This window comes from Notamacropus eugenii, chromosome X (genome assembly GCF_028372415.1).
Source record: "Notamacropus eugenii isolate mMacEug1 chromosome X, mMacEug1.pri_v2, whole genome shotgun sequence".
Lineage (NCBI taxonomy): Eukaryota > Metazoa > Chordata > Mammalia > Diprotodontia > Macropodidae > Notamacropus > Notamacropus eugenii.
This window is the reverse complement of record NC_092879.1, coordinates 71,273,789-71,417,967: the sequence shown is the minus strand read 5'-3', so window position 1 is coordinate 71,417,967 and position 144,179 is coordinate 71,273,789. Positions and strand designations below refer to the sequence as shown.

At 43.3% G+C, this 144,179-nt stretch overlaps 2 protein-coding genes across 2 annotated transcripts; both read right to left on the bottom strand.

The window, feature by feature from the left end:
• Positions 1–78,826: 78,826 nt before the first annotated feature.
• CNGA2 (cyclic nucleotide gated channel subunit alpha 2) lies at positions 78,827–97,721 on the bottom strand. Its single transcript, XM_072627205.1, has 7 exons — positions 95,456–97,721; positions 89,099–89,242; positions 88,166–88,258; positions 86,672–86,842; positions 84,361–84,468; positions 83,985–84,091; positions 78,827–82,715 (listed from the first exon to the last, which is right to left on the bottom strand). The coding sequence occupies exons 2-7, from the start codon at positions 89,209–89,211 to the stop codon at positions 81,289–81,291; spliced, it is 2,019 nt and encodes a 672-aa protein (XP_072483306.1). The 5' UTR covers positions 89,212–89,242; positions 95,456–97,721; the 3' UTR covers positions 78,827–81,288.
• An 83-nt stretch (positions 97,722–97,804) lies between these two features.
• On the bottom strand, positions 97,805–114,781 carry FATE1 (fetal and adult testis expressed 1). The gene is made up of 5 exons (XM_072627206.1): positions 114,378–114,781; positions 111,981–112,126; positions 109,597–109,685; positions 99,345–99,411; positions 97,805–98,088 (listed from the first exon to the last, which is right to left on the bottom strand). The coding sequence occupies exons 1-5, from the start codon at positions 114,634–114,636 to the stop codon at positions 97,957–97,959; spliced, it is 693 nt and encodes a 230-aa protein (XP_072483307.1). The 5' UTR covers positions 114,637–114,781; the 3' UTR covers positions 97,805–97,956.
• Between the last annotated feature and the right edge of the window lie 29,398 nt (positions 114,782–144,179).

Genomic DNA, 144,179 nt, shown 5'->3' with positions numbered 1-144,179 from the left:
GCTTATGGGAAGACAAAGGCTAGAGATGTACAGGATGAACAAGCATAGATGAGTCCCAATCTGCATTGTTGGAAGAAAAACACACAGAAATGAGATCAGAATGGGCAGAACCAAGGTGGCAGAGTAGAAAGACAGACATACTCTAGCTCTTCTCCCACAGCCCATAAAATACCCATAAAGAAAGACTCTCAACAAATTCTAGAGCAGCAGAAGCCACAGAACAAAGAAGTGGAGGAGATTTCCAGCCCAGGGTAACCTGGAAGGCCGACTGGAAAGGTCTGTTGCACCAGACGAGAAGCTGAGGGCAACCCAGCCTTGGCTGCATGGTGCTGGGAGGAGCAGGATCAGAGCAGGCCTCAGGGGCGGAATCCCCAGCAGCAGCAGCAGAGGTTTGCAAATCCCTCAAAGTACAAATGCCAGAGGCAGCTTCAAAGGTCAGTGAGAGGGCTTTTTCTCCTCCATGACAAGGGAGTAGGATCCTCCCCTATCTCCAGTCCCAGGCAGCAGCAGTGGCAGCTGCCATGGAGGTGGCCACTGCAGGCATTGTTGGAGCATCAGATTAAAGCCTCAGGGGGAATTGAGCAGCTGATCTGAATCCCAGCCACCAGCCTGGCTAAGGAGTAAATTCCTCTCCCTTGATTGTGCCACCTTGGATGAACTGGGAACTTACAGGTTCCCAGAGTATACCCTTCTCTTGACAAAGGAGCCAAAAGTCAAGTAACTGGTTGGGAAAATGCCCAAAAAAGGGGAAAAAATAAGACTATAGAAGGTTACTTGCTTGGTGATTCTCTCCCATCCTTTCAGATGATGAAGAACAATGTTTGCCATCAGGGGAAGACATAAAAGTCAAAGCTTCTGCATTCAGAACCTCGAAAATAAATATGCAATTGTCCCAGGCCGTAGAAGAGCTCAGAAAGGATTTTGAAGATCAAGGAAGAGAGGTGGAGGAAAATTTTGAGAAGACATATGAGAGAGATGCAAGAAAATAATAAAGAGTCAACAGCTTGCTAAAGGAGACCCAAAAAATGCTGAAGAAAATAACACCTTTAAAAATAGGCTGACTCAACTGGCAAAAGAGGTTCAAAAAGCCAATGAGGAGAAGAATGCTTTAAAAAGCAGAATTAGCCAAATGGAAAAGGAGGTTCAAAAGCTCACTGAAGAAAATAGTTCTTTAAAAATTAGAATGGAGTAGATGGAATCTAATGACTTTATGAGAAACAAAGAAATTACAAAAGAAAACCAAAAGAAGGAAAAGATGGAAGAAAATGTGAAATATCTCATTGGAAAAACAACTGACCTGGAAAATAGATCCAGGACAGACAACTTAAAAATTATGGGACTACCTGAAAGCCTTGATCAAAAAAAGAGCCTAGATATCATCTTTCATGAAATTATCAAGGAAAACTGCCCTGAGATTCTAGAACCAGAGGGCAAAATAAATATTGAAAGAATTCACTGATCACTTCCTGAAAGAGATCCAAAAAGAGAAACTTCTAGGAATATTGTAGCCAAATTCCAGAGTTCCCAGGTGAAGGAGAAAATATTGCAAGCAGCTAGAAAAAAACAATTCAAGTATTGTGGAAATACAATCAGGATAACACAAGATCTAGCAGCTTCTACATTAAGGGATCAAATGGCATGGAATATGATATTCCAGAAGTCAAAGGAACTAGGATTAAAACCAAGAATCCCCTACCAGCAAAACTGAGTATAACACTTTAAGGGAAAAAATGGTCATTCAGTGAAATAGAGGACTTTCAAGCATTCTTGATGAAAAGACCTGAACTGAAAAGAAAATTTGACTTTCAAACACAAGAATGAAGAGAATCATGAAAAGGTAAACAGGAAAGAGAAATCACAAGGGACTTATCGAAGTTGAAATGCTTACATTCCTACATGGAAAGACAATATTTGTAACTCTTGAAACTTTTCTCAGTATCTGGGTAGTTGGAGGGATTATACACAGGCACACACACACACACACACAGAGCACAGGGTGAGTTGAATAGGAAGGGATGATATCCAAAAAAATAAAATTAAGAGGTAAGAGAGAAATATATTGGGAGGAGAAAGGGAGAAATGGAATGGGACAAATTCTCTCTCATAGAAGAGGGAAGAAAAAGCTTTTCCAGTGGAGAGGAAAAGGGGGGAGGTGAGAGGAGAAAAAGTGAAGCTTACTCTCATCACATTTGGCTCAAGGAAGGAATAACATGCACACTCAATTTGGTATGGAAATCTATCTTACACTACAGGAAAGTAGGAGAAAAGGGGATAAGCGGAGTAGGGGGGATGATGGAAGGGAGGGCAAATGGGAGGGGGGAGCAATTAGAAGTAAACACTCTTGGGGAGGGACAAGATCAAAAGGGAGAATAGAAGAAATTGGGGACAGGATAAGATGGAGGGAAATATAGTTAGTCTTACACAACATGACTATTATGAAAGTCATTTGCAAAATACACATATATAACCTATATTGAATTGCATGCCCTCTCAGTGGGGATGTGTGGGGAGGGAGGAAGGAAGAGAAATTGGAACTCAAAATTTTAGGAACAAATGTTGATAACTGGTTTTGCATACTACTGAGAAATAAGAAATACAGGTAATGGGGTATAGAAATTTATCTTGCCCTACAGGACAAGAGAGAAGATGGGGAGAAGGGAAGGGAGGGGTGTTAGAAGGGAGAGCGCATTGGTGGAAGGGGCAATCAGAATACAAGGCGTTTTGGGATGAGGGGAGAGATGGGGAGAAAATTTGGAACTCAAAAAGTTTGTAGAAATGAATGTTGAAAACTTAAAATAAATAAATTGAAGGAAGAAAAAGAAATGAGATCGAAGATTCATTTGGCTATTTGTGGTCATAGGGAGTCACTGAGGATTTTTGAGCAGAGGAGTGATATAGCCAAAGCTACATACAGGAAAGATTATTCTAACAGGGGTTTGGGAAGAATGGAGGCTGAAAGACCTGTTAGACAGCAATCACAAAGATACCCTGCCCTGAATTGGACTGAAGAGGAGTTGAGGTCCTTTCCCCAAAAGCTCAGGTCTCCTTGCAACTGCCTTCAAGAGATCTGGCAACCTCAGACTGGCCCTGGAGATCCCCTTAGGTGTCCCCTAAGAGATCCTCTCAAGGTCCATCTCCTTCTCCTTCCTCATCTTGTCTATGACTGCCACCTTTGACAGTCCCAGGTGGCCTGCTGGATTGATTACTGTCCTCTGGGAATGGAAAAGGATGATGACAGCTCCTGGCACCCAAGCTTCCACACAAGAGAGTCAATAGAAGGAATATTAAATCAAATATCAAGAGATCTGAGTCCCAGCTCTGATTCCAGTATTTACCAGCTGTACAACTTTGGGCATAAGAAGCAACTTGGTATAGTGGATAGAGCACCACTTTGCATTAGGAAGATGTGTATTCAAATCTCACCTCCACAATTTACCAGCTGTATGACCCTGGGCAAGTCACTAAACTGCTCTGTGACTCAGTTTCCTCATCTGTAAAATGAAGGGATTGGCCTTGATGGCCTCTAAGCTCTAAATCTATGTTCTTATAAGTAATTTCCCATCTCTGAACTTTAGTTTCTTTCTATGTCAGATGAGAATATGGGGACACCACCACCTACCTTGTCTATGTTCACAGGTTGTTTTTATTCTTCTGCTGAAGTTTGGATGAGATAATGACCACTTCAAGTTTAACCTTCAAACAAGAAGAATTGAGCTCAATGAGGCATAGAAATAAGGTGAAAGGAAGCCATCACAGTCAAATCTCAGAGTTGGAAGGAACCCCAGGGGCCATCTTATTCAATCTCTACCTTGAAAAGGAATTTCCCTCTACAACAACCCCAGCAAGTAGCAATTCTGGCTTTTGAATGAAGACTTCCAGTGAAGGGGAAGCTGCTGGGTCATTCCACTTTGGGAATTCCTGATAATTAGGTGGCACTGCAGTACAGAGAACACCGGTCTGGAGTCAGGAATTCTTCATGAGTTCAAATCTGACCTGAGACACTGACTAGCTGCGTGACCCTGGGCAAGTCACTTCCCCCGTTTGCCTCAGTTTCCTCATCTGTAAAATGGTCTAGAGAGGGAAATGGCAAACCATTCCAGCATCTTTGCCAAGAAAACACCAAATGGGGTCACAGAGAGTTGGCCCTGACTGAAACAACTCAATAACAACAATCACTATACAACTTTTCCTGACATCAAGCCTGAATCTGCCTCTCTGCACCTTCTCCCTGCACCTCCTAGTGCTGCCCTGAGGTGCCAAACAGAGCAAGGTTAATTCTTCTTCCCAAATGAAGACAGCTTGTAGACATGCATTAAAGGTTTGCCATGTAGAATGCCCAGTTGAAACCCAATGCTGGTAATGCCATTGGGGGCATCACTCAGGAATATAGTAGACAAGAATAGGGGAATTGGGGAAACATACACACGCAGTAAACACAAAGTAAAAATTGATATGATTTTTTTAAATAGGAAAACTAGACTGTTTCATGAGTTCCTGTTGCAAAGTGGAAACAATTTCACTGAAATCCTAAGACTTTCTTTTGTCTCAGTAAAGGGACCAGATTTGGAAAGATCCAGATTGATCTGGGAAGAGTTGAAAGTTCAAAGTTCAGTATGTGAGCATTTGTACCTCATAAACCTAAATGCTAGGAACTGGGACTCCGTTTATTATTTTGTTGGTTTCTAGAAAGTGATGAAGAAAATGTTAATTATGTAGGCTACACTTAAAAGTGTACCTTGCATATAGTCCTCCCCACCCCAGCTCAGAAAGCTAGTTGTTCACCATTTACTAGCACAACTCTGGAAAGATCTCACCCCAAAGTAATTTATTTAAAAAAAAGATCTGGGGGTTTTAGTAGACAGCAAGTTCAATATGATCCAGCTGCATTGACATGGGAGCCAAACGAGCAAATACAATCTTAGGCTGCATTAAAACGTCCAGGGCCCTAAGACCAGTGTTCTTTCCACTGCCTCTTCTTTCAGGGAACCAGGAGGAGGGGAAGGGAGAGATCTATTATAGTGCCATTATCTCAGAGAATATAGCCACCAACCTGACTTTGTTCTGCAGGGTCAAACCACATCGGGGATTGTGTTCAGTTATGAATGCTACAGTTTAAGGAGAACATTAGTAAAGAGGAGAGTGCCCAGAGGAAGTCAGTCAATCACTAAGTATTTATTATGTGCCTACAATGTGTCAGGCACCGTGCTAAGTGCTGGGGATACAAAGAAAGGCCAAAGATACTCCCTGCTCTGAAGGAGGCCACACTCAAAAGGAGAAGGCAACAAGCAAATATGTACAAACAAGCTCCACAGGGGAGAAATTGGAAGTAGTCTCAGTAGGCAGGCACCAGGATCACGAGCGATTAAGAAAGGCTTCCTGTAAAAGATGGGATGCTAGCTAGAACTTAAAGGAAGCCAGTAAACCAGGAAGTGGAGATGAGGAGGGAGACCATTATACACATGAGGAATGGTGAGTGCAAACGCCCCAGAAGGAGAGATGGAGTATCTCCTTCAAAGAATAGCAAAAATACCAGTGTCACTGAATCTAAGATGACATGAGAGGGGTTATGTAAGGTGCAAGAAGACTGGAAAGGCGGAGGCAGGGGGGCTAGGTAATGAAGGACTTTGAATGCCAAATAGATGACTTTTGAATTTTATCCTGAAGATTATAGGGAGCCAATAGAGTTTAAGTATGAGTTTATTCAAGTAGTCAGACTTGTGCTTCAGGAAAAGTAATGTGATAGCCAAGTGGAGGATGGAGTGGAGTGGGGAGAGACTTATGGCAGTCAGAATAACCAACACTTCAATAGTCAAGGTGTGAGGTGATGAGGGCCTGCACCAGGGTGGCAACAGTGTCAGAGGAGAGAAATGGGCATATGCAAGAGATGTTACAAAGATAACATCAATAAGCTTTGGCAATAGACTAGATATGGTAAGGTATATAACAGAGAGGAAGGAGTTTCGGATGATACCTAGGTTTTGAGGCTGGGTGACTGGAAGAATGGTGGTGCCCTTGACAGTAATAGGGGGACTTGGAAGGGAAGAGGGTTTGGGGAAGAAAGATAAGTTAAGTTTTGGACATGATGAATTTAAAATTTGAGATGTCCAATAGGCAATTAGGAAGACAAGATGGCAAAGAGCCTCAAGATCCCACCAGGTAAAGATCAGCTAAATAAACTGATCATGTTTAACCTGGAGAAGATTCAAGAAAGACAAGTTAGTTGCCTTCAAGTCTTTGGAGGTCTGTCATGTGGAAAGAATAATTAAACTTGGTCATTTTAACCCCAGAGGGTAGAATCAGGAGCAATGGATGGAAAATATCAGAGAAAACTAGCTCATCACTAGAGTTATCCAAAAGTGAAATGAGCTGCCTCAGGAGGCAAGGGGCTCCCCTAACTGAAGGATTCTAAGCAATAGATAGACATGCTGGAAGAGGGACTTCTTGCTTATGTTTGGGTTGTACTCAATGGCCTTGGAGAGCCCATTCAATCCTGAGTCCAAGAGACAGATCTCAAGAGACAAAACTAAGATGTGTACATTAGCATGAAGCATGTTACAAAACCAGAGAGGAGAGAGACAGCGTATGGAATAAAGGCCACCCTTGTATGAGAAGGGGAGGAAGAGAGGGAAGGTCCAGCTGCTAGGTGAGTAGTCAGCCTCTGGTTCTAATGGAACCCTAGAAATTGTTATGGCCCACATGCCAATAGACCATAACTGGAAAATGGTACCTCCAATGGATCTCTGCCTTCAAGTATGCCTGACCTTCATATAAGTAATAAACTTAGAGGACCTAGATTTGATCCCTGCCTCTGTCAATCGCTCTCTATGTGACCTTGGCCAAGTCATTTCATCTTGCTGAGGCCTCAGCTTCTTTCTCTGTCAAGTGAGGTTGGACAGTAGCCTTTTAGGTCCCTCCCAGCTTTGCCTCTAAGCTCTTCAGATCCCTTTCTCCCCCTAGCTCCTTCAGGTTTGTAAAGTGTTTTCCTTATAGTCACACTACAAAGAAAGGAAGGCAAGGATTATCATTCCTATTTTACAGATGAGAATTGAGAGATGGAGTGACATACCTAAGATTACTCAGCAAGCTATGGGACATTTTGTCTTGCTTCCAGGACCAAGGTGCTTTCCACTATACCCAACTATGTCTCTAAGGCAAGAAACTGGAAGGGGATGGAAGGGGAGAGTCCTTTCTATTCTCTCTCTGGCTACTCCATGGCAACCTTCTGGTTAGCAACGCTCTAGTCTATGCCCTGAGGCCCTCTACAGTCTCCCAAGGCACTCCTCTAAGGGCACATCCCCGCTCTATTACTTCTGAGGTCACTTCTGCTTCTGAGATTGTCTGATTAGACCAAGCTTCTGGCCAGCAGGTTCATGTCTCTTGCCTTTCTGGCTCCCTCAAGGTACCCTCCCCAAAACAAGATGGATCCCAGAAGGGCTGGGGCCAGAGCCCAAGCTGTCATTTGTCCTTGTCCTATGGAATCAGGCACTTTCATGAGACTTGGTCATTTCAGGTCCTTTGCAGTTCATTAAGATAACTCTACTGGCCACAGAACAAGCACCATCAGGTCCCTGAAAATGATATGTTCTGGATCAGGATAACACTGATATCTGTCAAAGGGTGGGAGACCAGAAGGGCTTTGGAAATAAAAATTCCACTTTGGTTAGAAGCCTGCATTTTTCTTCCAAAGTCCCCTGTACTAAGACATGCATATGCTCCCTGCCCTCCCCCAAATCAGCTAAACGTCCACTAGGACACACAGTAATCTGTGCTTCCTTTAGGTCAGAATACCTATACCCTATGGTATGTATTCACAGAATACACAGATCTGGTTAGTATGGGGGACTCGTTCCGTCTGTGGAGGTCATTCTGGTGGGGAAAACAACAACTCTGACAGTGACTAATCTGCCAGGCGGCTGCTTCACTGTCCAAAGATTCATAGCTTTGTTCTCCAAAGGTCAGCCCCATCAGTTCTAGTCAATTAGAGGAGACCATATGCTGCTCGTCAGCAAGGGATCATCCTCCAAGGTAAAGTCAGACATGCCAAGACTCCCAAAGAATTCCAAAACATCAGCCAAAGGGGCTGAGGGGAGTTGTGTTGGGGTTTCCATGGCAAGAAACATTTGCTAAGTCACGTGACATGTATCTCAAGTCAATGCAACTATGGAAACCAGGCTCACCAGCCCTTCGTAGGTTGGTGTCTACAGCCAGAGTCCGTGAAGTATGTGCTATGTAATTAGGGTATTTTCCTGTCGGTGTCTAGGACCCGGTTTATGGCCTCCTCAGCCTAAATTCCAAGCTTGGAAGAGACCTTGGAGACCATTCAATCCAAGTATACATGCCCAATAAGTGACCAGCCAGGCTCTGCTTGGAGACATCCCATGAGAGGGAGCACTTTCCATTTGGGGGCTGCTTGAATTCTTGGATTCCTACCATTGAATTAAAATGTGCAACTACTGCTTAGAGTTTCTTGTTTTGTCTTCTAGGTTCAACCAGGAAAAGTCTAATCATTCTTCCCCACGGCATCCCTGAATGACCAAGCTAGTTAACAAGCATTTTCCACTCAATTATGTTTCTGTACACATACACATTCTCTCTCTCTCTCTCTCTCTCTCTCTCTCTCTCTCTCTCTCTCTCTCTCTCTCTCTCTCTCTCTCTTTCCCTCTCTCCCTCCCTCACTCTCTCTACTCCCCACCCAACCCCAGAATATCATTTTGTCAAGATTTGTTGAAAATTATGTATTTGTAGCAATAATAAAAGCTAAACATGAGCATTGACCAACATTACTAACATATTTACATAGAAAAATAATTAGGGCATGGTTTAAAGAAATACAAATGTTAAGATACATCAGGTAGCTGCTCATTCTTCCTCAACTATTTTCTGCTCCTTCAAAACATTAAAAAAAGCCTCCTCTTACCTACTCATGTCTATGTCCAGCTTGAAAATTGCTCCCCCTTTAAGTAGCAATAAAATGTCTTTCTGCAGTGATTTGAGACTTACAAAGCTATTAACATCTTTACAGGAAATTGGGAAGGAAAGCACCTTCCGACCAGTGTTTGAGCTAATCTTGGATTGGCGTTTTTGTTTGTTTGCTTTCTTTTTGAGTAGAGACTTTTATCATGGAGGTAGGAACAGTGATGAAAATTCCGAGGATAACGGCTACAGTTAACAGAGGCTTCATCAGTGCTGGGAAAAGGTGTAGATGTATGAGGACAGTCACTGGGAAGAAGAAAGAATTCTACTCTAATTACATTGCTAAAATCCTAAAGCAAGTTCATCAAGATTTCAGTGGGTATAGCTGGGCCCTGGATATCCTGTGGTCATCAGATAACTGGCTATTTGAGCAGGCTGTTCTGGAAGCGGTCAGGTTATCCTTCTTTAACCACAGGCAAGTGGTCACCATCAGAGAAGTGATCAAGGCATTGAGGCAGGTGCTCCCAGGAGGATGGACATGAGACTTCTGTTCTGACAGCTAGCTGAAAAAGGAATTGCATCACTTTGGGTACAGTTCTTAATAAAGTACATTTATAAAAACAAAAAAAAATGGGGAGGTAGAGGGTTCCATTTTACAGGAGAGGAAATTGAGACTGAGTAGTGAAGCCAGCCAGCAAATAACAGAGTCAGAATACAAGCTTATGTATCTGACTCCAAACCTAGTGACTTCTTGACTCTGCCACATTGCCCTTAGAGCCTCCTTAAGAGTTGTGACTGTTTGCTTCGTCAGTTTTTCCTTTGCTCAACTTACACAAGGACCATAATCACAAGAGCCCTAAGGCCAGGACTCTTGCCACCAATTCAATTCCACAATCATTTAGTAACTCTCAGAGACCAGCCAGGATTCTCATGACCTCATCCATGAACCAAGAGGCCAAGAGTGCATACACTTCACATGAAGAGCAAGGTGGGCATATTATCCCCCCACATGCCCTTTGGAGTTGAAGCAAGAAAGCTAGTGCTGATAGGACTTCAGTCTAGTCCTTGGGGATATAGTCAGTAGATACATACTGATTAGGTTGCCCAGGCCAATCTCTCTTAATGTTTATTTTTTAATTTGGGGAGGCAATTGGGCTTGAGTGACTTGCCCAGGGTCAGCTAATAAGTATTTGAGGGCAGATTTGAACTGAGGTCCTTCTGACTCTGGGCCCAGTGCTCTATCCACTGCAACAACTAGCTCCCCCTTCTTCCCTAGTGTTTAAAAGAGAACATGTTGATGCTACCCACCCTCCATCATCAAAGGACCATTAAAGGTAGAATTCCTTGGACCAAGTCATTCCCTTTGCCCTGCATCTCCTTTATTTCATATTTTTTCATCTTCTAGAACTCACAAACACACAACGCCTCCCTCCCCCATTGCTACTCATTCTTTTCAGGGCTAGGAATGCCTTCTCTTACACCTCCTGACACACCAAACCATCCTCCCTTCAAACTCCTCTATTTTTGCTGACATTACCATCATCCTTCCAGTCATGTTTGCAGTCTCAGAGTCATCCTCAACTCCTCCCTGTTCCTCACCTCTAATGGTCAATCAGGTGCCATGTTTTGTCAATTCTATTTTCACAACCTTCTCTCCACTCTCATGGCCACCATGATAGGACAGTATTTCATCATCTCTTCTTAAACTACTGAAAGAACTCACTAATTGATCCCCCTCCACACAGCTGATGAAATAGATTTCTTAAAACACAGCTTTCAGCACATCCCACTCAGGGGGCAGATGTAAGCAGAAGGGAGTTCAAACCAGGAGAGTGGGTCAGGAAAGCTCTAGTTCCCTGGGCTGGACAGCAGCTTAGTGTAGTGGACAGAGCACTGGATTTGGAGTCAGAGCATGTGGGTTGGAATCCTGGTTCTGCCAGTCACTACCTATATGACTTTTATAACAAATTCAGCTCCCTCAACCTTAGTTTCCTCAAATTGAAAATGAGTCAATTGGACTGGACAAGTTCTAAGGCCCCAACCAGCTCTAAATCTATAATCATCTATGGCTCTCTATTTCCTCTACCATAAATGACAGACTCCTCAGCCTGGCATTTATAGCCCTTCATAATTTTATCTCTGTTCTTTCTTTCCAGGATTATTTTACACTACTCATCTTTGCACATTTGATATTCCAACCAAAGTGGTCAAGGAGCTATTTTTACAAACATGCCATATCCTACTTCCCTACCTTTGTACAGATTGTCCAATATGTCCTCATCTGGTCTCTAATTATCCTATGCCTTTCCTTATCCCTGTAATTGTCAGATTACTGTAATTCTGAAATCATCTTGCATTTCTTCATCTATGTACATATTGTATTCTCCCACAGAACATAAGTTCCTTGAGGATAGGGACCACTTTACGCCTGCATCAGTATCCCCAGTGCCTGACACATAGCAGATCCTTCTTGAATTAATGCTTCCACAATCAGAAGAGACTTGCTTTCCCTTCTCTCACTCTTAGCTCTTTGTTCTTTGAAGCCAGAGTGAAGACTTTGTCTTTGGTAACCTTGAATGATCCCTTAGCAATGACCATATTCCCAAGAGGACTAGACTTGCTGTCCAAGGAAATGGACACCAATTCCTGCTCTGCCTCTTACCAGCTGTGTTTCCCTTTTGCCTGGCCCAGGTTAGGGAATCCCAAGGTAGCAGCTACTCAGAACACCCACCCTCCCCTCCCCAAACTGTACAAAAAGAGGATAGATACTGTTTCAGCCCAGACAGAGAACGAAAGAATTGAGGGGACTTTATCAGAGTTCCAAGCCTGTATGGCTGAAGAGGGCCTGAGAAAAAAGAGGAAACCAGTTGGAGTCAGTCCCATTTCCCCAGAAGCTGCTTGAGTCAGGGACCAAAGCTGATGCTCAGTATATTCCCCAATGTGGAAGGAGGCTGAGGTTTTGAGGTCCAGCCCTGGGAGACAGTGGCAAATCCATCAAAAAAGAAAGAGGCAATCAGAAAGTGAGCAATACCGGATATATAATGAATACAAATAAATAAGTGGATAATATAAACAGAAAAGGCTAAAACCACCAAAGATTTCAAGAGAAAGAAAATTCAATTAAAACCTAGAGCTCATGTAGATAAGCCAACAGAAAAGATACTAAAATTAGAAGGGAAGATGAATAGCAAAAGATTACAAACCTCCCTAAACAAATATTGCAAGTCAGGTACCTGATGCACCACAGAACATTATGGATTCTCAAGGGGACATGGAAGCAAAGCAGAGTGTTCCATAATGGTTCAAATATGAAATCGGTGTATTGAGAGACAATAAATGGCTGAGTTTATGGTCTGAATAGCAGAAATAATTAGTGAAATAGGAAAACTGAAATCTGCAGTGCTGAGTTTCCTCAGAAAAGCAAGACAAAGACAAAAAGGATGGAAGAACAATCTGGAAGAAACAATGAGATTAACAGACCACATAATCTCAATGCAAGCAAAACACATTGCTCTCCATGATAGGTTGACTAGAGATAACCTAGGGATCATAGACCTTCCATAAAAACATGACAAGTCCAAAAAACCTGAACATCATAATGCAAGAAATAGCACAAGAAAACTACCCATAATTTCTGAGTGCTGAAGCCTAAAGCACCAGTCTAAAAAAGACAAAGATTGCATCCAGGGGGAAACAATACCTCAAAAACAAACAAAAAAAACCATACTTCAAACTCTGAGACACAAAGTGGTTAAATTTAATGATTCCAGTGACAAACAACAAATTCTGCAAGCAACCAGCAGGAAGGCTTTCAAATATAAAGGAAAAGACAGTTGAAAAGCACAAGACTTCTGCACCCACCAGCAACTGCAGAAGGGAATGGAATAAATAATCTGGAAAGCAAAGAAGATCAAGATACAACCCAGAATGACATACCCTGAAAACCTGTGGCTAATCATCCATGAGCAAATGGACTTCAGTCAGAGAAGTATTTGAAGTATTTCCTGGAGAAGAAAAGAAGCAGACGTGAGCAGATTATTCAACTCACAGATAACCCAAACAACAAAAATAAAAGAAAGGTAAGTAAATACAACTACCAGGGAACTAATAAGTAACAAAATAAATTATCTCAGCTCTAGGGACCATTAAAAGAAAAACAAAACAGAATAACAAAGACATCTACTGGCTTAAAAACAACAACAGAGAGACCATGAATTTTCTTTTCAAAAGTACACAAGGGGAGAAAACCGAAGGCAGAATTTAAAAAAAGAGAAATAACTAAAACACTATGCACTGAACTCTGCAACCTCCTTACAGGTGAATCAATGCATTTTGTGGGACTAGATGGCATAATGGGAAAATACATAAAAGGGAAGACAGGAGATGGAGGATAGAAAAGAATGTGTGATATACTCTAATCAAATCCATGAGTAAATAGCAAAGAGAAGGTAACCCTACAGTCTCTCAGCAAGAGATGGGGATTCAGGACAGTGGGTGAGGTGGCAAAGATTGCTGAAACAGGGTGGGAGGGGAGGAGGAAGCGAAGAAGGAAATCTCAGGATGAAAGGAAATCTCACTTCAGGGGAGAGGGAGTCCCTTCAAAGAGTACTCCCATAAGGGAAGAAAAATACTCTGTAGTGGAAGATTACAGACTTTATGATGGCTCTGATCTGCAAGAAGGTGACACACAGGTAGACCATGTCCTCTGAGGAGTGCTTTCTCCATGGACAATCAGAATTTCTGGGGGCAGCCAGCATCCAGAAGGAAGGGAATTCATGTAGGAAATCACATGGCTACTAGGAAAGAAAATAATCACAGGGAGGTCAAGGGATAGAATTTAGACTACAAGATTTGAAACTCAGACATTTCTACCTTGAGGCAATCCTTCTATCCTCATTATTTCCCTCATAAATTGACACTTCTAAGCATGCACAACCAAAATAAAGGGTGAGGGGGCAAGATCTACAAACGTAATAGCATAGAAATTTGTTCAAAGAGGCAACTCAGATTTGGTACTTAGAAGTTTTAATTCCATGAGGAACGTACGTAGGCTAATTCAAGAAGAATAAAAGTTCAGAAGAGACAGAAAGAAAAGACAATAAATGAAGAGAACCAGGTAAAGAAATCTTTCTTAGAAAAATATATAGGAAGAAAAGAAAACAAACAAGAGAAACTGGAGGGGAGAAAAGGGGATGTTTTGAACTAGCCACTTAACTGAGAGGAGAGAAAAGAAAAGGGAAAATGGGGGGGAGAATGAGATAAATAAAAAGAGGAAAGATAAAAGAATCTATAAGTAAAGTAAAGCTCTAAACCTAGGGAAAGGGGTGACAAACAAAAGGAGGGATTGAAGGCTAAGGGAAGAGCCTATGGCAACTGGGTTGCCTTAAAGTAGATTAAGTAAAACTAACCATAGAGAAAAAGTAGTTACTTAAAAGAGAAAGCAGAACCAAAAAAAGAGAAAAAACATAATTCAGGAAAAACCATACTAGAAATACAAATCAAAGGAAGTATAAATACAACTCTTTTAATGTTAAATGGGAATGGATTAAGCAATCTAATAAGGTGAAAGATTGGCTAACAAAACCCTACAATCTGTTGTTTATAAGATGCACATTTAAAAGCAAAGGCGTAAATAGAATAAAAATAAAGGGCTAGAATAAAAAATACCATGTTATCTGGTGAACCCAAAAAAAGTGAGAGTTCCATTCATGCTATCAGACAAAGAAAAATTATAATTAGCAATGTAAACAGAGAAAAACAAGAAAATTACATTATACTGAAAGGTGCCATAAATAAATCAATATCAATATTAAACTCATGTACTACAAATTTCAGTAGTATCCAAATTCAGAAAGAAAAAATTAACTGACTTGCAAAAAGATATCAATAGTAACATAGTAATAGTAGGAGACGTTAATGTTCATCTTTCAGAGTTGGACAAATATAAAAGAAATATAAACAAGAAGGAAATACACAATTGAACAATCTGCTGAGAAAATTAAAGAAAAAAAGATTTTTGCTGCTTTTTCAATTGAACTACTAAAAAATATACATGTATCTCCATACCACATGGAACACATACAAAAACTGACCATGTGTAAGGGCACAGAGATGTTGCAAATAAATGTTTAAAAGTCATTTTTGGACATAGGTAATGCAGGAATTTATTTACTCGATTATGCATATTAGTTACAAAACCTTTGTTTTCTTTTTTCCCAATCTTGGGAGGGCAGGGTGGGGTGAAATAGCTGGGGTGGCTACAGACAGTGTAGCAAAAAAGTTATTGAAAACAAAAGGTCATTGTTTTTAATTCAGAGGAAAAAACACAAGAAAGGTCAAAAAAGAAACAGACAAGAAACATGTCTTTGAAAGCTACTGACTAAATTTATTGCTAGAAATGTTAAAACTTAAAAAGGAAAAAAGCTGTACATAGTAGAGATTTGAAATTTCATGTACAATCCTCTTACGGTCCACTATGGATATGGAAGTGCCCATTTTATTTAGTGTTTGCTAAGAATGAAAATGAAAAAATACCAAGGGAAGTAATGAAAAAAGGTACCAACGAAGGGGGATTAACACATTCAGACTTCAAACTCTATTAGAAAGCTACAATCATTGAAACCATTTTGCATTGGTTAAAAAACAGAGAAAGAGATCAGTGGAGCAGACTAGACAAGGGAAAAGCAGAAATAATGGAATTCAATAACCCAGTATTCAATCAACTCCAAACCATAAATTAATTTGGAAAGAACTTTCTGTTTGATAAGAGCTGCTGGGAAAACTGGAAAGAATTCTGACAGAATTAGGCTTAGTTCAACATTTTACATCATATTCTACAATAAATGCTCTGAATATTAAAGATTATACCATAAAAAATTAGGAGAAGCAATCTTTTCCCACCTATAGGTAGGAGATGAATTCTCATCCAAACAAGGACTAGAGGCAATTACCAAAGATAAGATAGATCATTTTGATTAAGTGAAATTGAAGGGCTTTTTGCACAAATGAAATGACTGTATCTAGGATAAAAAAGGAAACAGCCAACTGGGAAAAAAATCTTTTATGTCAAATATCTCTGCTAAGGATTTGGCATGCAAGATATATAAACAATGAGCAGAAATATATGAGGCCAAAAACCATTCCCCAATAGATAAGGGGTCAAAAATTTCTCAAAAAAATTACAAACTATTAACAACTATATGAAAGAATGCTCCAAAGCACTATTAAGGGAAATGTAAATCAGAATAACCCTGAGGCTTCACCTTATGCCCAGGAAACTGGCAAAGATGACAAAAAATGGCAATAGTCGATGTCAGAGGGGATGTAGGAAGACAAGAACATTAATGCACTGTTGGTAGAGTTGTAAATTGATTCCATTATTATCATCTGGCACATTGATTTGGAATTATGTATGCTAAGAAAGTGGCTAAAATATCCACTCTCTTTGACCCAGAGACTCATCTACTAGGCATAAACTCCAAGAAAGAAATTGACAAAAAGAAAGGTTCCATATACACCAGAATATTCATAACAATGTTTTTGTGGTAGCAAAGAGCTGGGGGCAAGCTAGATGTTCATCAATGGGGATGGCTAAAAGAATCTGGTACAATATTGTAGTGAAATATTGCTGTCTTCTAAGAAGCAGTGGATGTGAAAAATACAGAGAAGCATGGGGGTACCTACATACACTGAGGCCAAATGAAATGAGAAAATCTAGGGACAATAATATACAATGATGCAAATATACAAAATACCAACCACCATGTAAATGGTGGTGAATAACAACCACAAAACAATCGAGAATGAATGTTGCCAAATTTCAGAGAAGAGATATGAGAATGTACTCTCTCTCTCTCTCTCTCTCTCTCTCTCTCTCTCTCTCTCTCTCTCTCTCTCTCTCTCACACACACACACACACACACACACACACACACACACACACACACACTCCTTTGTTAAGAGGGGAGGTGTGGTTCCTGGATGTGGAATATTGTATACGATAGCAGTCTTTCAATGTTTTCATAGGCTTCGCTCATTTTTTCCTCTATTCTTTTAACAATTTCTTTGTATGGCTCTCTTGGAGGTAGTTAGTACACAGAGAAATCTAGGCAATGTCAAAACAAGAGATATCAATACAAATTTATTTTTTAAAAGAAAACAAAGAGAGGGTGATGTGCTCTCTGAGGACATCAAATGGACTTTCTGGAACATAAAGAGAAAAAATACACAATTGTCTGATAGGTAGAAGGCCCAACCTGCAATCTGGACAGAAGTTGGGGATGAATGGGGCCATGTAAAGGACACTTCATACTTTGAACTGTAGGCAGTTGGTGGCCACTGACTGCTTCCTCATTCCGTTAAGTCAAAAAGCACTTATTGAGCACCAACAAGACACTGGGCTAAGTGCTAAGCATACAAAGAAAGCTAAAAACAGTCCCTATGCTAGAGGAATTCAAAATTTAAGAAAGGATACAATGCAAACCACTGATATAAAGAAGATATATCCCAAGTAAATTGGCAATCATCTCAAAGGGAAAGCACTAGCATTGAGGGAGATCAGGAAAGGCTTCTGGCAGAAGGTGAGGTGTTAGCTGAGACTTGAAGGAAGCCAGTAGGCAGACACGAGGAGGCAAAGCATTCCAGGCATAGGAAACAGCTAGTGAAAAATGCAGTCTGGAGATGCAGTAAGTATCTTATGAGAAAGACCGCCAGGAGGTCAGTGTCACTGGGTCTAGAACAAGTGGACAGGAGGAAGATGTCAGAAGACTGCAAGGGTAAGAAGGGGCTGGATTATGAAGGGCTTTAAAAGACAAATAGAGGATTTTCTGTTTGATCCTGGAGGTAAAAGGGAGCCACTGGAGATTGTTGAATAGGGAAGTGGCATGGTAAGAACTCTTCTTTCAGAGCTAAGCAGAAGGTTGACTGGAGAAGCAGGGAGGTCAACCAGAAAGCTTTTGCAATAGTTCAGGTGTAAGGTAATGCGTGGTCTGAACCAGGCTGGTGGAAGTGTCAAAAGAGAGATTGTGAAGAAAGAAGTGGCCATGTAAAATCAGGAAGTCCTGGGTTTGAGGCCTACCTCCAATACTTACTCACTGTGTGACCTTGTGCAAGTGACTTGAGACTTTTGTGGCCTCAGCTTTCTCACCTGTAAAATGAGATGATAGGTTAGATCAGGGATGGGGAACTTGTGCCACACATGGCCTTCTAGATCCTTAAGTGTGACCTTTTGACTGACTCAGGACACACTTAAGTATCACATGTGGCAGCAGGCTCCCCACCCCTGGCTTAGATGGTCTCTTCCATCTCTAAACATATGACTTTATGGTCCTTTGCATACCTACAATACCTATCCCACAGGACTGTTGGGGGCCTCAGATGAGAAAATGGATGCCAGACACTTTGCAAAACTTAAAGCCTTTTTTTAAAATGTCAGTTACTGTGATTCTATGGGCTAAAGTGAAAGGCCAGCTCAGTTAGAGAGATAAGGACCATCCAAGATGGATGTGAGTGAGACTTTGCTGACTTCCACGCTAAGACTTACTGCCCAGGCTCCCTGAACCCAAGCTACTAGGCCTTGACCACCTGCCTCCTCAGGCTTCCCTGAGACAAGGAGGCCAGACTCTGGATTGCCTCTCACAAGGATGAAGTCTGTCCCAAAGCAGAATGAGTTGTCTCAGGAGGGCTTCCAGACAAAGTTGGGGCACCCTTGTCGGAGGTGTTGTCAGAAGAAAGTTCTGGCTCCGTTACTGTTATTGGTGAAGTAGTGTCTGAAGCCCTCACTAACCCCAGGATTCCACGAAGGATAGCCAAGCTGGTCCAAGGGCTACACCTCCTATCAAGGTCTTCCCTCTTCTGTTGGACCGCCTGACTCCTGGCTATTTCCTGTTGCAATCTGTCTCCAGTCTAGCTTTCTGGACTGATTAGCCCTTACTCTCCTTTACCCATGCCATGCTCTTATGGTTTCTGCTGCAAACATTCTATTTCCCACTTCCATGCCTTTACACTGCCTCTGCCCCATGCTTGGAATGCTCTCCTTCCTGACCTCCACTTTGTGGAATCCCTAGATCCCTTCAGAGTTCAGTTCAAAGACCACCTCTTTCAAGAAGCCTTTTCTGATTTCTTCTCACTTACCACCTTGAATAACTTTGGATATATTATGTAGTCATTGTTCCAAGAATAAGCTTCCTCATCTGTAAAACATTGGATGGAGAACTGAAATAAATTCTAAGGTTAATTCTAGTTCTCCATGCGAGGAGTCTATAAGGGTACTTGTCTGTTTGTGGCCTCAGTTTTCCCATATGTAAAAAGGTGTTGGATAAGATACCCCCAAACAAGCCAGAAATGTTGGGCTCTGTCAAAGCAATTACTGAGCAAGTGCCATGAGTTTCCCAGCCCCTGGCCCTGCAACTCACTCAGCTCTTCTGGCTTCACTTGCATGACCACAGACTAGAAATGGCCCCCAGGCACAGCCATCCTGGAGGTGAAACAGATAAATTCCTCCAGCTTCTCCATGCTTCAGTATCTCCTCCTCGCTGGGCCCCACATAATCAAGGAGATCTGGGCTCAAGTCCTATCTCTGACACATGGGCTACATGACCATGAATGTGTCATTTAACCTCTCAGTTTCCCCAGCACTTCTCTGAGATGTCACTTCTCTGCTCCAGAAACTTCAGTGGCTCCCTATGACCTCTCGAAATACAAGCTCCTTTGTTAGACACATAAAGGCATTCACCATCTGGTTCCCATCAATTTTTCCAGGATAATTATACATTACTCCCATTCACACATTCTATGTTCCAGCTAAACTGGCACACTTGGTGTTTTCTGTACTCACCATTTCCTGTGCTATTTCCATGCCTTGGCACAGGTGGGCTCTCCCCCATGCCTGGAATGCTCACTGTCTGACTTGGCTCAGGTAATGCTTCCTCCGAGAGAATTTTCCTGATTTCAGCTTTTAATGTTCCCCTCAATTACTTTTTAATTGTATATTATTTATCTGTGTATATGCTCCCCTCCCAAGTACAAATTCTGCCTCTATATCACTGGGCACAGTGCCTGGGAGCTACTTAATTAAAGCCTGTTGGGTCAAATTGAGTAAGCTGACATTTTGTTTTGGTGGAAGGAATTCACGCACTGAGAATTCCTTACAGTGATGGAGTCAGAGGTTTGGGCCAAAAGGAAATACCTCGAGGATAGAAATCCTGCAATCCTAAACTGCTATCCTGGGAACCCCCATGGTCTTCAGTCCTTATCTTTGGGTGAATAGCCAAGCAATGAAAAAACTCAAAGCTTCCCCAAAACAAACCCACCTGGTAGAGATGGCAATTTCAGAAAAAGCAGGCCATTTTTCCAACAGCTCCCCAGGACCCAGTCAGTTCGTTAGCAGTGAACAGCTTTAATGGAGTACCTATTCCCCAGTCTAATAAGCTCCCATTCTGGGAGACCTTATCCCCACCAAGGGGCAGGGAAAAGAACCCTAGTGTTAGCCTTCTTCATAGAGACAGGGACAGGAAAACTTCCCAGAATTATGCTCTTACAAAGGAAATAAGTAACTGTACTTGTTCTGCCTGAAGCAATAAAGGTAGAGTTTTAACAGCTCTTGCTGCCTCACTGCTCAGCAAACAACTTGTGGCCGAGGTCGTCGCCAAGAAAAGGTGTCTGACTGACCCCTGGCTCTAATCCCCTGGCACCTGCACCTGCTGCCATGGGGTCCTTGGTCTCCCCTTTCTGCACCAACCCCCTTGCTGTCGGGCCTATGCAGGCAGCAGAGCAAGTGGTTCTGAGAGGAACCATGATTCCCCATCAGCCAGGTCTGCTTCAGCAAAGGCGCATCAGGCCAGAACCAGATTTCACCTGGAGAAAAGGTTATGAGAAACTAGGTCAGTTTGGCTTACCTTGGACATTAGCACAACTTTTTTCAAAGTTTCTCGTGCTATTCTATCATTTTTCTTCATTTAAAAAAAATTTTCTTCCATGATCTTCATTTTTTCTTTACGAATCCCTACCTCTACTGGATCCCTCCTTTACAACAAAGTGCAGTCAAATAAAAGTCAACCCATAGTTATTTCTGCATACACTACTCTACACCCACACCCACACACCCATGAGCCTTGCCTAGTCACAAAGAAAAAGAGTTCAACAAAATCACACAGCAAAGGGCACACAACACTTTATGGGCATGGCCCTCCAAGGCCAGGGAGGAGGGATGTTTTCTTCATCTCCTTCCTGGATCCAAGATTTGCCATTATAATCACACAATGTCTAGCTTCGTTATTGTGGTCTTTCAGTGTTCTTTACATTGATGTCGTTGCTGCTTATATGGTTCTCCTGGTTCTGCTCCCCTCATTGTATATCAATTCATACATATCACTTCATGCCTAGACAATTGCAATAGCTGCTAATAGGTCACCCTGCCCCAATTCTCTCTTCACTCCAATCCACCCTCCATTCAGCCACTAAAGTCCTGGTCTGATCATGTCGCCAGCCTCCCTCCCTCAACAAGCTTCAGAGCCTTCCTATCACCTCTCAGAGCAAATAAAAAACTGCTCTGGCATACACAACCTTTCCTAACCTGATCCCTGGACTATCTTTCTGGGCTTCTTCTACCTTCCTCCCTAATACATAGTCCTCAATCCAGTGCCACCAGCCTCCAGGCTGTTCCACAAACAGGACCCTCCATCTTTTAGCTCTGGCCATTCTCTCTGACTGCCCCCCATGCCTGGAATGGTATCCCTTTCCACTCTGCCTCCTGAACTCCCTGGTTTCCTTTAAGTCCCAAATAAAATCCCACCTCCTACAGGAAGCCTTCCCCAACCCCTCTTAATTCTGGTGCCTTTCCTTTGTTAATTATTTCCTATTGATCGTGTCTATAGCTTCCTTTCTATATATTTGTTTATATGCTGTCTCCTCCATTAGATTGGAAGCCCCTTGAGGTCAGGGACTGTCTTTTGCTTCTTTTTGGATCCTCAGGGCTTAGCATAGTGCTTGGCACGCTGTAGGAGCTTAATAAATGTTTAGTGATTAAAGTCTTTCCACATTTCTCTGAATTTCTCATATTCATCATTTTTATGGCATAATAATATTTCATTACGTTCACACACCAATTTGTTGGTAATGGGCACTTGTTTTTTCCAATTTTTTACTACCATATAAAGCCATACTACCCTTTGTCCTTTTTTCCTTTGAGTCTACCCAAGTGACTCACTAGAGTTTAACTTCCCCAAAAGATGCATGATGAGGTGAAGGGGATTGTGAACAGATCCTGACACTCCCTACCCACTCTTATTCTATGCTTTATATTCCAAGTATGTCCAATAATCATTCTTCATTATGAAATCTAATTGCTCCCCTGCTTTCCCTCCCTGTCCCTTATGATTGGGGCTTTCGTCATGCCCAAGAGTTCTTGTTCCACTTTCCAGGGAGGGAGGGATTTCTAAGGTCTCCCAGGAATCACATACCAGAAGTCATGAAGTAAGAACAGGTAAGAGAAGGGAGTGCTCAGACTTCTCAGGAAGACTCGGTATCCAACATCACTCAATCTTTTGTCTAAATAGCACACCGATTCATGCTGATGGGACACACATTAAGCAGGCATAAACGTCCTGATTATTAAAGTTGTTGATTCACATGCCTACCTTGCATTTAGCTTCATTCTTAGACCCTGTGTCGCTTCTACAACCCTGACCTTGCATAACCTGAACACAGAGGGTCCCCAGTGTGCAGCTACATCCTCTGCTGCCAAAGTGTTTTTCCTTAAGTACCTCTTAAGTACTTAAGTACTTCCTTAAGTAACTCTGACCATGTGACTTCCCTAGTCAACCAACTGCAGTGGCTCTCTATTGCCTCTAGGAGAAAATATCAACTTCTTTGTTTAGCTTTTTTAAAGCCCTATCCACCTGGTCCCAACCTCTCTCTCCAGTCTCGTTGGACTTCATTTCTCCTCCTGAACTCTGCAATGCAGTCGAAGTGACCTTTTCTCTGTTCCTCGCTCACAACACTCCATCTCTCATTCCCTTGCCCTGACATTGCCTCTTGGCTTGAAATGCATGCCCTTCCTGCCTCAGCCTCATAGAGGCCCTGTCTTCCCTTGAGATACAGCTCAGGCCCATCTTCTGCATGAAGCCTTTCTGGATTCCTGCCCATCCACTTGCTAGTACCCTGTTCCCTCCCAAACAACATCGCGTTTAACTTCTTTGCTTATACTTGAATTTATTCTCTTTGTATCTATGATACATGTGTATATACATATAGGTATGTATGTATGTATCTGTTACTTGTAGTTATTGTCTCACCTTGAAAATAAGGATTATTTAATTCTTTGTACGTGTCCCTAGTGCCTAACACAATGCCTAGTAGGTGCTTAATAAATGCTTGTTGATTGATTGATGGCTCATTGATATCTTAAGCTATGCCAGGCAGCAGGTCAGAGATCAGGCTAACGGGGCCAGCCTGTCCAGCCTGCTCCTGCTCCATCCCCAGCCAGAACCCTTAGCCCAATCTGCCCATCCTCAAAACAGTCCTCCAGCTTTGGTTTCCAGGAGCTGCCTTGCTGGAAGAAACATGTGTGGTAAGGAGGCCTTCAGCACCTGTCCAATTCTTCTCTAGCCTAATTCACAGTTTGTCACAGAGAAGATGAAAATGCCTACTTCTGCTCACAGGATGGGCTTTAGAGACGATGCCTGGTCTCGCCACAGAGCTGCCAGACTGGTCACTGTCCCATGTTGCTGTGGATTGACTCTTCTGGGCCCTCATGGCTATCTCACTGTTTACCCCTCAGTAAATACAGGCCACTAATGTGGCAGTCAGCACCATATGGCAGGTGTCTTCCCAAACCCCCACCGTATTAGATGTTCAGCAAGGATCTTGGCCATGAAAGAAAGCAACAACTGTACCCCACCTCACCCCTAGCAACAAACCCAGAGGTGAATGCCAACCTACTGCAGAGTTAACCCTGCACAAGTTCACTTTCCATCCAGAGGCTCCTCATCAGTTCTAAGGAAAAAATAACTATGATGCTCAGGTCTGGAACACATTGTTCTACTTATTAGGTGGATGTTTTTGAAGAGCCTGGGAATTAAAAACAAAATTAAAACTGGCTTCTGGTCCCTACTATCTGTGTAATCATGCACCATTCCCTTCCTCTCTCTAGGTCTCAGTTTCCTCATCTATAGCAAGAAAGAATTGAATGAGACTCCTAGTAAGATAGAGCTTGATATCACCAGGCACCACACTGCCATATCCCCTAGGATTGGGGGCACAAGCTTCTCTGAAACTACTTAAGGGTGCTTGGTCCATACTGCCCATATAGAGTTGAATTATATCATCATAACAACTTGGAAAAAAGATGCCCATAGCTATGGAAAAGACCATATAGCTCAGAAAGCTCCATCTTATGCTTGATGTCCCCTCAGTATCCCTGTGGGAGGGGAGGAAAATTGAGTCATAGATTGTAGAGCCAATCACCATGGATTTATTATCTACTAGGTGCCAGAATTAAACACTGAAGAAACAAAAGTAAGGCTCCATGCAGGAGATGGGTCTGAGCTGTATCTCAAGGGAAGACAGGGCCTCTATGAGGCTGAGGCAGGAAGGGCGTGCATTTCAGGCCAAGAGGCAGTGCTAGGGCAAGGGGATGAGAGATGGTGTGTTGTGAGTGAGGAACAGAGAAAAGGTTGATTTGGTAGCATTGTAGAGTGCAAGAGAAGTAAAGTCCAATGAGGCTGGGGAAAGAGGTTGGGGCCAGGTGGGTAGGGCTTTAAAAAAGCTAAACAGAGAAGTTGATATTTTCTCCTAGAGACAATAGGGAGCCACTGCAGTTGACTGAGCAGGAGGGTCATATGCTCAAATTTTTATTTAAGGAAAAACACTTCAGTGGCAGTGTGTAAGACAAAGTAAAGTGTGAAAAGACCTGAGGAAGGAAGACCAATTAGAAGCCTGTCTCAATAACCTAGGTGAGAGGTGATGAGGGACTAAACTAAGGTGGTAGCTGTGTGAACCAAGTAAAAGCTGTCAAATGTGCCAGATGTGGTCCAAGTGGCCAGACGTGGCAATGACTGGAAATGTGAGGTGAGGGCAAACAAGGAGGCCTGGATAATTCTTAAGTTGCAAACCTGAGATACTGAAAAAATGATGGTGCTTTTGGTAGAAATAAGAAAGTTTGGAAGAGGGAATGGGTTTGGGGGAAAAGATGAGTTCAGTTTTGACACCTTGAGTTTGAAATGTTTCTGAGACACTCAGTTCCAAAAATTCTATAGGCAATTGGTGATGTGAGATACCTGTGAGTCATCTGCATGGAGATCATCATGGGAGCTGGTGAGGATGCCAAGAGACAGAGAGGATAGAGGGAGAAAACAAGAGGGTCTAGGACAGAGTCTAAAAAGACATCCACAGTTTTGACGGCAATCTGTGAACAGTGGCCAGAAAAGGAGACAGGTAGTAGGAGAATCAGTAAATAACAGTTTCAGAAAACCCAGAGAGGACAGGGTTGGTCAACAGAGGCTGAAAAAGAAGCAGATCAAGAAAAGGCCATTAGACGTGGCAGTTAAGAGATCACTGGGAACTTTGGAGAAAGCCCTTTCAGTTGAGTGATGAAGCCAGAAGTCAAATTACAGAGCTGCAGATCAAGTGAGAGGAAAGGAAGTAATGTAAATAGCTTTTTCCAAGTCTGTCTGAGAAAAAGAAGGGAGATGTAGGATGATAGCTTTGGGAAATGGCAGAGCCTAGTAAAAATCTTGTTTTAAGGATTGAGAGATGGGCATATTTGAAAACAGTAAAGAAGGAACCAGTTGATAAGAAGTTCGAGAATTGAGGGAAGGGGATGATTGAAAATGCAGTGGTGCTGGAGAAAACATTCAGACCAACCAATAACTTAAAAAAATAATCCCCATTATAACACACCTCACAAATAGGTTGACTTTGTTCTTCTATAGACAGCATTTCATTTTTGGGAAGCTCTGATTAGAAAGAAGTTTTGTTGTTGTTTTTCCTGACATCGAGACTCTATTTTCCTCTCTATAATTTCTTCCCATCCCTTGGTCCTTCCTTCTGGTGGCAAGCAGACCAAAGTTAATCCTCCACATACATGATGGCCCTTCAAATATATAAAGGCAGCTGTCATGATCCCTCTTAGGATGCTCTTCTTGAGGCTAAAGATCCTCAACTTCTTCCATCAATTTCCATATGATTTGGACTCAAAGTCATCCACCAACCTCGTTGTTATCCTCTGGACCCTCTCCAGCTTAGCAATGCCCTTCCTGAAAGATGGGGCCCAGAACTGAAACAGTGCTGTGGAATTCAGGTTTAAACTTTTTTCACTTGCCTCTTAAACTGTGGGTTGCAACCCCACATGAGCGACCCACAGTTTAAGAAGCGTTGCTGAGGTCTGAAGGCGTTTGAATGGAACTTCCTCCTCCCCTCCCTTTCAGAGGGAAAGAGACCACTAGTCATCAGGGCTTCAGTCCATAAGGGAGTATCCTGACCAAGTATGCTCATCTGCCTTTTGGGACCTGTTCAGAGTATGTTTCTAGACCCTCTTGGAGATGCTCAGTGACCTAACTTAAATTTCAACATGAGGTAGGAATCAATGTTCTATAAAAACAGACTTCCTTCCCTCCCCTCTCCCTTTTGTATCTTTTCCCTTAGTAGCCAATGAAATCCATCTGGCTCCAAAACTTGGGAGGTTAGCACTTCCAAACCCCATTTTCTAGATGAATCCCAACATTGGTCTCTCAAAGTTGGAAGGGACCTCCAAGGTTGACTGGTCCAAAACTCATGTCTCAGCAGGAAATAAAGGCAGCTTTATCAATGATTTGATTTTTAAATGGTTTTATTCTTGAAAGAAGTTTTCCTGCTCACAAGGAAAAAGAAAAATCACACACATGACTTGTGACCCAGAGAAATTCTCAGGCTGTCTGAGCATGCAGGGCATTTCTTGCCATATGAAGACATTTTTCATGCATGAGTTCAACTTTGAGCCACATGCTAATGAATGTGTATCATTCTGTCCTTCGATCAAATGCTTCTACTATTCACTGATTCCGTTGTTTCATTTATGTTCTCCAAAGGTGTTTCTGAGCTCTTGAGTTTTATCTTGGTCTCATGTAGAATCCCTTCTTTGCTGGTCAATCATCCCATCTTGTGATTTTAATGTTTGTTTGTTCATCTCTTTTTTCCCCTTTCATTCTTTTGGTACTGTTATGATAAACCAATAATCACATCTGGAGGAAATCCTACCTACGTTGCTGATGCTAGAGTTAATGTGGGTTCAGTTGTGAACCAATGTTGAGCTGTGTTTTATTAACTCCTCGTAGTCCAGAATATTTGTTTGAAGTGCTGAATTTCTCCATTGCTGCTGGATTTGGAGTTAGAGGAGACCTGGCTTAAGATCTGGGTCTGGTATATCCTAGCTATCTAACCCAGAGTAAGCCACTCAGATTTCCTGAGTCTCAGTTTCTTTATCTATAAACTGGAAACAACAATTCTCACTAGGTCAAAGAGAAACTGCAAGAGGAGGGCACCATATTGATGGGAGATACTGCCAATCTTCCTCATTTTTGTGAGTGATTTCAAGCTTTGCTTTGGAATATTTCTGGTAGTTTTATTTCTTTCTGATATTTACTTTTATAGCTGTTTTTTTTGAGGAAGATTTGGAAGAGTTTGACTTCTTGGTGACCCCTGCTTGTGCTGTGGAAGAGGCAACATAACACAGTGGAAAAAGACTCCAGACCTGGAGTCCGACACCCTGAGATCATTTCCTGGCTCTGCTACTGACTAATTACCTGTGAGACCTTGGCCAAGACCCTTCAATCAACGTAACAGAGTGAATTAAAATCCAAGCATGTTCAAGTCACTTGTGAATTCTTCCTTCTTCTGCTCAACTTTGCTTTCTGCACAACTGAGACCTGGAGAAACAAAGTGGTTTACCCATGGCCACACAAAGGCAGAGGTGGAATGGGGAACCTGGGCCCCCACCTGCCTCTGTCCACTCTCAGCAGCAGAGCCTTGCCACCTGACCAGGTCTCTGCTCTTCTCCCAGTTAAGAAGCTGGACTAATGAGACTTTGCAAAGCCTACCCCTAGAAGAGGAACCACAGCTATACAAGGGGTGGGTGGGTAAGGGGAAGCAGAGTCAGCGACTGTTTCTCTAGGAGGAAATATCATTTCTCTATCCTCCTCCCTGCCAAGCTAATATTCGCCTACAAGTTACTAATTTTCATCATCCTGCCATAGCAGCAGCAATGGTGAGTCTCAGATGATTGCCATCCTCCCAGTTCTCCCTCCTGGAGCTGGTGCCCATGTCCAGCAGGGTGGCTAAGTCCTATTTTTGCTATCATATCCTGCCCTAGCCCATGCAGAGACACACTAGGTGGGAGGGGGAGGTGTAAGGGAGGGCTTGGCCCAGCTGCCACAACAACATGCTAACAGAGGGGAGGTGGGGGCCAGTAATAGAAGAGGGAGCAAAGTGCTGTGCCACTCGGAGAGCTAGATTGAATGAGCCCATATGCAAGAGGATAGAGGAAGGATTTATGAGTGCAGCTGTAATGAAAGCCAGTTATCCGTGACCATCTTAAATCTTGTCAGCCCAGGGATAGGCGAGGCCATCTCTGATTTACAGATTGGAAGATTTAACGCCAGTGTTCCAGAGTGTAATCCTGAAATGAGATTCCCCCATGGAGGCTCCCACTGAAACCTCTCTTGCAGCAGAATTAACTGCTCATTACACGCAAACTGGGGCCTTCTCAGCTGACTGAGAGAGGCCAGCTCCCACTCTACCCAGGAAGTCCCTATGGCAAGCCAGGAAGGTGGCCACCTGCCAAGGGCTTCATGCCACCTTGCACAGTAACCAAGAGGCCCCCAAGACAGGCAGTGCTTCAGAGAGCATCTAGTCGAGTTCAGCAGAAGAGAAACTGAGGCCAAAGCAACACTGAACAGCTAAGAGGCATTGAGGAGTACATGCAGTAGGCAGAGTTCTATCACTGGGCAAACAGGGCACCAACATAAGGAGCCTTCCCCCTTTATACCATTCTCCCCAACACTCCTTTCCTGGAACACTATTTCAGGAAGCCTAGACTATTCGTTGCTCCCCTCCCATCTCCCTCTTTCCCTACTTACAGTTCTTGAACCCTGAACCATGATCAAATTAACTGTTGTTGTTCCTGAATGGATTGTGTCAGTCTATCACACCATAACCCCCCTCACTATCCCTGTAACTTTCTGGACCATATGGTCCTCCTTGGCCAGCACTCCCCTATGTGTGTTGTTTCCACTATGAGAATATAAACTCCTTGAGGGGCATGCAATGTCTTGGCTTTTGTATTTGCACCCTTGGTAGTTAGTACTTAATAAATGTTTCATTCACTCATTCATTCATCCATACAAGACAGTTGCTAAGTACTTTATTCCCATTTTACCCTCTGAGAATATAGGGATATAAGACTAAACAGTTGACCAAGAGGAGCTCCAGCACCACTAAGACCCCATAGGCAGCACCACCTTCTCAGACATTCATGGCCACAGTTAGACAGCATTGAATCAACAGATATTTATTGGAAGACCTACAGCCACAAGGGCCTGTGTTTGATGTTATGAGGGTTAAACTAGCATAGAAGTGTCTTAAGTCAATGATTATTTCCTTTCTGACTTTCTATATCCAGGGCTTCATTTGGGCTTGGAATGTACCTGGAATGTACCAGTAGGTACATAAGAAATGCTTGTTAAACTAAAGTAGGATGGAGAAAGCATGGTTCCTCCCTCAGTGGGGGAGGAAGGAGGGGCTGTAGTTTGGTCACCCAGTAATGCATCAGCTCTCAATACTTGCTGATCAAAATCAAATCAAAATGACCCATGGTCCATTGCTGGATTTGTACTCAAATCCTCTGCAGCTAGGGAGAATTTTCCAGGGTTTTCACTCTGCTAAAATAGCCTTCAAAGAAGCCTGGGTGACCTCCACATTTCAATGAGGCATCAGAGAAAGACATCAGTGGAGGAAAAAAACCTGTGGTGTCATGGGAAAGGCACGGAATTTGGAAATCAAACAGCTGGCTTTGCAGCCTGATTCTGTCACTCACTGTCTATGTGACCTTAGCTATGTCACTTTTCTTCTCTGTATCTCAAGTTCCTCTCCCATTAAATGAACATGGGATGAGCTAATTTCCAAAGTTACTCTTGGCTCTAAATACCTTGGCTCCTATATATATATATATATATATATATATATATATATATATATATATATATATATATATATATATATATATATATATATATATATATATATATATACGTATATATATATATATATATACGTATATATATATATATACGTATATATATATACATATGTATATATATACATATGTATATATATACATATATATACACACACATATATATATATACATATATATATACATATACATATATATACACACACACACATATATATATATATAAAGAAAATCCCAAATTAAGAGTGGGACAGACAAGGAGAACTGAGGTGCTCAGGAAAGCTCACAATGTCAGAGATTTAGGGTTAGAAGAAAATTTTGAGACCAGCGATTCTAACCCCCTCATTTTACAGATGAAGAAACTGAGGCCCACAGAGGGAAAACTGTGACCCAGGGTCACACAAGGAGTAAAGAGCAGAAGTGGAATTTAAACCTGCGTCATCTAACTACATTCTGCACCATGCTGACTCTCAGGTAGAACTTGAATTGGACCAATAAGTGACAGATGGGCAGGAGATAGAGAGGCAGAGGGAAGAGAAGAGTATCTCAGGTTCTGGGGAAATCTGTAGGAGCCAAGGTATGGAGATGGGACTACAGAAACAACATTTTCAAGGTCTGGGTCATGGAAGCAGAGGACACAATGGATGAACTGTCACTGAGTTACAGGATTGAGCAGTAAAAATAGCCCTGACAAGATGGAACCTGCTTGCCCCAAGAGAACATGACAAATACTGGAGGTTTAGGCCTGGGAGGAAGGGATGTGAGAGCATGGAAACCCAAATTGAGCCAGTGCTCCCTGGCAAATAGCCAGGGAAAGGAAATGTAATCATCTCATGTTCACTTTGGGGCAGTGGGGCTCAGGGTACCCCACTCTTACCATTGCCAACCCCCTGTCCAGACTGGCTGGTCTTTGCCATTGGCCTCCAAAGACGCTGTTGCCCTGTCCAACTAGGGGCAGCAGTGGGAAGCTGGACTGTGGAAGCTGCCCAGAGAAATGCCTGGGTCTCAGTTGCCCAGCCTTATTCTCTGTTAGTATGTCTCATTAGTCTCTAATGAACTCAAAGAAAGTTCCCTACACACAATCTAGCCCAATTGAAAGGCATATTTCCAGAGGCAGCAAGCATACACCCCCACCCTGGCTGGCCTCCAGCTTCACCCAGACTGAAGGCTGATGCTGCACACTGTAAATATTGTCTTTCCTCCCCTCCAGCTGATGAGACCATGTAACTCGGGTGGAACAATCAGAGTTCGTCATCTGTAGACAACAGTGGAGAATTCCAGCTAATAATCCTCATAAAAATGGGCTATTTAAAGGGCCTTACGCAGTAATGACTGCAGGTGGCAATGAGGGAAGCCCGGGTACCCATCAGGCACATCGCAGAGAAATACAAACTATGGATGGTCCAGCAGAAAGGCAGGGAGACTGTAGGCATCTTTAGGTGGAAGTCCCCTGGCTAAGGGGCCTGAGGGAGTAAGGCCTTGCAGCTGGGGAGAAAGTATACATGCTGTCTCTGGTCCCATCTTGGGGTCCTGGGAAGATGGTCAATGGCTCAAGCTACATATGGGCAGAGTGGCCTGGTCTGCCAGGACAGTCTGCATCTCAAGGAGGGAGGACCTAGAATCAAGAAGTGGATTGGTTATCAAGATACCAGAGGACCAATGAGGAAGTATGCTCCCCACCTCCTGACAGGTAATGGACTCAGGGTGTGGACGGAGACATATTTTGGGACATGGTCAGTGTGAGAATTTGTTTTGCTTAACTATGTATATTTGCAGAAATGGTTTTATTTTTTCAGTTTTTTAATCAATGGTAACAAGAAGAAAAAAATATTTTAATTGAAGACAAATTGTTTTTAAAAAAAGAAGTTGGTCATCTGGAAGACAAAAAGTCCAGAATATCAAGGGAATTAATGAAAAGAAATGCTAAGGAAGGTAGTCTAACACTACAAGATCTCAAATTGTATTATGAAGCAGCAATTATCAAACCACTTGGGACTGGCTAGGAAACAGAGGGGTAAACCAGTGGAATAGGTTAGGTACCCAAGACACACTAGTCAATGAATATAACAATCTACTGTTTGATAAACCCAAGGACCCCAGCTTTTCGGATAAAATCTCACTGTTTGACAAAAACTGCTGGCAAAACTGAAAAATAGTGTGGCAGAAACTGGCAGAGACCAATGCCGTACACAAGAATAAAGTCCAAATGGGTACAAGATCTAGGTATAAAGACGAATACTACAAACAAACTAAGGAAGCAAGGAATAGTTTATTTGTCATATTTATGGTAAATGGAGGAATTTATAGTCAAACAAGAGATATAGAACATTATGAAATGCAAAATGTATAACTTTGCTTACATTAAATTGAAAAGTTTCTGCACAAACAAACCCAATGCAACCAAGATTAGGAGGGAAACATAAAACTGGGAAAGAATTTTTACAACTAGTGTCTATGATAAAGGTCTCAGTTCTAAAATATATAGAGAACTGAGATAAATTTACAAGAATACAAATCATTCCTCAATTGATAAATGGTCAAAGGATATGAACAGGCAGTTTCCAGAGGAAAAAATTAAAGCTATCTATAGTCATATGATAACATGCTCTAAATCACTATTGATCAGAAAGACACAAATCAAAACAACTCTGAGATACCACATCACACCTATCAGATTGGGTAACATGACAAAACAGGAAAATGATAAATATTGGAGAAGATGTGGGAGAGTTGGAACACTAATTCATTGTTGGTGGAGCTGTGAGCTGATCTAACCATTCTGGAGAGCAATTTGGAAGTATGCCCAAAGGGCTACAAAAATGTGCATACCCTTTGACCCAGTACTATCACTTCGTATCCCAAAGAAATCATAAAAATGGGAAAGGGTCCCACGTGTACAAAAATATCTCTAGCAGCTCTCTTTGTGGTGGCCAAGAACTGGAAATCAAGGGGATACCCATCCATTGAGGAATGGCTGAACAAGTGGTGGTATATGAATGTAATGGAATAAGAAATGATGAACAGGGGAACTTCAGAAAAACCTTGTAAGACTTATATGAACTGATGCTGAGTGAAGTGAACAGAGCCAGGAGAACATTATACACAATAACAATCACAGTGTACGAGGACTATTTCTGATAGATTTAGCCCTTTATAGCAATGCAAGAACCTAAAACACTTTCAAAGGGCTCATGATGCAAAATGCCATTCACATCCAGAGAAAGAACTACAGTGTTGGAATTCAGAATGAAGCAGACTATTTTCTCTTTTGTTATATTTTGTTTTGTTTTTCTCATGGTTTCTCCAATTCATTTTAATTCTTCTATACAACATGACTAATGTGAAAATATATTTAATAGGAATGTTTTGTAGAGCCCATATAAGATTGCATGCTGTCTTGGAGAGGGAAGAGGGAGGGAGGGGGAGAAAATTTGGTACTTATGGAAGTGATTATTAAAAATTAAAAAGAAATAAATTAATAAATTTGGAGGGGGGAGAAAAAGAAGTTGGTTAGTTGTTTTAGCAATTCAATTCAACTAGGGGCAGCTAGGTGGTGCAGGGATTAGAGTGCCTAGCCTGAAATCAGGAAGACTTATCTTTGTGAATTCAAATCTAGCCTCAGAAACTTCCTAGCTGGGTGACCCTGGGCAAGTCACTTCACCCAACTTGCCTCAGTTTCTTCATCTGTAAAATGAGCTGGAGAAGAAAATGGCAAAGCACTCCAGTATCTCTGCCAAGAAAACTCCAAATAAAGAGCTGGACACAACTGAAAATGATGGAACAACAACAAAATTGTATGTAAGAGCTCTCTGTCCAGGATTAGGGAGGAAAAGGACAAAATAAATGTAACAGCCCCTCATTTCAAGGAGCTTATAGTCTATGGGGATGGGAGTGGAGCTACAGCCTTTATCCAGGAGCAGTGTCCAAGGTCTAGAAGTACAAACTGCCAATGAGGAGAATATATGATCCCTAGGGGTGGAGGAGGGGTAATAATTCAAGACACATAGTGGTCTGAACAGGAATGAGCTTATCCATAGGACTACATATTCAATGTGACTCAGTGTAGTGACTGGAAACAGTAACACGTGTTAATCCCAGCACCCTCCTTGTAATCAACCAACAAACATTTAGTAAGTTCTTACTGTGTTCTAGGCACTGCACTAAGCACTGGAGATGGAGAGAAAAACCCAAAGTCTCTGCCCTCAAGGAGCTTATGTTCTAATGAAGAAAATCTTTCTCTTCTTACCATTGATAAAAAAACTGAAAAACAAAACCATTTCCACAAATATGCACAGCCAAGCAAAACAAATTCCCACACTTACATTCTCAACACACTAGGTCTTTGTTATGGAAAGAGAACTGAAAATATTTATGCATATTTTTATGATTCCCATTCAGTAGTCACAAAAATGTTTATCTTATCTAAGTTTTCTAAAGTTCTATTCAGATTTTTAATTCATTTCTTGTTCCTTCAAAGTTTGAAAGGAGCACAATAAGATCCCTAATATTTCTTGTTTTGCTATATATTTCTCCCTATAGTTCAATTAGTTTTTCCTTTAGGTATTTAGATGCTGTGGCCTTTGGCATCTAAAACTATTGATATTATTTCATTGTCTAAAAGCATAATAGTTTTCCTGATTATCTCTTTTTACCATGCCTATTTATACTGTTGCTTTGTTCGAGATCATGACTGCCACCTATGATTTTTTTAAAAATTCGTCTGAAGCATAATAGAGTCTACTATAAGTCTTTCATATTAACTCTATGCCAATCTTTAAATTTCAAGTGTGTTTCTTTTAAACAACATATTGCTGGATTCTGCTTTCTAATCCATCCTGTCACCTTCCTCCATTTTATGGGTGAGTTTATCCCACTCACCTTTCAGTTAGGTTGTTAGTTGCGAGTTTTTTCTTCCATCATATTCTATTATAATGTTTCCTCTTTTTGTTCCCTCCTCCTTTTTACAAGGAAAAATGTGATAAAAAGAAGCAATTGAGATAAACATAAATTATCAATAACTGAAGTGGACTGTTCCTACTCCTTTGTGCTTCCTGCCTTCACCCTGCATAGACCTAAAGTGTGAGGTCTTACCCTTTCTTTCAATCCTTTTAAACCCTTTCCTCCATCCATCCTCTTTAAGTTGAAGTTTTGCTTATGACAATTCCCTTCTTACCATTACTTCTCCCCACTTAAACTGTCTCTTCAAAGATTTCCCTTCCTTTTTAGTAGTTGCTCCTAAGTCATGTATGATCCTGACTTGTTCCTTGGCACCCAACTTATTCCTTCTTAGCTACTTGCAGTATTTTTTCTTCGCTCAGAAAACTCTGCTTATTTGTCAAGACATTAATGGGTATATTCATCTTGGAGATTATTTTAAAAGGTGAATGGTAGATTCCGTCTTCACTTGTCCTTGGGGAACCTTATAACATATCTGACAATTGCTCACTCAGCCTGTGATTGAAGACCTCCAACAAGGGGAACCCATTACCCTCCTGAGGAAGTCCATTCCACACTTGTTTAGCTTAAACTGCTAGGCAGCTTTTTCTTACATCAACCTAACTTTACTTCTTTGCAACTTCTACCCAAGTCTACTCATTCTGCCCTCTGAGATCAAGTATGATAAGTCTCATTTATCTTCCACAAACACCAGAAAAGAAGTCTGACTATTCTCTTCTCTAGGCTAAACACACTCAATTCCTCCAACTAATCCCCATATGCCATGGTCTTAAGATCCATCAGCAGCCTGGCTGCCTTCCTCTGGACTCTTTCCAGCTTCTCTATGTCCTTCCTAAAATGTGGCACCCAGGCTCAAACACAATGCCCCTGATGTGTTCTTACCTCATCTGGGAAATGAGGAGGTTGCAGTAGGTGGACTCAAGGGTCCCTTCCAGCTCTCCTATGACATTATGACAGAGCACAAGGTACAGTACAGTAATGTGAGAATCAAATAAAGTAATATGTGTAAAACACTTTGCAAAACTTAAAGCATCCTATAATGTTCACTATTGTTAGGATCACCACCTTTTTTCTGGAAGCTTTACCTCTCAGAAGACAGCCCCACACTGCATTAGTCTTTTCGGTTGCCATTTCACTGTTGATTCATGGCGAGTTTCCATCTTCTGGTTAATATACAATAATGCAGGTCATTTCCAGACAAATTTCTCCCTACAGGATGACTCTCTCATCTTGCACTTGTGAAGTTGATTTTTTGAGCTCAAGGGTAAGATTTTACATTTATCCCTGGATTGGATTTTGATAGATTCAAATATCCTAGCTTACCAAGATATCTTTTGGGATTGTGACTGTCACTCTAAGCATTAATCATCCATCTGACCTTTACATCATTCTGGAAACTAGGAAACTAGCACACTATCTATGCTTGTATGCGAGTTACAGATGAAAATGTTAAATAGCACAGGGCATGCCACTGAAAAATTCCTACCAACATGACGTTGAACCATTAACCATTCCTCTTTGAGTCTGTCCATTCAACCAGTTCCTCCCAAGAGGCAGGGGCATAGTGGAGTGAGAGCTGGCCTCAGAGTCAGGAAGAACTGGGCTGAATTCTACTTCTGATACATGAGGCTGTGTGACCCTAGGCCAGTCACCTAACTTCTTAATGCTCTGAGAAACTCTCTAAGGCAAAGATCCTTGAACTGAGTTTCATGAACTTGTTTTTAAAAATAAAGTGATAATTATATGTCAACATAATTGGTTTCCTTCCTTATAGATAATATCATTGCCTTCTGAAATGGTCTGCATTTTATTTTATGCATTTAAAAACATGATTCTGAGAAGGGCTTCAGCAGACTGCCAAAGGAGCCCAGAACCTCAAAAAGGGGTCAAGAACCCCTGGACTATGAAAAGAAATTACATGTGTAGAGGATATCAATGAAATCACAGGTCCCATCTCCATTCCCATCTTTCCATCTTGTCCACAAGAATAGCATGAGAGAGAGAGACTTGACCAAATGCTTTGCTAAAATCTGACTAAACTCTGTACATACAGAATTCCCCTGATTTAGTACCCCAGCCTAGTCCTAGTCTAGAGGCAAAATGGAGACAGCAGAGATTCTCGAGTAGGGACCTATTGTGGCCTGTCTTGTGCTTTCGCAAGATGTCTTTGACCTACCAGTAAAAGACAAATTAGAGGATGGAGACAATGGAGACTGAGAAACATTCAGAAGGCAATTACAATCAGTCAGACAAGGGGAAACAAGGGTAGCAGACCTGGAGAGAAAGGGGTGTATATAAGCAATATTGTTGAAGCAGGATCAATAAGACAGAGTAAGTGACTGGAGGTGAGAGAGCAGAGAAAGGGAAGAGTATGACAAGTCTAAGGGGCTGGAGTCAGTGTGACAGGGGGGAGGGGTGGCTGGACCTTCAACAGAAAGAGGTCATTTGGGATGATAAAGGAAGGGAGAGGGAATAAGCATTTACATAGTGCCTACTATGTGTCAAGTATTGTGCTAAGCACTTTATAAATATTATCCATTTGATCCTCACAACAGCTCTGGAAGGTAGGTGCTATTATTATTGCCATTTTACAGTTGAGGAAAATGAGGCTAACAAAGTTTAAGTTACTTGCCCAGGGTCATACAGCTAATAAATCTCTGGGGCCAGATTTAAATTCAGACTCTCTTGATTCCAGGTCCAGTACTCTGCCCACTACATCATCAAGCTGGCAAGATCAGGAGTCAGGTTAAGAAGAAAGCAGAGAAGTTCTGTTTGGGCTATGTTCAGTTGGAGAGGCCTGTAGGCTATCCAGGAGGAAATGTCCAGAAAGTAGTGGTCTGTTGATGTGAGACTGGAACTCATGGGAAGAAAAAAAGGGGCTGGAATCAAGCTGCTAGATGGATGGATTGGTAGACATGGGGGTCACCTGCTTAGAGGGGGTTGTAGGTGGAGAAGAGAACCAGGAGAGAATGATAGAGACAGAGACAGACAGACAGAGTGAGAGAGAGAAAGAGAGGTGAGGGAAGGGGGAGAGGGGTGAGGGAGAGAGAGAGAACACAGATGATAATCCAGCAAGGTATACTAAGAAGAAGCAGTCATGCAGGTAGGAGGAGAATCAGAAAAGAAAAGTGTTCTACAGGCCCAAGAAGAGAGAGCATGCAGTAGAAGAAGGTGGTCAACAGTGTCCAAAGTTACAGAAAAATCATGGAGGATGAGGATGGACTAGAGGCCCTTGGATTTAGCAAGTAAGAAATTGTTAGTAAAGGTGGAAAGAATAATTTCAGCAGCTATATTACAGAAGATTTAGGAGTGAGTGAGAAGTGAGGCAGAGTGTAGGCAACTTTTTCAGGAGGTTTAGCAAAGAAAGTGGGGGAAAGCTTTTGGGCAATAGCTAAAGGTCTGAAGGAAAGGAGAAAAATGAGGGCCATTAAAGTGGAACTGAGAAAGAAAGGAAAGGTGTAAGGAGTTCTGAATAGCCTCCACCCACAGCCATGAGGTCAAGTTCAAATGTCTGATCTCCCTCAGGCAATTAGACTCAGCTATGTTCTATCCACATCAGATTTCCCTGCCCTACAACTCAGCTGTTTTACATGCCCAGCAGGGCTAGGGAGCTGTCCAAAACTAAGGCTGCTTCAGAAGGTAGAGTTCAGGTATTAACATAAGAAACTTGCGTTGGAAAAGCCTTTGTCTTAGGATCAAAAGCCCCAGAAGTTAGGAGCTGGAAGGGATCTTAGGGGGTCAACTTGCTTGAGTTGAAAACCAACTGGACACTACAGAAGTTGAAATCCTGTTTGGATTCTTGCCTTATCTTAGGTCAAATCTATCTATTTCACTCTCAACATCAGGGGTTATTAATATGGCATGAACTGGATTTTTAAAAATGTTTTATTTTTTCTAATTATATATAAAAATAATATAAAAACTATTTTATCCTTTTTTCTTTTACAATTTAGAAATCCAAATTCTCTCCTACCTTCCCTCCTCTCCCCCATCATTGAGAAGACAAATAATTTGATAAATTTTATACATATACAGTCATGTAAAACATATTTCCATATTACTCATGTTGTAAAAGAAAACAAAGACCAAAAAAACCCAAAATAGTTTGTCTCAATCTGTCTTCATATTCCATCAGTTCTTTCTCTGGAGGTGAATAGCATTTTTCAGCCTAAGTTCATCAGAATTATTTTAGATCACTGTATTGCTGAGACCAGCTAAGTCATTCACAGTTGATCATCATACAAGGTTGCTGCTAATTGTGTGTACTGTTCTCCTGGTTCTGCTCACTTCACCTCGCATCAGTTCCTGCAAGTATTTCCAGGTTTTTCTGAGAGGATCCTCTTTGTCATTTCTTACACTTAGAGTATAATAGTATCTCATCACAATCATATACCACAACCATGAAAAGAGCTTCTATAAATATTTTTATACATAAAGGCCCTTATCATTTGTTTTTGATCCTTTTGGGATAGAGACCTAGTGATGGTATTACTGTGTCAAAGGGTATGCAGTTTTTGTTTTTGTTTTTTAGGAGCAGGTAAGAGAACACAAATTTATTTAGAGCTTATGTGCCAAGTGTCATATTAAGAGTTTTACAAATATTATCTCAATTGATCCTCACATCAACCCTAGAAGGTAAGTAATATTGTCATCACCATTTTAGAGCTGAGGATATTGCAAAAGACAGAAGTTAAGTGAGTTGACCAAGGTCACACAACTAGTAAATGTCTGAAGTCAGTTTTGAACTCATGTCTATCTGACTTCAGGCCCATTGCTTAGTCACCAGCTGACTATGTGCAAGAAAGATTGAAGGGGCAGAGCCAAGATGGTGAAGTAGAAAGATACACATACTCTAGCTCTTCCCCCACAGTCCATAAAATACCTGTAAAGAAAGACTCTCAACAAATTCTAGAGCAGCACAAGCCACAGAACAATGGAGTGGAGGAGATTTCCAGCTCAGGGTGACCTGGAAAGCCAAGGGGAAAACTCTGTCACACCAAACCCAGAGCAGAACCTAGCCCAGCCTTGGCCACGCAGCTCTGGGAGGACCAGAGCAGGCCTCAGGGGTGGAATCCCTGGCAGAAGCAGCCCTGTTCACAGATTCCTCAATCCACAGACGCCAAAGGTCAGTGAAAAGGCTTTTTCACCTCCATGACAAGAGAGCACAGTCCTCCCTTAGCCCCAGCCCCAGGTGGCAGCAGCGACAGTGGTGTGGGTTTACATTCAATGTGGGAATGTAAACAGTTCAACTTTAGTAAGTCCCTTGTGATTTCTCTTTCATGTTTACCTTTTCATCCTTCTCTTGATTCTTGTGTTTGAAAGTCAAATTTTCTTTTCAGCTCAGGTCTTTTCATCAAGAATGCTTGAAAGTCTTCTATTTCACTGAATGACCATTTTCCCCCTGAAGTATTATACTCAGTTTTGCTGGGTAGGTGATTCTTGGTTTTAATCCTAGTCCTTTGACTTTTGGAATATCATATTCCAAATCCTTCAATCCCTTAATGTAGAAGCTGCTAGATCTTGTGTTATCCTGATTGTATTTCCACAATACTGGAATTGTTTCTTTCTAGCTGCTTACAATATTTTCTCCTTCACCTGGGAACTCTGGAATTTGGATACAATATTCCTAGGAGTTTCTCTTTTTAGATCTCTTTCAGGAGATGATCAGTAGATTCTGTCAATATTTATTTTGCCCTCTTGTTCTAGAATATCAAGGCAGTTTTCCTTGATAATTTCATGAAAGATGATGTCTAGGCTCTTTTTTTGATCATGGCTTTTAGGTAGTCCTATAATTTTTAAATTATCTCTCGTGGACCTATTTTCCAAGTAACTTGTTTTTCCAATGAGACATTTCACATTGTCTTCTATTTTTTCATTATTTTGGTTTTGTTTTGTGATTTCTTGGTTTCTCACAAAGTCATTAGCTTCCATCTGTTCCATTCTAATTTTTAAAGAACTATTTTCTTCAGTGAGCTTTTGAACCTCCTTTTCCATTTGACTAATTCTGCTTTTTAAATCATTCTTCTCCTCATTGGCTTTTTGGACCTCTTTTGCCAGTTGAGTTAGTCTATTTTTTAAAGGTGTTATTTTCTTCAGCATTTTTGGTTCTCCTTTAGCAAGCTGTTGACTCACTTTTCATGATTTTCTTGAATTGCTCTCATTTCTCTTCCCAATTTTTCATCCACCTCTCTTACTTGATTTTGAAAATCCTTTTTGAGCTCTTCCATGGCCTGAGACCATTGCATATTTATTTTGGTGATTGTGGATGCAGAAGCTTTCACTTTTAGGTGTTCTTCTGATGATATGCATTGCTCTTCCTCATCCAAAAGTATGAAAGAACATACCTGTTCATCAAGAAAGTAGCCTTCTATAGTCTTATTTTTTTCCCTTTTTTGGCCATTTTCCCAGTCAGTTACTTGACTTTTGAGTCATTTGTCAAGAGAAGGGTATACTCTGGGGACATGTAAGTTCTCAGTACCTCCAAGGTGGCACAATAAAGGGAGAGGACTTTACTTCTCTCCTGGCCTGTGCTCTGGTCTGAGAGCAACCACAAGTGCTCTTCTGCCCCAGATTTGTGAGTAGGTTTCCCTGTTCAGAGGCTCCACCAGCTCCACCAGCCATCGTTCCTCCTTATCCCAGGACCACCACTCAGGGCTGAGACCTAGATCAGCTGCTCAATTCCCTCAGGGTCTTTAAGCTCCAAAAATGGGCACTGCCACTGTAGTGGCTGCTGCTGTTGGGGCCAGACTGCATTCCCTTCTCACCTAGGTGAAAGAGCTTTCTCACTGACCTTTGAAACTGTCTTTGGCTTTTGTAGGTTGAGCAATCTGGGAACTGCTGCTGCCAGTGGCTCCCTGAAGCCTGCTCTGGTCCTGTCTCTGCCATGCTGCATGGCCAAGGCCAGGCTGTACTCTGCACCAAGCCTGGTGTGAGAGACCTTTCCTGTTGGCCTTCCAGGCTGTCTTGGGCTGGAAATCTCCTTCATTCTATAGTTTTGTGGCTGCTGCTTCTCTAGAATTTGTTTAGAGTCATTTTTTACAGGTATTTTATGGGCTGTGGCAGGGGGGAACTTCTACAGGTCAGTCTTTCTACTCCGCCATCTTGGCTCTGCCCCTGGATATGCAGGTTTATAGCCATTTAGGTATAGTTCCAAACTACTCTGCAGAAAGGTTGCATCAGTTCACAATTCCACCAACAATGCATTAGTGTCCCAGTTTTCCCACATCCTCTCCAACATTTGCATGAACTTGATTTTTAATAACATTTTGATAACTACATTTCAACTACAGATATCTGCAACTGATATCCTTTGTAGTCTGATTTTTTATGCATTAAGAAGATGATTCTGAGAAGGGATCCATAGGCATCACCTAATTGACTGCCAAAGGGTTCAAGATACACCAAAGGTGAGGAGCCCTCTGGCCAGATCCTGACACTTCAGCACCAGTACCATGGAAAGAACACTGAATTGAGGCAGGTAGGTAGCTCAGTGGGAAGGACTACCAGCCCTAGAGTCAGAGGACCCAATTCAAATCTGATCTCAGACACTTATTAGCTGTGTGACCCTAGACAAGTCACTTAACCTTGAATGCCTCAAAAACAAAAAACACTGAATTTAATCAGAAGATCCAGATTCAAATCCCAGTTCTGCTACTTACTGTCTTGCCTGGCCTTGGAGAAGTCACTTAACTTCTCTGGGCACTCATAGGATCATCAATTTAGATGTGAAAGGAATCCTAAAGGCTACATGGCTCAACTGCCTCATACAACAGATGAGAAAGCTAAAGCCCAGTGGATGTTTGTCTGGAATAACCCTCAGTTTCCTCATCCATAAAATGAGTAGGGTTGAACTGACTGCAAAGACCCCTACCAACTCCAAAAGCTATAAACTGTACTTGAAGATCATGTACATGCCACTTGCTTCTGTCCTCTCTCCCCCTTGGAAGCATCACCAAAGGATGTGTTCCCCCCAGACTGGGTTATACAGCCAGATCCTGGCCTGCCACACACAGGGCTCTCAGCCACAGCCCCCTCATTCCTGGCCCCACTTGCCCTCACTGTGACTCCCACCAGGACCAGGGGGCACAAGACACCTGAACTGCCCCATCCTTAGCATCACCAAATGTCATTTCCCCTTGCACACCAGAATGAGAGAACAAGATCTTTCTATCCAGATTCAAGAGAGAGGAATAAGACATTTTAACCCCAGCAGGACCTATTCTCAGACTACCGACCTTTCCTCCTAAATTGTATTCCTTGCTGCTCCAGCATGCTCCTGTTCTGACTCCCATGAGCCTGTTCCACCCACCTAAGGAAAGTTCTCTAGTCTCTGCTGCCCAGACAAGGCTGACACGGGCTCTGCATTTAGATGAGCGAGCAGCCAGGAGGAAGCAGAGAGAGAGGCAAATAGATCTTTCTTCTCCTTCTTTTTAATATAAGCTACAAATAAAGGCAGACTGTCTGAGCGGCCTCTCCCCATAATCAGAGGAGAAGACTCACAAATCTGTGCATCCAAAGGGAATGAAACGAGGGAGGAGGGCAGAATAAAAGAACCTGGTTTGATGGATCCAAGATGCTATGGAAGGGCCTTCCAAGGCTTTGGGAGCTCAGGGCAAAAGTTTCTTCACCTGCCCACCACAATCACTGCCATGACTCCACTGCTTCAGGTCTCACCAAACACCCCATCAGGTAGGCAGGGTGAGAATTATTATCCCCATTTTACAGAGGCTCAAGAGATGATTGATCCAGAGCTGAAAGGGACCTCAGAGGGACCATCTAGTACAACCCCTGTATTTTACAGGAGAGGAAACTGAGGCCAAGGCAGGTGAAATAACTTGCCAGAGATCACATAGGATCACAGACATAGAGCTAGAAGGGACCTCAAAAGCCATCAATTCCAGCACACTCATTTTACAAGAGAAGCAACTGAGGCTGAGGCAAGTGAATTGATTTGCCCAAGACCATACAGGTAGTAAGTTGAAGAGCCAGGATTCAAACTTGGGTCTCTCCTGACTATAAATCCATTGTTTCTTCTATTAAACCATGAATACCCCTCCCCAGGGCAAGACAGGGGAAGTACAATCCCCTCCTCTAAGGGAAACTGGATTTTCTTCTGCATTGAAGCTTACAGAGAGCCCGACCCTTCCTCTAGATGACAGATGGCACTTCCCACTCCAGGGTCTGGAAGCAGCCAGTGCTGCTTTTCAAGTTGGCAATCTAAGACTCTTGCTGATATGAGTTCATTCAACAACAATTACCTACTATGTGCAAGGCACTATTCTGGACACATGTTCATATATTCATTCAACAAACATGGTACCAAGTAAAGTGGAAAGAACACTGGCACTTTAATCTGAGGACCTGGTTTCAAATCCTGGCTTTGCCATTTACTACCTACATGATCTTGGGTAAGTTACTTCCTTTCTATGAACCTATTTCTTCATCTATAAAATGAGGGGGTTGAATTAAATGACCTCTAAGGCTCCTTCCAGCTCTGCATCTATATAGGATCCTGTGTAACCTTGGAGACTTTACCTGCCTGAGCCTCATCTGTAAAATGAGAGGGTTGGACCAGATGGTTTTTGATGTCCCTCCCAAATCAATATCCATAATCCTATTAAGTGCCTACAGCGTGCCAGGTGTTGAGGATACAACAACAAAAGTGAAGCAATTCCTCCTTTCCCTCCCGGAGCATAATTTTGAAGGCACACTGCCAGCATATGGATACAGGAACATCTGCAGCTCAAGCCTACCCCTATCCTCCCATGGTAGGATCGAACACTAATGAACCAGCAGGAGAGTCACAGTGGTAGATGGGCTTTTTAAAGAAACTTCTACTTAACCATTTGAGAAACCTAGCAAAATATTCATATGCCTGTCAGCCCCATATTTACCCTAACAACTAGAGTGTGGGTTTTGAAGTAAGGCAGATCTGGATTGGAATTCTGCCTTTCACTCTTACTGGCTGTGTGACCATCAGCAAATCACTTAACCATTCTAGACTTTGGCTTCTCCATTTGTAAAATGGTTATAAGTATACTAGTTGTACAGGCCTCACAAAGTTTTCTGTAGGATCTTAGCTCTAGAACTGGAAAGCACCTCAGAAGCCAGGTAGTCCACCCCCTTCACTGGACACAAGAGAAAACCGAGGCTCAGGGAGGGGAAGTCACACAGCTCATTAGCAGCAGAACCAAGATTTGAACTCTTAGCCTCTGATTTCCATCTATTCCATTGGCGACTTATTTGTTAGTAAGAACACAAACTTTTCTTTGTTCTAAGCCACACTGTGCTTTCCAAATATGTGATCCAATTGAAGTATGTACAGATCTGGATTGCATGGGGGGGAGCATAAGTGTGCATGTGTGCACATGAAAGCACAAACACACATGTTAAGTCTGTTGAAATTGTTGTTCAGTTATGTCATGCCCCTATGGACCATATCACACCAATACTGTCTATGGGATTTTCTTGGCAAAGGATACTGGAGTGGTTTGCCATTTCCTTCTTCACTAGATTAAGGCAAATAGGGTTACGTGAATTGCCCAAGGTCACACAGCTATTAAATGCCTGAGACGCATGTCTTCCTGTTGCCAGACCTACCATTCTCTCACTAAGCCACCTAGCTCTGCCTCTTTGTAAGTTTACACACATTGAAAGAGCCAAATGACTCAGTATTTTATTGCAGAATTTTGCATATGTTCCCCATTTAGCTTTTTATGGGACTCTGCAAGCTAGTGTGATACTATAGAAAGAACCCTAGATTTGGAATCAGAGGCCTCCATTTGGAAGGCTACTTCCTAGTGTGTGACCTTGGACAAGTCTCTTAACTTCTCTGGGAATCACTTTTCTGATCTGTAAAATGAGGAGTTGGCATCTAAATGTATGCTTTGATGACTTTCAAAATATTTTTTCCCTTTATAGTTATGAATTAAATCCATTCAAAAAGCAGGAATTGAGACATAAACACCATGTTGTTGTCAAAGGAGCACTGAACAGGAGTCAAAAGTTAAAAATCTCTAATAGAAAGAGAAATTCCATTTAAAGTTGCTGTAGACACTATGGAATATTTGGGAGTCTACCTGCCAAAACAAACCCAAGGACTATATGAACACAATTACAAAACATGAGGGAGAGTTGGAGCACTAATTCATTGTTGGTGGAACTGTGAGCTGATCCAACCATTCTGAAGAGCCATTTGGATCTAAGCCCAAAGGGCTATAAAAATGTACATATCCTTTGACCCAGCAATACTGCTTTTCTAGGGCTGTATCCCAAAGAGATGATAAAAATGGGAAAAGGACCCACATGTACAAAAATATTTATAGCAGCTCTTTTTGTGGTGGCCAAGAACTGGAAATCAAGGAGATACCCATCACCTGGGGAATGGCTGAACAAGTTGTGGTATATGAATGGAATGGAATACTATCGTGCTATAAGAAATTACAAACAGGCAGAGTTCAGAAGAACCTGGAAAGATTTTATATTAATTGAGGCTGAGTGAAATGAGCAGAACCAGGAGAACATTGTACACAGTAACAGTCACAGTATGCACCGACAGTTTTTGATAGACTTAACCTTTGGTAGCAATGTAAGGACTGAAAACATTTCCAAAGGACTCATAGTACAAAATGCCATCCACATCCAAAGAAAGAACTATGGAGTCAGAACACAGAATGAAGCGACTATTTTCTCCTTGGTTATGTTTTGTTTTGTTTTATTTTTCCCATGGTTTCTCCCATTCATTTTAATTCTTCTATGCAACATGACTAATGTGAAAATGTGTTTAATAGAAATGTATGTGTAGAACCCATATAAGATTGCATGTTGTCTTAGGGAAGGAGAGGAGAGGGAGGAGGAGAAAGTGATTGCTGAAAACGGAAAACAAATAAATTAATAAATTTTGGGGGGAAAGTTATAAGCTCTAGGTCCGGCTCTTCTACTACTAGCTTAATGACCATGGACAAGTTGCTCATCATCTATGTCCTTATCTTTAAAATGAAAACATTGGGCTAAAATACAACATGCTATTCCATCCAACTGCATTTGTTTTAGTGAAAATCATAACTTTGTTAAAAGAATTAAGCATAAACATTTCACTGTCACTGTTCAAAAAAGAATATACAGAGCAAGATTTAAAGAAATATAAATATCTAGTTACAGCTTAGTGCCTTATTACTTACTAATCTTTAACTGTTATTAATTACAGGTTAGGTTTAATGCTGGCTCTATCTGTGGATGTGAGTAAAGAAAACTTTTTTTAAAGCTCACCTTTTAAATTTTTAAATTAGATTAAATTAAATTAGATTTAAATTAAATTTAAAAAATTTTAAACTAGAAATAGAATCTTTCAAGGCCTGACTTGGCTCCAATCTGTTTTTTACTTCAGGAAAAAGAGAAAAATTATTCAATGGAATAAAAAGTTTTTTAAAAAGTGTTTTATATTTTTTTAATCAGCCTTCTACCTATCAAGTTTTAAGCCACCTTTTCTATTTAAGAAGTCCTCCTCAATCTCCTTCCCACCTCCAGCCCTATTCCCACTCTCTCCTTTCTGATCAATGCTTTCATCTACTTCATCTAGTTCATTTCCTTACTGAGTTGTGGATCCCCTGTAGTTTTTATGGCCTGACTTCTGACACAGTCTACTTTCTCCTGAAAAGGCCTAGAATTCTTAAAATTCCAGTCTATACCCAAACAGAATTTTTAAATGCATTTTAAGGGAAACAAGGTTTTAAAAAAAAACAGAAGGCATAAACTTCACAAGGGAAATATAAGAGGAGCTAAGGACTTGGCCCCTGTACTTGATGGGCCAGGGTAGGAGACAAGATCCTTCACCACTGATGTCTGTTGCTGAGAGGTTGTGTGATCACTGAAGCGAAAAGCAAGAAGGACTCAGAGTCAGGAAGATAGGGCTTCTTCCAATCCAGGCTCAATGTGTGACTTGGGTAAGTCATTTGACCTTCCCAGGCTTCAAGTTTTTCCTCTGTAAAATGAGGCTAATGCTACTTGCACTAGCTACTTCCCATCAGATAATGGAGAATTGCTTTGTGACATCAACTAGAAGATTATTTAAATTCTCAATTACTGGAAGGACAAGGTTTTGTTTTTACTATTATGAGGACTGAGCCCTCCTTGCCTTGACACTGTTCTCAGCCCAATCCAAGTAAGTCATTTTCCTCTTTATTTCATGCTGCTCAGAACATTGCAGAACAATTGGGAAACACCAGATTTTCATGGCGATAATAAATGCGCCTCTGTTATCGCCCTCCTGAATTATTTATTCAGCCATAATGAAGGCAGCGCCATTAATGTCGGCTGCAAATTTCCCCATTTAGCTGTCTACGGATTCATAGACAGACTCCCGCTTGCAGTCTCCAACTTCAAATTCAATACATAGCATCTCTGGTGAGTAGCCTAGGGCCCAGATCGGGGAGTTTCCTTAAAGCAACAAGCTAGTTGAGCTATGGTAGTCCTCAGATTCTGACAGGGACATCAGTGCTGGCTTGTAAAGTGTCAGTGACCTTGACCACCCAAATGAACCAAGTGCACCCCCAGGGCCCATCCAGAGTCCTCTAGAGACAACCAACCAAGCCATGCATTGAGGCTTGAGAAAATCTCAGGTCAACCATCCTGGAGGGAATCATGGGACCAGAAGCAAAACAAAATGGGACCTCTGTGACCATGGTGTCCAGTGTTTGGCAGATGAGGAAACTGAGGCCCAGGGAGATAAAGTGACTCCCCCAAGGTCATACAGGTAGAAGAACTATAATTTGAATCCAGATCCTCTAATTTCAAACTTTCCTCTCCCTCCATAAGGAGAATGAGAATACCCTGTACAGACACATGGTAATAACAATAACAATAATAATTTGCATAGCATTTTAAAGTCTGCAAAGTGCTTTCTAAATATTTATTTTGATCTTTACAAACAACCCTAGAAGGTAGGCACTATTGGTATTCCTATTTTACAGCTGAGGAAATCGAGACAGGCAGAATTTCAGTGATGTACCCAGTGTCACACAGTAAGTATCTGAAGTCAGATTTGAATGCAACTCTTCCTGACTCCGGGCCCAGAGTTCTATCCACCGCACCTTCACTGCCAAATAATAACTGTCCCAGATTCATGATTGGTGATTGATAGTTTACAGAGTACTTTTAGGTATGTTATCTCATTTGATCCTCACAACAATGCGGGGAAGTGGGTGCTAATATAATCTCCATTTTATAGCTGAGGAAATTGAGGTAAACAGGGTTAAGTGACTTGCCCAATGTCACAAAGCTAATCAGTATCTGAGGTCAGATTTGAACTTAGGAAGAAGAGTCTTCCTGACTCCAGGCCCTGCACTCTATCCACTAATATTGAGTCTGTGATTAATGGAAATCCTAGAGTCTTACTCACATGACCTATTACACCAAGCTTTCCCCAATCAATGCAATTGATTATTTGAGCCTGAGTAGAGCACTTCTTTTTCTTCCCATTCAATTCCATGGGCAATCTCTAAAGGCTTCTTCTAGTCCAAAAACTGTGCTATGAACTTTTTGGTTTGGAGCTCCAAACTGGTTTCAGTCAGTCAAGGCAGAGGACAGTTCTGAATTCTAGTTCTATCATGCACCAGATTCTTTCTTTCTCCCTCTCCCTCTCCCTCTCCCTCTCCCTCTCCCTCTCCCTCTCCCTCTCCTCTCTCTCTCTCTCTCTCTCTCTCTCTCTCTCTCTCATTTTTATATCACCTGAAAATAAATGTCCTTGCTACATTTGCCTCCAAGTCATTGATAAAACTATGGCTTAGACCAGGGACAAGGACAATGTGGCACACTACTAGTCCTGGCATCAGTCCACTTCATTTGGATAATCATTCGAACACTATATGTCATATTCACAGGGATATCATGGGAGATTTGGTTGGGTGATGATCTATCAGGGATACATTGAAATCATGTGATCATGAAGCCTTTAGGCTAGAAATGACCTCAGAGATTTATGTATTCCAAGCCACTCATTTCACAGAGGTAGAAACTGAAGCTCAGAGAAGGAAAATGACTTGGATATGGTCACATAGAGAGTCAGTTCCAGAATCAGAATTTCAACCCAGACCTCCTGATTTTCTAACCAATACTCCTTCTACTGTACTGTACTGGAGCAAAATTTCCTGGCTACATTCACTAAGGAGATGTCATGAAAGTGACCACAGATAGACAAGCTAGGGTCCCATACAGGTATCCACAAAATGTTAATATTTTCCATATTAATATTTCCATAGGTCTACTAGATAGATCTTCTGGAATATTTACAGAAAAACATGGACAAAAAAAATCACCCAAGATATAAGAGCTTTGTCAGTAGACAGTGTTTCCTTCTTTGTATTTGTACCTCCAGTGCCTAGCGTAATACACGTCATACAGCAGACACTTAATAAAAGTTCATTGGGGCGGAGTAGAAAGACGCACAGGGCGGAGTAGAAAGACGCACATACACATAGCTCTGAACCCACAACCCATAGAACGGCTACAGGGAAGTAACTCACGGCGAATTCCGCACCCAGAGGCCACGGAACATTGGAGCGAGGGAGATTTCTGTTCCAGAGAGACCTGCAAACCTCTCGCGGGGGGGTCCTTCGCGCTGCGGACTGGGCGCCGGGACTGGGAGCTGAGTGCAGCCCTGCCGCGGCCGCGGCACCGAGAGGAAAAGATCCGAGCAGGCTTCACAGACAGGATCTCCAGCGGCCACGTGGGTCCCTCCACCCACAGAGGGATCTGCAAACCTCTCGCAAAAGGTCCGTCGCGCTGCAGACACAAAGCCCAGCCCAGACCTGCTGCGGCCACGGCTGCGGCACCGAGAGAAACAGATCCGAGCAGGCTTCAGGGACGGGATCTCCAGCGGCCGCACAAGTCCCTCCACCCACAGGTGACAGGGGTGGGTGAGAGAGTCTCTTTGGCGGGTCGAGAGGGGAGTGGGGTGCCCCCATAATTCAGGCCCCCCCGGGAGGTAGAAGCTGAGAGGCGGCTGCAGACAGGGGCTCCCCAAGTGGGCGGGAGCCTGAATCCATTGCGGAAGGTCTGTGCATAAACCCCCTGAGGGAACTGAGCCTGAGAGGTGGCCCTGCCCCGACCTCAGCACCAGAACATAATCTCATACTGAATAGCAGCCCTGCCCCCGCCAAAAGCCCTGAGGCTGGAAGCAGCATTTGAATCTCAGACCACAAACACGGGCTGGGAGGATCAGGAGGTGAGGTGGGTGTGAGGAAAATATTCAGAGGTCAAGTCACTGGCTGGGAAAATGCCCAGAAAAGGGAAAAGAAATAAGAATATAGAAGGTTACTTTCTTGGCGAACAGGCATTTCCTCCCTTCCTTTCTGATGAGGAAGAACAATGCTTACCATCAGGCAAAGACACAGAAATCAAGGCTTCTGTGTCCCAGCCCACCCAATGGGCTCAGGCCATGGAAGAGCTCAAAAAGAATTTTGAAAATCAAGTTAGAGAGGTGGAGGAAAAGCTGGGAAGAGAAATGAGAGACATGAAGTCAAAGCATGAACAGCAGATCAGCTCCCTGCTAAGGGAGACCCAAAAAAATGTTGAAGAAATTAACACCTTGAAAACTAGCCTAACTCAATTGACAAAAGAGGTTCAAAAAGCCAATGAGGAGAAGAATGCTTTCAAAAGCAGAATTAGCCAAATGGAAAAGGAGATTCAAAAGCTCACTGAAGAAAATAGTTCTTTCAAAATTAGAATGGCACAGATGGAGGCTAATGACTTTATGCAAAACCAAGAAATCACAGAACAAAGAGAGAAGAATGGAAAAATGGAAGATAATGTGAAATATCTCATTGGAAAAACAACAGACCTGGAAAATAGATCCAGGAGAGACAATTTAAAAATTATGGGACTACCTGAAAGCCATGATCAAAAGAAGAGCCTAGACATCATCTTTCATGAAATTATCAAGGAAAACTGCCCTGAGATTCTAGAACCAGAGGGCAAAATAAATATTCAAGGAATCCACAGAACACCGCCTGAAAGAGATCCAAAAAGAGAAACTCCTAGGAACATTGTGGCCAAATTCCAGAGTTCCCAGGTCAAGGAGAAAATACTGCAGGCAGCTAGAAAAAAACAATTCAAGTACTGTGGAAATACAATCAGGATAACACAAGATCTAGCAGCCTCTACATTAAGGGATCGAAGGGCATGGAACAGTATATTCCAGAAGTCAAAGGAACTAGGACTAAAACCAAGAATCACCTACCCAGCAAAACTGACTATAATACTTCAGGGGAAAAAATGGTCTTTCAATGAAATAGAGGATTTTCAAGTATTCTTGATGAAAAGACCAGAGCTGAAAAGAAAATTTGACTTTCAAACACAAGAATGAAGAGAACCATGAAAAGGTGAACAGCAAAGTGAAGTCATAAGGGACTTACTAAAGCTGAACTGTTTACATTCCTACATGGAAAGACAATATTTGTAACTCTTGAAACATTTCAGTATCTGGGTACTGGGTGGGATTACACATGCACACACGCTCACTTACATAGAGACAGAGTGCACAGAGTGAATTGAATAGGATGGGATCATATCTTTAAAACAAAATGAAATCAAGCAGTGAGAGAGAAATATATTGGGAAGAGAAAGGGAGAAATTGAATGGGGCAAATTATCTCTCATAAAAGAGGCAATCAAAAGACTCATTAGTGGAGGGATAAAGAGGGGAGGTGAGAGAAAAACATGAAGTCTACTCTCATCACATTCCACTAAAGAAAAGAATAAAGTGCACACTCATTTTGGTAGGAAAACCTATCTCACAATACAGGAAAGTGGGGGATAAGGGGACAAGCAGGGTGGGGGGGATGACAGAAGGGAGGGCATGAGGAGGAGAGTGCAATTCGAGGTCGACACTCATGGGGAGGGATAGGATCAAAAGAGAATAGAAGTAATGGGGGACAGGATAGGATGGAGGGAAATATAGTTAGTCCTATACAACACAACTATTATGGAAGTTATTTGCAAAACTACACAGATATGGCCTATATTGAATTGCTTGCCTCCCAAAGGGAAGGGGTGGGGAGGGAGGGAGGAAGAGAAGTTGGAACTCAAAGTGTTAGGATCAACTGTCGAGTAATGTTCTTGCCACTAGGAAATAAGAAAAACAGGTAAAGGGGTATAGAAAGCTATCTGCCCCTACAGGACAAAAGAGAAGATGGAGACAAGGGCAGAGAGGGATGATAGAAGAGAGAGCAGATTGGTCATAGGGGCAATTAGAATGCTTGGTGTGTGGGGGGGGTGGGGATAAAAGGGGAGAAAATTTGTAACCCAAAATTTTGTGAAAATGAATGTTAAAAGTTAAATAAATAAATTTAATATAAAAAAAAATAAAAGTTCATTGATTTACCAACTTATTGCACAAGTTTGTTGAGATCATGAATTTAGCCCGAAGAGATTTTAATCTTCCTTTCAATAAAGCAAATCCAACAGCACACCAGCCCACAGTCATTTTTACCAGCCCAGGTAGGAAAAAACAAATAAGATGGAACAAGCTATGATTCTTTTCATCAAATATTTATTGCTCATCATGCAAGATTACTTGAAATTACTTTGAATAACTTTGGAGCTACTTTTATTTTATTTATAGTTTTATGTAAATTATATAATTTATTATAAAATTATTCTTTAGATAACATGTATACATTACAACACCCCATAAATGCTAAGCTCTTTGAAGGCAGGAATTGGCTCCTTTTTTTAATCTTTTTCTGGCCTGAGTACTTAGTACAACACTTGACATGCAAATGGGAGCTCGATTGTTATACTGCATGGCAAAGTAGCTGCATTGCCCCTTGCCAGGTTATTGGAAGCCATGAAAACCCGATAGTTTCCCTTCTCTGCTGCTCAGGGATCTCTCCAGAACAAAGTCTTTGACTTTGAGTAGAAACTGAGTGGTGACTAATGGGAAAGCATGGATGGGGCAATCAGGGGAGAATGGTCCCAACCAGTGACTGGAGGCCCAGAGGCCAAGGTGGGCCTGGGACTCAGAGCTGCCAAAGAAGTTATTCATTCCACCTCTCAGTATCTCCCAGAAAGTAGAACACTGGATGCCTTTGCCCACATGCATATCCCAGATTGGTCCTTGAAGAGACCAAAAAAATAAAAAAAAAGGAATTGATAAAAGAACTTTGTCGGCAACTTCCTTACTGTATGACAGGCTCATTTTTCACACCACTTTCTCTGGGTATTATGTTTGGGTCTTTTCTCACTTTTCTGGAGTGTCCTTTCTCTGGCTTCCAAACCCTGAGAACAATGCTCCTGTGCTACAGGCCTGGAGAAGTCATTAATCAGAAGAAGAGAAATTCATCGTTCTCTTTCTCTCTCTCTAGCAGCCTTGCCCATCCTGGACTTTAGCTCTGCCTTCCCTCCTCCCAGTTCTGTAGCTTTCCATCCCTCTGCCCTCCAGCTAGGCCAGGACACAGAAAGCAACCCACAGACTTCAACCTTCAGCCTAGCTCCAAAGCTCTCTCTTACTATAGTGATCAGTGATCACAACAGTGATTTGGGGATAAATGTGACTTGGTCATTTTTAGTCAGAGGAGCTGGCTTAGAATCTCAGCTGTGCCACTTCACTATCTGTATAACCTTAGACAAGTTGCTTAGGCTCTCTGGGCCTCAGTTTCCTCATCTGTAAGATGAGAAGGCTAGACTCAATGACCTTTAAGGTTCCTTACAGTTCTGAATCTATGATCCTTTCATGTAACCTATGAAGATTTCAAGGCATCATAGGTCAAGGTAGCTGAATCATGTCTCACTTTCTGAAATAATTTTCAAGCTAAAATAGAACTATAGAGCCCTTACTCAGTTGTAATATATTGCTCTACCCCTTCTCCTCAAACATAGTACAACTCTTTCTTTAGCTGGAGGCTCTTCCCCACCAGGGGCATGGAGCATGTGTGATGGTTGCCAACAAACTGGGAGTTTGTCCTTCAAGGCCCCAAGGGATCCTCCCAGCTAAGAAGAACAATCTATGCAAATATACTACCAAGTAGCCTGAAGACATTCACCTTCACCAAGATGACCAAGGGGGAAGTCTCATCCCCTCTACAAGTACCTCCAATGCCAGCCAAGTTACTTCCATCTCTGGGAAGGGAAATAGAGCCTGTCAAGACAGGTGCCAGGGCATAATAATCAGAGCAGTGTCAACAAGAGGAGAAGAGGAAGACTGCTCCATTCCCCAGAGAAGCCTCAACTCTAAATCCAGCCCCAAGATGGCCAGCCAGAAAGATCAGGAATGGGAATGAGTGAAAGGGGATGAACCAGCCCAAAGAAATGAGCCTTTTGGCTAAGAGATAGGAATCTATCCTGAACAGACTGACCTAGGATGGCCCAGGCTGGGAGAGGGGCTTCTAAGCTGACTGGCATGGTCCAACATGGTTTGTGGGTCTGAACATGGGAACTTCCCAAAATCTCACCAAGTCTCAGAAATTGTCATTCTGAGAAACTTGCCTCCCCCATTCCGCCACACCATGTGAAATTTTATGAGTCTGTCTGTCCTCTGGGCCTAGTGCCTGGAGCAACCAGAGACAGTGAAAGAGAAAATGACTTCCAGAGAGAATTTAGCAAGGCTTAAGGCCCTCCTCTTGAAATCTGGACTGGAGTTTCCTGCCTTAGGACTCAATTTGCCTCAAAGGGAAACCACTTTCTACTAGGATGACAGTTTTCTGGGCTATCCCATTTACAAGGTTTCTATCTTATCCTTCCATGAGTCTTCCCATGTCTCCCTGATTCACATGTGAACTTCTGAAGGGCAGAAACAGCATTTTCCCAACTCTTAACGACTCTCTGGCACACGGTGTTTAATAAATGCTTGTTGTTGACTGACTCTAAGGCCACAGAAAACTAAAGGGCACACTGACACAGGAATGAATGGGATATGATTTTGTTCCAAGAAACAACACACATGATGATAATGTAAACAAAATTAGCTATAACAGGAAACTGAATATTTTGTCATTGTAATGGCCAATCTTGTACTATAGAATTGTTGATTTAGAGTTGAGAAAGACCTTGGAAGTCATCAAATCCAATCTTCCTCATTTTACAGATAAGGAAACTAGAACCCAGAGAAGGTAAGGAGATTGCCCAGGGTCAGACAGCTAATAAGAGTCTGAGGAGGCACTCGAACCCAAGTCTTTCTGAAGCCAAAGCCAGCAGTCTAGATGCTAAACTTCCTACAAAGAGAAGAAATGCACCTACCTCTTTTCGCTACCTGGGGGTGGGGGGGAGGGCATGAGTGTGGGATGTTGCATGCCCCATCAGAGGTACTTGGTAGTTTTGTTTAAATTGTTTTACGTTATCACAAAGAAAGGCTCATTGATTTGAAAGGAAGGATGCTATCCAGAAATGACTATGATGCTTCAGGAAAAAAAAGGTATTAAAATTTTGAAATGGAGAAAAGAAAATAAGTCTGAAGGATGACCTGCCCTTCCCCCTCTGTTGGTCTAGTTCATAGAGGCTTTGCCCTGCCCAGATCCTGTTAAAGAGCAGCCCTCCCCTTCAGGAGCTCAGAGAAGGAAAGGCAATCACCACACCTCCAGCCAGAACTTCTGGGCATACAATCCTTCACGCCTGATAGTATCTCTCTGTCTTCCTAACTACAGCTACTATCTAGACCATTTCTCTACCTAGCTCTCCCTGCGGCACTGTGCTGAATAGTTGGACTTTTAAAATCTTTCCATCTCACTGCAATATCTATCTTCCTGTACTATCCGTCTCTGTGCTGCCAATGTCCATCCATCCCTGTGCATGCCCACGTCGCTACTGTTGGTGTCTTTATGTTAGGGTTTTTCGTCTCACTCTACAGGCCCCATCTTCCTATTTATACTGGATGGTTTTTATCGATAAAACTTGAGGATCCATGGCATTGGCCTAGCTCTGGCAATCCTTCCAAGTCTCTCTAGTCACCTCTCTGGTCTAGGTGAAGCCATATTTCTTTCTGGGAAAATGAGTTCACCTCCTTCTCCCCCAAGAAGGACCTGTTTAAATTTGGACTGAAGGAATTACTTGTCTGCATACCCAAGGTACCTGCATACCCAAAGCACTTGCCATACACATTGGCATCAGTTGGCTTTTCCACATCAAGAGTAAGAAATAGCTCTCAAATGACCAACTGAATAAACTGCTAAAACTAATACCCAAGTCCCAGCCCTTCCCTGCCTTATGCAATTTCACATCAACCTCTATTTGTAGACTCAGTGGAAAGAGCACTGGATCTGATGTCAGAGAACCTGGGTTCAAATTCCAGCTCTTCCACTTTACTACCTGTGTGACTTTAAGGAAATCACTTAACTTCTCTGGGTTCTCAGTTTCTTCATCTTGAAATTCAATGACCTTGGAGATCTTTTCACATCTAAATCCATGGTCCTATAATCAACTACACAAACCCTCCGTTAGAACCAAAATAGACAATCCTCCATTTTCCTTCTCTTTGATTCTTTTTTCTTTTTAAAATTAACTTATTTTAATTCATTTTTTATTTTATTTTCAGTTCTGAATTCATTCCCTCCCACCTCCCTGTCCCCCCACACTGAGAAAGCAAGAAAAACAAAACCCATTTAAAACATGAACAGTCAAGCAAACCAAATTCCCACATCAGCCATGTCCAAAAATTTATCTCAATATATACTCTGAGTCTATCACTTTACTATCTTGCAGATAGAAAACATGTTTCATCATGAGTCCCCTGGAACTGGGGTTGGTCACAGTTGAACAGTTTCTAAGCCTTTCAAATCTGTTTGTCTTCACAATATTATTATCATTATATAAGTTATTCTCCTGGTTTTGTTCATGTCTCTGAATCAGTTTGTATAAGTTTTCCAAGGTCTCTCTGAAAGCATCTCCTTCATCATTTCTTACAAAAGTATTCCATCGGGGCAGAGCCAAGATGGCGAAGTAGAAAGACGCACATACACACAGCTCCGAACCCACAAACCACAGAACGACTAGAGGGGACCAACCCAGGGCGAATTCTATACCCAGAGACCACAGAATATTGGAGCGAGGGAGATTTCTGTTCCGGAGAGACCTCCAAACCTCTTGCGGGGGGTCCTTCGTGCCGGGGGCTGGGCGCCGGGACGGGGAGCAGAGGGCAGCCCTGCCGCGGCAGCGACACCGAGAGGAAAAGATCCAAGCGGGCTTCGGGGACGGGATCTCCAGTGGCCACGCGGGTCCCTCCACCCACAGAGGGACCTGCAAACCTCTCACAAAAGGTCCGTCGCGCTGTAGACGCGGAGCCCAGCCTGGACCTGCGGCGGCAGCGGCCGCGGCCGCGGCTCCGAGAAGTACAGATCCGAGAAGGCTCCAGAGACGGGATCTCCAGCAGCGGCACAAACCCCCCCACCAACAGGTGACTGACGGGGGTAGGTGAGAGAGTGTCTTTGGCGGGTCGAGAGGGGAGTGGGGTGCCCCCATGGCTCGGGCCCCCCCAGGAGATAGAAGCTGAGAGGCGGCTGCAGACAGAGGCTCCCCAAACAGGCAGGAGCCTGGATCCGTTGTGGAAGGTCTGTGCATAAACCCCTAGAGGGAACTGATCCAGAGAGGCGGCCCTGCCCATGACCACCTGAACTTAATTCTCACACTGAATAGCAGCCCTGCCCCCGCCAAAAATCCTAAGGCGGGAAGCAGCATTTGAATCTCAGTCCCCAAACACTGGCTGGGAGGACCAGGAGGCGAGGAGGGTGTGAGGAGAACATTCAGAGGTCAGGTCACTGGCTGGGGAGAATGCCCAGAAAAGGGAAAAGAGATAAAACTATTGAAGGGTACTTTCTCGGAGAAAAGACACTTCCTCCCTTCCTTTCTGATGGGGAGGAACAATGCTTGCCATCAGGCAAAGACACAGAAATCGAGGATTCTGTGTCCCAGCCCACCCAATGGGCTCGGGCCATGGAAGAGCTCAAGAGGAATTTTGAAAATCAAGTTAGAGAGGTGGAGGAAAGACTGGGAAGAGAAATGAGAGGAATGAGGGAGAAGCATGAAAAGCAGATCAGCTCCCTGCTAAAGGAGAACCAAAAAAATCTTGAAGAAATTGGCACCTTGAGAACTAGCCTAACTCAGTTGGCAAGGGAGGTGCAAGGGGCCAATGAGGAGAAGAATGCTTTCAAAAGCAGAATTAACCAAATGGAAAAGGAGATTCAAAAGCTCACTGAAGAAAATAGATCTTTCAAAACTGGATTGGTACAGGTGGACGCTAAGGACTTTATGAGAAAGACAGATATCACAGAACATAGCATGCAGATTCGAAAAATGGAAGATAATGTGAAATATCTTATTGGAAAAACAACTGACCTGGAAAATAGAATCAGGAGAGACAATGTAAAAATTCTGGGACTACCTGAAAACCATGATCAGGAGAAGAGCCTAGACATCATCTTCCATGAAATTATCAAGGAAAACTGCCCTGAGATTCTAGAACCAGAGGGCAAAATTAATATTCAAGGAATCTGCAGAACACCGCATGAAAGAGATCCAAAAAGAGAAACTCCTAGGAACATTGTGGCCAAATTACAGAATTCCCAGGTGAAAGAGAAAATATTGCAAGCAGCTAGAAAGAAACAATTCAAGTATTGTGGAAATACAATCAGGATAACACAAGATCTAGCTCCCTCTACATTAAGGGATAGAAGGGAATGGAATAGGATATTCCAGAAGTCAAAGGAACTAGGACTAAAACCAAGAATCACCTACCCAGCAAAACTGAGTATAATACTTCAGGAGAAAAAATGGTCTTTCAATGAAATAGAGGATTTTCAAATTTTCCTGATGAAAAGACCAGAGCTGGAAAGAAAATTTGACTTTCTAACACAAGAATGAAGAGAACCATGAAAAGGTGAACAGCAAAGAGAAGTCATAAGGGACTTACTAAAGTTGAACTGTTTACATTCCTACATGGAAAGACAATATTTGTAACTCTTGAAACATTTCAGTATCTGGGTACTGGGTGGGAGTACACACACACACACATGCACACACGCACACATACATAGAGACAGAGTGCACAGAGTGAATTGAAGAGGATGGGATCATATCTTAAAAAAAATGAAATCAAGCAGTGAGAGAGAAATATTGGGAGGAGAAAGGGAGAAGTTATATGGGGCAAATTATCTCTCATAAAAGAGGCAAGCAAAAGACTTATTAGTGGTGGGATAAAGAGGGGAGGCAAGAGAAAAACATGAGGTCTACTCTCATCACATTCCACTAAAGGAAAGAATATAATGCACACTCATTTTGATAGGAAAACCTATCTCATAATACAGGAGAGTGGGGGACAGGGGTACAAGCAGGGTGGGGGGGAGGATGGAGGTGAGGGCATGGGGAGGAGAATGCAATCCGAGGTCGACACTCATGGGGAGGGAAAGGACCATAAGAAAATAGAAGTAATGGGGGACAGGATAGGATGGAGGGAAATATAGTTAGTCCTATACAACACAACTAGTATGGAAATCATTTGCAAAACTAAACAGATTTGGCCTATATTGAATTGCTTGTCTTCCAAGGGGAAGGGTTGGGGAGGGAGGGAGCTAAAGAAGATGGAACTCAAAGTGTTAGGACCAAATGTAATGTTCTTACCACTGGGTAACAAGAAATACAAGTTAAGGGGTCAAGAAAGCTATCTGGCCCTACAGGACAAAAGAGAAGACGGAGACATGGACAGGGAGAGAGGATAGAGGAGAGAGCAGATTGGTCACAGGGGCAATTAGAATGCTTGGGTTTGGGGGGGGAGGGGAGAAAAGGGGAGAAAATTTGTAACCCAAAATTTTGTGAAAATAAATGTTAAAAGTTAAATTTAAAAAAAAGTATTCCATCACATTTGTATACCATAAATTGTTCAACTATTCCCCAATTGATGGGTACACTTTCATTTTAGAGATGAGGTAACTGAGTCCCAGAGAAGTTAAGTCACTTACCCAGGGTCACACAGCTAGTGTCTGAGAAGACATTCAGAACCCAGGTCTTCCTTACTCCAAAGCCAGCACTCTATCCATTACACTTCCCCAAGGAAAGGAAATGTATCTCCTTTTTCATGGAAGAGGGTGAGAACTATTGGTGTGGAATGCTGTTTACTCTCTTAGAGGTACCTAGTGGTTTTGTTTAAATTGTTTCTCTTTCTTATAAAGGAAGGCTCAGTGGTTGGGGTCTAATTCTTTGCCACCACAAGAAGAACTGCTATAGATGTTTTTGTATATATGGATACTTTATTCTATCCTTGATCTTTTTGAGGCATAGACTTAAATAGATGTATGACTGAGTCAAAAGGTATGCAGTACAATAGCTTTTGGGGGCATAGCTCCAAACTGATTTCCAGAATGGCAGGATCATTTCACAGCTCCAACAACAGTGCCTTAATGTGCCTGTTTTCCCATAGTCTCTCCAGCATTTGTCGTTTTTCTTTTTTTGTCAACTTTGCCAGTCTTATTGGTATGAAGTGGTTCTCCTCATCTTTGTCAAAGCCATTCTGTCTCTACAGAATGCATCTCAGGTAGGTAAGCACTGGCAAAGGGAGACTTTTAAAGATGGTGTATTCTCCCAGTGTGGGGGCAATTTTTTTCTCCTTAGTATATTTAGAGAGCCTGGAAGAGTCCTTTGAACTCAGTCTCCCAAAGAAAGGATGAGTTGGGCATTTGAACTGAAACCTATTGCATTAGAAGGTGGGGCCAAAAGAGGGGAGCTACCCAGCCTAGGGGAATGGCTGGGAAAGGACCTTGGTACCAGGTTGAATGGTATGGGAAAAGAGAACAAATAAGGATTAGATATGTCTGATAGAAAATAGGGCTGGAAGAGACACATTGCTTCATGCCAATGTTGCAATGCAAATAGAGAAGAATTTATTTTCTTGGCTTAGTTTCATCTGATTTTTCTTCTGCCCAAACTTTGGTGTAAACATTGAAACTTCACGATGACTTCACTGTGGTTCCAGTGACTGGCCAAATGTGAGCAGAAAGGGTACTTCTCTGTGATGTGGGAGAGGCTAGGAGAAAACTGGTGAAGTCTTGGTGGGGCAGGTAGGAAAGGATGGCTCTAACCACTAAAATCACTCCCAGGGAAAGGGCATATCTGGGACCTCAGCAGGTGGGATTGATACCTTGATGTAATTGAGGAGTTGAGATCCTTTACAGCACTTAGCATAGAATTGGTGGTAGGCCACTAAGTTGGCAAGAGTGGCTATGTTGGGTCCAAGTGATCGGTAGGGTAGCATACCAGGCGATAGCCAGTTTGCCAGGTAGAGAGCCCTTGCACAGGCCACTACTATAGACGGAGGTAGACTATATCTGGAGGGGGTGAGTGTACCTCTTTCCCAGAAAGAGAACACTCTGAGTCACCATAATTTAAGTTACCTGACCACCTTGTGGTACAGAACAAAGTCTTGATCTTCATTTCCTTTCCTCACTCTTAACCATATGTGAACTTACTCCCCCCTCTCTACAACTCAGGGGAAAAAAGAGTGAGGCTTCAGCATCAGGGCAGGGAGTAGACTCATGGCTGAAGTAGGGGAGCAAGGGATGAAAAACATGAAGCTAGGATGACAGAACAAGGATCCAGAAAGATCTGGAACAATGAATGAAACCAAATAACATGAAACTGAATGGGAATAAATGTAAAGTTTCACACTTAGGTTCAAAAAGTCAACTGTACAATGTTAGGATTGGGGAGGTATAGTTAAACAGCAGCTCACATGAAAAAGACCTAGAGATTTCAGTTTATTTAGCTCCATGAAAGCCATTCATGTGATCCTATACAAGAAAACTAATTCAAGTTTAAAGAGGCTCAGCAGTAACCAAGATTAAGGAGGTGATGGTCTACTCTGCCTTCATCAAACTATATCTGGAGGATTGTGTTCAGTTCTCAGCAAGCCATTTTAGGCAAGACTTTAACCAACTGGAAAGCATTGAGAGGAAGGGAAGCAGGATGGTTGCCCTATCAAAAGACCTTGAGATCATGCCATATGAGGACCAGATGAAGAGTAGGAGATCTCTAACTTCAAGATATAGTCAATGATTTGAAGGGCTGTCATGTCAGGGGTATATTAAACCTAAAATTAAAATCCAGCTTTTCTCCGGAATATAGAATTAAAATAAATGGGCAGAAGTTACAGTTGGATTTTGGCTCAATATATGAAAAAACTTCTTAATTTTTCCAGTTGTCCCAAATTGGAATGGGTTCCATCATAAGGTAATGAGTTCCCCCATCACTGGCGGGCTTGAAGAAGAGACTAGATGTCCATTTGGCATGTGTGGGTTGGACTAGTGACCCCTTAGACTAAGAGATTCTGGGACCCTCTCTGAGTGAGTCCTGGTCTTGATTGGACCAATTCCCTTGGTGTTGCTGCTCACACACAGGTGACGGCCAGCAGGAAGGAATCCAGAAAGTGGCTGTTGGCACTCTAAGGAGCAACGCCATTGGAGGAACATGCTCAGGCAACTCCAAAGCTTCTACAGAGAATGCTTCAAGCCCCAAATACCCCAGGTGGCAGGCTGTTGGCATCATGCCCAAGTGTCAAACCCTCCACTGGAAGATTGGTCAGGTATTTCAGAGACAACTCACATAAAGGAACCTACCTTACATATGCTTTGACCTCTTTCACAAAATCAAGGGAACTGGAATCCAAGTAAGATTCCACTAATGGAAGAGAGAAAAGAGATAGAAGGGCTGAAATTTTCATTGTGATTTAAGGTTAACAAAACTCTTTCTAGATAGGATCTCATTTGATCCTTATAACCATCCTCTGATGGAACCTGAGAGAGGTGAGGGGCTCCAGAGTTACACAGCTAGTAAGTATCTGAGTTCAAATTCAGGTCTTCTTGACTCCAAGTTCAGCACTCCAACCACACTCTCTAGTTGATAGGTTATAGGGAGCCACTTTTGAGCGGAGGAGAGACATCACCAGATCTATACGTAAGAAATGTTAGTCTGGAAGAGGAAGAAGAGGAGGCACAGAGACATGTTAGAAGGTTTTTGCAAGAATCTAGGTAGATGAGGAGGAGGATCTATAATAGGGTGATAGCAGAAAGAGTCACAGAATCTGAAAGTTGAAAGTAATCTCAAAGGGCATCATATCCAAGCTGTAACTAAATAGAAATTCTCTTCCCAAAAGCACTCTATAGGAATGGTGTGAAAGCAAGTCAGAAAGACAATTTGGAGGCAGATTAAAGAAGGCTTTGAATGCCAGACTCAGGAACATTCCTAGCATCATAGGTGTAGGACTGGAAATTCATTCATACTTGCGCAAGTCTCTTCTCCTCTTTGGGCCTCAGTTTCTTCCTCTGACCAATGACAGGATTGGATCAGATTGTAATCAATGATCCCATGACAAGTCAGACAGGGCAACCTTAGCTAACCTCACCAAAATGGCACTGGCTCTGCCACAAATCTGAGGCTTCCTGGAAGGCAGATTTAAAGGCAAGCTCTTGGTGCCTTGGCCCCCTCCTGTATCCCTTTGACATGGCAGCTTTGCTGGTTTCCCATGTAAAATGTTGCCCATCCCCACCCAGGGCAGCAGCCACTGGGGCAGCACCTCCTCGAAGTTTTAGGTCTTATCCTATTCATTTCCCCTTCTCTGCCAGACTCTGGGGCTAGCTTGGAAGCAATAATAAGGACAAGGTGAGCAGGTGAGATGCATTTGTTCTCCACATAAAGCTGAGCCTGGCTAAGTAACCAAGACCCCCAGGGATTGGTGGGTTTTGTCTCTGTGAAGGACAAGGATTCGCTGTCTCCTTGGAATGTGACAGAAAGGGTTCTAGGGTTGTTATTTTTTCCTTTCAGGCTCGGGGCTGGTAATTGGGCTGCACCAATGTCTCTTCACCCTTCAGGCCTTGCCCCACCCCCCTCTCTCCTTAGGGAATGGATGTCAAGATGGTGTTTTAAGGACTTTTGCCTCTCTGTCCCCCATTCTGGGTCCTTGGCCCTCAGCAATGTGTTTATCTCTCTTGGCAGAAGTGAGGTGGGGGAAATCAGGCTGGTGGAGAGAGGGAAAGACACTGCCTCATCCCAAAGGAGGCTTGATTGTGGGAGATCAAACAAGATAGCTGGGAATCATGGGACTAAAAGGGTGGCTGTACTCTGGGGGAGGAGGAGAAAGGGGTTCTGGGGACATGGATGATGGGATGCTAATTAGAAGGTGAGTACTAGGAACTGGAAGAGAAGAGGGTGATAATGGTGTCTAAGGGGGTGATAACCAAGAAGCAGAAGGAAGGCGCAGGAGAATAATGAGGCCAGGAAAGAGAAGAAGGGGGAGCTAATGGGGCTGGTGAGAATAAGAGGACAAATAGGATGGGGAGTGTGCTAATAAAGCCAAAGGAGAGTGATAATGAACAGGATGAAGATTAATGGGCATTTCAGCTGGTAAGACCAGCTCCCCAGCTCTCTTGTGCAAAGGACCCAGTTGGAGGCTCTGGGTCCCACCAGCCAAGCAGTTCTCTAATTGACAGTGGTAGAGGAGGCAGTCCTTATTTATGGTGCTGACACCTCCAAGGATATTGAGACCCAGAACCCTGGGCTGGGCTACTGTACCCAAGGCAGCCTGGAGACATGCTGACAGCAGGAATAGAGGCAGATGCAAACAAAGGAAGAAGTCCCATTGCCCATGTCAGCAACAGCCCAGGTCTAGGCTGGAGAGGAGGGGAACTCAAATCCTCTTTCATTTCATTCTCTATTAATTAGTTCCCGCACAATAAAGTATAGAATAAGCACAACTTTTGAGGAGGTGGGGTCTCCTCTGCACCATGATGGATCATCAGAGAACTGTGGTAGAGAGGAGCTACTAATAGAGATCTGGTGGTTTTATGGGGTTGGATGCAGCTGTCAATAGGGAGCCATTGTAGATTCCTGAGCAAGCCTGTTTACAAGTTGAAACTAGGGTTCTAGAAAGCCAAGTCTGGTAGTGGATGAATTCAAGGAGAAAAGAGAATGAATGAGATCTCAAAGGTCCCTTTTGGCTTTAAATTGCCCGGTTCTATTATAAGTGCACACCCATGTAAATTTTCTACTTTCCCCACTTTGATATATCAACTCTTATCCTCATCCCCTGGCCCTTCTCTAGCAGCATAACTCATTTTCCCTGATTTTTCCTTCCACATCTAGTGAGTGCTTTATCGATGCCAATCAGGTTCTCTCCTCCACCAAAGCCCCTCCCTACTCCCTCAGATCCTAAGGTTCCACTGACAAGGGGCCAACCAGGATGACAGACTTCAGTTTTCAGAACTTCTTTATCCAAGCAATTGATGTACTTAAGTGCCCCTTTTGGCATAGTAGAATTATCTCACTTGAACATTGGACCGAGGGTCACAAGACTTGAGTTCAAATTCTGGTTCTGCCATTTTACTAGCTGTGCGACTTTGGGAAAGTCACTTAACCTCTCTGGAGTCCCAGTTTTTTCTTGTGGTGGTGGTTCGTGTGTGACTCTTCAAGACCCCATGGATCATAGCACATCAGACCCTTCTATCCTCCACCATCTTCCCAAAGTCTGTCCAAACTCGTTTGTTGTTTCCATGATACTACCTATCCATCCATCTCATCCTCTACCATCCCCTTTTCCTTTTGCTTTCAATCTTTCTCAACATCAGGGTCTTTTCCAGTGACTCCTGTCTTCTCATTATGTGGTCAAAGTATTTAAGGTTCAACTTCAGTGTTATTTAGTGATATATACAAATATACATATATATACATATATATGTATATATATATCCACTGACAGTAGATGTTATATATCCACTTATATATTGTTATATATCTACTAGAATAAAAATATACACACATATGGTATATATCTTCCAGTGTTTATATATATACATATATATATGTATAGGTATATATATGTATATGTATAAAACCATACTATATTATCTGATGGTTTTCCTTATTTTCTTCTGTTTAAGTCTGAACTTTGCGATAAGAAGTTCATGATGAGCCACAGTCAGCTCCAGGTCTTGTTTTAGCTTACTCTATAGAGTTTCTCCAGTGCATGTTGACTATCTGGTGATGTCCATGTGCAGATTCACCTGGGTTATTGGAAGAATGTTATAACCAGAGAGTTATCTTGAAAAAACCCTATTAGTCTCTGCCCTACTTCATTTTGTCCTCCAAGACCAAACTTGCCTTTTATCCCTGTTGTTTTGGTTTCCTTCTTTAGCATTCCAATCCCCTATGATGAATGTGCTGGACTTTTTGGGGTTATTTCTGGAAGATGTTATAGGTCTTCATAGAACTGAGCAACTTTGGCATCTCCCACATGTAATGTTCTGGTTTACAAAGGCTCGATCATAATTACAGATCTAGAGCCAGAATGACCTTCAGGGGCTCTCTAATCCACCCCCACCCCCCACTTTACCAAGGAGGAAAATTAAGACAAGTAACTTGGTCAAGGGTCATGGATTAGCAAGCACTAGAGAAAGAACTTGAATATAGATCTAAAGCTAGAAGGACTCTTAAGTTCTTCATTTTACAGATGGGCCAGCTGAGGCTCAAAGAGATTAATTGACTTGCTCAATGTCACCCAAGGAGAAAGCGTCTGAACTGGGACTTGAACACCAGGTCCTGGGACTCCAGGGTAAGAGCTCTTTGGACTCCATTACAAACTATTGATTGAGAAGAATATCAATTTGCTCATAGGATTGTTGTGAGGTCCAAATGATATAATGTATTTAAAGTGATTTGCAAATTCCAAAATGCAAGACAAATGTCAGCCATTCTAATTATCCTCATCAATAATAATTCACATTATATAGTGAGCGCAGGTTTGCAAAGCACTTTGTAAACATTTTGATTGAGGCTTGTTCAAATAACCCTGTGAGGGAGGTGTTATTTTTATTCCTATTTTAGAGTTGAATAAACTAAGTTAGGAAGTGCCTGAGGTCTTAGTGACTTAGTCTAGCACTAGCCAATCATGCTACTCTTCAGGTCCTTGGATCTCTAACTCAGTCCTAGTCTTCCTCCACTGCATACAGTGCTCAGCTTACCCATTTGGCTACCCCGAGTTCTAGCTCTAGCTTACTGCCATTATCTTATCTAGCTTCTTCCTATCAGCTCTAGGCTTCCAGGCCTTGGAGGTGTCCATTTGAGTTTCAAGACTCTCTGCGATATCCCCCCTGGAGCCCCCTAGTTCCTGGGGGGGGGGGGGCATCCTCCAGTTTGAAAATCAGCCAGGGTAGGGAGAGAACCTTGCCTTCTTCCCTTTGCCCTCAGCTAGGGCCTTGCAAAAAGCAACTTGGATCCCAACTCCTAACACTAAGCAGAGCCTAAAGTCTCTTGAAATTAGCCCAGAATGTCTCCCCTCTACCACTGATGCATGATGACCAAGTGTCTGCTGATTGGCACCCTGGGGGTGTGCCCAATTACCTGGCTGCCCTCTGACTCTGGACACATAGGGACAACATCAGGATGGACTCTGGAATCTGGCACCTGTCCAGGTTATGAAACAGAGTTGGCATTTAAATGACCCAACAACAAATTATTCAATTTAATTTTCTTACTCAATCCAATAAAGAAGCAACAAGAAAAAAACATCTAATTAAAAACATTGATCCATAGACTGAGTGACTCTGAGGACCTGGCATAGAAGTTAGCTCCTCAGCAAACAAACTTCCCATGGAAATCACCCCACTGTGTCTAGAGAGAAGAAAAAGCAGCTACTCCAGCCATCCCAAGCAGCACATCAATTCTATGTTTTCAGATGCTGGAGCTGGGAGGGCTTTCAAGGTCATCCAGTCCAACTGAGAACCAGAGAGCCTGTGACTTGCCCAAGGTCACACTAGAAGTACACTGAGATCTGTGTCCAGAAGCCTTTGGCATCTATGGTAAATCTAACATTCTCTCCACTGTCCTTTCTCTGTAATCCCCTATATTCCAATCTCTGCCCACTGAGACCCAGAGAGATAAAGGAGTTTGCCCATGGTCATGCAGCTATTTACTATTCAATTCCAGGGTGAGTGGAGAGCAATGAGCACTGGTCCCTCTGGGAGGAGGGAAGGCAAATCCTAACCTGAAGTGGGGGGGGGGGAGGGGGGGGGGAGGGGAGGGAGGGTGTTGGTTGTAGACTGCTTGGATGATACAATATTGGTCTTGAATGACTGGTTCTTGAATTAGCTAGACACTGAGGGGGCCTATATAGCTGATGTCTCTATTATACTTTAAGGATCCTTGCAATATCCTTTTGCAGTAGATACTATGGCTATTGTTAACCTCCATTTTACAGATGAGGAAACTGAGGCTAAGCCAAGTAAACAGATTCATGTCAGTTAGTTAGCAAGCATGGAAGGTCAGGTTTGAACTCTAACCCACCTTTTTTTAATAAATTAATTTATTTTGAGTTTTCAACATTCACTTCTATAAGTTTTAAATTTTCTCCGCCTCCTTCCCCTTCCCACTCCCCAGGACAGCATGCAATACAATATAGACTCTACATGTACACTCTTATTAAACATATTTTCACATTAGTCATGTTGTATAGAAAAATTAGAACAAATAGGACCATGAAAGAAAGAAAAAGCAAACAAAAAAAGAGAGTAAATGGTATGTTTCACTCTACATTATGACTCCATATTTCTTTCTCTGGATGTGAATGGCATTTTCCATCAGGCATCTTTGGGAATTGTTTTAGGTCTTTGCATTGTTGTGAAGGGCTAAATCTATCAAAATCAGGCATCACACACTGTGGCTGTTACTATGCACAGTGTCCTCCTGGTTCTGCTCACTTCACTCAGCATCAGTTCATATAAGTCCTTCCAGGCCTCTCTGAAGTCTACCTGTTCATCATTTCTTACAGCACAATAGTATTCCATTCCATTCATATACCACAACTTGTTCAGTCATTCCCCAACTGATGGACATTCCCTCAATTTCCAGTTCTTGGCCACCACAAAAAGAGCTGCTGTAAATATATTTGTACAAGTGAGTCCTTTTCCAATTTGTATAATCTCTTTAGGATATACTCCTAGAAGCTGTGTTGCTGGGGCAAAGGATATGTGCATTTTTATAGCCCTTTGGGCGCTGATCCAGTTTTGTCCCCGCTGACACTCTACTGTCTCAGTAGCCTCTGTTTTCTAAGCTAATCTTTTCCAGCCTTGGCCTGCTCTGGGGAGAAATGGCTTCTTTTACCTTTGCCCCAGATATTTTTAGCTCAGAAAGATGGTAGCTGGTGTAACTCTTCCTCCTAAGTTCTTCTGCCTTTTCCCTCACCATTCCCCCATCTCCAGTTTCCCCTGGAACTTTTTCCTTTCCCAGGAAGCTTCAAACAGTTTCTTGGTTCTGCCCTTCTAAAAGATCAGTGCAACCACAGCCATACATTTACATCAGTGTACCACAGCAGCATGTCCCTCCCAGGATGATGAAGCCCCTTCCCCAAGCAGATCATTTAGAGGGTTAGAAATAGAATCACAGATGTAGAACTGGAAGGGACATTAGAGATTAGCCAAGCCAACCTCCTCATTTTCCAGATGAGAAGACCAAAGCACAGAGAGGTTAAGGGACTCAGAGAGAATAAGTGGAAGTGTTGAGTTTTAAACCCAGGACCCCTAATTCCAAATTCACTATAACAGGTTGCCTTGCCCTCATTACAAATACCACATATCTATGACTCTCTTGGTGGAGCTGGAAATTGGTCCAACCATCTTGGGAAACAATTTGGAATTATGTGAAAGAAGTCACTACACTTGCTCATACCCATTGACCTAGAGATCCCAGTACTGGGCATATACTCTGAGGAGATGAAAGGAATGCCCAATATATACTCACATGTTCAGAGCAACACTTCTGTGGCAGCAAAGAAGAAAATGACAGTAGACCACAGAATGGCTGAACGATTTGTGGTTTCTGAATGTCCTGGAATTATTTATAGTCAAGAATTGACAAATAGGAGGAATTCAGAGAAACCTCAGAAGACTTCTCTGGACTGATGCAGAGTGAAGTAAGTAGAAGCAGGAAAACAATGTACATAATGACTGCAACAATGGAAACACAAAAGGAGTAATAAAACAAAGCTGAATGTTGTAGGATGATAAAAACTAATCTTGGTCCCATTGAAGAGAAGGGGAAATGAAACTCCTTCTTTTCTTTGGAGAGTTAGAGGACCATGGGAGTGACATGTTACATAGACTCTTAGAGAAAGTTGCTTTAACTATTAAACTTCTTTTTTCATTGTAAAAAGACAAGGCTCATTGTGAGGGAAGAATATATTTGGAAATGACTGTGGTGATGAGTGATGTAAAAACAAAAGACATCCAAAAAAATTGTAATCTATAGTTCAAATCATTCTCTAAAGTATATCAAAACAACCATCTCTCTCTCTCTCTCTCTCTCTCTCTCTCTCTCTCTCTCTCTCTCTCTCTCTCTCTCTCTCTCTCTCTCTCTCTCTCACACACACACACACACACACACACACACACACACACATCACTGGACACACATCAGAAGCAAGTTGTTCAAGTGGTACACCACCTGTCTGGCTCCAGGGATAGCATCTAAGGTACACAGCCAAATTTGGCTTGGGCTCTTTCCATTTTCGATTTGTGCTTTATTAGATCTCTTCCAGCCACACAAGCGAAAATCAAATCCCTGGAGTCCAAGTCAAAAATCAGCCATCCCTGATACAGCTCAGGAAAAAAAGATTAGAAAAGCCTCAAAATGTTTCTGGCTCCTTTGCTTACAATTTTTCCCAGCTCCTGTTATTTCTTTCTCCCTCAGTACTCCCTCTCTATCTTCCCCAGGGGCCCCCTTCATTCCTCCCACCTTGAACAAGAGAAGTAGACAAAAGCATCAACTCATAGAGGATGCCTTTTTGATGGCTCGGCAAAAGCATTATTTTTCTATAGAGAGAATTCAAGGAACTGGAGCAATGACAATCAAGACAGAAGACCCCAGAGATTCTGTTGGGTGCCACAGTGCCCACTTGGAGGTGACTGAGTCACCAAACACTTACACATGACTAAAAGTAGAATAAAGGGCTGAGTTCTATTTCACACCTGTCTGACTCCAACAAGGAGACACTCTCTGATTTGGAGGTACATTCCTTAACGTATAGATGGTAAGGTCATCCAAATACTCCCATTTGAAGCGACATTGTACTGATTGCCTAAAGCTTCAGAACATTGTACAATCTCTTAAAGAACCCCCATGATCACCCAGAAGAGTTAAACCCAACTATCCACATAAGAGAAACCAAGTGGATGAAGAATCTCTCTCATCCAGACTATGAAACATAATTGGAAAGGCAACCTATAGGGCTCATCATCAGTGTATATGCATTTTACATATATATATGTGTGTGTGTGTGTATGTGTGTGTGTGTGTGTATTGCATATAAAGACATTCATATACATACACATATACATATACACAAAGACATAACAGAAAATGAAATGGGTTGGTCCCAGATTTGAACAGGAAGAGGCAAAGTAATTGCCTTTAAGAAACTGCCAAGTTTTCCTAATGGCCCTGAGCTTCTCCCTGTAACAAAGCTCTTTCTCTTTAACATCAACATTATCTGTCATTGTTGCATGGATTTTAGTCACAGAACCTGACAATCTCTAAAGAACTGAAATTAAAGATCACCCAGAGGATAATAAAGAGGTCCATGATGGGTGTGAGCTGGGTGTAACATATGACAAACAAAGGACAAATATTGGGGGGGGGGGGAAATCTCATCACAGAAATGTATGAGCAGGAAGAAAAAATGGGCTGTTCACATGGTCAGAGCGAGGGATTATGAACACATAGCTTGGGTGGTGAAAATGCAGAAGACCTGAGTGGGTTGTGACCTGCAGTATTGGAGGGCCTCTCCACTTTGGGGAAGAAGACATTCACTGGACTACCGGAATACTCCTTAGCCTGGTATTCAAGGACTTACATGCTCTGGTTCTGACCTACCTTTCCAACCTTATCTCCCCAGATCCCAACTTCACCCCATGCTCCAGTCAAATTTAGCCATTTCTAGCTTCTTCACCCTTTTCATGGAAATATGTGTGGCATTCTATCCTTCTCTCCCTTCTTCACCTGCCAAAACCTTACCTCCAATCATAGGATTTAGGCATGGTCCAACTGCACCATTTTTTAGATGAAGAATCCAAGACCCAAAGATGGGCTCACAGGACCATAGTTCTAGACCTGGAAAGTACCTTAGAGATAATCTAGCCCAACCCCTTCATTTTATACACAAGGAAAGTGAGGTCCAAAAAGATTAAGCCCAACAAAGAAGCAGCAGAAACAGGATCTGAACCCAGATCATTCTAGTCCAAATCCATGGCTCTGTCCCTTGATCTATGCTGCCTCTTATCTACTCAAAATCACTCAGTAAGTCTCAGATCTCAGACTCCCAATCTTTGCCTCATGGTTACCTCTTCCAAGAAGGCTTCTCTGGTCCCTATAGCTAGGAACCATGTCTCCTTCTACCAAACACAGCCCTCCTTCAGGTCCCTTACTCCAAGCTGTTGGTGTGGGCTTCTGGGCCTTATTTTGCTCACCAGCCAGTGAGCTCTTTGTGGGAAGGACTGGCTCAAGTTCATCTCCCTTGGCCCCTAGTGCAAAGCAGGAACATGCTTAGATGGAATGTGCCTTCCCACTCCCTCAGCTCTTCTTGAGTACAAAGCCTACTGGACACTCTGCTCATCACAGAAATAGTGCTGGCTGAGAGACAGGAAGACCCAGTCTCTCCTGTATTTTGATCCCTTCTTCTGCCTGCCCAGTCCCAGGGACCGTATTCTCCTGCCACCCACTGGTACAGAGCAGGATGAAGCAAAGAGAAAGCAGAGGAGGCCAAATGAAATGTCATGAAATTACAATAAATCACTGGGGCCCCAAAGAAGAAAGGTGAGAAGAGACCCTGTCCACTTCTTTGCCAGATGGGGGAAGGGGCAAGACCATGGATGTGAAATATTGCATGTAATAACTGACTTCTATGTGCTGGTTAGTTTTGCCAAACAGCTCCTGTGTTGTTGTTGCCCTCTGGGAGGGGTGGTAAGAGATGAATTGGGAAATATAGGTGATGTAAAAACAAAAACTCTTAATGTAAATGTATTTGTTAAAAAAGAAAGAAAAAGAAAGAAAACTGAAGAGGACACAAGTTCTGAGACAATCTCACCTCTGCCACTTACTACCTGTGTAATCTTAGGCTAGTCATTTAGCCTTTCTGGTCCTCAGTTTCCCTATATGTAAAATGGGGGAATTAGACTAGGTGACTTCTAAAGTTCCTCCCAGCTTTAAGTCAATGACCCAAGAATGAGGAAAGAGAGAAACTTAGCCATTTTCCTCAGACCTGTGGTTGGCACCGTCTCCTGCCACCAGATCCAATGCTCCAACCGATCTGTATCCAGAACCCCAAAATGCCCTGGTGGTTCCCCATGTTCCCCTCAAAGCAAAGGGTGAGGCAGCTGGGAGGTGCAGTGGATAAAGCACTGGACCTGAAGAATGGAAGACAAGTTCAAATCCAGCATCAAACACTTAGTCCCTGGGTGACCCTGGGAAAGTCAATGAACTTCCAGCTTTCTCATCTGTAAAATGGGTATAATAAGAGCACCTACCTCCCAGAGTTCTCGTAAGGATCAGATGCGATAATATTTGTAAAGTCCTTAACACAGTTCCTGACGCACAGTAACAACTACATAAATGCGAACTATGATCAAAGTTTTAGGGCATATTCCACAAACTGTCTGGGTGGAATCTGCCAAGAATCTGAGACAAAAATCATTTTTGTAACCTTCCAGTCAAATTAGTCTTGATCTGGCTTTGCAGAGTTTTAAGTCCTAAATCAGAGCTGAATTTTCTTTCCAGGACAACACTGTCTCACGATAAGAGCTAAGTCATTCCATGGACACCTGTGCCTTAAAGTGCTCATGAGGCACACTGGAACTGTGCCTACCCACAAGCCCCTGGGATCTGTGGTCCTTCGATTAGAGCTGAGGCAATCCCCAGCCAACAAAGAAGATGCCTGGAGGCTTCGAAGTCCCTTCATTGCTTTCCCCCAGGCCATCTTGCCTCCTAGGGCTTTATCATATCCAGGGCAGCAAGAGGCCCTTCTTGCCATTTCCCTTTAACCGAAATGGGCCTGTGAAGCCCTGGGGCTCCAGGAGAGAGAAGGCAGGAGTGCCTTTCCAAGCTCATCAGTCGCACTTAAGAGATACGAGAGCCTTCTCCCTCAGGCTGCTCTCGGGGACCACGGAGACATTTGCAATCAGTGATAGTCACACTACAGATGAACCCTCACTGGCTCCCAGACAAAGCTGGAAGGATGGAAGAGATGGGGTGGGGGGGGCAGCTGATGTTGGCCATTTGGAGGATGAGGGCAGAGTCCAGGAACCTAGCCTCTTTCCCTGCTATCCCTCCCTCCCTTTCTCCTTCTAGGCCTCCCTCATCCAGAGGTGGGTTGGGGGAAAGGGGGAGGTGTTTTCTCCACTTGCCCCTAATCCACCACCCAGCTCCTTTCTACTCTCTCCTCTGAGCCCCCACCACCCAGCCTGTTGCCACGACAACTCACGCTTTGATCAGGGCTGGGATGGAGTGATTTGTGTTTATTTAAATTAAAACAAAGTGCCCCTGACATTTTTGGATGTGAAGAGGAGAAAGACAGGGATGAAAAAAAGATGGATACCTTCCTCCTAATCAGGGCTTCTGGAAGAAAGAGGGAGGCTGGCGGTGGCTCCCCCTTGCTTAGAGAGCTCCAGAAAATGAACCTGTCTGTTCATTTTCTCCCTATGTTTTCTGTGGCTAGACTAGGGGGATACCCCAAGGGATACTGCTGTTAGAGCTCAGAGACCTAACCTACTAACTCTGACATTCACTAGCTATGGGATTCTGGTCTACCTGCTTTGTCTCTGGGCCTCAGAGCCTTTCTGTGGAAAATGACTGTAACAACTTTCATCAGAAGAAAACACGTTGTTGGACCAAGCACTAATTTTTTTTTTGTTACTCCCACCCCACTCCTACCCAGCAACTCAGCAGGATCGTTTCAGTATAAACTAGAAGCTTAATAAATGTGGGTTGAAATTGTATTTCATTGGCTTGAACATCAAGCCAGGATGCATGGGGTTAGATGAAATCACCACGCTGGGGACCTCTCCCCAGCCCATTGTCAGAAACACACTCTCCAGTGTTAGCTGCAGCACACCTTACTGATTATACATTCCTCCCCCTATTCAATTCTAGGTTCCAGCCACTCCGATTTACAGACCTCCAGACGTTCCATGAAGGGGCTCCATATTGGACAGGTAGGAGCTCCCCGCCCCCTTCCTCCCCGCCTCTACCTTGCAGAATCTCTAGTTTCCTTCAAAGCTCCATTCAAATACGCCCCCACCCACCCAGGTGCTAATGCCCTCCTCCAAATTACTTTGTATTCCCTTGTGCTTTGTGCTTAAATTAGAGGCCCCCAATAGAATGTCAAAACTTGTGGAGTAGAGATTATTTCAGGTTTTTGTCTCTCCAGCACCCAACACAGACCCTGGCACATAGTAGGGGTTTACTGTGCTTTTTGAATGAATTAATGAAGATGGTTTGAGAGTCACCTCTCTGTGCCCCAGGAATTCATCACTCAACTCTTTAGGCCTTGAAACCTGAAAGGTCAGTTCATGCAGGGGGAGAGCCGCTCGGGAAAAGGGGACTTATGTTGCCAGCGCTCCCCAAAAGTCTGCTTAGATCAAAAGGTCAGTTTCTGAATTTACAATAAGCATGTTATGGTGAAAGAAGAGAAGACGGGAGTCAGGAACCCCAGAAGGTGCCTTGTTATCGAAGGCCATACACTCAATAAATAAGAGACAGAGTTCCAATGCCAGGGGTTAGGGTTTCTAATCCAGCATTTGCCACTTACTTCCTGTGGGGCCTTGGGCAAACCACTTCTCACACTGGGCTGCCTCAGTTTCCTACTCTTTAGAACAATGGGGTTGCACTAGACAATCTCAAGGCTCCTACCCAGTTCTAACAGTATTGGACCCCTCAAAATAAAATTGACAGGCAGAAAAATCAGCAGTCAAGGAATCTTCTTCTTGGTAGGATCAATGCAAGGCTGCTTGGCTCAGCCAAATCACAATAAAGAAGGTACCTTCTTCACCCAGAGTCTGTGAACTTAAAAACAAATTTTGATAATTGTATTTCAATATAATGGGTTTCCTTTGTAATCCTATATATTTTATGTATTTAAAAGCATGATTCTGAGAAGGGTTCCATAGAGTTTATCAGACTGCTAATGGGGTTCCTGACACAAAAGGTCAAGACTCTTGCTTTAGGGTAAGGGAAGGGAGTTTTGGCACTGGGAATTCCCCACGGGTGAAATCTCAAATCCAGGCAAAACAAGGAGCCATAAATAGCTCATAATAACTACAGACCTATCCCATGAATTTGTAGCTCCGAGCCCTTCTCTAGTCAACCTGGAAACACATACCCAGCTTAAGTTCTCTCCAAACACCTTTTTAGTTCTCCTAAGGACAATTGACCAATTAAATGGAGCAGATTGCTTTACCTAAAGAGCAAGCTAGCAAGTGCTAATCACTCTTGTTAACACCCAACCTTTTCTAATTATCTGGAAGCCAGGTAAGTGCTGCCCACAGTCCTCCCCCTTCCACCAGGAGCAAAAAGGCCCAGGCTCACCCAGGCTCCTAGGCTCACCCTGGTAGCCAACCCAAGCAGCATCAGTGGCACATGGGCAAAAGTATTAGGGCCAATCAAATGTAGAGGGGACCCTGGCTCCCACTGGGCAGACCATGTCCCATGACAATTCAAAACGCTGTGGAAGTCTTCATTCTGTTGCTGACAGCTTTCTTCCCATGGACTGACAGCCCTATCCCCAAGATTCAAGCTTGAAAGATTATGCTCCTGTTAAGCATCCATGTTGGGTGAACACCGATTTATACCTGACACTCAGCCTTGCCGATCTCTTCTCTTGAAACCCAGCTTATCTTAGGCAAAACTGTGAAATACTTAAGACACCTCTGTTATTGATTCCCTCGGAGATTATGGGCAGGCTGCTGCTTCATCTCTCTAAGCTTCAGTTTTCCTTATATGCAAAATGGGGGTAATGTTACCTAGATTGTGAGACTCCAAAAAAAAAATAATGCATGTGCAAATTATTTACAAACTGCCAAATACTTTACACAGGAGAAGGAGAGTTAGTATCAAAAATAATTTCCCCGTTTCACCCCAGGTGGCATTGGGATTAAAAGGGGAGGGGATTGCAGAATAGCTCTCAGCTGTCCAAAAGAGGGGGAAACTTACCTTAGCCTCGCTGTAGCTAGTCGTCTCCATGCCCCTCCACACCCTCAACATCTACCTTCATTTAACAGATCTGGGAGAATATCCATTGGAATAAGTGTCAATAATATTATGCTTCCAGGAATGGGGTGGAAAAGGGGGAGGGGAACAAGAAAAGAGAATGATGGACAACTGCTCCTGCCTCCAGTAAAACCCCAGGAGACTGATTGCTCCCCCACGTAGATTTCCCTTCTTGCAGGGAGTAAGTAGACCACTGAGTTGTTGTGACAACCTCACAGACCTTCAGGCTAGGGCAATTCTACCCAGGGCCCACACAATTAGGATCATAAGACTGAGAAGTTACTGGATGCCAACACCTTCGTTTTACAGGTGAAGAAACTAAGGCAGCAGATGGATGTTGAGAAAATTTCCCAAAGTCATGTAGGTACTAATTACAAGACAGAGATTTGTCAGATTCTGACTCCAAATCCTCAGTTCTTTGAGACTATTGGGACTTAAACAAAATCAGCCAGAAGTTGAAGCATCATCATGTATTTTAGTGAGCTATCCCAAGGCACTTTTACTGTTTAATGTTAGATATCTGGCTGAGAATATTTTTACAATCTAAGCAATTTCTTTGGATTTGCCATTAAGATTATTTAAGCAAAGGCACTATCTTGAATTCAGAGTAATTGTCACTGACATTCAGATAGGGCTCTAAGGTTTGCAAAGCACTTTATACGAGTTAACTCATTTGTTCCTCACAACAACCCTGCGAGGTAGGTGTTAGTGTTAGCTCCATTTTACAGATAAGGAAACTGAGGCTCAGAGAGATGTAGTGACTTCCCCACGGTCACACAGCTAATAAGGATCTAAGGCAGGAATCCAATTCACCTCTTCCTAACTTGGGTTCCTATTCTCTACACCTTGAAGACACATAAATATATACAATGAGAGAGAAAATGCAGGGCCCACCTGGACAGCTCTGAGAATGCTGGACTCGAGATCTATTTAACATCTACCTCACTGGTCCAGTGGGTTCTCCACTTGAACTTGAGGAAACTTCCAGTCTCTCCAGGCTGTGACCTCCATATCATCTTTGGCTCTTCTCCTTCTCCTGCTCCCAACATCTAATCCTTTATGGAATCTTTGCCCAAAATACTTCCTCTCTTTTCCCACAGCCACTTTGCTAGGTGAGACTCTATGTTACTTCTGGATTGTTGCAGAAGTGACGGCCAGCCTCCATGCTCCAGGCCTCCCTCTCTTCTGATTCAACCACAACACAATGGCCAAGATCCCCTTAATACAGTACCGGACCCCTGTTAGGCCTAATCACTTGGAGGTCCAAGACTTCCTAATGAGCCAATAGAAGATTCTGAAGCATGGGTTTCTAGGCCTTCCATCAAGTGTCTATCGCCACCCCCTTCCAAAAAATCAAAATCACTACCCTCCCCCCAGGTCAGGCTCTCCCCTCCAGGCCAGCAAAAAGACTTTTGGGTACCCGTTCCCTCCCATCCCTAAGATATTTTGACAGATTATTGACTTCCTCTTCAGAGGTCCCACTGAGTCATAGACCTCCCCTGTTTTATAGCTGTGCCCCAAAGCTCAACCTCCCAAGAAAGCTTCTGAGATTAACCCCCACTGGCTGCCATTACTCGATGTGGTTCTTTGGTAGTTCCTAGGGTAGCTATTTTATGTGGTTTTGTCATTTTTGTTTTGACACATTCATTAAGTCAGCTGCTCTAATAGAGACGTTAACTTGTACAGTCATTGTTTCCATTGTACCTCCCCAAAGATTCTAGTACCATATTCTGCACAAGGAATTCCCTAGTTCACCTCACTTTGTTTGGGAATCACTCCCTGTATTATGTTTTGATAAGTCATCTGACCAGGGGAATTTCTCATAAACGGCCCCTTCACAGTCTCTTCTCCTTACAGGGCTGGAGGCAAGATTAGAGATGTGTGTATGTGTGTGTGTACATGTATATGTGTGTATATGTGCATGTATGTGTTCATGTGTGTATATATGTGTCTATGTATGTGTGGTGGGGTGCTATCTGAGCCTGGATTTTCTTAGGGGCAATGGGTTGGGGGTGGAGGGAGTGGAGCAAGGAGAGAGGTATCGGTGGGGTTGCTATCTTTGGAATGACTATTGTTGGGTACTCCTTGGAACCTCTTGTTCTCTGGCTTCGGTCCCCAGTTCGGAGCCAATAAAAGTATAGAGCCTTCTCTTGTCTCTCTTCCAGTGGCTTTGACAGAATCAACAGTTCTGAGCATGCCAATAGATAAGGTTCCAGTCTCTAGAAAAGAAAGAAAGTCCCAGAAACGGACGCTGCAGAGGAAGGGCCCAGAGATCTTTGTTCACCTAGGAAAGGAGCCTGCTGGCTCTGGGGGTTGTTGGAAAGCACAAGAGCTAAAATAAAGATTCCAAGAAGAGAGAGAAACCATGATATAAAAGAACCCTCAGCCGAGAGTTAGGAGATCCAGGTTCCAGTCCCATATTCGGCACTATTTAACTCTAAGAAAGTACCTTCTATCTGGGCCTCAGTTTCCTCTTTTGTAAAATGACAGGGTTAGGCTCTAAACTCCCTTCCAACTTTACCATTCATCAAACCTATAAAATATAATAAGAAGAACTGTCATTCCTGTCATGCTTTAAGGTTATACAAAGTGTTTTCCTCACAACAACCCTGTGAGGTAGGTGGGACTACTGTTATCATCCCCATTTTACAGATGAGGAAACAAGAGGCTCAGAGAGATTAAGTGATTTGCCTGGAATTACATAGCAAAAAAAAAGCATTTGAGATAGGATTCAAATCCAGGTCTCTCTGATGACTCCACATCCAGAACTCTTTCAGCTAATATTATGCTTCGTCTTCAGGTTCAAAGTGGCTCTTCTAGCGCCTGGGGCTGAGGCCTTTAATGCAAGGTCAGATGCACAGTCTGGTCGTTTCTCAAAAGGCATAGGACCATCTTAACCTATTGTCAAAATGGTCCCGTGACTGGAGCATCTCAAGGCTTCTCAGCAGCCGTCTCCTCCTGGGGCTCTGTCCCTGGTTCAGGGGTGTCCAGACCATCAAACAAGTAGTCATCCCCACTGGCCTGCTTCATCTTGGTTTCAAGGACTGTGATGCGCTGTTTCAGCTTCTGCTGGGCACCAGTATATTCACCAAGAAGGCGGCCGAACCGAGTGTACAGGGTCTCCATGTTGGTCTCCAGCTGTTCCAGCTTCTCCTGGACATCCACCTCCATGCTGGCAGCCACCTCGTTCTCATCCAGTAGGCCTTCCTTCATGAGAATTTCCCGCCCACGCTCCTCCAGGACCTTCTTGGCATCTGGGTACTCTGTCACGGCCTCCATGAGATCATCCTTAGACAGGCAGAAGAGGTCTGAGTAGCCCAGGCTGCGGATATTGGCTGTGCGTCTATTACCCATCTTGCTTCCCTTGATGTTGAGGATGCTGATTTCTCCAAAGCAGCTCCCTGCTGAGAGCAGGGCATACTGGGTAACACCATCATCTGCAACCACAGCCAGCTTCCCTTCCTTAATGATGTACATCTCTTTGCCAATGTCTCCTTTCCGGCAGATGTAATCTCCAGGACTGAAGACCTGAGGGCGCAGCTTCAGCACCAGCTCCACCAACAGCCCAGCCTCACAGTCCTGGAAGATTCGCACTTTTTTTAGGGTTGACAGATGGACATTGATGGCAATCTCGGCCCTGAGTTTGGCTGGCAAGTTCTTCAGGACTTCCCGCTCATCCACGGTCTTCTTATTGGTCCATAGGTAGTCAAACCACCTAATTACCTTGGCTTCCATTTCCTTACTGACCTTGCGGAACTGCATGTAATGCTTGATGGCATCAATCTTGGCCTGGAATTCAGCTCGAGTGGCATTCATGTTCGAGATCATGGAGCCCACGTTTCCTACAATTGTGGCGAAGATGAGGACACCAATCAGGAAATCAAAGATGACAAAGAGATATTCCTCATCCTTCACTGGGGGAGGCGTCTCTCCAATGGTAGTCAGTGTGAGTGTGGACCAGTAGAGGCAATAGATGTACTCCCTAGCCAGGTAGCCATACTCTGGATCTGTGATATTGGGGTATACCCATGTGTCCACTCCAAACCCAATGGATTTGGAGATGGCATAGTAAATGCAGGCATTCCAGTGGATAATGACCAAGATATACAGTACAAGGTTGCTGATCCTGAAGATGTTGGGGTAGCTCGTCCTGGTCTCAGTGCGATCAAAGAACTCAAACATTCGAGCAAAGTGAAGGAGGCGGTTGAAGCGCAGCTCAGGGTTGTGAATTCCTACTGCAACGTACACCACATCAGTGGGGATGACGGAGGCCACGTCCAGCTTAAACTGCAGGGTGTGGATATAGTTGTCCCGGAGTTTTTTGGGGTCCTTGACAAGCAGCCCTTGTTCTAGGAAACCTAATGGAGATGCAAACCAAGAAATTATCTCTGCCTCTCTCCCACTGGGCCTGAAAACAAGTTGGGTGCTAATGAACCCCTATTTCATCCCATTTGAATCCCTCAACCTGCAATGTCTGAAGCCCTCAATCTCACACAGGGAGGAGAAAGAGCTCCCTAATGCTAATGCTTGGCCAGGAGATGCCATGGCCCCCATATCCTGGGAGTGAGGGTTTGGGACCCTGATGTCCATGAGCTCCCATTCAGGAGCAGTGCTGGATGGAGCACACATCTCTGCCCTGTGGCTTCTTGCATTCTATTTTGCAGAGCTAAATTAGTCTATTCAGGACCAATTTCAATTCCTCACTCCCCCAACACACACACACACACACACACACACACACACACACACATACACACATACACACATACACATACACACACACACACAGAACTAAGTCTTAATATGCCATAGGCCAACCTAATTTGGGTGTTTCCAAGGAATGTCATCCAAAGGAGAGATGAGAATTCCAGTGCTGAGTCTCCTAATGGGAAAGTTTCTTTCTGGGAGATTCTAATTACAGTCACCTCTCAGATTTCAATGAAAATGGACAGGAACAGAGATATGAAGAAAGTAAAATAGCCAATGAATCAAAAAATCATCTCTATTTGGCCTTGAAATGCATTCTGTTTTTTTTATAGCAGCAGTCAATTCATCTTCCCTCCTGTGTTTCGCTTAGGTCAGTATTAAAATTGGGCTGTTTCCTCCACTGAAGTCTCCCTGTGATGCCTCATCTTAGTGTGGAGGTGACCTTGAGCTCTCAAAGGCTATGCCAATGAAGCACAGTTTCTAGCAGCTCTGCCCAGCTGGAAAGGTTCAAGTACCAATCCAATGAAAGACTAGAAGTCTGTGTCCAAGGATGGGCTTAAGTGCAAAGAGACCCATCTCCACAGGATCCTAGAATGTCAGAGGTGAAAAGGACTTGAGAGGCCTTCAAGTTTCACCCCCTCATTGAACAGAGGAAGAAACTGAGGCCCAAAGAGGACTTGCCCATGGTCACACAGGTAGTAAGTGACAAAGGCAAAATTTGAATTCAGACCGCAGAGGTTTAGCCATGAGGGGATCATTTTAACTTTGATTTATTTTACCACTGAAACTCACTAAGATGATCTAGCAAAGAAGAGGTGGTTACCTGCCTCGGTGGGCCTACATCTGTGAAATCATGAATGCCTGAAGTGCCCCTACTGCCCCACTCTGCCTGCCCCAAGCCTACTCATGCTTCGTGTCACCTGTTCGAAGTCTAATGAAAAGGTCAGCAAGGTAGACAACATCAGAGACGTAGTCAAGTACCAGCCACACCACATAGTATCCCCTCTGCAGGTCACTGAAGCAGGCCCTAGGAAGGAAGCCATCGGTCAGAAAATCCAATCACCTCCAGATGAAGTTCCCGGAAACATTAGCTTAAGAGAGCAGCTCAGGCTCCTTGGACCAAACCAGCTCCCCACTTCTGGGGCCAGATCCTGCCCACCTGGGGGCCCACTAAGCCCAGTCCATCATGGACCTGGGTAGTGGCTGGCAGGTTCTCTTGCTATAGGATGGTGCTCAGCAGAGGTAGGAACAAAGTACAGAGAAGAGGTTGAGGGGCTGGGCAGAAGTCAAGCTCACCTTGCCACCAGCAAGCACCAGTTGTAGAGGACAGGCATGGCAATGATGAAGAGCCAGCGGTAGTACCAGTCTCCAGCAGGATCAAGCACAAAGAGTTCAAATTTTTTCCTGAAGAGAGAAAAACAGAAGCTCAGGGTCTGGAAGGGCTAATTCCAGTGTAGAAGTGACCCCCAGGTGCGGCCTGTTTGCTTGCCTCCAGTGGCCTTAGAATTGGAAGGGCTGACCTCTCTCATTGCTACCTCCTGGAATCTCAGGGTTTATACCTATAAAATAAGGGGTGGGGATCTCCAAGAGACAAGATGCAGGAATCTTGCCCAGGGAGGTTGTGGGCCCGAGGTCTCTTAGTGTCATTTGTGATACCCCACAAACATCCATGACAGGCCTCCTCTATGCCACACACTATGCTGAGAACCCAATGTGTTCCAGGCTGGAGTGGCAGGGGGCGCCCCTGTAGCTCAGCCTCTGGCTCCGGAGACAGGGGACCCCAGATGACCCCTCTGTGCTGCAGTGAGTGTCTGCCTGCGGCACCCCCTCCAGTATTCTTCCCCTCATCAAGCAATCACTTCAAGACCAATTCTCTGCTTGGTGCTCTGATTACTCTATATTGTATAATATGGAGCTGCAGACAAGCCAATTAGTTTTAATGGCCTTTACAGTTCTCCTGTCCCTTCCCAGGAGTTCCAAATGAAAGCTGCTCCTCTGGAGACAGAGATATTTGAAGTGGCATTTTGCAGGCCCAAGGACCCTGCTAGGGAGGTAAACACTGGACAGTCTTTCTGTCCATGACAGGCTAAGAGCCACAATGGAGTACCATGTAGAGTCAGAAGACCTGGCTTGCAAACTCACTAGATAGGGGGCACTGAGCAAATGACTTGACCTCTCTGAGCCTCAGTTGTTATTTTCTTAATCTGTAAAACGGAGGGAATGGAGTTTGTACCAAGAGGCAATATGGCATAGTGGCTAGAGGCCTGGGTTCAAATCCTGCCTTTGATATTGGATGTGTGACTCTAAGCAAATCACTTCATTTCTCAGTGCCCTAGACCACACACTAAACTAGAAACTGCAGAACAAATGCCAGTCTGCATTGGCAGAGGGCATTTCATCACTGGAAGTTCCTATACCCAGAAAGTCACAGGTCCAGGATAAAATTACTTGTATCACCTTCATCCTAGGGCTGACTAGATGAAAGTCCTAGATGAACTCTGAAGGGCTCGAGGAATGGAAATCCCTATAGTGCAGCAGAGAGAAGGCTAGATTTGAAGTCAGAGGTCTTGGGTTCAAATCTCAGCTCAATCTCTGTGTGACCTAGGACAAGTCACTTCATATCTCTGGGGCTCCATATGCAAGATGAGAGGGGCTGAAGTCATTCAGTGACCTTTGAAGGTCTAAAGTGATGATTCACTGCAGAATTCTGAGCCTCCATTTTCTCAGAATCTGAAATATGCTACCTCACAGATGAAAAGCAAGAGGCCCTCTGCCCTCTGCATAACCCTAGAATAATCAAATCTGAGGCCTCTTACCACCAGGACCAAGTTGTTATAAATAGCTTTAAAGCACACTAATACTTTTGGGACACCCAATCCATATCCAGTCCTGTCTTTTCTAAGCTCCAATTGTCCATCAACAACCATCTGCTACGCATCAGCCCCTGGAAGTCCCACTGGCATCATTCAATCCAATAAGCTTGCCCCTGCTCCAACCTTCCATGCTTCTGTCAAAGATACCACCATCCTTCTAGACAGGCTTACAACACTGAGGCATCCTCAACTCTTCCCTCATCCTGCATCCTCCCCCACTTCCCCACATCATTGCCAAATCAATATGAGTTCTACCTCAACAGCATAACTCAGTCATTCTATTTTCTATACCACCCCAGTTCAGACCCACATCACCTCTCACCTGGACTATGGCAAAAGCCTCTGAATTGACCTCCTTGCTTCCAGTCTCTCCTTTCTCCAATTCAGCCTCCATACATTTATGAAAATGATCTTCTTAAAAATCACGTCTGACACTGACCCACCCCAAGAATGTTCTGTGACTCCCCCTTGCCTCTGGGATAAAATACAAATGTCTCAGCTTAACATTTAAAGCCTTTCATAGTTTAGCTACAGCTTACCTTCAGACTGATTTCTCATTGCTTCCCTTCACACACTCTCTCTTCCAAACTGGACCAAGCTCAGCATATTCCATCTCCCACCTCCATGCTTTTGCACAAGTCACTGTCTTGTAAAATGCTCTCCCTCCTCACTTCTGCCTCTCCCAATTCCCTTAATTGTTAGGCCTCTAGCCAACATGCAGCAGGGGACCTTACTTTTTGCCTTTGCCTTCGCCATCTTTGTCACCTTTGCCATCACCCTGCTGGGTGGTCACCGTCTGGAGCTCAGGCCCACGGAACCTCTCAAGGAATGAGTCAGGTCTTTGTTCTTCCTCTCGGAAATTCTTATTGGCCCAGTCTCTCAGGATTCTGACCAATTGGACAACCCTAGAAGAGGAAAAGAAAGTCAATCCTGGGTGGGATCCTGGGGTGGGAGTGAAGGCCTCTGTGGAAAAAGGAAACTATATACCCCTGGACCTCGCATCCTGAGTCTGCTCTCAACTTACCTATGAGGCCCTAAACAAATTGGGCTCTGATTCTTAAAACCCTAAGAAGTTTTCCAGTGGTCAAAATGGGCAGGTTTCTTGTGTGTTGCCTGGACCCTGTTAATCTTTAATTTAATTTTATTTAATTTTTCTCTTCTAAAAAAGCTTTTCTGACAGTATTTTTGTTTTGGTTTTATCAGGAATTGGTTTTATTTGACGTATCCAATTTACAGAGTCTGGAAAAGTGTTTCTCAATAAAGAAGTAAAACCTTAAAAAAAAAAAAAAAAAAAAAAAAACAAATTGGGCTCTGGGCTAAGATGATGCTTAGGTGGGAGAGGGATTCTTTAGGGCCTTTGTTTCCTTGGGAATGGAGAACAGGGAAGTGGGTGGGATTCCCACTTATGTATTCTGTCCCCTAAGCAGCCCCAGTAAAAGTTCCATGGTGACCAAACTGTGTTTTGGGGGGCAAATGGTTTCATTAATGTGGAGAGGTATGCATGGTCCATGGAGTCATAAACCCAAGGAGATGGTAACTGAACTCCAGACTCACATAGGCCTCCATTTTCACTTGGGGAGGGGGAAGGGCCCGGGACCTATGAACTAACTAGGCTTTGATCAGAGAGAAAACAGTCTCTGCAACAGCCTACTCAATACACCCAGGAAAACTGGGGAAAATCCATGTGTTCAGTAGAGGCTACCAATGGTCATACACATCTCTTGTCATAGGTTTGGGGAAAGACAGATCCAGTGGAGCAGTAGAAAATCATGAGCCCTTAATCTTCCAAAGGGAAGACATGGGTTCATGGCTTGCTGAGCAGTAAGCTTTTGATCTGACTGCCTCTCCCTCCCCACAATGTTTTGAGCCACTGAAGTCTATAAGTCGACTCAACTCTGGTTTCTTTATTTCCTATCAAACCCATGGCCTTGCACAGTTACAACTTGCCCAGATGCTCAGATAGGTGGGAGAAGGGTCAAGGGTTTCTGTAGAAAGGGAGGTTGCAGACAAAAGGCTCAGTGGAAGGGCACCATGGGCAGGAGAAAACTGACCTTTCAGCAGTCCTACCAGCTCTCATCCCTTAGCCACCTGAGGCACACATACATGCTAAATCATGCCCTTTCTCTTTCTCAAGAAATAAAACCAAGTAGATTAGCTGGACATCCTCTAGTCTTAGAGCCCAGGAGCCCTAGTCCTCTCTCTATACAGGCCCCTGAGCTTGGCCTTACCTTCGGAAACCCCCTCTACCCTGTTGGGGATTGTCCAGCGCCGCCAGCCTCTGCAGCTCTGAGGAAGTGTCATCATCAGCCGCTGACTGTGGCCTGCAGAGGGAAAGAGGGCTCAGCTTGGCAGCACTGGGTGCTCTCCTGAGTCCCACTCAATTGCCAGCAGCAGCAGAAGCAGCAGCATCTTCTGGGACCTGTACTCAAAGCACCAGAAACCATGGCAGGACTATCTTCACCAGGAGGAAAGCCTCTCAGGGTCACAGATGTTTTAGGGCAAGAAGCTAAGAAAGGATTCCTGTTTGCCATGCTCCCCCCTGAATTCAGGCCCCTCCAACCCCCTCCTACCAACCCTATCTTACCATCACAAGCTGGGATGAAGAGGGGACATATATTGCATAGCCTTGTGCCCTCTCAGAGACATTGCCTCACACTCCTTTCCTTTGTCCCAGAGGTAGCAGGGCCCAAACTATAGCTCCTTCCTGGACAGTTCCTGATGTAGTATTCAGAGGAGCCATACCCTTGCCTGATCCCTGGTCTAGGATATATAGGAGTTCCTTTCCTGATCCCATTTATCCCATAATTTTCTCCAACCGACCTCAGCAAGTGATCCTAATGTTCTATTAGGACCATTTGGGCCAGAAGTGGGCAGGACTCACCTGGGTCAGCCTACTTCTTCATAAGGCCAGCTAAAAGAAAGATAAGAAGTTTCCACAGAGCAAGGCCTCTCTGGGCCTGGCCCCTGGATAACTCATGGTCTCTGTCCATCTTCATAGACTTCAGAGTATTCTTTACCCAGGATTCCCAAGGAACTGACCAGAATAGACTTTCCTTCTCCCTGGAGTCCTTCTAGGTGTCTCACTCTGCCCACTTAGCCCTCATAGCTACTAGCCAGACACCTCCCTCGCTGTGACAATGCAGGTCCATCCAGCTTCTGACCTGCTAGTCCTACGTCCAGGCTCATCCTTGCCATTGGCTTTGACTGTTGGAGGTGGGTGGTGGTTGTGGTTATTGGCTGGAGAGCTCTTCACACCATTCGTTTTTTCTGACATCCTCCATGTAAGGAGCCCAGGGGCAAGGATCCTGCTCCAAGAAGAACATGATCAAAGGAAGAACAATACTCATCAGAACCACGGAGCTGTCCAGCCCCTACCTAGGGCTCTTTGCCATTACTCCTAGAACTTTATCCTTTCCATGGGAATATGGGCCATATGACTCAAATGCCACGGGAGCTGGGGGGCACAAGGGAAGAAATGAGGACCTTTTATTCTCCCCCACTTGCCCCTTCCACAGGGTCTCTCTGCTCCACTACACTCCCTGACCTCCCACCCCTGGCCCATTCCTGGCACAGAGAGTGTGGAAGTCCTTTCCCAGCTAGCTGTGGTTGCTGAAGCTGTTACCATGGTGACTACAGGCTCCCCAATCCCTGCTGAAGCCACAAGCTGCTCTCAGTGGGGCTGTGACACCTGGATAGTAATAAGGAACCCCAAGGGAGAAGAGTAGCTTGTCCCTAAACCCCCTCCCTCCTAAGGCCCCCAGAGGGGTGAGGGCTTGGCTTCTTGTCATAGAAATCGGGCAACGAAAACAAACCTAGTCAAGTGCTCCTGCTCACACCAGACCAGGCAATTCTATTGACTTGGGCCTCACTGGGTTGCCTAGTCCTCCCAAACCCCTCCAACCACCCCCCACACACACACACACACACACACATACACACCTTTCAACCATCTTCATATCACTTAAACCATTAACACAGTAGACCTAGCTTGGGATGAAGGCTATACTTGTTACGTCCTCAACGGGGCCCTTCCCTTGGGGACAGATCCCTCCCTAGGGTCATCTGTACTCTGTCCCCCTCCCCACATATACAAAGCTGGTCTTTCAGATAAGAGATCCTTGACATGAAGCAGGACAAAGTGGACAGAGTTCTGGACATGGAGCCACTTCAGGTGACCCTGGGAAAGTCACTTCACCTCTCCAGACCTCAGTGTCCCCCTCTGTTGAATGATAACCTGTGAGATCTCTTCTAGCTCTAGAGCCAGTGACCCCATGGAATGAAGTCCTTTTCATGCTCTGAGCAATAGCCCTAGGCTTTCTATTCATTCTCCCTCCTTTTCAGTCATAGCACCCCTTCAGGTTTGATACCTGGGTCACTGGAGAGACACAGCAAGCCCAATTGGCAGCCACACCAACATTCCCTCAAATGATTCCCTCCATGCCACCTCATCTGTCTCCTCTGTAGCCTCTCTGTACCCCCAATATGATAGCCAGCTACGTTCGCTCATATGATGCTTTGCCAAGATTTGAAATACAGAAATGTGGAGCTGGGAGAGACCTTAAGAGAAAATGTAGTCCAGGGATGGGAAATTCTTTTTCCTAACTGAGCATCACTGACCCACAGAAAATGTGCCCTTTAATTGATATTTTCTTTAATTTAAAAGGAAAAGGGGGAGGGGAAGCTTCTCCCTCCAGATCTAGTCCAACCTTCTCTCATTATACAGAGAAGAAAACTGAGACCCCTGAGAGGGAGTCACTTGTCTGAGGTCATATATCAAGCTAGAGCCAGATTAGACCTCATAACTGTCTCTCCAAACTCCCAAACCAGTACTCTTTCCTCCATACTACATGGTCATCTCATGCATGGCTAATCTGAAGAAAGAGGCATGGGAGCCTGGGAATTAGCACTGCCAAATGTGAAAGACTTCAAAACCTGAGCAAGAGACAAGAAGAGATCAAGGAAGTAACAATTTACCAATGATGTGTGTAGAGATCACTTCTGTGAGAGTTACAATGGGAATAGTAAACTGGGGAGATGAAGGGGAAGGGAGAGAAGGAATGATCACAGTCTATTGAATCATGAAAGGCAACTCCAATTACAGCAGACTTGGTCAGATACTCCAGCAACAGGAGATGAACAGGCATTCCCTGCCACTGGAAAGAGGTGGTTTTAGATCAAATAAAAAGAAGTCCTATTTTACACTGCAGGGAGTCTGCTTTGGTATTCATTGCCCTCGAGGAGTGGCAAAGGGAGGAAACACCCAAAGACATGTGAAGAGGGTTCAGAGTTAAGCCATAGCTGATACACCATGACTAATCATTCTTAGGAAATGGGGATGTTTGAGACATGTTCCTAACCTCTGGGATTGGCATCAAGGAAGACAAGCCTGCTAGCCCCATGCTATACTGCTTGGCTGCCCAGGCTGCCCATTATTTGGGCTGGACCGTGAATCTGTAAAGACACTGCTTTTAAAGCTAGGCTCTACTGAACATGGGCATTAGATTCTGTCCTTTCTATGGTGGTCTGTAGAAATCAGAGGAGCCAAATGTTAGCCTTTAGGGATGAGGAAGATATCCCTCAAGGCACAAGACACTGGTTCACTGGGGCTGCGATACGGTTGGGAGCAGGGGAGAGGAGCTTCCCCTCCAAAAGCAAGACAGGAAGGACAGTGGGTGGAGGTTAGGAGTAATCAGAGAACAGGCAAATAGAGGAAGACAGAGTCTAGGACTAACCAGGGAAAACATTGCTGCTTAACTTTTGGAATACTGAAATTTCCAACTAAAGCTCTATACACCTTGTTGCCTTTATGTAAGAAGCCAGGCCAGAGGGGGCAGCAGCATTGGGGGTAGGGGGAGAAATCCTTCTCATCCTCTGAAGTATGGCATTCGGGCATTAATAAGTAAAGCTAAATCTGGGGAGAGACCAAGCTCAGGCATTCAGTTGGTGAGAAAGATTTCCTTGCTACTTCTGGGAGTGTAATTCGTTCTGGAATCTGGTGCCAAACGTCATTTCTGATGTCCTTTACTCCAGAAGCCCAAGAGACTCCTAGCACCATCAGACCAGCAGCCACACAAAGATACTACTTCGGTGGTCTAGTCAATTCTGGAACCTTGCCAATGTGGGTGGGAAGGGCCCCTAGGAAGGTGGCATTCGGGCCATTTGAAGGAAGCCACTAACAAAGCCCTCCCCCTCCTCCTGAATACAGGATTGGCATAGTGAGATGAGAACAGAAAGCTGGGAGGAGGGAGGATTTAGGAGCAAGGATTAAGAAATTCAAGAGAAAAAAATCAGGAACCAGCAAAAGAAAAGGAAACCAAATATCCCTGATGGTCATGTACCAGCAACACTGAGCCAAAGATGACAGTGCCCTGGGGGTAGAGATATCCATCTCCATATTTGCTACACTTACTGGACTGAGGAGAAGGCTGAATTAGCTCTGTACATTTCACTCACAGAAATGCAAATCTACACTGGGGAGATCAAAACACTCCAGGAATGTTACAGCTCACTCACAAAAATGCTGCCTCATTCTGGGCTTTCTCTTTTCCCTGACCTGCTTCTATATACCTCCTGGAGGTTCAGACCCTCTCAGGAGATAGTTTCTAGTGGTAGCTCTGCCCCTAACTTGATGTGTGGCCCCGGGTGAGTCTTCTCCCCTATCTGGCCTTCACTTCGCCTATCAGTCAAATGAGGGAGTTAGCTGCCCTACAGCAAGAGTTCTTGACAGTTGTTTTGTGTGTCCTGGACTCCTTGGCCAATCTGATGAAACCTATGAACCTCTTCTCAGAATTATGTTTTTAAATCCACAGAATCGCCTTGAATCCTTTACCTCTGGCCTTCTAAGCACTGACCCAAACTAGACTCAAATGTAGTTTGGAAATGTTTGACAAAATAAATCAAAATACAATCTAACAAAGATAATATTAATAGATGGATTTCTAAGTCAATATGTGACCTACCAGGGACTTAATGGATGATTTAGTGACCTCACCACTGGTCTAAGTTACCTGGAGTTCAAACAGCTTTGAATAATTTACAGTTTACTCCATAAGAAACTATCAGAACCATAGAATTCCAAAGGGTTAAGGGACCTTAGGGATTATCAAGTTGAGCCCCCCTCCCCCCACACACACACATACACACATAATTTACAGAAGCAAAAATGAGCCCTGGAGGTCACTGAGGTCACCCTGTGCAGAACTGGAACTTTTAAACCCAGGGCAAATGACTTGGAGACCACTGCCTTTTTTGTCTTTTTTTAACCACACCATGTTGCTTCTCCACACTGATTCATTACCATCGGTGGGTTGAGGGGTGTCTGTGAACACACCGGAGGGGAGGGGGTCTGCTTGGTAGGAGAAAAAAAAGCACTGAGTGCTGAATCCCACACCAAACCCAGAATGGGGGAGGTTCAGTGACATCCTGGCAAATTAGATATTCAATTGAACGAATCATATCCCAAGCACTAACATGTAAATGTTTATGAAATGCTTCAGTGGAGGACCCCACCCCTGGGCAGTGCCTGGTGCTTGGATACTAAGGCTCTTCTGTGGGCACAACAAGAAATGTCTGTTTGGAATGGTAAACTAGGAAAGGAAGTATAGGCTGAAGCAGAGAGGACAGCAAATTAGGACTAGACCATCCAGACTAAACCATGGAAGCTTTGGGGAGGCTCATAGCTCTGGCCAAAATACAGCAGAGTCAAAGAGGAAGGAGGTCTTGTCTCTGGATCTCTGTTTCTCCCTGGGTCTCTTTTTGTCTCTCTCTGTCTCTGTTCATCTGTCTGTCTCTCTCAAACACACACACACACAATGACTTGATCTGGCCTAGGATCATAGGATTAAGACCTGGAAGGTACCTCAGAGTGCCAGTTCTCCTCAGATTTTATTGCATCCTAGATCCCTTGGCATAGCAGCTAAGTGGCACAGTGGATAGAGAGCTGGGCCTGGAGTCAGGAAGACCTGAGTTCAAATCCAACCTCAAACATTTACTAGATATGTGACCCTAGGTAAGTCACTTAACCTTGCTTACTTCAGTTTCCTCATCTGTAAAATGCAGTGGAGAAGGAAATGGTAAACCTCTCCAGTATCTCTCAGACATGACTGAAAATGACTAAACAAAAGGATGTCTGGAGAAGCTTATGGATCCCTTTTCAGAACCATGGCTTTAAATTCATAAAATGAAATGTTTAAGATTGCAAAAGAAAAAAAACTATACTAAAATAATGATCAAAATATTTGAAAAACAAAGTCATAGACCCCAGAATAATCCATCACTCCCCCCTTCATCTGAATGAGAAATGAGAAGGGAGTAGCAGAGGCTCCCACAGTAGGCAGCAGAGTCAATTTCACTGTGACTGAAATTCAGGATTCTTTCCACGGCACCATACTGTCTCTGAATGAATGGGAATACTGGTCTTGGTGGGCACAGGTAGAGAATTCACGGAACCCTGAGAGGGGGTACATGAGAACATTATCAACCACATTCAGAGTGTGTCCCCAGTAACTTTGTTCTATGTCCATTTGCTTCCAGTGGCACTTGGAACTGGCAAACTGAACCAAGAGAGATGCGAATGGTGTGGTGTCCCAGGACCTGGGGTATCAGAAGTTTGTAGAAAGATGCAGCAGGGAAAAAAGTGCCCCCCCCCCAACAGAACCCAGTTCAATTTCCCAGGAGAACCATGCTGTTGATTTCATACCACCTGGGAATGCCTCTGAGAAGCTCCCTACCCTGGAAATTAGTTGTCTTGCTAAGAGACTTGTAGGTTCTGATCTCCCCTTAAGACCATTTCTCTTAATTTAAAGACACACTTGAACCCAGAGACCCCAGTCCACACACAGCTGATACAGGGTGGGCTATGGGAAGAGATGGTAGATACTGGATATGGGCAAGTAGTCCTAAATACATACAGCGTGATTCCATCAAGATCCTTCCAGAGACGTTGCCTTCACTGAGAAAATCCTCTCTCTGAAGGAAGAGTGCTCATCAAAACACAGATGTGTGGATACTTGAACTGACCACACTGTAGAGGCCTTTTCAATACTCAAGCCCCCAAACTTTCCCTGTTTCCTTTCAATGAGAAGCTTCCCCACTGACCCCACTCCCTACCTGCTCCTGGTCAATAAGCCAGTCTTAGTTTGGCACTATGTTCAATCCCCTTGAGCAAATTAATAGGTCTGTCCCTCAGCATCTTGGGCTCTGGGGGAAGTTACCTGGTTCTGTTACCCCTGGTTAATAATGAAGGTTCTCCCAGGCACTTTCATCAGGATATAGCCAGATGCCTGAACCACCAGGTACCTTTCACCTTGTGCCTTCTAGCCAGGGTACAACATCCCCAAACAGAAAAAAAGAAGGCATTAGACTGGATAACTCGTGAAGTCCCTTCTACAGTTGACATGCCATGGTTCTATGGTCTTTTCTAAGGGCTCTAAGGGCTTTTCTAGCTCTAATATATTATGATTTCCATATTATGGATTTCCTGAAAAGGACCCAAATCCCCAAGCCCCCAAGATGCTTACCTTTTCCTTAGCAGTCAGTCTTGAGAATGCAGTATTTTGTAGCCCTGATCAATGTTCAAGTAGCCCCAAGGCAAGTAAGATCTTCGTTCTAAGGCACAGCACTGAGGTCCTTAATGCAAAACCCTGGCTCCAGAGGTCCTGGCCTGATCCTGTGCCCTGGATGCCTACCTCACCGCATCAGCAAGTCTCCCAGGCTTTCCTGCTGCCCATCAGAATGACAATGTTGGGGAGCAGCTTGGAAGAACTCATCATGGGAATGGCTTAGAAGCTCAACAGGAAGATTTGCGATCTGCACATTGCTGGGTAAAGCCACTAGTGAGTGGGCATAGCCTGAGTCACCCCCCAGGGACAGTTGTCAGCTGCTGGGGTGGCATAGGACCCCAGGCGAGCTTCCTGACTCACTCGGAGTCAGGAGGGCAAACAGGCAGACAGATGGCTTTCTGCTCTCTGCTGGCTGGCTGTGTGTGAGGCCCCTCCTGCCCTCCTGGGAGCTCTCAGGAGGTATACTTCACAGGAGTTAATCATGCCTAGCTTTTTGTCTGGGGAATCAAAGGCAGGGGAGGTACATGAGCCTACGAAAAGGGGGTTGTTCAGCTCCAGGTAACTAGGACCACAGCCTCTGTTTTGCTACAGGCCCAGGGAAGGAGGTGGGGGTAGAGAAAATGGTGTTGAGCACATCCACTTAGTAGTTCTTGGTGAAGTGGGCAGAGAAGCTCAGACCAGGACAAGGAGACTGAAAAATGTATGAGTGGCCCATAACACAGGGTTGACTATACCCCAGGAGCGCCACCCCTGCCAGGGGACAAGGAAAGTGATGGGTCTACTAGATATGAGCTAATGATGAGCTAGATGAGCTAATGAAAGCAGAAGGGAAGCTATAGAAATAATGACTAGCCCCTGACCACACTTACCCTACACAATTTTAGCACCATTTATTTCTCAGCTTCTGTTGAGGTTGGGGACAAGAAAGAAAAGCTTGTTTATGGGAAACTTTTGAGAGGGGGCAATTATTTCAAAGGACTTTGGAATAAAGTCTGTCCTAAAGAATCTGCCTACGATCTGAGTTATTCTTCTTAACCAAGCCAACAGCATGTAATTTGTGCTGAGGAAATTGAGTCACTGCACTAAGAGGGTAGAAGAACCATCTGAGGTCAGCCCCAGGAGAAAAGTGGTAGAGCTGGGATAAAAAACGAGAAACTAGGAGTTTCTCCACTTCCTTCCTAGGACACTAAAGGCCCAGCCTCTTGTGAAGTAGGCAAGAACTCGGTTCTTTTATTGTCCTAGCATGTGGGGTATTTGGGTTTGCCTACACTCACTACCAGACAACTTTTCTGAGAAGCTAGCTTCTTCCCCAGAAGGAACAGCTGTGTCTCTGGGTCTCCTCAGCAGATATCTCACCTTTGACCCCTTGAATGCCATCACTGCCCACTGAGGCAGTCCACTGATTTGGGAGGGAGGGAAGAAAAGAGCCTCTAATTTTGTGTTTCCTCCCATACTCCACCTGGATGGTTCTCCCTGGTCCCCCTGGGGTGAGCCCTGGGGACAGGAAACAGCTGACATGGCCCAGGATATTGGGTCTCTGGAAGACCTTAAAGGATAGGAAAGGGGCTATAGGAAAGCCCAAGCAGTTAGCAGCCTGGCTCCTAGGCCAAGTCTCTGCCTGTAGCTGACCGAAGTCACAAGAGGACTTTCTCCAGGGTCATGAAGCACCTGTTTGTTTGCTTGTGTTTGGTTCTCAGCTAAATTGCTCCCCAAGGGGCACTGGTGTTTCACAACATATTTTCAGCTTTACTTTTCCTGCAAATACACACACACACACACACACACACACACACACACACACTCAGAGATGCACATGCGCACAAGCACACACTCCAGGCAGCTTTCTCAGGTGAAGAGGGAAGAAGGGTTAGGTTTGGAGACAGATGTGTAAGCAGCAACAGGTCAAATCACAAGAGCAGGCAGGGGAAGTCTGGGCTAAGGCTGATGGTCCTAATGTGAGTCAAGATGGCTGCTTGGATGGTCCAACAGGAGGGGCACAACCCCAGCACACCAGCCCCTTCAGGTCCAACAACACAAAGCTGAAATGAATCCTGCTGCGTTGACCCAAAAGCCCTTCCTCATCAGAAGGGGATAGTACGCCAAATTCATCCCCCCTGAAATATTAGTCAAAAGAGTAGCCAGAACACCTGCTGCCACAGTGCACTGAGAGGCAACGTTTGCTTAGGTCTCTTTGTTTTCCCAGGGATTGGGGTGGTCTTTCCCTACCTCCCACCCCAACAGGACAAGATACCATCTCCCCTTTGACCCCTTGAACACCATTGCTGCCCACAATAACACTAGTACCACTTGTTCCATGAAATTATTTTAAAGGTGGCCTTTTCCATGGAACCTCTGGAGGACCAAAGGTTCAATCTATGTTTGCTAATGCAGTTTAGAATACTTCCCCAACATTCCCCCGCCATCCATGCCCTCTAGGCATTCAGAAAGGCCAATCTGAATTAACGTCTCATCCAGAGCCATGTGTTAATAACACAGGCTGAGATCAGAGCAGAATAGAGCAGGAACTCCTTCTGACGCCAGCCGCTGCAGCGGGCCTCCAGAGCCTGCAGTCTCCCAGAGATCTTATGCAGCTGCAAAGAGACAAAGAGAGAAAAGAGAGAGACCCACATAGGGGAGTCAGTGAGGCCCAAGGCTGAGGGCTGCCAATGGGGAAGGAGGAGGTCTGGGGAAGATGTGTAAGGTTTCAGTGGGGCAGTCATGGGTTATGAATGGGGCTGTGAAGAAAGCCCAAGTTCTCCGAAGATAAAGGCTGAAAAATCAATAACTAGATCACCATGGCACAGGGGAAGTTGAAAGGAGACACACTAGCACACAAAAGGAAAAGTGTACATTGGGGTTTCATCAGAAGCAAAGAGAAGGCTGTTCCCCTTTGTCTGCCCAGCCCCCAAGATCTTCCTGGCATGATCCTACTTCAGGACCCAACACTAGCTTTCCCAGTCATGCCAGAGACTACCAGAAACTTGAGGAAACTGAGCCAAATTTCCTAAGCCAGCCAGGCAGATCAATGGTGAGGCCTGCTTTCGCCCCACCCCCACTTTTTTCCATTACTAGTCACTCCCTAAATGCCTGTAGACCGGAATTTTGAGCTGGAAGGACTCTCAGATATCATTTAGTCCAGAGGTGCCACTCCAGAGTGCAGCTGAACCAGATTCAAATGTCATTGGGAAATACTTAAGAAAAGCCAACAATAATAATGATAAAACAGAGATACATGAAGTCAACATGTAGCCCACAGGGATGCTTATATAGGGATTAGTGGCCCAGTTTCTATTCGAATTGGACACTACTGATCCAATCCAACCCCTTCACTTTATAAATGGGAAAACTGAGACCCAGAGGGGAGAAGTCACTTGTCCATGGTCATCTAGGCAGTAATAAGCAGTTGGGCTAGGTTTCAACCCCAGGGCCTCCAACTCCAAATCAAATCAAGTCCCAGGGGTAAAAAGATGGGCATTGCCTTGCTTATGCTATGCTGAATGATCTCAGCTTCCCTCTCAGGGAGCTATGAGAAGCAGATTTCAGTTAAATAAAGAAGAACTTCCTAAAAATCAGAACTGTCCAACAAAAGAGTAGGCTGCCTCTTGAGGCAGCAAGCTTGCCATCTTTGGAAATCTTCAAGTAGACAGGTCTTATGATGCTTGAGGGAGAGTTCTGAATCGTAAAGAAGGCTAGCATAGATGACCCCTGAAAGTCCCTGAGCTTTCAGAACCTATAGGGCCCTGTCCGTCTCATGAAGGGCTCCAGGATCTTCTTCCTGAGACCATGAGTCCAACATGAGACTGTAGAGGCCCTGGTAGCTTGATTCCCCCCACCCCCAGTATCTCACCTGCTTTTTCAAGGCAGCGATCTCCGTACCACCCCCCTCTTCAACAGCCAATCCTCCTTCTCGGGAGCTGAGAAAATGACAAAAAGACAAGATGGTGTAACTTCTTTCTTGGAGTCAAAGTAGTTTTGTGTTGATGCAGGCCAAGCCTACTTGCACTGAGATAGGTGGCAGTAGGGAAAGGGGCCCAATTCTGCAGCCCAGCAACAATTCACCAAGCCAGGACAGGCTACCTCAGCCAGTATGAGCTCACCAACAGAGAGACTCTGCTTGTCATAAACGTTTCCATGCTTAGATTTCAGCCTGTCCTCACTCTGATTGCTGTCGGGAGCCTGCTCATTACTGAGATCACATCGAGAACATACAATGGCCCCAGCCAGGGGCTTGATTAGATTGCTTCCAAGGACCTAGCTCAAAACCTAGGACAGAGGCCCTCAAGCATGGACAGGGATTGATACAGGCATGGAATGATCCCTGGGGATCTCACTCCTCCCCGAGGGAGGATCTTACTTCTGTTGGGAAGGGAATTAGACTTTAGGTAGACTTTAGTCCATTCACATCCTTTTGCCTGTCCCCCTCTCTTTGTACAGGCTTTGCAACTAGCCTGGTCACTCCTGTTTATAATACTAAACAGTAACATCTACCCATGCCAGCAACCTCTGCATATGCCAAAGCCAGTCCAACACCCTGAAGCTTCTTCAGTGATAAGTGGGGAGCACCTCCTCATTGGGCCTGTCACTGCTGGAAGTCTAGAAGGAAACCCCTTATTGCAAGTAGGCATGGCAACTCTTCCATAACTAAAGGACCCAGAATTCCCATTGCTGCTCTAAAGTCTCCTTAGCAAAGATGCTGCCTCTGAAAGCCTAATAAACAAGGCTCCATTGACACCTTAACTGTGACCACACTAGGGAGGAAGGACTTGCTTGGTACACGGGTGTGTTCCAGAGGGCCTCCAGGAAATGAAAAGCCTTGAGTCCTCTGCAGAGGGTCAGAGAGGAAAGTATCAGAGGAGAGCAGAGAAGACAGGGAACTTTGGACAGAGGTTTCTAGAGTGACACCAGTCAAAGTGAGAGCTGGTTAAAAACCAAAATGAAAAACTCATGGTGAGTGGGGGATCTGAGCAGGGTTCCCGTCTCTGTCATGTACAAAGTCACTGACAATCATAATATAAAAGGTGTTCCAAAAGTCTTAGTGAAGTCTTAAGCTTTAATTGCTAACTATAATATATGTTTATTCTATTATATGAATTCTTAAATTGTTATATTTATCTTAATGTATTAAATTATCATATTTATTATCTTAACATAGGATAAATAAAGCTTTTTCTATTTTAAGATAAATGTTTATTGTCTTAATATGATAAATAATGTTTATTATCTTAATATAGAATAATGTGTATTGTATATTAAGAAAAGTGTTTATTATCTTAATATAGAATAAATAATGTTTATTCTACATTATAATATCTATTCTATATCATATCTATTCTATGTAATAGCTGTTAAAGCTTAAGACTTTTAGAGTACTCCATATAAGCATGTCTAGGGGCATGTCATTATTATTCCCCTTAGAGCGTAAAGGAATAGGAAATGACTGAATGAATGAACGGGAAAAACATCTGGAAAAGTGTAAAGTACTGTGGTTACTATTAATGTCATTGTCATGATACGGTATAATTTTAACTAAAACATATGAACTTTTCCATGTAAATGAATAGTATCCCCTCAAGAGGCCACACAGTGATTCTTAGGATACCCCAGTTATGCCTAGAATCCTCTATAGGGGACTGTCACCTTCAAAACCAGTGTGGGAGGGACACATATGAAAATCTCCCCCACTGCTTCTGTCCCAGCATTTGGGACCTGAAATCCAATGCTCCAGTGTGCTCACCCACTGGAGTCACTGCCCTAGCCTCTGAACAGATTTTGACCGGTCACTTTTAGGGGACAAAGATTGCCTCTCTACCCCCCACATACATTGGGTAAATTAGTGCCCCTGGGGAAGCGAGCAATGGGAACCTAGTTGGCACCAAGGAAGATGTACTGAGGGGACGTCATGCAGTGCATCCCGCTGTATAGGATTGGAAAGACTTGGTATTAACAATCAGCCTCTTTACCTGAGGGCCACACCTCTGACTAAGCGGGGGTTTCTAAGATGAGTAGTTCCCAAGCAGGTCCGGCTGCCCAGAGGGCAAGAAGAAGGGTTTAGTGACGGCCTCAGTGCAGTCCTGACAACTGGATGATTCTTGCACTGTGGTAAGCCCCTCTCCCCTGCCAAAGGAACTCTCAGTGCACCTCCTGTCAAGAAAGCAAAGCCCGCCATCTCAGCAGGGTCTGTCTGGCCCCCCACCTAGCCCGCAGGATACAAAGATAGTAAGCAGCACACAAAATGGGGCCATGGGCCTCTTTCCATCCAGCCACAATTAGGAGGTGAGGTAAGAAGTCTCAAAGGGGGCTTCTCTGCCCCTTTCAATTCCGTAGTCATCAGTGTAGACAAGGAAACCAACCCAATGAGAAATGGCTGACAGCAGGGAGATGGGCTCAAAGGCCAGCAGCTGTTGCTGTTAGCAACCAGGAAGCTTGTTAATGACATCATAAGGGGCCCTGACTGGTCACAGTTCTATAAGCAAACTCTGAGCCTACTGGGGCTTAAAGGAAAACCTCCTTTTGTTTCTCCTCTCCATCTTCCTGAACTCCCAAGACTGAGGAGTGATCCTAGCTGGTCAAGAGGTAACAAGAAGGTGGCAAAGGATGCTACAGTGGCAGAAACCCCCAGTTTCAGGTCCCTACTATGTTGGAAAGCACATGGTCACATGGCCTAGCTCAAATAGAATGGTGGACACAGGCCATGGCCATGTACATACACACAGAACACACACATATGTGTGCTAAGTGTTAACCAGAAATAAACAAGGGCCCAGGTCACCTGGGCCTCCCAAGGGGCTAGAAGGTCTTCTTAAGACGGTGAGAGAGCAAGAGTCCCAGGAACCACACTGTCTAGAAGACATTGTACAGGGAGTAGATCCTGTCTCCCTGTGTGAAGGCAGGGAATAACTCCCTCTTGACTCTGGCCTGTAGAACACGAACACACACACATACACATACACATACACATACACATACACATACACATACATACACACACACACACACACACACACATACTGAAGTTATTTTTCCAGGGGTCCAAGGGAAGCTCACTCTCTCTCCATTGGCAGCGGCAGATGCCAACGCTGGGCCAGTGAGGTGTGACCAGCAGAGGTCTCTCTACTGGCCACAATCCTACCACCCTCAATGTTGCTGCTCCAGGTTCCTCAGAGGCAGGATCAGGCCCAGCTGGGGCCAACTTCCAGGAATGGTGGGTTTGGCAGAGCGGGCCTTTGTGGCAGGAAAAACAAAGCTCAGGGATAAAAACAGAGCAGCACAATAGAGCCTATGGACCAGACTTAGGGAATGGCAGTAAGGACAGAAGGAAACCCCCGCAAGGTGGGCACCAGAACAGGAGTGGACATTAAGAAAACCCATTGGAGGCCTGGAGAATCCAAAACCTTACATGCACGCAGTGCTTCCAGTCATACAGACTCTCTCATTTGAGCTCCTCGGCTCAGTGAGGTAGATGGTGTGTCTCTACCATCTCCACTAAATGAGATAAAATGTGCAAAGCACTTCCACACCGTGCCCAACACATAGTAGGAGCTATATAAGGGCTGTTTCACTCCCTCCCTCCATTTGACAAATGAAGAAACTGACCATTGGAGAGATTACAAGGCCACAGGGGAAAGATAATATGGGTTAGACCTTGATCACCTGACTTACATCCCCCTAGTCTGTCCACCACCACATCATCAACAATTCCTACCTGACTGCAGTATACATAGGCCAAGGATCAGAAGGAACACTTCATTAGCCCTTGGGTCCAACAAGCCTAAATTCCAAGTGTGCTTCAGATCACCTGGAGGACAAGTACAAAAGGGAAATCCTCCTATCTTGACTCAGGGATGGAGAGGGGAAATCTTCCTCATTCCCAGCCTCAGGGAACAAAGGACAGCAGAAACATACAACTCACTGCTCTCAGAGAACTTGAAGCGAGTACCAGCTAACTTCTCCTCCAGAATGGGGCCTCAGCTGAAAGGTACAGAGTAGATGCAGCTGAAACACTTTCAAGCAATCCTGCCCAGAGATGGAATATAAACTAGATAAATTCCCAAGGTTCCCCTAACCCGGCTCTGGGACACCAGGAATATGATCCCATCACCCCAGGAGGAAGAAAAGGGGATGCGCATTGCTCTCTCCCTGGGTAAATTCTGATTAGAACAGTAAATATGTAACAAAGGGGGTGGGGGCTATGATTCCAGCAAATCAGAAACTCCAGCCTGACCAGACCTACACCAGACAGAACCTGGATCTCAGTCTACTCACGGGCAAGCAGTGAGAGCTGATGAGACCCAGAATGAGCCCTCTGAGCACCACTGATGCACAACCATGGCTCAAAGCCCAAATTCCGCTAGTCTCGAAAAAGGGCATGTAAGTCTCAGTATCCTGCCCAAACACCAATGGGAGATAGAACAGGGAGGCTTTTGTATGGGGCTGGGATGGGGAGGAAGGAGGGAGTGAGTGGGGAAAAAGAGGCCCCTTCTCCACCAACAGGAACTAGGATAACATGTGCCCCTGTGAGCATTAAAGCATACACACACACACACACACACACACACACACACACACACACACACACACACACACACAACGCACCAGTCAATCAAAAGGCGGTGGCCACTGGCACAAGTAATTTCCTGCTTGGTTTTCCCATGAGTATTGAGTCTGGGGCTAAGAGATGAGTAGCCTGGAATGCAATATACACACAGCCTAAAGGTTAAGGACAATTGTTTTTTGGGTTGTTATATGAAATTCATATATATGACAATATTTTTGTTTTCAGACGTTGGAGCAGAAATTTGGTTCAAATTTCTTTGATTGTCATTCAAGTTCCTCCAGATTTAAGGGGCTCCCCTAACCTTTTGAGTCTTATCTCATACTACTCTGCTCCCGTCTACTCTACACTCCAGGTATACTGGGCATCCACACTGGTCTCTTTAGACCACTCCCATCATAGTCTTCCTCAAGAGCTCATTCTCTTGGTGCCTGCAAAATTTCACTCAAGAGCATCTACTCCTACCAGGGCTGACTTCTCCTACCAAATTTTAGACCAGAGAACTCACTTATCCTTTCTCTAAACTTTTGAAGATCTTCTCCTTCCAAATTTAGGATGCAAGATCCCTTCCAATCCATGTTCTGCTCCTTCTCTGTCATGTCTACCATGAACTAGTCCCTTCCCTCAAAGGTTCTCCCCATTTCCACACCAATAACCAATTCTTCCTTCGTCAAAATCAGGCCCCAAATAGTACTCTCCTCATTAACTCTCCCACTTTTGAAAGAAGAACTTGAGGGGAAAGCACAGAAATTAGGAGCTACTCTAAGCCAGGCAGAGAGAACATTCTGGAATATGAAGAAATCCCCATGACCTCTATACAACCTTCCCCACCCCACCCCCAATTCCAGATTGGGCTAACACCTGTCTCAATGCCTCTCATAACCCCACCTCTTTTCCATCAAATCTGCAGGAAAGATCAAACAAAGCCACCTGAAGGTATCACTTAGTTCTCCCTCCTTAGGGCTTTACCCAAATGTCTTCATGGTCAACACCACTCTGGTCTCCTCCCATATACGGGTATTTGGGGGACTAGGTAATGCCACTCTATCATGTGAATAGCTCTTGTATTTATATACATATATATAAGTGTATATATTAGGTATGTGTATATATCTATATATAAACAATTCCACTGTCATATACAAACACACACATATATACGATACCATCCTATTCCCCCATATGTGTGTATATATATACATATGTATGTATATATAATGCCATTCTATTTTTCCCACATAAACATATATGTCTCTATATAAAAAGCCACTCTCTTTATAAACATGTATGTATATATATAATGTATCTATATAAACAATGTCACCCATCAAAGGCATATTATATGTGTATATATGTATATGTACATATACAATGCCATTCTGTTGTCTCCTGTTATATGTCTCCTTATTACTCCATTAATATGTATGTGTACATATATAAATATACACACACATCATTCTGTCTTCTCCAGATATAGATATTTACATGCCACTTCCCTCCCTTTAAACACACACGATGCCACTCTATCTCCCATACATACATGTGTGCATACAAGCCACTCTATCTCCTATGTATGTATGCATATATGCATGTATGCTTGTTTATACAGAATCAGTGTGTATATGTATGCATATACACTCTGCCTCACCCAAATATATGTGTACATGTGTGTACATGTGTATATATGTATACATCTATATTTGTTTCTATGCCACTCTATCTTCACCATATGTATGTATGTGCACATATGTATGCATGCATATACAATGACTCTTATTTCCCCATATAAATGTAAACATACATACAATACCACTCTATCTCTCACATATATATTATACATGTGTGTATGTAAATAATGCTATTCCATCTCCCCATATGTATATGTATGTATGTGTATGTATATATACAATGACAGTCAATTCCCCCATATGTGTATATATAATTGTATTGGCTTTGTGTATTTACACAACGACACTTTATCTCCCTCTTAGATGTGAATGTAGCACCATTCTATCTTTTCCATGTGTGTATGTATGTGTGTGTATACATGTTCTATATATATACAATGATGGTCTATTTTCCTCACATATGTATATCTGTGTAAGTATATATGCAATGTCACTCTATATTTCCTATATGTGTGTATAGATATGTATTTTTATATATGTACTACAGTCCATCTCTCCTATGCCACTCGATCCTCCCAATACCTGTTTCTGTATTTATGTGCGTCTGTGTATGTATACACACACACACACACACACACACGAGACAGCCCATCTCCTTCATATATATTTGCGTGTATGGGTGTGGCACTTTATATCCCCATAACATACATATGTATGTGTGTCTGCATATAACCACAATGTTACCCTTTCTTCTCCTATATGTGTGTATACACAATGGCACTCTATCTCTCCCATATGTGTTTTAGGTATGTATGTGTCTGTGTGTGTGTGTGTCTATATATATATATATAGTCACTCTATCTTCCCCATGTATGTATGCTTATGTGTGCATGTAATGACAGTCCACCTTCCCCATATATATGCATATAAATAATGATAATCTGTCTGTCATATATATGCATGTATATACAATGCCACTGTATCTCCCCCATATCTATTGTATGTACATACATGTATATATGTTTGTGTGTATATGTACATATACAACGCCACTCTATCTCCTTCATATCTTTTGTGCACATATCTGTATAAATACACATATATGCACACATATACAATGCCAGTCTATCTTCTCCATGTGTTAAAGTTTATGAATGTATGTGTTAAGTATGCATGTACAATGCCAGCCCATCGTCCTCATTGTTGGTTTTTATGTCTATGTGGATATACAAGGCACTCTATCTCCTCCATCTCTATTTTCATGTATACATATACGTGTAGAATGTCAGTCCATCTTCCCCATGTGTATAGATGCATATACACAATGATAACCTCTCTCTCCATATCTACTTTATGTGTATGTATATAATGTGTATTTTATATAATGTATATATGCATATATAATGTGTATTTTATATAATATATATGTATGTATATAATGTATATAATTTTATGTATATGCCTATGCTATACATGGGGCAGCTGAGGGGCACTGCAGTGGATTGAATGCTAGGCCTGGAGTCATCTTTCTGAATTCAAATCTGGCCTCAGACATTTACCAGTTGTGTGACCCTGGGTAAGTCACTTCACCCTGTTTGCCTCAGTTTTCTCATCTGTAAAATGAGAAGGAAATGGCAAACCACAAAAAGTTGGACACCACTGGAATGACTAAACAACAATACCTATACGTAGACACTACCACCCTGTCTCTTCCACATCTATATAGTTATATATGTATGTATGTATATATACAATGGGTCTATCTCCCTATATATACGTATGTGTGTATGCATCCAGTGCTACTGTATCCCCCCATACCTACGTATGTGTCTATGTATATCTCCAATGCCACTCTATCTCTCCATGTATGTGTATCTGTGCATATATATGTGTGTGTATATATATATATGGAGTGATAGAGTGCCATCACAGTTCTATGTATACACACACATCCATCCAGCCACACATATATACAGTGATTTCCATAGGTAGACCTCCAGATGTAAATGCAGATGCAGACACACTTTTCTTTATGAAAGAGGTCTCCCCTGAAGAGCCGTGGAGGTGTCATGGCTCCCAGCCCACCAGGTCTCCGTCATGCTGAGAGGATCAAATGTGGCCCTGCGTGGCAGTTTCAGGTCTGCCTTGTCAGTGGCACTTGCTTTGTGCATTCGCGCGCAGACACTGGAGGCCATGGGTTTTATCACTTTGGCATCTTTTTCCTTTGCTCTTGCTATTTCCTTTCCTGTCCACCCCAATCCCTGGCAGTCAAATCCCTAACCAGCTTCAGTCCCTCAAGTCGGTAATGACCACTGTCCTCTCAAACTTCACGTCAGACTCTTCTTACACCTCAGGCCTGCACTTACAATAATGACTGAAACCGCTTCCCACAGTGCCTGGTATACAGTAAGCACTTAATAAATGTTCATTGAGCTACTGTACATTTTTCAAACTGTTTTGTATACATTATCTCACTGGCCTCACAACAACCTATTGAGGCAGGTACTATTTAAGCTCTTATTCACATTTTAGGCTCAGAGAAGTGGTTACTTTCCCATAGTCACACAGCCAGTAATTATCAGAGGCAATTTTTGAACACCAGTCTTCCTGACTCCAAGTCCAGAGCTTTATTCAGTCAGCCACACTATCTCCAAGTATTATTTTTGTACTATCATTTTCTTTTGGAATGTGTCATCAAACAATCAACATTTATTAAGCACCTGCTATGTGCCAGGCACTGTGCTAAGTGCTAGGGATACAAAAAGAGACAAAAGACAATCCCTGCCCTCAAGGAACTTACATTCTAATGGGGGAGACAACAAGCAAGTATGTACAAACTATGTACAAGATAAATAGGAAATAATTAACAGAGAAAAGCACTGGAAGTAAGAGGAAAGCTTCCTGTAGGAGGTGGGATTTTAGCTGGGACTTAAAAGAGTCCAGGGAAAGCATTCCGGGCATGTAGGACAGCCAGATAAAATACCCAGGGCAGAGAGATGGAGTGTCTTGCTCATGGAAGAATCAAGAGGCCAGTGGCATTGGATTGAAGAGTACATGACGGGGAATAAAATGCAAGACTGTTAAGAGGGGGCTAAGTAAGGTAAGAGGGGGCTAAGTCATGTCCTCCCATCAAAATAAAATCTCTTTAAAGACAGGCAGCATATATCTCCTCAAATTCATACTTTGTACCATCCAAAGTAGGTGCTCATTAAATGTTTGCTGAATTAAAAACACTCATTGGCATTCAATTTGGGGTCACAGTAAGACATGCTCGGAAGTTTAGCTTCCAATCCCATGCCTGGGCTCCACCAACCTCAGTGGCAATGGCAATAAATCAAAGAATCTCAAAATCCAGGTGGGCAGAAGGAGCATACCAAGAGTTCCTCAATGCCTTCATGGACCAAAGCAGAAACCACAACAGGAAAAAACAGAATTATGGAGATGGAGTGTTCATCGAAAAACACTAGATGAAACCTTCTGACCAGCCACATCTCTCATAGATAGTTAGCTACTGTCTCAATCAAAGCAATTTAAGAGAGTGAGGATTGGCTGGGGGCACACAGAGAAACTAACTCCTAGAAGAAGAAGGACTTCGTCTAAAGTTACACGTGGAAATAATCGTCCCAGTCTGTTGAATGTGTTCATATGCCTTTCTTGTGTGCATACAGCCACCTGGGATGTCTCTCCCACTCATGGGTAAATTCCCTGAGGGTTGGAATTATGATTAGAGTTTCCTATGGAACTCTGCTCACTGCCTAGTAAAGCAGTGCACCATTCTCAAAAGATATGTGGCAACTCAAGATGATCAGGATCAAGGTTCTGGACTCCCCTGACCTTGCAACCCCAGGGTCAAGAAATGAAAGGTCACCCTTGTGAGTTGTGAGTGTTGAGCCCAGAGATAAGGGATTCATTCCACTTACCCATTTTCAGGATTCACCTCATCTTCAGCTGCCATGGGGGTATCATCACCACAGGCTTTATCCTTCATCACCTTGACTACCGGAGAGATCTAGGGCCAGAGAAATTTAGAGAATGAACAAGATGCCATGTTTTAGTGATCTCCACCCACCCTTCTTCCCCGGAATGAGAGAGCATGGTGGGAAAATAGGCTTTCCCATCCACCTCCACCCCCCACTGCTGGGGTTGTTGCTATGACATTACGTCCCTCTTTATCTGGAAGGTATCAAGTACATACATCATTGTTTGCATGTTGTCTTTCCCAATGGAATGTTTACTCCTTGAGGGAAAGGACCCTACTTTTGCCTTATTTTTGCTTAGCACAGTGCCTGGCACAGATTAGCAAATACTTATCAGCTGGCCGACCATTGTTTCTCCCATTTTCTGAATCAACATATAAGGAAGTTGGTGGGTTGAGTCTTGGGCCCTTTCATGAGGGCTATACCACACGTGTGCACACAAGCACAGTTAAATAGTCCAATTCCAAGAGAATATAAACTATGTGAGAGAACATTTTGTGAAATAAGTTTCAAAAAATCAGTTGGAACCAAATTGTGGAGGGCCTTGAGAGCTAGGCTAAGAAGTTGATGTTTGGACCTAGAGGCCAGAGAGAGCAGCTGAAGATTTCTGAGCAGAATGGTATACGCCTTGGGCAGATCTGGGTGTCTGTGGAAAGGATGACTTGCAGAGGCAAGGAGACCAATTAGGAGGCTCCCATCATAGTCCAGGGCCTGAGTTAAGGTGGCAGCTGCATACAGATGTTTCTTAATACTGCTATTGATACACAGAAGAAAGAAAACATGCCTGAGCTGTTGTGGAGTTACAGAAGGCAAGACCTGGCAACCAAGTAAATATGAATAGCAAAAAAGAAGGGAAAACAGAGAGTGCCCCGGAGGCTGCCAGTGCTAAGGCTCCGGATTGGGTGGCAGACCTGCCTGCATAGGGGATCCTTGCTCTTTCCCCTTTTACTTTGTTTGAAGAGTAATAATGATAACAGTTAAAGTTTCTATAACGCTTACTATATGCCAGATGCTACACGGCATTGCAATTATTATCTCACCAAATCTTCACAACGACCCTGGGAGGTAGGTACTGTTATTATCTCCATCTTACAGATGAAGAAACTGAGTCAAACAGAGGTGAAGTGACTTGCCCAGGGTGACAAAGCTAGTAAGTGTCTGAAGCCATATTTGAATTCAGAGCTTCCTGACTCTAGGCCCAGCACTCTATCCATTGCACCACCTGTTTCCCTCGTAAGTTCTTACCTAATTTCCAGCCTCCTTCACCCTTGCTGTTATTTTCACCAGACTAGCTTCTGAAGCAGACCAACTAGCACTTGTTCCCAAGTAATCTGCCCAAGCTGCTCAGATACGTTTGAGTCTACATTAAGGGTGGGCATTACATCTGACTCATCTTTCAATTTCCTTAGTACCCAGCAGAGGGTCCCAACACTCCAGAAAGCCTGAACAAACTCTTTCTTAAGGGAATGAAAGGCCTACTGACATCAACCTGTCAATTTTGTTTCATAAAGACCCTGAGGGAGGAGACAGGTTGATGTCAGTAGGCCTTTTTGGGTACAGTTTTTTGGGTACGGTTGGGCATTGACAAGAACATGGTCTGAAATAATGATGCTACACAATCGCTCAGGACTTGATCTGTTCCACTTACCATGGGGACATTTTTTTCTAGGGTACCTTCCTCTGGAATTTCATCTGATCCTTCCTCTACTTTCTAAATTGCCATTTACTTTAATGTTGGGGCCTTTTAATATGGGTCACTGAGACAAAATGGTATCATTTCAGAAATGACAGGCCATAATATTGACTTCCATGCCAGGGAAGCCCTGTCCCTAATCACCCCTTTCTAGAATGAACTCTACAGTTCCTTTGAGTTCTAAATCAATGAGCCTATAAACCACAGACTTGTGCCCTGGGCCCAGTGCCAAGGCCTTCTCACTGGGCTGTCAGAAGTAAATCTAGTCTCTGTTCGGGGCCAATGAGGCACTGATTGGCTCAGTGAGTTTCCCTTATAGAAACCTAGAGGTTGTCCAGTACCATAATAAGAAAAAACCCCACCTAATCCTACAGGTGTCCAGATGTTAGAAATAACTGACATTATTATACTTGGAGCCTTTATGGTTTCCCAAACCCAGGAAATAGCTAAGGCTTCAGTAAAATGGAAGTGCTCTGAGAGCATGTTGCTGTGTGTGTGTGTGTGTGTGTGTGTGTGTGTGTGTGTGTGTGTGTGTGTGTGTGTGTGTGTGTGTGTGTGTGTGGTAGCCCCAGTGGTTAGCAATGCTTTTCACATATGGGACATATAAGAAGTGTTTGTAGAATGGAAACGTTACCAGGTTTCTTGCTTTGATGCTACTGAAGACAGCTGAAAAAAGGTTGTTAGTGGTCAGAGAGGGAGTAGGGGCCAGGATATCACTCAAGTAGGTTGAGTTCCCTCTCAGCTGGTTAATCCATTGAGAATTTGCTCTAGCACCACGATCTAGGGAGAAAAGAGAAGGTTTCATTCATTCATGTAGCTGTTTGGGCCCTGGCCTCAATAAGGCATCAGGGGGTCCCAACTGAAATCCCAAGAGCAGCAGTGCTGCTCACTACATCTTACCAGTACCTGGCATAAAACCAATCTATCGGTTTTCTCCTGCCCTTGCATAGGCTTATCTCCCACTCTCAAAAGAACCCCAGAATCCTAGCTGGGTTCTTTCATAGAAGATCTAGGAGCTACTTACTAGCCTTTGCCATCAACCCTTGCCATGGCCAGGGTCACTCAGAATACATCTGGGCCTATCTCACTGCTCACATGACTTAGATGAGACAGGAGATCCCAGCTCTATCACTTTTAGATCACCAGACCTTACCATGCTCCCTGTCTCCATTCGATACAAAGCCCTGTGGCTATCTGATCTACCAACTTTACCCAAGGACCCCTGCCTGGGTCATGTCATCTGCCCCTCCCCAGAGCCCTGAAGCATTGCAGGTCACTCTATGTACCCTGCACTTTATATGTTGTCTTCCCAAGTTAGAGAATGGGATCCTTGATAACAGGGGCTGCCTCACTCAATTTGACTCCTTGGCACCCAGCACAGATCTTGGTACCTAGTAAGTACTTAAAATAGAGAGAGGTCCAGAAAAACATGACCCTTTGAAATGGAAATCTCTGACACGCAGCTATAAAAGGGCTGGATACACTGCCTGGGGCAGTTGGATTTTACCCAAGAAGGCTTACGTTTCAATCAGGGCTCTGGCACTTACCAGCCATGTGACCTTGGACAGATGAACTTCCTTCTCTCAACCTCAGCTGCTATTTTTGTTTTATTTATTTTGGGGGCAATATTGTGTCCAGCACTTACCTGTAGAGCTGCAAGAATGGTGTGGCTGAAAGAGAAGAGGCTTTGGGAGGGCTGGAAATCCTGCTCCTGAGGTATATGCCAGCTGTTCCAGCTAAATCAGGGCTCTTACATTTACAGCTTAGTGACCCTGGGGAAGTCATTTAGCCACTAAGTGTCTCAGACAACTTTCTCATACTAAGTGACAGGCAAGTGCTATTCTGCATTAGGGGATGGAATTAACATTCCAGGAGTTCCCAGAGCCTAAAAAATCACAGTTTCTTTTTAAAAAAAGCATCCACCAGCTGACCTCCTAGGATTATCACAAGATCAAGTAAGAGAAATTGAAAAGTGCTTTATAACCACAAAGGACTGTCTAGATATCATCTGGAGGCCATGAAAGACAGCAGTTGCCAAGCTCCACAAAATGGCCGCCCAGGAAACCTAGCAACCCTATCTCCACCCCCACCTACTATCCAGCCCCAAGTCAGGGACCAAGAACCAGTTCTTTTGCCTAAATCACACTTTCTCTGATTCTCCCAGTCAGAGATCATTTTCCTCTGCATTCACCCAAGTGAGCTTTTCATGGAATAGGCTGCTGGAGCCTGGAGAGAGCCATGACACCTGGCTGATGCTGTCCACCCCAGCCATAGCCACTTTGTAAGCTCATTCCAGCTGCCCAGCAGATACTGCAGGCTGCTTCTCCTGAGCCAACTAGCCAGTGAAGACATGGGGAGCAGCTCCAGCACCCCTGAATCCCTGGTACTTCATGCTGTGGGATGAGCTAGCAGGCCTACTCTAACCAGCACCTTCCTCAGCTCCCTGCCTCCGCCCCCGGCCCCCTAGTGTCTTTCCATCTAGCTCCAAGGCCACAGGGGAGGGGAACAGAGGCACGACTCTGGCCACTGGGGATCTCATTATAGCTCAGGGAGCTAGAAGAGGAGGGCACTGAAAGCCAACACTGCCACCAAGGGGCCAGATGGTGCATTGCTGGGAGCAGGACTCCCTCAAATGGCTGCTGCTTCCAGAGGCTGACTCAGGCTCCCTCTCATCTGACGCCTTGGCCTTCAGGCTCCTGACAGAGACCTGAAAATGGAAGGTGCTGGGGCCAGGCATCTTAGCTGCTTACAACTGGGCACCTGGGCTTTGACAGAACTGGCAGGAAAACAGAAGGTCTACTCCTTTACTTTCCCAGTCCCTGGACTCAAAGCTGGTGGAGATCTGAGAGGAAAGGCAATGAGCCAGCATTCCTCATGATCCTCCTTTCAGGCCACAATGAAGAGAGCTGAAGTTACACACACACACACACACACACACACACACACACACACACACACACACACACACACACACACACACATGCACACACACACATAGCACAGGCAGCCATAGGATGTGCTATACTCTTACCTCCTAACAGCAGGCGATGAGAAACATTCAGGTAGAAAGACAGCAGCAGATTCCCAGACTTTCCTCTGGGCTCTTCTTTTTTGGCCCCTCCAGGCAACTTGAAAGGGCCAAAGCCTTGCAGGCTCTGACTGATAGCTTCTGTTAAATTCATATCTCCCCAGAGCCGAAGTGGGCTTACAGACCAACCTGGAGTTAGCATATTTCCTTCTGAGAAGAGGAAGGACATAAGGAAAGCTTTACCATCACTTTCCTGCACCATTGAAGATTGGGGCAATGGAAAAAGTTTCAGGAAGTCATTTTGAGCTCTGAGCACAATCCATTCAGCAAAAGGGGTGCTGGAATGGGATTGGAGGACCCCCTGGCTCTCTTCCAAATCACACAGGGAGGAGGCACTGTGTCCAGTCCATCTTCTGGAACAGTCAGAACTTACCTGATGAATACAGAAGAAACAGATAGAGATCTTTGGCTCCCTGCAGTTTTCATCAGCCAGAGAAAGGAGAGAAATAAGACTTCCCTCCCGGCCATAACAATCCATTTTTATCTCTTTAAGGCCTGCTCCTTTCCCTGCCCCACCTTACTCCTCTTCAAGCCCCTAGTTACAGGGAAGAATTCTAGAGCTGCAAGCAAACCTAGACCTAGGCCCAGAGTCACCCCTATCCCACGGTTTAAACTGGATTGGACAGGATTCAGCCTAGAACAAGAATCTCCACTGAGGGGGTTGAGGATCCAAAAACATGTATTTGAGGAAATTAGACTGGGACCTTTCTCCCACCACCCCTGCCTCCCAGAATGGGGAATAAATACCACCAGCCCCCAAATAGCTTTTACTTAGTAGACTAGACAGGGATTCTTGTTTTGGCCCCCTCCTCCCTACTTCCTACCCTGAGTGGGAATAAATATTCTCCCCACCCACCTACCCCTAACAGTCTTTCCTTAGAAAACAGGACTGGGACCTTCCTTGTCTTCTGTCTCCTGCCCCAGACTGAGAAACAAATGTACCTCAGGTATCTGGTATAAGGAAACCCAACTAGGACCCTTCTTTTGCCCACTTTCCTGCCTCTTGCCCCAAAGGGGAAAGCAAATGCCCCACAAGAACTTTTCAGAAAACTGTTTCTCTCATATTTATCTCCTACTTCAAAGTTAGGAGCAAAGATCCCCAAGGTTTGGAGTTTTTTCTGAAGAGACTGGAGCAGGACATTTCCTCACCCCCAATGGCTCTTTGCTTCATGTCTTATCACAAAATGGGGGCCAAACATACTTCCATAGTCTTTTCTGAGAAGACTAGACTGAGACCTCATGTTTAAATAATCTTCCCAACCATCATTTTTGAGGGGACTAGGATCTTCTCTCCCTCTTCCATAATATTTTTTGAGGGGAATGAACTAGGGCTCTTCTCCCCAAGCCCTTGTTCCCTGACAAAGAACAAATTTCCCCTTCCCATCTTTTCTGAGAGGGCTGGAGACATCGTCCCCCTTCTCTCTCTTTCTTGTTTCCTGTTTCAACATGGGAAACAAATGTCCCCAATGGCCTTTTCTGAGGAGACAAAAGCAGCATCTATTCCTACCTGCCCCCTCCCTCCTTCTAATCATCTGTCTCAAATTGGAGAGCAAATCTGTCTTCTCTGATAAAACTGTGTCTCCCTCCTTCTGAGGGTGACTCAACCAATACCCTTTTTCCTCTTGGAATCTTATGGCACAGTAGACAGCCCCCTCAACCTGAAGTCAGGAAGACTTGAGTTCAAATCTAGCCTCAGACACTACCTAGGCTCCACGTGACTCTGGGCAAGTTACTTCACCTCTGTGTGCCTCAGTTTTCTCATCTGTAAAATGAAGAAAATCATCATATCTACCTCCCAGGGTTGTTGTGAGGATCAAATGAGAGAAAATATGTAAAGCACTTAGTTTGTTACCTGACACATAGTAAGTAATTAATAAAAACTTGCTTCCTTCCTTCCCCAGTTCTAGCTGTGCCCTACCTCTAGGAGAGCAAATACCCCCCCAACCATATTTCTGAGGAGACTTCCTTCTCCTTCTCCTAGTCATGTTCCACCTTCCTATTTCCTACCTCCTTCAAAAAGGAAAGCAAATATTTGTCCAGTCTTTTCTGAGGAAACTGGGGTAAGACCCTTCTTGTTTTTCTCCTTCCCCGCCAGTATTTTCTGAGGAGATTGAACTGGGGACCCTTCTCCCTCCCCTTCCCACCTCCTAAATCCTGCCTTAAGATGCAGAACACACCACACACCACACACACACACACACACACACACACACACACACACACACACACACACACACACACTCTCTTTTCTGAGAAGACTAGAATCCTTTCCCTGCCCCCCCCCAAATTCTTGTCTAATAGTCCAAGATTGGACACAAATGTCTCCTTCCACAATCTTTTTCTGAGGAAACTAAACTCATCTTTTCCTTCCTTCCTCCTTGGGGCTGTCTCCTACACTAATATGGAAGGCAAATGTCTCCCTCCACAGCCTTGTCTGAGGAAACTGGACTGACTCTTTCCTCCCCCTTCCCAGTGCTTGCTGTTTTCTGTCTCTAGGAGACATCTCCCAATAGAAAATGGAACTAAGATGCTTTTTTCCCTCCTTTCTGCCCCTTGTCCCATCTCTAGGAGGTAATTCCTACCCAACAGTATTTTCTGAGGAAACAAGATGAACCAGGATCCTTTTCGCCACTGACTCCCTGCCTTTTTACAATCTGCCTCAGAATGGAGAATAAATGTTTCTCAGCAGTCTTTTCTGAGGAGATTCTGCCAAGATTGTTCTTCCCCCCCCCACCTTTCTCCTGCCCCAGGGTGCCACCTAATGATATTAGGACCTTTCTTCCCACCCACCCCCAAATACGGAGCAAATGTCACCACCAGTCTTTGCTGAGGAGACAGGAATAGAACCCTTCCACATACCCCCACCTGTCTGCTTTCTTTCTTTCGCTTCAAAATGTCAAGCAAATGCTCAAGTCTTTTCTGAGGTGACTGGGCTAAAAACCCTTTTTTCCTCCCCATCTTGCCTTTCTCCTGCATTTGGGTTAGAGAACTGTGCCCCAAACAATCTTTTGTTGCAAAAAAACAGGACCTTTTCTCCCTTACTTCCCATCATCTTCTGCAAGCTGGAAAGCAAATGCCCTAAGTCTTTTCTGAGAAGACCAGACTCAGTCTCATTTTTTCTTCTCCTGACAGCTTGTTGTCCTCTGTTTCTAGGAGAGCAGATGCTACCAGTCTTTTGTGAGGAGACTAGACTAGGATTCCCCTTCAGCTTCCTTTTTCTTCCTCAAAATACAGAGTAAATAGTAGTATTTTCTGAGGAGACTGAGTAGAAAGTCATCTTCTGCCCACCAGCCTCCCTTGCCTCCTGCCCCAAGATGGAGAGCTAATGCCCCAGAAGTCTTTTCTGAGATCGGACTAAGACTATCTCTCCTTTCTTCACTGCTGCCCAGGCTATGTCTCTGTGTCACCCAACTGTATTTTCTGAGGAGACTAAATACAGATCCTTTCTCTCCCCCATCCCCATCCTGCCACCAGTCATCTGCCTCAAGATAGAGAACAAATACTCCTCAACACTATGTTTCTGAAGAGACTGGACTAAGATCCTCTCATATTAACACATTTTTCCCTGCAGAATGGAGAGCAAATTCATATGCACCCCCCAAAAGAATTTTTTCTGAGGAGACGAGGACCTTTTCTCCCCCAATAGTGTTTCCTGAGGAGACGCCCCCCCACCCTATTCTTGTCTAATGCCCCAAAATGAGAAGTAAATATCCCAAACAGCCTTTTATAAGGAGACAATATTTGGACCTAGCCCTCCCCTCCCCTCCTGGCATACTGATTTATGTCACATGCTTAAAAGTGGAGAGCCAATATTTCCCCAACTGCCTTTTCTGAGAAGAATGGACTGAGAACTTATCCCCTCCCTCATCTTTCCTCCCTGAGCAAACTAGGACTCTCCTCCCACCTCTTCCTGCCTTAAAATGGAGGACAAATGTTCTTCAAGTCTCTTCTGAGGAGAAAGGACTAAGGTCCTATTTTCCTCTCCTCCCTGTATCCTCTGCCTCTAGGACTTTCTCTGCACCCCCCCTTAATATTTTCTGAGATTGAATTATTAGCCTGACTCCCCCTTCTCCACCTGCTTCACCCCAAGTCTTTTCTGAGGAGACAAAACTAGCTACCTTCCCCTTCCTTCCGTATCTTTTGTCTCAAAATGGAGGGAAAATATTCCTCAACAGTTTTATTGAAGGAGAGTGAGCCAAAACCCCTTTTCTCTTCCTGTTTCCTGACAAAGGGGAGCAACAAATTTCCCCCCTCACACATGCCCACCCATACTCACACATGTCCAGACATGCCCCTAAGCAGTCTTTTTCTGAGGAAGCAAGGACTTTCTTAGAATCCTATTTTCTGAGGGATCCTCCCCACCATCTTGCTTCCCTTCCTCCTTCCCCAGGACAAGGAGCAAATGCCCCCAAACAGTCTTTTCTGAGGAGATTAGACTGAGATCTCCCCTCCTACCATATTTTCTTCCCTATTTCCCACTTCAGCCATTTCTGAGGAGATTAGATTAGGATTCTTTCCTTCATCCTTCCAGATTCTTGTCTTCTGCCCTTAAATGTAAAGCAAATGCTCCAACAGCATTTTTGAGGGGACTGGATTAAGATTCTTTTCCCCTCATTACTGTTCTCTGTATTCTGCCACCTAAAAATATTTTCTGAGGAGACTGAGTATAACCTTTTTCTCTTTCCCTCGAACTTTCTGTTTCAGCCACACAGTGGAAAACAAGTGTTTCTGACAGGATTTTCTGAAGAGACTGGACTGGGACCCCCTTTTTACCCTTTCTCCCGCCCCAGAGTGGAAAGCCAGTCACCCCAAGAGATTTTTCTGAGGAAAATCCCAGGCCTGGCATTGAGGAGGCTGCGCCTCACTCCCTCTCCTCAGGAGGAGCCACTTCCCTTTCCCTTTCAGAGTCAGTCTGGTCTAGGAACCTGACACTGCCTACCCGGTACAAATCAACCACTTGAAGAGGTTTTCTACTAGACCATCATAAGTAGAATCTGGACTGTGAGAACACCTGGTTGACAGAAGCTCCTCCTCAGTTGCCTGCCTCCTTCCCTCACCCAAAGGCAGCTGGGTAGGAGCAGGCTACTGCTCTACAGAGCTCTCCATTTCTCCCCCTGGTGGCCGAAAACTGGTATTGCAGGGCATTGCCTTCCTGAATCACAGGCCTCAGCCTCCTGCCACCTCAGGCCCTGACCAACTAGAGGGCGAAACTGGGATTCAAGGATGGGTAAGGGGGCAAGGGGGCCAAAGCCAGCTGCAAGCTTAGCTGGATCACACTGGCACACCTGAACCCTTCACATCCCAAGAAGCAAGAGGGAAAGAAATTTACAAAATATGATGAGAAAAGAAAAGAAAAAGCCTAGTTACTTGGGGGAGAAGGGGGTCCACTGAAATCCTAAGGAAAAAACCCCAGGCAACAAGACCAGAGTATTCCCTTAGGAAATTCCCAGAACCTCCTTCCATCCCTACGAGCAAGTTCTAATGCTCTTAGGCACCAAATACTGAGATTTTTTTTAAGAAAAAGAAACATTTCTAAAGGTTCCTACTATGTACTGGATACCATGCTTGTTGGCAGGGAAACAAAAGTAGCCCCCCAAATCATCCCATAGCCTACTGTTTCTTCCACACAAGAAGAACAAGTGTCTCTCACAGTGTTTTCAGAGGAGACTGGATTGGAGGAGATCAGAGCATCTTCTCTGAGGCTATGGGCAAGGCTAGACAAGCTAGCTCAGGTGGGTGAGGCTCTCCCTTCTGGCAATCAACTCAACCCCACTCCCAATCCCTTTATAAAGGTCCTTCACTGCACAGTCTACACTGAACTGGATGCTAAGGACTTAGACATTCTGCTGGGAAAAACCCAGCATTTAGGACATTTTTAGGGAGATAGGAAGCCTCTGAAAGTAGAAATTCTGCCTCAGCTCTATGAAGAAACCCACTTTCTGGGACATAATTCTATTTAATGCAATTTCAAAAAACATTTCATTGGTGTCTATTATATGTAATGCACTGAGCTAAGGTTGGGGGGCAGAGATCCCAAAACAAGAACAAAAACACTGGGGGCTAAAAAAATACCCTGCTTAGGTCATTTTTCCAAAGCTAGAAAGCCCCAGAAGTACATGCTGCTGCTGCTGCTGCTGCTGCTGCTGAGACTACCCTTGCCATCACTCAAATGGATTCCACTTGATACTCAGTCAATAACTGCCTACTATGTGTAGTGCACTGAGCCAGAGGCCAGAGGGGGTGGGGGAAAACCAGTACAAACTTGGAAAGAAAAACCACTCAGCACTGAGAATATTTTAACCAAGCTAGAAATCCACTGCAGAGAGAGGTTTTCTGCCTCTGCCTTGGGAGAGGAGAGAGACATAGTACAAGTGAGCGTCTTGACTCAATTCAAAATATATACATATATACATACACACATACACACACGCACACACACCCTTGAATAGGCACCATGTCTGACAGGAGAACTGGGAAGTACACAAACCAATGCATAGACAGACCTCATCCCTTGGACTATTTTTTTCTGGGATCAAAGTGACTGAGCTGCCTGAGGAGAGCAGAAACTGCTCACAGGGTAGCTGGGGCTCTTTTCTGAAATTCAATTTAACTCAATTCAGAACCTATTTAGTAGATGCCTACTGTGTGCAAAGCCAAGTGCTAGATGCTGGAGGAACAGAAATGAGAAGAAAAATAACAGAAGGGAAGACAATGAAAAGCCTCCTTTTTGAGCTCCCATCACCAAGGCAGAGTGCCATGGCAGGCAGGCGGGCAGGTAGGCAGCACTTCCATCTTCACACCAGGAGGATACCTGGTAAGCTCTTGTACCTACAGAGGCTCTTATTAGCCATGATTTACTTTGATTTCTTTTAAAAGGCATTTAATAAATATTTGAAAAGGATTAAAGCACTGTATGTGATTTAGTGATAATAACTTAGTAAATAACTATGCATAAGGGAGGGTACCAGATGCTAGAAAGATTTTGCAAAATCCTCTAAATGTAGTTTAAAAGCAAATCCAACAGGAGCAAATTATCGTTTATGTGACATGAGATAGTTTCACCCGGGCTGAAAGCCACTGTGGGCCACGCTCTCACCCCAGTCCTAGGAGAGGGGCAGATGACCTCATAGCACCGGTGATCTCTCCTTTGGTTTTGGTGAGATTCAAAACAGTTCCAGAAATGATCATGCCTGCTATCAAATTTCAAAGCAAGGGTACAGACCTAATTTCACTTGTTGCTCGTAACCCAAGTGACGGTAATAGCTCCATTTTCTTGAACAGGAAATGGAGTCCAAAAAAGGGAAGTAACTTACCCAGGGTCACTCACCTATTCACCATAAGAGGCAGGATACAGCTCCAGATCTCCCTGACACCAAGTCCAGCATTCTGTCTTCTCTCCTTTGTCTAGGGTTAGGGCTGACCTTAGGAAAAGGGTGCCAGGAGGGTGGGGATAAAAAAAAGAAATATGAAAACACCATCTCTTAGGACCATCTTTACTCACTTTGGAAAATGACCTTGGCTTTGCCCTGGGAGTAAACTAGTTGTACTCAGAGGACTATTGAGGCTCTCCTTGCTATGATTTAACTCAAGTCAAAAAAACATTTCATCGTCATTTACTATGTACAAGGTCTGGTGTTGGGTATTGGAGAGATTTATTTTTTAATCTCTAATGCAATTTTCAAAAAGCAACAACCACTCCATCTCTTAGGACATTTTCCCCCAAGTTGCAAGCCGCTGGGGATAGAGCTCCTGCCTTGGCCTTTGGAGAGGAATAGGTGATCTCATAGAATTCTTGAAAGAGGGGTCTCTTTTCTGTAACTCAGTTCTATCCGATGCAATTGAAAAACATTTCTTAAAGCCTATGATGCCCAAAGCACCATACCAGCTGATGGAAAGACAAAGAGTAGTTGAAAATACCATCTCTCGGGACATCTTGACCAAGGTCCATGGTGACCCATATGTATTCTGCTCCAGCCTCCATGCTGGGAGTGAGCTAGTTGACCTACTGAGGTTTTCCTCACCAAAATTCAATTCAATTCAAGAAATATATATAGTAAGCACCTACTGGGTGCACAGAAGAGAGATCTAAGCCTGAGATGGCCAAACACAAGGAGGACAGATGCCTCAAGGTAGGGCTCTTTGTGTCAAGGTTAAAAGGTGCTCTGGATGACTGACAATCCTGGCTCTAACCCAGGAGGAGAGCTGGAGGAGGCTAGAATTCCTCTAGGTCTCTCCTTCCCAGGATTCCATAACCACACAGGTCAATTCCTTTAAAATCTTAGATAAGTACCTACTATGTTTAAAAGCTGCTAGAGGCCAGGGAGGGGGAGAAGAGGAAGAGAAAACATCATTACCATGGAGTTGTTTTCCAAGGTAAAAAGCCACTGAGCATCAAGATTCTGCCTCTGCCTTGGGAGGAGACTTCAGAATTTCATACTGCTTTTCCATGACTGAATTCCATTCAAAAGCCACTTAATATACACTTTCTATGTGGTTCTGCTCGACTAGGGGAGGGGGAGATTAGCTGCCGCTACTGCTACTGGGTTCTCCTTGCTAGCATTCAAATGGATTCAATTCACACAGCAGTCAATAACTGCCTACTATGTGCAGTGCACTGAGCCAGAGAGAGAGAAAAAAAAAACAAGCCCAGAAATAGAGAAGAGAAAAATAAAAGAAAAAGCATCCAGCATTGAGGACATTTAACCATTTAGACTGAAGATCTACTGCAGAGAGAGATTTTTGCATGTGCCCTGGGAGAGGATTCAAATAGCAGCCAGCACTGCAGGGGCAATCCAGTCTGAGTTCCCATTCAAAAAGTAGGCACCAGTTGTGTACAAGGCACTGGACTAGAGGCTAGGATTCATAAAGGAAAACAAAAGCATTGAAAAGCCCCCTACTGGGATGTGTGCATCCAGGTAGAAAATCACTGCAGAGAGTGCCACTGCCTCAGCTCTAGCAGGGGAGGAGGCAGACTCGAGAGAAGTGAGGCTTGCCTTGCCATGATTCCATTTGCAAAAAAATTCAATATTTCAAAATATAAACATTTTAAAAATAGTTTGAAATTTCAATTCAATTTTTCAGTAAATTAAATACTATGTACCTAATCTTAACCCACCGGGAGTCCCTGGACATACATATAAAAGACAGGGACCAACCTCCTCTCTTCAGCCCATCTCTTTGGGCATCTTTACCGGGGCAAAAAGCCACTATTTATATGTATCATACCCGTGTGCTAGGATAAGCTTACAGTTTTACCTGCTCTCATTTTCATCATTTAATCCCAATGAATTTTTTTAAAAAGATAGTTAATAATCAAGGCCCTACACCAGTTCCTCAGTATTATTTAGGATCCATTTATTCCCAGAGAAAGCAACAGAGTTAGAGTTCAGGGCTATGCCTTCAAGGGAAATAGGCAATCTCATTGTGATGAGGAGACCAAGATGAACAGAAAACCAGTGAAAACAGCATCTTTGGATATTTGGGCCAAGGGAGAAAAGTCCTATGGACACTGACCTTGTCTCCACTGCAGTCAGTCTCAGTGAGGTTCCCCCAAAATCTTAAGTGCAAGTCACAGTGAGTATCAAAGGCTGGGAGGGAAGAGAGACACAGAAAGCAAGAACAAGAAACAGTGCCAAATACCATCCATTGGTCAATTTTCCCAAGGTCCAGGGCCATGGCCGTGCATTCTCAACTTGCTTTGACCATGGAGCTCACCACTCTATTGGGCCTCTCCTCTTCACAATTTCATTCATTTTTGAAAATATGAACCACCTGTTCAAGACGCTGGGAATACAATAATTGAAAACAAGGAAAACAGCTGGCCATTGTGGATGTTAGGCCTGCCTTGGCTCAGGGTGCGTGGCCTGGATAAGCTCACAATTCTGTTGAAGTTCCTCCTTCAGTGATTCGATTAATTGTATATCTCAAAAAAAAATGGATTCAATATTGGCTAAGGCCAAAGCCCTAAGCTGGACCCTGGGGGTATCCAAAGCAAAACTCAGCAGGAAATCTCATACCATAAGAGAAATGCAACATGCACAGGGACATGGAAATCTAAAGTAATTTGGAGCAAGGAGAGAACTATAATGCATGGGAGGGATTCAGGAAACAGGCAACACCTACATTTAGCCTTTTATGTAGAGAAGGATTCTGACAAGCTGACATGAGGATGGAGTGCATTCCAAGCAAGAGAGACAGACCATGAAAATGCAGGGAGATAGGAGAAGGAATATCAAGCTAGGAGAAGAGTCACTAGTTCAATTTGACTAGAATATGGAAAAGGACTGATGTCCTTTAAATAGTATAGGGAACTTCTAGATGAGGAAACTAACTCCACCAATGTTGGTCAGCACCTCCTCTGTAACTTATTAATTAATTAATTAAGAAAATTGCTGGGGACACTAAGAGATGAAGTGATTTGCTCAGGGCAGGATGGGGCTGCACTTGAGGACCTGGAGGACCACATGTGGCCTTGAAGCTGCAAGTTCCCCACTCCTGTAGCGCACTTCCTACAATATGGCAGCTAGAACAACATAGCACACACAAGATTATAACCTAAGACCACCTAAGCTCCCACTAGGTTGGGGAGCTGCTACATCACACAGTTGACTCAGATGGGATTTGCAGTCCACTCCCCCTCCAGCTTTTTCACATAAACTTCAGTCAGATCTCTCTTCAGGTGCCTCAGTCTGTCCTTTGTTTGATCTCTGTGAAAAAAAAATAATGAATTTGTTCTATAAGAACTGTCATTTGCAAATGAAGCTTCAATCATACTAATTTGAATGGCCTGAACATAAAATGACTTTTCTGTTTCAAAGTCATTTTAAACACACACACACACACATGCACACACACACACACACGCACGCACACACACACACACGCACACACACACACACAGACTTCCAAGAATATATACTTAGAATAATAGACTCTCCAAGTTGTAAAAGAGCTTACAGGGGATGTCAGCCAAAGAAGCCTCCTGTTGGCTGCACCACCCAATGAGCACGTGGTACTGTCTTGCTAAGAGTTGTAAAGTTATCGCTCATCAACTCAACCATAAGTTTCTTGGCATTGTGTTACATTTCTTTAAAACATGTGTGTGTGTATTTATGTATTTATTTATTTAGTTTTAGTTTTTAACATTCCCTTTCATAAGATTTTGAGTTCTAAATTTTCTCCCCCTCCCTTCCCTCCCCCTCCCCAAGATGACATGCAATCTGGTATAAGTTATACATATACATTCATATTAAACATATTTTCACATTAGTCATGTTGTAAAGAAGAATTAGAACCAATGGGAAAAACCATAAGAAAGAAGAAACAACCAAAAAAAGAGAGAGGGAGAAAGAGAGACCAAATAGTATGCATCATCTGCATTCAGACTCCATGGTTCTTTCTCTGGATCTGGATGGAATTTTCCATCATGAGTCTTTTGGAGTTGTCTTAGGTCCTGGCATTAATAAGGAGAGCTAAGTCTTTCAAAGTCAATCATTGCACAATGTGGCTGTTACCATGTACAGTGTTCTCCTGGTTCTGCTCACTTCACTCAGCATCAGTTCATATAAGTCTTTCCAGGTTTTTCTGAAGTCCACCTGCTCACCATTACATATGAAACAAGAGTATTCGATCACATTCATATATTGTGTTACATTTCACTTGTGACCTGTGGAGTAAACATTTATTTTGACAGTTGGCACATGGTAGGGTCAACCTAACTTGACTGGGTAGAGACTGGTGGTAACAATAAACAAAAAATTCTAGAAGGAAAAGATGAGGAGAGTGAATGTGATTGTCAGGGGAGGACCTTGTGACAGAGCCATTATAACAGGGAACAAATGCTCCTGGATATGGGAGAAAGCAGCGGTGACAGCTGAAAAAAAAAAAAACAGACAGAGAGAGAGACAGAGACCTCCAGACCCTCCAACATGGAGGCCAGATCCATGAGAAATATCCAACTCCCCATCATGCCGCCACATTTTATCTGTACAGGGCTTCAAAGTATATATTCATACATATTAGTTATGGTGTTTTATTTTCCAATGGTTCTTCAAAATCATGCGATATAAAGTCCTAGAATGGAGGCAGGGTTCAAATCCCAGGTCCCACAAAGGCCCTATAATGTCATCTCTCCAGGTGTTGATTTCCACATCTGTAAAATGGAGACAATATTTAAGTTATGTTCAAAGTACTTAGTAAAAAAAATTAAAGTGCTCTAGAATTAGTAGGAGCTATCATCATCACAAGGGAGAACAGGTATCATACCCATTTTACAGGTGGGGAAATATATGTACAAGGTCACCTAGCTAGTTAGTGAGAGAGGCATGGTTAGAAAGAGCAGTAGACTTGGAGTCTGGGGATCTGGGTGTGAATCCCAACTCCCTAGCTCCTCTGCTTTAGGGCCTCCATTTCCTCCTCTGTAAAATGAGAAGGTTTGCTTAGATATTCCCAACGAATCTTGCAGCTTGAAATATATGACCCTATGATTATTTCCATGAAAAACTTGGACCCATAAATCATCAGGCAATGAGGCTTTTGACTTGGGGGAATAAACTAGGTCCCCAGCTTAGTTCTGCCTGCTTTTACCAAGGTTTAAAAAAATCCCATTTTCACCTGCTCCCCAAATCAACCACGGTTCCACCTCTAGTCATCGAGGGCTTCCCCTTAGGAGTCCCTGCTGCAACTTGGAGCCTCAGCCTACCTGTATGGAACTCCATCATCCCACCCCTGACTACGCCCCTACAACAAATTCCTGGGGAAAGGGAACAGAAGGGTAATCAAGAAGGATAATTTATGTTTCTCTCCATCCCACTTGCCTGGCTTTCTTCAAGACTCACTGATCAGCTTGCAGTCTCTGAGTATTTTGCATAGTAATTGTACTAAATGTGCAGTTACAAAGAAAACCCAAACAAATCCAGACATATGAGCTGGTCCTCCCCTCTCCTTCCCACTCACCTAGGAAAGAGGCAACGCGTCACCCACTGACCCTCAGGACCCAAGCTGCAGAACACCAAAGACCAGCCACACTCTTACTTACTGCCTCATACAACAACTGAAATTTCAACTGTCAAACAGCTGAAGGGTAAGTTTAAGCAGTTTAGTTTCCCCTAGAACTTTCCACAGTTGGAGAACATCTGGATCCTCTCAGCCAAAAGCATGGGGTGGCTGTCTCTACAAGGAACTTTTTTCTCTTTTAAGAAAAGAGCTATGAGGCTAACTCTGCCGCCCCCCCCCCCCAACAAAATCTTCTACACCTTCTGACCCTTGCCCACTCCAACATACACACTAACAGAGTTAAAGAAAGGCAGAGCCAGATCCAGGTTGGTCGATAAAGGCACCGATTAGGCAGGAATTAAGTCAGAGTGGCTGTAGCTTGTGGTAGGAACATTGGATTGGGAGTCAGAGGGCTGAATTTGAATCCTGGCCCAACTACTTTATCTTATATAATTTCCTTATTCGGCCTTTACTTACCCAGAAAAACCCCTCACTAGACCGTACCAATTGCCTCAAGCTATCAACCTCAATTTAACTTTCCTTTCATAGCCAAACTCCTAGAAAAAAAATTTCTTTCTATTCTCTTTGCCTCTACTTTCTCTTTTCTCACTCTTTCCGCAACCCTTTGCCATCTTGATTTTCCATCTCATCATTCAACTGAAACTGGTCTCCTTTCACAGTCTGGTAAAGTCTATGGATCACTTCTCAGAACAATGCAGTTTTTTTAAATTCATAATTGAAGGAAAAGCTAAGTTTCACTTTGGGACTGAGGTTTTTCAGTCGTGTCTGACTCTTGGTGACCCCATTTGGAGTTTTCTTGGCAAAAATCCTGGCGTGGTTTGCCATTTCCTTCTCCAGCTCATTCTCCAGATGAGGAAACTGAGGCAAATAGGGTTAAATGATTTGTCCAGGGTCACACAGCAAGCAATGTCTGAGGTCGAATTTGAACTCAAGTCTTGCTGACTCAAGGGCTGGTGGTCTATCCAGAAGGAGAGCACTTTCACCTCTATTGTCTCATTCGCTCTTTGTTGAAAAAGTCCTGGGAGGTAGATAAGGTCCTAGTTATGATCCCCATTTTAGTGGAAAGAATCAGAAAGTGCCTGAGGGTAGTTACAACCTGTCCCAGGTCAATGTTATCTCTGGTACATCTTGTCTCATGCTCTGAGAGACCTTTAGGCTCAGAGGATGCTAAGGTAAACAGTTTCAAGCTGGAGGGGACCATCTAATCCAAACCTTTCATGTATTCAGGTGAGGATAGCTGATACTTATTGTACACCTGAGTTATGCCCCTACCATGTCTGCAAACTCCTCCCTCTTCAGTTGGTCTCCTAGCCTCCCCAAGCTCCTAGGCCATTCTCTTTTTCCTCACTCTAGCTGCAACCTTTATTCCTGTATTGACAGGTCCATAATAGCCAGAGGCAGCGTGGGGTTTTCAATGAATTGCAAATTAATCTTACTTCCTGGTGTTTAAAAAAGACTCTTCACTAGCACTTAGATGACCTTGGTTGTTCCCTCCAGGGTCTAAAGGAAGCCCGGGAAGGGATAGAGGCTGGGGAGGAAGGAGGCAACATTATAGGAGGGAATATTTCCCTCCGGTTCCCTCTTAATGTCATTAGAAAAAACCTTTTGAGCAGGAGTTTTTAACCTTTGTTGTATTACAGACCCTTTTGGCAGTCTGGAGAAGTCTACAGACTCCTAAGAAGGTTTTTAAATGCATAAAATAAAATACAAAGGAACCCAATTATATTGAAATACAGTTATGAAATTTAAAACAGTTCACAGCCCCCAGGTTAAGAACTCTTACCTCAGACCCACTCCAAAGACCAGGATGCTATTTCAGGAATTAAGGATGTTCATGCAGCAGAGAGTCTAGGGTAGCTAGGTGGTACTAGGTCTGAAGTCAGGAACATCTGGTACTTGCTAGCCTCGTGAGCCTGGACAAGTCACTTCACCCTATCTGCCTCAGTTTCCTCATCTGTAAAATGAGCTGGAGAAGGAAATGGCAAACTACTTCAATATCTTTGTCAAGAAAACCCTAAATGTGGTCACAGAGAGTCAGACATGACTGAAAATGACTAATACAAAACTGGGACACATAACATGAATCTTAGAAACCCAAAAGATCTCAGCAGGTTAGAGAATTGGGCCAAATCCAGTAAGATGAAATGTAATAGGGATGAATGTCTTAGGAGAGGTGCTATGGCCTAGTGGATGGTGATAGGGCTTTTGACCCCAAACCTTCTGGGTTCAAGGGCTGCCTTTGACACATCTTGGCTCTGTGACTCTAGGCAGGACACTTAACAGTGCTCTAGGCAACTCTTGAAAAATACAATTTGCAGAGAAGGTGCTGATTTGTATGGCTAGAGGGAGTGTCTCCGATTAATTAAGATCGGGTCAGAAATGCCTTAGATGTTGTTTTTTTAATGGTCTACTACACTGAGAATGGAGGAGGCATAGCTAATCAACATTGAGGAAAAAGTTGGTTATGTTTTTAAAAGTTGGGAAGGACAAGCAGAGGAGAACTGAAGACCAATATAATTAATGAATATCGATTCAAAAATGTTTAATAAAATCCTGTCAAACAGACTATAGCAATTTATCCAAGAAATCATTCATTATGACAAAATTGGATTCATACCAGGGATGCAAGGATGGTTCAACATAGGAAAACAATCAACATAATTAATCATATTGAAAACAAAAACATCCAAAACCATCTAATTATCTCCATTGAGGCAGAAAAAAAAACTTTAACAAAGTAAAATACTCATTTGTGCTAAAAATCCTACAAAATAAGGGCAGAGAGGGACTTTTAAATTAAATATCATAAAAAGCAACTAAAACCAAAAGCCAGTGTCATACGCACACAAAGCAGGGGTCCTTCACCTTTCCTGTGCCATGGACCCTTATGGCAATCTGGTGAAGCCCATGGGACCCCTCGAAAAGATGCTTTTAAGTGCCTACAATAAAATACAAAAGACTGCCAAGAAAATCAGTATATTAGGGAGGCGGAGCCAAGATGGCGGAGTGAAAGCAACGACTCACCTAAGCTCCTGGAAAAACTCCTTTGGATATTTCTGGGGGGAGAGTCTGACCAGACTTTGGAGGTGTAGAATCCAGTGGGAGACGGACTTTGACAGATTCGGAGCCCAGGCTGGACTGGAAGGTCCACGGGAGGGATCTGTTCCGCGGGGGTAAGAGCCCGGCGCACAGCGCAGCGCGGTCGGCGCGGCAGGGCGGAGGGGACCCGAGGGGCCCGAGAGTGGCGGGCGAGACCAGCAGAGCAGGAGATAAGCCAGGCCGAGCCAACGATATCAGCGCAACAGCCTTTGAAATCTTCAGCCTAAAGACGGGACTTCAGTGGGTCACTACTTGAACATCCAGGAGCTGGGATGCCGGAGTGATCAGTAAGTGCTCTCCCCTCCCCCCCGATGACCGTGAGGGAACCATAAAATTCTTCCCCAGATTGATCCTGGATCAGTGGGAGCAGCAGAAAGGGGCGAGTGGTCTCGTAACACCAGAGGCTGGAGAGGTGGCAAAGGGGGATTCTTCCTACCGTGGTGGAGGCTATCTGGAGGGACAGACGACCCAGGGCAGAGAAAAATTCGCACTGAGACCCAAGCAAGCCTCAGCCCGGGAGACGAGCCCCAGGAGGGGCGGGAACACGCATTAGCCTCTAGGCGTGCCCCAGCCCTCCAGGGGAAAAGGGAAGACAATAGGGAAGCTGGGATCACCATCCCCCTGGACCTTGCCTTTGCCTCAGGCCAGCTGAGGAGATATCCTGAGACCAGACCACACCTCCCACACACCTATCAAGCTAAACCCAGGGTTGATCTGGGAAACAACAACAACAACAAAAAAAAAAGCCTGCTTTTAGCCTAGACAAACATCAACTCAACTTAAAAGATCTGTATCTTCTGACTGAAAGAACCAAAAGCTACAACACTCAGCCAACATCATGAATCGGAAAAAGCAGACGAAAAGTGAAAAAACCATAGAATCTTTCTATGGGGATAAGGACCAAAACACAAACACCAAAGAGGTCAGAGCTGAGACTGTACTTCCATCTGAAACCTCAGATGGGACTATGAATTTCTCGCAAGCACAACTAGATTACCTGGAACGTCTGAAGAAGGATATAAAAGAAAAACTGGCCAATGATTTTAAAACCATAAAAAAAGAATTCACTGATGAGAACATCAATCTGAAAAAGAAAATTGAAGAAATGGAAAAGGAAGTTCAAAAATTAACTGGAGAGAATAATTCCCTAAAAGGAAGAGTTAATCAAACGGAAAAGGAAACTCAAAACCTAATAGGGAAAATTGATCAGATGGAAAAGGAAACCCAAAACCTAACTGGGAAAATTGGTCGAATGGAAAAAGAAGTACAAAAATTAAATGGAGAAAATAGCTCCTTAAAGGGAAAAATTGGCCAGATGGAAAAGGAGATGCGAAAGCTAACTGAAGAAAACAATACGATCAAGATTAGAATTGGGCAAGTAGAAACTAATGACTCAATGAGGCAACAAGAGTCAGTCAAACAAAATCTAAAGAATGAAAAGATGGAAGAAAATCTAAAATATTTAATTGGAAAAACAACTGACCTGGAAAATAGATCCAGGAGAGAAAATCTAAGAATTATTGGCCTGCCAGAAACCCATGATGAAGAAAAGAGTCTGGACAATATCTTCCAGGAAATCATCAAGGAAAACTGCCCAGAAGTACTAGACTCAGAGGGCAAAATAGTCATCGAAAGAATCCACCGTTCCCCACCGGAAAGGGATCCCAAACTCAAAACCCCAAGAAATATAGTTGCCAAATTCCAGAGCTATCAAGTGAAGGAGAAAATACTACAAGCAGCCAGAAAGAAACAATTTAAATATCAAGGTCACACAGTCAGGATCACACAGGACCTTGCAGCTTCTACATTAAAAGATCGAAAGAATTGGAACCCAATATTCCGTAAGGCAAAGGAGTTGGGACTCCAACCGAGGATCAACTACCCAGCAAAGTTCAGCATAACATTTCAGGCAAGGAGAAAGTCATTCAACGAAATAAGGGATTTCCAGAGCTTCCTGACCAAAACACCAGAACTCAATAGACAATTTGATCTTCAAATGCAGGTCTCCAGAGAATCATAAAAAGGTAAACAGAGGGGAAAAAACAAAAACAAAAACTTGCTACTCAATTAGGGCAAACTGTTTACCTCCCTGTAAGGGAAGATGATACCTGTTAATCTTGAGAACTGTGCAGCTATTATGATAAAAGGGATATATGTAGAGGGAACGGGCATAAAGTAAATGATGTCATGGCAAAAATATGATTTAAGTATGAGAAGGGAATGTAATAGGAGGTGTGGAAAGGGGGAAGCAGAAAATGGCAAATTATATCACAGGAAGAAGTACAAAACCATAGTAGAGGGAAGGAGGGGAGGGAGATGAGCATTGTTTGAGAGGTGCTCTCATCTGATTTGTTCAAAGGAGGGAACAATAACCTTAAGCAGATAATCCTAACTAGCTATATAGGTAGTAGGAGGGGAAGGGGGAAGAAAGGGGAGGGTGGCTAAAAGGGAGGAAAGAAGCAATAAGAGTAAAGGGGACCAAAAGGGAGGGGGGCTAAAAGAAGGAGGGAAAGGCTGCAGGAGGAGGGGGAGAAAAGTGAATACTATTGAGGAGGGGAAGGGATACGGGAGAGTTAAAAGCATAAATGGTGGGAAAGAGGGTGGAGGGAAATACACAGATTGTAATCATAACTGTGAATGTGAATGGGATGAACTCTCCCATAAAACGGAGACGGATAGCAGAATGGATTAAAAGCCATAATCCAACAATATGCTGCTTACAAGAAACACATTTGAAACGGGGGGATACACATAGGATAAAGGTCAAAGGATGGAGCAGAATATATTGTGCTTCAGCTCATGTAAGAAAGGCAGGAGTAGCAATCCTAATCTCAGACAAAGCAAAAGCAGAAATAGATCTAATCAAAAGGGATAAGGATGGAAACTATATCCTACTAAAAGGCACCATAGACAATGAAGCAATATCATTACTAAACATGTATGCTCCAAGTGGTATAGCATCCAGATTCTTAGAGGAGAGGTTGGGGGAGTTGAAGGAAGAAATTGATAGCAAAACTATACTAGTGGGGGACCTCAACCTCCCCCTCTCTGAACTAGATAAATCCAACCTTAAAATAAACAAGAAAGAGGTTAAGGAGGTAAATAAAACTCTGGATAAGGTAGATATGATAGATCTTTGGAGAAAATTAAATGGGAATAGAAAGGAATATACCTTTTTCTCAGCGGTACATGGAACATTTACAAAAATTGACCATGTACTAGGACATAAAAATCTCACAATCCAGTGCAGAAAGGTAGAGATAATCAATGCATCCTTTTCAGATCATAATGCATTAAAAATTACATGTAATAAAAGGCCATGGAAAGAGAAACCAAAAATCAATTGGAAACTAAATAATCTAATTCTAAAGAAGGATTGGGTTAAAGAAGAAATCATAGAAACAATCAACAACTTCATTCAAGAGAATGACAATAGTGAGACAACGTACCAAAACTTATGGGACACTGCAAAAGCAGTTATTAGGGGAAGTTTTATATCTCTGAATGCTTACATAAATAAAATAGAGAAAGAGGAGATCAATGACTTAGGCTTGCAGTTGAAAAAGCTAGAAAAAGAACAAATTGAAAATCCCCAAGTAAATACCAAATTAGAAATATTGAAAACCAAAGGAGAGATTAATAAAATTGAAATAAAGAAAACTATTGAATTAATAAATAAAACCAATAGTTGGTTTTATGAAAAAACTAATAAAATTGATAAACCTTTGGTTAATCTGATCAAAAAAAAGAAAGAAGAAAACCAAATTACTAACATTAAAAATGAAAGGGGTGAACTCACCTCCAATGAGGAGGAAATTAAAACAATAATTAGAAACTACTTTGCCCAACTTTATGCCCACAAATTCGATAATCTAAACGAGATGGATGAATATTTTAAAAAATACAAATTGCCCAGATTAACAGAAGAGGAAGTTGAATACTTAAACAACCCCATCTCAGAAAAAGAAATTGAACAAGCCATCAATGAACTCCCTAGGAAAAAATCTCCAGGGCCAGATGGATTCACAAGTGAATTCTATCAAACATTTAAAGAACAGTTAATTCCAATACTACATACACTATTCTTGAAAATTGGGGAAGAAGGAGTCCTCCCAAATTCTTTCTATGATACAAATATGGTTTTGATACCCAAACCAGGAAGAGACAAAACAGAGAAAGAAAATTATAGACCAATTTCCCTAATGAATATAGATGCAAAAATTTTAAATAAGATTTTAGCAAAACGAATACAGCATCTAATCACGAGATTAATACATTATGATCAGGTAGGATTCATACCAGGACTACAGGGCTGGTTCAATATTAGGAAAACTATTAGCATTATCGACCACATCAACAACAAAGCTAACAAAAACCACATGATTATCTCAATAGATGCAGAAAAAGCTTTTGACAAAATACAACATCCATTCCTACTAAAAACATTGGAGAATGTAGGAATAAAGGGAACTTTCCATAAAATAATAAGCAGTATCTATCTAAAACCTTCAGCAAGCATTATATGCAATGGGGATAAGCTAGATGCATTCCCAATAAGATCAGGGGTGAAACAAGGTTGTCCATTATCACCACTATTATTCAATATGGTACTAGAAATGTTAGCTGTAGCAATTAGACAAGATAAAGATATTCAAGGAATTAGAATAGCCAAAGAAGAAACTAAGTTATCACTCTTTGCAGATGATATGATGATTTACCTAGAGAATCCCAGAGATTCAAGTAAAAAATTACTTGAATTAATAAACAACTTTGGCAAAGTTGCAGGGTACAAAATAAACCCACACAAATCCTCTGCATTCCTATATATTAGCAACAAAGTTCAACAGCAAGAGATAGAAAGAGAAATCCCATTTAAAGTTAGGGTAGACAGTATAAAATACTTAGGAGTCTACCTGCCAAAACAAACCCAGGGACTATATGAACACAATTACAAGACACTTTTTGCACAAATAAACTCAGATTTAAGTAAGTGGAAAAACATTAGTTGCTCATGGGTAGGCCGTGCTAATATAATAAAAATGACAATTCTACCCAAATTAATATACTTATTTAGTGCCATACCAATTAAACTATCAGACAATTACTTTCTAGAGCTGGATAAAATAATATCAAAATTCATTTGGAAAAACAAAAGGTCCAGAATATCAAAGGGACTAATGAAAAGAAATGCTTGGGAAGGTGGCCTAGCGCTACCAGACCTTAAACTGTACTATAAAGCAGCAATTATCAAAACCACTTGGTATTGGCTAAGAAACAGAGAGGTAGACAAGTGGAATAGACTTGGCACTCAAGATGCAGTAGGCAAGGAATATAGCAACCTTCTGTTTGATAAACCCAAGGACCCCAGCTTCTGGGATAAGAACTCATTGTTTGACAAAAATTGCTGGGAAAACTGGATAACAGTGTGGCGGAAATTAGGCATAGACCCATACCTGACACCGTACACAAGAATAAAGTCCAAATGGGTACATGATTTAGGTATAAAGATTGATACCATGAATAAACTGGAGAAGCAAGGAATAGTGTATTTATCAGATCTATGGAGAAGGGAAGAATTCTTTACTAAAGAAGAGATAGAATGCATTATGAAATGCAAAATGGATAACTTTGAGTACATTAAACTGAGAAGTTTTTGCACAACCAAACCCAATGCAACCAAAATCCGGAGGGATGTAGTAAATTGGGAAAAAATTTTTACAGCTAAGCTCGGGGATAAAGGCCTCATTTCTAGAATATATAGAGAACTGACCCAAATGTATAATCATACAAGTCATTCCCCAATTGATAAATGGTCAAAGGATATGAACAGGCAATTTTCAGAGGAAGAAATTAAAGCTATCTATAATCATATGAAAAAATGCTCTAAATCACTATTGGTTAGAGAGATGCAAATCAAAACAACTCTGAGGTACCACATCACACCTATAAGATTGGCAAACATGACAGAACAAGAAAATGATAAATGCTGGAGAGGATGTGGGAGAGTTGGAACACTAATTCATTGTTGGTGGAGCTGTGAGCGCATCCAACCATTCTGGAGAGCAATTTGGAACTATGCCCAAAGGGCTACAAAAATGTGCATACCCTTTGACCCAGCAATATCGCTACTAGGACTATATCCCCAAGAGATCATAAAAATGGGAAAGGGTCCCACATGTACAAAAATATTTATAGCAGCACTCTATGTAGTTGCCAAAAACTGGAAGTCAAGGGGATGTCCATCAATTGGGGAATGGCTGAATAAATTATGGTATATGAATGTAATGGAGTACTATTGTGCCATAAGAAATGATGAACAAGAAGACTTCAGAGAGGCCTGGAAGGACTTATATGACCTGATGCTGAGTGAAAGGAGCAGAACCAGGAGAACTTTATGCACAGCAACAACCACAGTGTGTGAGAGTTTTTTCTGGTAGACTTAGATTTTTGTAATAACACAAGAACTTCTGAAAAAAAAAAAAAAATCCCAATGGTGGACCTCAAGGCAAAAAGCCTTCCACACTCAGAGAGAGAAATATGGAAGTCACTCACATAATGTAGCAGATCATGTTTGTGTATGTGTATCTGTTTGTGTATCATGTTCTGATTTGTTATACGGATTCTTTCATTTATCTTAGTCTGACTACATAGCATGACGATAGTGAAAATATACTCAATAGGAAAGTATATGTAGAATCTATACAGAATTGTATGCAGTCGTGGGGAGGGAGGGAGGTAGTGGGGGGTGGGTGGGGAGGGATAAAATCGCAATTGTATGGCAGTGATTGTTAAACATTAAAAAAAATAAAAAAATTAATTAAAAAAAAAAAAAAAAAAAAAAGAAAATCAGTATATTAAAATATAGTACTCAAAATATTAAAAGTTGCCAGTGTTATTTATCAATTCAATGTTGTGGTGGTGGTGGTTTTGGCTTTCAATTTTGATATTGTGATCTTTGATTGTAAGAATATCTTTTAGTATTGTTGGGGTCTATGAACTGACAACTCTTATCCCTCCACATGGGAGCCCGTCCACAGGAATACGGTCATAATTCCAGGTCCCTTGTTCTCACAAAAAAATTACTTTTCTTTATTTTTTTAGACCTTGGAAATATTTGTTTTTAGCCTTATTTCTCAGGTTGTGTGGTATTTTGTCTTGGAACCAGCCCACCGTGCTCAGAATGGCAGTACTTCTGTGGGCTTTCAGCCTAAATAGTCCTGGGCAAGGCAGGCAATCAGTAGTGAACGGCCCCGAAGCCCCAGACTTGACATTTCCACTGTCTATCTCTTGTATGTAGGTAGTTCTTTCCATGTTGTCTCTCCCATTCAAATTAAACTGGAAATAATCAAAGAAGACATAGACAGGGTTTGAGGAAAGGAACAGTGGTTATGCCTTTCTTGGACTCTTTGATGTTTAGCACAGTGCCTGGTATACAGTAGGGGTTAATAAATGCTAGTTGATGACTATGATGATACTAAGGTTTTACTTGTATTTCTGTTGGCTTCGAGTTAGTTTGAATAGGAAGGCTTTTTTTTCTTCTAAAAAGAATTCAAATACATTTGAATTTTGTATATTCTGCTTTTCTGAGGGCAACCTTGAGAAAAAAATCTGCCAGACTTTTTTTTTTATGACTGGGGAATCCTTCTGGCCTCTCCTTTGCTTACTATTCTTTATGTAATGGCAGGGATTTTTTTTAATTTTAAGGGATTTTGAAGGAAAATTTAAGATATTTTGCTGTGGCTTATTTTGTCCCAGAAGGGGATTTTATTTTTCTATGTTGGAAAACACATTTTATTTACATTTTCCTTTTTTTTTCCATATTAAGTAGATTTTATTTTAAGGCACAGATAATTTGATTTCTTCCTGGTCATACGACCAGGGATTGGGATTGGGCTTGGTGGGGAGGGGGGGGGGGGGGTTATACTTAAAAAATGTATTTGTATTCTCTGAAGGTGTAATGAGCTTATCCAAATTAGCGTGGCTTTATTCCTACCTGATGTTAGTATGCAAATATTGTTATGTGATTGCTGAATGTATTGATATTTTGTCTCTTAAAAATTTTGAATGCAACTGTATACATAATTAATTCTTGATACATGAATAAGTCATTGGTGCTGCTTTCACTTTTTGAATTCTTGCCTGTTGCTATGATATTATATCGCATTAAGCACAAGATGTTAACCTAACCAAATGTTGTTGCTATAATGCTACACATTGTTGGTTCACATTAATACTTACATAGTGATGTGCATATATGAGGAGTAATCTCTATAAAAGATAGGTAGTTGAGTTGTGTTGTCTTCCATTTGAAATTGGAAAATGTAGTGGTCTCCAAATGTTAGGAGCAGACTCAGATGTTAAGAATGAGGACATTTTAAGGATATTGGTGCACCACCATCCTCCCTGGGTGATTAGGCAGGCAACCACCGTGTTATCCTCCACTTTTCACTATCACTCACCCAACACATCCAATCTGGTACCAAGACCATCTCAAGTCCACTTTTTCAATCTCTCTCTTAGGCCACCCTGATTCAGGCCCTCATCATCTCACTCCTGAAATATTGTAATAGCTTTCTAATTGGTCTTCCTGCTTCAAGTCTTTCCCGGCTCCAAGTCTATCCTCCACTCAGCTGTCAAAATGATCTTCCTAAAATGCAGATCTGACCATTCAGTTGTTCAGTCGTTTTTTCAGTTGTGTCTGATTCTTTGTGATCCCATCTGGGATTTTCTTGCAAAGACACTGGAAGTGGTTTGCCATTTCCTTCTCCAGCTCATTTTACAGGTGAGGAAACTGAGGCAAACAGGGTGAAGTGACTTGCCCAGGGTCACCCAACTAGGAAGTGTCTGAGGCTGGGTTTGAACTCAGGTCTTCCTGACTCCAGGCCTGACACTCTCCCCTACAGCGTACCTAGCTACCCAGGTCTGACTATGTCAGTCCCATTTTTGATAAACTCTAGTGGCTTTCTATGGCCTCTAGGACCAAACATCAAATCTTCTATTGGTATGTTAAAGTCCTTCATAACCTGACCCCTTCCTACATTTCCAGGCTGTTTACCCTTTATTCCCCTTTATGTATTCTCTCATCCAGTCACACTGGCCTCTTTGCTGTTCCTCAAAGAAGACACTCCTTATCCCAACTCAGGAGCAGCATATACCTTACATGTGGGAGCCCACTCACAGAAATTACATTTACCTACTTCTACAGAGCATCACTGGCCATTCCCCATGTTTGCAACTCTTTCCCTCCTCATGCCTACTTCCTGGCTTCCCTGACTTCCTTCAAGCCTCAGCTAAAGTCCCACCTTATGTAACAAACCTTTCTCAGTCCTCCTTAGTCTTAGTGCCTTCTCTCTGAAACCAGCTCCAATTTACCCTGTCCATATCCTCTTTGATTATTTCCAATTTGCCCTATCTATGTCCTCTTTGATTACTTCCAATTTGCCCTGTCTATGTCCTCTTTCATTATTTCCAATTTGCCCTATCTGTGTCCTCTTTGATTATTTCCAATTTGCCCTATCTATGTCCTCTTTGATTATTTCCAATTTGCCCTGTCTATGTCCTCTTTGATTATTTCCAATTTGCCCTGTCTATGTCCTCTTTGATTATTTCCAATTTGTCCTGTCTATATCTTCTTTGATTTTTTCCAATTTATTCTGCATACATAGTTTGTTTGTCCATACTTGTTTGCATATTATCTCCCCCATTAGACTGGGAGCACCTCGAGAGCAGGGACTATCTTTTGCCTTTCTTTGTATCTCCAGAATTTAGCACAGTGCTTGGCACGTAGTAGGTGCTTAATTAACACTTGTTGACTGATCTGACTGACTGGTGATCTGAACAAAAAGCTGAATGGAGTCAGTATGTGTCATTTTTAGTGTCTGCATACAATTCCACCAAGAATGATGGAATGATGCTATGGATTGATATAGAATAGAGGCAGCAGAACCAGGAAAACAATTTCTACAGTGACAACATTGTAAAGACAAACAACTTTGAAAGACTTGAGAACTCTGATCAATGCAATGAGAAACCACAATTCCGGAAGACTTGAAATGAAACATGCCGTCCACTTCTTGCCAGAAAGGTGATAGACTTGAAATATACGAGACATATATTTTGGGACGTGACCGAAGAGACAATGTGCTTTACTTGACATGTTTATTTGTTATAATGGTTTTCTTTCTTTCTTTTTTGCTGGTATTTTGGGGAGGAAGGAGAGTGGAAGGAGAGAAAGAAAAATGCTTGCTTATTGGAAAAAATAATAAAATAAAATATCAAAATAAAGTAAGCAGAATCACAAAAAAGTATACAAAATGACAATGTGAAAAAGAAAGATTAACCACTACTAAACAATTGAAAATGAATGTTGTGAAATTTCAAAGACAAGCTTGGTCTCACAGAAGAGATGGGAGAAGACACCTCCTCCTAATCCTTTGCGCAAGATGGGAAACACTGCATATATTATAAGATTTTTTTTTACCGTATTGATTGGTTTTGCTGATTTTTTCTGCTTTCTCTTCTTATTTTTCTTTAAAAAATTTTTTGTTATAAAGGTTGGTTGGGGAGGGGAGAAGAGGGATATAGGAAAAAATCTAGGCAATGTAAAAATAAAAGATATCAACTTTTTTAAAAGAAAGAAAAAGCCATCTTTGTTGGTTGTTTCTATCTCCTAACCCACACCCACCCCCACTCCTTGACCCTTTGTCATTTGTTTTCCAATTCCACCAGTGGACTCAGACTTCAAATTACCAATACCCTCTTAATTGCCAGATCCAATGGCCTTTTCTGTCTTCATCCTTCTTGTCTTCTCTTCAGTTTTTCTCTGCCAGGATATTCTTGCCTAGTCTTCTTTCTATTAGTTTGCTTTATCTCATTCTCCTATTCTGGACTATCTTCTATGACCTGCTTATTAATTCTGTCCTCCATCTCTACCACCAGGCCAAGGTGCTATCTTGTGCCCTCTCCTCTCTTGGTGGTCTGGTCAGCTCGCATGGGTTCAATAATCATCTGTACATAGATACCCCCCCCCCAATCCATATGTAATCCACTTTGATGTAAGAACTTGGATCAATGCTATGACTAGCCAGGATTCCAGGGGACCAATGATGATGCCCATTACCCGCTTCCTGACAGAAAGATGATGGACTCGGTACAGAAAGAAATTGAAATTTCGGGGCATGGTCACTGCATTGTTTTTGCTTGACTCTATCATTTGTTACAAGGGGTTTTTTCCCCTTTCTGGTTTTTTTTTTTTTTTTTGGTTGAAGAGGCAGGCCGGGAGCAGGGGGAGAGATGGCATTAGCAATTTTCAGTGATGCAAAAAAGGGACACAAACATTTTTAATACACAGAAGAGAACTGAAGGAAGTTTGGAAGGAAGCATAGGCAAGCAGGCCAGTTTTGAAAGTCATGTGTGGATTTACTCTTTCCTTAAAAAAAAACCCCATATAGGTGCTATGAAATGGATATTCAGGGTTTGATATACAATCCTCTATGTGTGCTCTACTGTGTATATGGGAATATTCTTTTTTTAATGTTTAAGAATAAAAAAATAAAATCAATATTTTAAAAAATAATAGGTAACCTTGAGAGGTAGTGAGTTCCCAGGGGAGCCTAGATGACCAGGCATATTGTAGAAGGGATTTTTGCTCAGGAAGAAATTGGACTAGAAGACCTCAGAGGTTCCTTCTGACAGTTTTTGTTTCTCTAGAGATTTAAAACAACCAGAAACCACAGTTACCACCATTCCCCCACCCCAGTTCTTCACCTTCACCCTCTGAAACACTTGCTTTCACCTTTCACCACCTCCTCCATCCCTGCCATGGACCATGGGAGCCATCAACAGTGATTTGCAGCTAAAGAAGTCTCAGATCTCCCTCTATCAGCAAATTTGAGGGTAGGGAGAGTCCCCCAACATCATTAGAGCAATTTCATTGGAATTAATTCAGCCAAAATTTTTCATGCCAGCTAAGGTGTTAGAAATAAAACAACCCGATCTCTGCCCTGCTCACACACAGCTTACAGTTTGGTTGGAATAATGAATATGAGAGGAATCCAAGTGGCCTCAGATTGGGGTGGAGCACCTCTACCTAGACAGCTGAGAGTTTCATGGAGGAGGTGGCAGCTAAGCTGTCTTCAGGAAACAAAAGATATAGAGACATCTGGGCTGGAGGATAGCGTCGAGGGGCAGGTATGGGGCAAGAAGGCTAGAATGACACATTAAAGCCAGATGATAGAAGGTCTTGAGAAACCCAAAAGATGTGTTCCTGAGAAGGCCACCGCATGTTTCTCCACCAAAACATTGTTATACTTAATGGTCAAAGTATATCTAGTACAATGCTATCACCCCTTCAGGGACATTCTGTATTCTTTTCTCATGGGAGGTGGCCTGGGAAGCCCACCTGTAGCCATAGCCGAGCAGAACCTGACCCACTAGATTCCAAGCCAACCTTTGTAACACAATGTGTACAAGTTAAAGCCTGACTGCATAATGCTTATTGCCTATCATATTAAACACCCAACATCCCTTGGTGGGAAGACTGGAGGAGAAACTTTGGGTTCCAATTTTGTAGATGAAGAAACCAATGCACAGAGATATCTCAAAGCAATCAGCAAACTTGCTTCAGCTGAGTCCAAGGTGCCCAAGCTCGCTTGTGGGCCCCTCCTGGAGGTAAGGCATCATCTCATCCCCTAAAACAGGGAACCACATTCATTATGCAATTGTTTCATTATGGCTGTGTTTTTCCATATTCATGGCTAACTTGTAGATTGTCTTCATTATTACTGTTTAGCAGCCCTCTACCCAGGATCTTTTCACAGCTATCAACTGCTCAAAGAAAGACAAAAGTTCTTTCAGGCTAAGCCCACTGTGGGAGGCCATTTTATTCTGATTACTGTTATTACAGCCTTCTTTCAGAGGCTGGAGGCACTGATATAAACAGTTTCATTGGTTGCACCGCTCCATGTACAACATCTGTCCATGCCCTGTACATACACCCACCTTCAGAGTTTCAAGGCACAAGCTGAAGGAACAGAACCCACCCATGGCTCTCAGCAAGCTTGGTTCCTATGTACAGAACATAGAGCTGCTATGATGCCTAGCTGCTCAGAAGGGAATTCAACACCCACCCACTCATACATGCTTTACCCCCTTAGGGGGCTGGCTTAGCAAATCCAATGCTAGAAGAGGATGGAAGATCCTACCAGCTCAGGTCTTCTTCACCTAGGTTCTTCCAAGGCCTCCAGGGACAATCTAGTGAAATCTATGGACCCCTTTTCAGAATTATGCTTTTAAGTACATCAAATGAAATACATGAGATTACAAAGAAAAGCAATTCTATTGAAATAAAATTGTCAAAACATTTAGAAGATTCCTGGACCTGAGGTTAAGAATACCTTGTGACCTAGGTGGCTCAGTGGTGAGAGTGCTGGCCCTAGAGTAAGAAAGACCTGAGTTCACAACTGGCCTCAGACAGTTACTAGTTATGTGACCCTGGCCAAGTCATTGAACTTGCCTGCCTCTGTTTCCTCAGCTGTAAAATAGAGATAATAGTAGCACCCACCTCCCTGGGTTGTTGTGAGGAGTGAATGAGATAATTGGAAAGCACTTGCACTGATATATAGCAAGGAGCTT

Bases quoted from the DNA above. Each gene is read 5' to 3' on its own strand.
- CNGA2 (XM_072627205.1), bottom strand. From the start codon at position 89,211: ATGTCAGAAAAAACGAATGGTGTGAAGAGCTCTCCAGCCAATAACCAC. The intron at 84,469-86,671 runs GTAAGGTCCCCT...TTCTCTCTTCAG, and splicing joins GGCGAAGGCAAAGGCAAAAA to GAAAAAATTTGAACTCTTTG. The intron at 84,092-84,360 runs GTGAGCTTGACT...CTTCCTTCCTAG, and splicing joins TGGTGCTTGCTGGTGGCAAG to GGCCTGCTTCAGTGACCTGC.
- FATE1 (XM_072627206.1), bottom strand. From the start codon at position 114,636: ATGGTGCAGGAAAGTGATGGTAAAGCTTTCCTTATGTCCTTCCTCTTC. The intron at 109,686-111,980 runs GTAACGTTTCCA...CTCTGGCCCTAG, and splicing joins GCATCAAAGCAAGAAACCTG to ATCTCTCCGGTAGTCAAGGT. The intron at 98,089-99,344 runs GTGAGATACTGG...GTCTCTTTGCAG, and splicing joins TCGCTGCCTTGAAAAAGCAG to CTGCATAAGATCTCTGGGAG.